We start from the raw sequence: 144,179 nt of genomic DNA, 5'->3' as shown, positions 1-144,179 counted from the left end.
TCCCTAGGCACCCCAGTCTGACACTGATTGCAGTCCTCTCCTCTCATACCCCCTCCCAGAAATATCCTCTGATATCCCATAAAATCTGCCTGGACATGCTGGCAGTTGTATTCCTCTCCCTTTACACCCCTTGCTGAAATGCCCTCTGATATCGTATAATAAAGACCTAAACATGATGGGATTTGTAGTTCTCTTCTCCTCAACCTCATTCTTGTAATATCCTCTATCATATAACAGCCTAGACATGCGGGGAGTTGTAGCCCTCTCCTCTTATACCTCGTTCCTGTAATCAGCTCTACTATCACATTATATCAGCCTCAACATGCTAGGAATTGTAGTATTCTCATTATACTGTAGATCTCCTTCCTGAAACATCCTCTGATATCCCATCATAAATACTTGGGCATGCTGGGATTTGTAGTCCTCTACTGCCTCCCTGTAATCTCTCTTGACGCTGGTATACAGTCAGGTCCATAAATATTGGGACATCAAGACAATTCTAACATTTTTGGCTCTATACACCACCACAATGGATTTGAAATGAACAAGATGTGCTTTAACTGCAGACTGTCAGCTTTAATTTGAGGGTATTTACATCCAAATCAGATGAACGGTGTAGGAATTACAACAGGTTGCATATGTGCCTCCCACTTGTTAAGGGACCAAAAGTAATTGGCTTCTCAGCTGTTCCATGGCCAGGTGTGTGTTATTCCCTCATTATTCCAATTACAATGAGCAGATAAAAGGTCCAGAGTTCATTTCAAGTGTGCTATTTGCATTTGGAATCTGTTGCTGTCAACTTTCAAGATGAGATCCAAAGAGCTGTCACTATCAGTGAAGCAAGCCATCATTAGGCTGAAAAAACTAAACAAACCCATCAGAGAGATAGCAAAAACATTAGGCATGGCCAAAACAACTGTTTAGAACATTCTTAAAAAGAAGGAACGCATCGGTGAGCTCAGCAACACCAAAAGACCCGGAAGACCACGGAAAACAATTGTGGTGGATGACCGAAGAATTCTTTCCCTGGTGAAGAAAACACCCTTCACAACAGTTAGCCAGATCAAGAAAACTCTCTAGCAGGTAGGTGTATGTGTGTCAAAGTCAACAATCAAGAGAAGACTTCACCAGAGTGAATACAGAGGGTTCACCACAAGATGTAAACCATTGTCGAGCCTCAAAAACAGGAAGGCCAGATTAGAGTTTGCCAAACGACATCTAAAAAAGCCTTCACAGTTCTGGAACAACATCCTATGGACAGATGAGACCAAGATCAACTTGTACCAGAGTGATGGGAAGAGAAGAGTATGGAGAAGGAAAGGAACTGCTCATGATCCTAAGCATACCACCTCATCAGTGAAGCATGGTGGTGGTAGTGTCATGGCTTGGGCATGCATGGCTGCCAATGGAACTGGTTCTGAAGTGTTTTGGGCAATATTATCTGCTCATATTCAGCCAAATGCTTCAGAACTCATTGGACGGCGCTTCACAGTGCAGATGGACAATGACCCAAAGCATACTGCAAAAGCAAACAAAGAGTTTTTTAAGGGAAAGAAGTGGAATGTTATGCAATGGCCAAGTCAATCACTTGACCTGAATCCGATTGAGCATGCATTTCACTTGCTGAAGACAAAACTGAAGAGAAAATGCCCCACGAAACAAGCAGGAACTAAAGACAGTTGCAGTAGAGGCCTGGCAGAGCATCACCAGGGATGAAACCCAGCATCTGGTGATGTCTATGCGTTCCAGACTTCAGGCTGTAATTGACTGCAATGGATTTGCAACCAAGTATTAAAAAGTGAAAGTTAGATTTATGATTATTATTCTGTCCCATTACTTTTGGTCCCTTAACAAGTGGGAGGCACATATGCAAACTGTTGTAATTCCTACACCATTCACCTGATTTGGATGTAAATACCCTCAAATTTAAGCTGACAGTCTGCAGTTAAAGCACATCTTGTTCGTTTCATTTCAAATCCATTGTGGTCGTGTATAGAGCCAAAAATGTTACAATTGTGTCGATGTCCCAATATTTATGGACATGACTGTATATATTATGCTTTCCATTCTGTGTGTTGTATCGTCACCCACTGTCCCAGGCATGGTGTCCTCCTTTTGGAGATTATGAAAGTGGTCACCCTAACCTTTTATATAATGGATGAGCTACATGTAGGGTTGACACTTTTTCCAGCAGATTACAGCTAATACCGGCTAGGCCAGTGGTTTACCAGACAGGTGGGAACCCTAGTGCAGACCCGGCACCCCACCGATTAGCTGTTTTTAGCAGCATGGATTTAAACCTTGGATAGAGCTGAAAGCAAAAGGCTCAATCCACTGTGCAGTGGCCTTGAAGTTACCACCATACTGCAGCTTGTAACGCGGTGGCGGTCCCTTTAAATTATTTCATCCATGGTCTTTCTGTGTCCAATCCGTCTTTTTTTAAGCCCATATGCGGAATCATTCACTTTAATGTGTCTGCAAAAATAAACAGAAATGACTCTGTGTGCATTCAGTTTTCTTATGTCCGCAAGTCCTTTCTGCAAAAAAATAGAACCTGCCCTATTCTTGTCCGTTTTGTGGTTAAGGATAGGCATTGTTACAATGGATCTGAAAAAAATGGATGTCATCTGTTTTTTTTTTTTTTGCGGGTCCGTGTTTTGCGGACAGCAGAATACATACAGTCATGTGCATGAGCCCTGAGCCGGAGTCCCTGAGAGTGCAGATGGAGCCTAGTAGTCATATGTATGATGTCTGTCCTTTTTACTTGTCTTCTTGTGTCTGATGTGTAAAGGGGCCCAGCACCAATCCAGGATGTGGCTGACAATCAGTCAGATGTCTAGGCTCAGCCAGGGAGAGAAGACTGCAAGCGGTATGTGAAGGAAAGATGACAGATGGGAATAGGGAAGAGACTGTCTAATGGCCTCCATAGTGTAGCGCTGACAAGACAGCCCTGATCCACATGTCCCACCACATCCGGGGGCAGAATGGGAGCTTAAAGTGGCTTTGGAAAAAATACTAAAAGTGGCCCAGTTTAGTAGTTGGGTCCAAACTGATGGGAGGCAGGGCCAGCAATACCATATTGTGGCACATTATACCACCCCAACAGAGCCAAATACAACAGTCCATCACAAAATACTACCGCCAGCACAAAATACATCCCAAAAAAACTTCCACTGGCTGGCCATGAAGAGGGCCAGGGAAATTTCCCTGTAAGGTTTATGGCCAATCCGCACCTGGCCACATCGTGTTAGTGTGAGTTGTCAGAAACTGCAACCGAGTGCTCTCAGGGTGAGATTTGTAACTATAGGGCTGTGTGCCTCAGCGAAAGACTGACACCATCAAGCTGTTTACCTTTGTAGATTTTGAAAAAACAAAAATAGGGGTGGGGGGGAGGTATAGAAAAGGCGCCAAACTGAGCAAAAATGCACAAAATTTTTTTTGGTGCTAGTGTGCTAGCATAATAAACAGAAAAAGCTTCTATATATAAAACCACAAAATAAAATAATGATAATAAGAATTATTGATAATTAATAATGAAAAATGAAAAAATTATTAATAAAAAGAATTAATAAAATTAATTAATAAAATTAATAATGAAAAAAATATAATGAAAAAAATAATAAAAAATAATAAAAATAAAAAAAAATTTTTTTTGAAATTAATGCGGTCCCTGCTGTTATGAACACAGAGGGTTAAAACCAAGGTTAAAAGAAAGGAATAAAATGGATGAATGAACATCCAGTGAGGCACTTACTTCACTGGGGGGTCGTCAGCAGGATAAGCATAAAACACCTGTGACGATTCCCCCCTGGCCAGGATCGTGTGTAGAGTCTTAGTGAATGATGGCAGCAAGGCAGTGTGCTTCTGATCAAATCACCTTTATTGGATAAGTGGCTCAACGCGTTTCGGGGATCAATGTTTCCCCTTCATCAGGAGCAATTGGCTATAGTCATACATGTAGCAGATTAGATCTATATGTACACAGTTCAATTAGTGATTTAATTGGTAAGATTGCGCCAAAAATGCAGAAAAACGGAAGTTGTATGATGTCACTTCCGGTCAGTGGAACGCAATTTGCGTTCCAAAGGGCGGAAGCGGACGGTAGGAAGTGAAAGTAAATAAAGAAATGAAGAAAAAAAAAAAAATTGTGATCATCATAATAAACAAGCAGGAAGACTAAGGGGAGGTAGTGCTAAAGCCTAATGTATATTATGTGTTAGGCGGCCGGGGGCTGGTAGGGGAGTGGAGCGTTATGAGGCGATCAGGACAAGCGTTCCCAGCGGTGGAACGCTTGGTGGAACGCATGGGTGAGGGGGCGGAGTGAATGAGGAGGGGGAGGAGTTGTAGGAACGTCAAAAGGGTGACGTATGCGGCTGAGGCTGAGCGGACGTGGCTGGGGGAGGAGTTACTACTGGCAGGGACGCATTGGCGTCATGTGGACCGCATGGTGGAGCGCACGTCCGGAGGGGCGGGTTAAACACTTGGATATCGCTATGTGCTAGGAGTAGCTGGATCGGCAGTGCGGAGGGGTGTATTGTGTATGTGGTCGCATGTGTTGCTGGAAGGAGGGAGAATGTATTAACAAAAGATGAGATGGGGGCATGGGCAATAAATTGGGCGATAAGTTGAGGGACAGTAGGGCTGATGTGGGATTATAGCATAAGGGGAGCAAAGGGTATAGATATAAATGTAAATACACGTATAGATATAAGATATAGATACAAAACTGCATATATAAGACTGCATATATAAGAGCACAAAAACATATATATATACATATATATATACCTACACATACACACACACATATATACATATACATACATGAGCATAAACATGCGCGCATAAAAATATATATAAAAGAGCATAAAAATATATATATGAAAAACATATGAAAAATATATGTGAAAAACGTCTGGCATGGCAAGTAGACATGGTGTACTTATTTAACCTCCATAGGACATATATACAGTGCAATGGATACAAGCCTCTGCGGAGCTGGGTATTTTTTTGCCACGTTACTGGACGCTCATGCGCAATGCCTGTAGGCTCATGCGTCCTTTTGAGGAGGTGACAAACCTAGTCAGTCGCACCGAAGGCACCATCAGCGACATCATCCCATTTGTTTTCTTCCTGGAGCGTGCCCTGCGAAGAGTGCTGGATCAGGCCGTAGATGAGCGTGAAGAGGAAGAGTTGTGGTCACCATCACCACCAGAAACAGCCTTATCAGCATCGCTTGCTGGACCTGCGGCAACGCTGGAAGAGGAGTCTGTGGAAGAGGAGTCAGAGGAGGAATGTGGCTTTGAGGAGGAGAAAGACCAACCACAGCAGGCATCCCAGGGTGCTTGTTGTCACCTATCTGGTACCAGTGGTGTTGTACGTGGCGGGGGGGAAGAACAGACCTTCAATGACATCGGTGAGGACGAGGAACGGGACATGAGTAGCTCGGCATCCAACCTTGTGCAAATGGGGTCTTTCATGCTGTGATGCCTGTTGAGGGACCCTCGTATAAAAAGGCTGAAGGAGAACGACCTGTACTGGTTGGCCATGCTACTAGACCCCCGGTATAAGCAAAAAGTGGCTGAAATGTTACCGAATTACCGGAAGTCGGAAAGGATGCAGCAGTTCAAAACAAGTTAAAAAGTATGCTTTACACAGCGTATAAGGGTGATGTCACAGCACAACGGGAATCAAACAGGGGAAGAGGTGAAGGTAATCCTCCTCCTACCACGATCACGCCGGCAAGGACAGGACGCTTTACAGACGTGTTGTTGATGGAGGACATGCAGAGCTTTTTAAGTCCTACGCATCGCCACAGCCCTTCGGGGTCCACCCTCAGAGAACGACTCGACCGACAGGTAGCAGACTACCTCGCCTTAACTGCAGATATTGACACTCTGAGGAGCGATTAACCCCTTGACTACTGGGTGTGCAGGCTTGACCTGTGGCCTGAGCTATCCCAATTTGCAATAGAACTTCTGGCCTGCCCCGCTTCAAGTGTCCTGTCAGAAAGGACCTTCAGCGCAGCAGGAGGTATTGTCACTGAGAAGAGAAGTCGCCTAGGTCAAAAAAAGTCTAGATTACCTCACCTTTATTAAGATGAATGAGGCATGGATCCCGAAGGGACTGACAGTGGGGGATGCATTTGACTAAGAAAGGCCTGATGAGATGCCTTGGGCTATAAAATGGTCCACACGCTGCTGTATTTAATCTCTGCATGCCGGATGACTTGCGTGACTTCTCCGCCACCAACTAGGGTTCAAGCCGCAATGTTTTAGTGCACTTTCTGCCTGGAAAACATAAATTTTTCCGGTCGCTGCTACAATACCTAATTTTTCAGGCATGTGTACATGCCTAATTTTTCTGGCCTCTGGTGCTGCACTGTGGCTGCAAAAAAAAAAAAGGCACATACATGTGTCAATCCCCCTTCGTGATCGTTACCTTGTTGTGGTGAAGGGGCTTGCGTATCACAATGAAGCGACCACCTCTATGAGTGTGTTGGCAATGGCAATGTTGGCACACCCCAGATGAGATAAGGTCGTTGCTTCATTGTGAACAGACCAAAAGCGATCGGCTGGATAATTTTGCATAGAAAAAACATTTTTTTTTTTTTTTTTAAATATCTTTATTGCTTTTCTTGAAATAAAAACAATGTAAAAAGGATATCTGGTCACAGAGAGTAGGCACGTATGGCAAGTACATTTAAAACAGTGTATCACTTCAATGCTAAACAGCGTACATACATGCAAAGGTATCTAGATCCCAAGGTACCCTAAATTAATATCAATTCTCTATCACACATAACAAAACCGAAACCCATCCCCCCCTGGGCTCCAAACCCCCCCCCCCCCCTGTCCAACCCCCCACCCAGCATACCTGGCCTGGTACGGCCGCCACGAGGGGCGGTAGGGCGCTCATGCCCCTCTCTTGGGTATTTCTCAAACCTTCATAGTATCGGATCCTATTTAGTGTGAACTGTTATGGTGGTATTCATTGTTTAAGAATGCTTGACAGTTTATTTGTTTATATTAGGACGTAGCTGCTGCAAGTGGGTGGTCATCAGTTCCAGTCAGGATATTTCTTCTCGCCATTTCCCCTCTCCACACGCCCGTTTCTGTGGCATAGCTCACCCCGCGCCGTTTTATGCCCTCAAAATCTGTTATTCTTGCCATCAAGCTTTGCCATTCATTTATTGTTGGCGATCTATCTTTCACCCATTGTCTCAAGATTATTACCTTGGCCAATAAAAATCCCTTCAACCAATAAACCTGTTCGTTTTTGGTAGTTCTTTTTTTATACTCGGGGGGGGGGGGGAGGAGGAGGAGGAGTCCAAGCACAACTACTTGGATAGTTAAGGGGGGGCTATTCCCACTTTGTACCGCCACCGCCTGGAATATGCTGCCCCAAAAGATCTTAATAACTGGGCAATCCCACAACATGTGTACAAATCCTGCGGCTACAAGTGAGCATTTCAAGCAGCTAAATTCTTGTCCCTTGTTACTATACATTTTAGATAAGAGACTCGGGGTAACATATAAACGGTGTATTATTTTGAATTGTGTCAACCGGTGTTGTTGTGAAAGGGAAGCCTTCTTGATGTTTTGATATATTTCCCGCCATTGTGAAGAGTTACATTCCCCTATATCCATCTTCCATTTTTCTACACTTTTAAATTTAGTGACCATACTTAGTTCCTCAATAAATCTCCTATATATTAGTGAGATCTTAACTTTGTTCCCTACTATATTATAGCAAAATAATAAAAACCTCTGAGTGGCTGCTATCAAAGGTATTTTTTTAAGCGTGCATGCTAATGCGTGTTGTACTTGAAAATATCTATAGTGTTCTAATGCAGTTCTTGGTGTCTGTTGAAACAGTTCCCCTATTAATTTAATTTTCCCTTTCGTGTATATATGTGAAAATAACGTGATACCTCTTCGAGTCCAATAATCATTTTCGTTAAGTGTCAAGAATTCTGTTAACGCAGGGTTATCCCATAACGGGGAGAAGTCCAGAACTTGGGGGGCCTGGATAAGTGCCTTGATTTTATTCCCGGTCTTCTGTAACGCGGCCCCGATGGGGCAACAAATATCAGCACGCTCCAGAAGCCCGGATTCCAGTATACTGAATATATTATATGTATGTTGTTGACGTTGCCCTAAAATATGGGATAATAATACTCCATCCCCGGTATTGACGCACCACTGTAGTTGTGAGCACAAGTAGTAGACTTGAAAGTGGGGCAGGCCTAGGCCGCCATTACTTGCCGCCATTCGCAAATATTGTAACTTAATACGGACCCTTTTTCTGCCCCATATCAGGTCATTTATCAATCGATCAATCAAATTAAAAACACTATCCTCAATCCAGGCAGGGCAGGAACTAACCGTGTACAGTATCCAAGGCAACAGAACCATTTTAATCAAAGCGATCCTATTAATCTGCGAAAGCGGAAGTTTCTGCCAAACCCTTATTTTTTCCCTTATTTTCCCGACTAGAGGGGTGATATTTAGTATATTATAGTCCCTGATGGTGTTGCCAATTTTTATCCCTAAATAGTCTAAATGGTCTGTTGGAGCAATAATTCTGACCCTGAGATCGTTCAAGGGAGGCATCCGATTCAGGGGGAAGAGTACTGATTTTGCCCAGTTTATCTCGTATCCGGCGATTCTACCAAATTCCTCTGTTATCCGCATAACATCTGGGACACTTCTCCATCCGTCATTCAGATAAAGCAACACGTCGTCTGCATATAGACAGATCTTATCATCCGTCCCTCTCCCCCCAAACCCCACTATACAAGATTCAGCCCCTATCCTGCAGGCGAAGGGTTCCATAAAAATTGAAAAGAGGAGTGGAGAGAGGGGGCATCCCTGCCGTGTCCCCCGTTTTAGGGAAACGGCAGGGGTGAGCACCCCATTAACCTTAATTCTGGCAGTTGCTTCTCTATATAGCAATTTGACCCATCCAATAAATTCCTGACCCAGATTCATCTTATGCATGACGCGCCAGAGGAAGGACCACTCCACCCGATCGAACGCCTTAGCGGCGTCCAGAGACAGGATGGAGCGGTCCTCCCCCCCTCCAATCTGAATGTTGAGGATGTTCCGGCGTATATTGGTCTGGATCTGTCGCCCGGGGATAAATCCTGTCTGGTCTGTATGGACAAGGCCAGTTATTACTTTTTTTAACCTGTTGGAGAGAACTTTTGCAATTACTTTATAGTCTGCATTAAGCAGCGATATAGGGCGATAATCTTCGACTTTGTTGCCGTTTTTCCCATTCTTAAGGATCAACGTAACCGTTGCCTCTGTCAAGGACGGGGGCAGCTTTCCACATTTGCTGGATTCATTCAGGACCTGCAGCAACCCGGGCAGGAGCACCCCCGCATGGCTCTTATATATGCCAAACAGTAGTCCGTCCGCTCCGGGCACCGAAGAGCCCCGGGTCTCATGCAAAGCCGCCTGTAGCTCATCCAAAGAAATGGGGGCACTCAAAGGGGCCGAGACCAAGTCCGACAGCACCGGGATATAAACCTGTTCTAGGAAGTCGTCTATCTTGGCCTCTGTATCATCCACACCGGAGCGATATAAATTACCAAAATAATTTAAAAATTCTCCCTCCATCTCCACTCCTCTTTCCAATCTGCGCCCATCACCTGTCAGTATTTGTCTAATTTTTTGGGGGGGCTTTTGATTTGCTATGATAGAAACCAATAGCTTACCCGGGGTGCCACCCTCACAGAAGTCTTTATAGCCCATAAAAAATAGTTGATTCTGAGCTTTTTTCCCTCATAAAGGTTATATAGTGGTCTTTAGCGGATTTTAACTTAGTGCGTGTGCTCGCGTCATTCTGTATTCGAATACAACCCTCCAGGTATGCAATATTTGCTTCCAACTATTTTTGCTCTTGAAAGAATTCATTTTTTTTCTTTTTTATTCTGGAAAAATAAAGCCCACGAATAAACGCCTTCATGGCATCCCAAACATAGTGAACGTGTGTTGTGCCAATGTTCTCTTGCCAAAATTGTATGAGTTCTTTGTCGATCCCTACAGAGTCATTTAATATGGTTAGCCAGTGCTCATTCAATCTGAACGGTCTAATAATACCAGCTTGTTGCCCGGTCTTCATCACCAGTAAAATCGGTGAGTGATCGGAGATGCCATGGATCTCATATGTCATTTTTAGGATGGAATCGGGCATCTCACCATTGGCCAAGGCAATATCAATCCTGGACATAGCACTATATGCTTTACTAAAGCAAGAGAACACCTGTTTGTTACCATAAAGCCATCGCCAGACATCTATTAGTCCTATCTCCTCACAAAACCCTCGAAGTAGGGCGTGCTTTCCCTGCGCACTTTTCCCCGCAGCTGAAGTTCTATCCAGCGCCGAGTCCAGCACGCAGTTAAAGTCGCCGCCTATTAATACCGGAGACCGCTCTTTATTATGCATAAAAAGCGTCAGCTGCTTTAGGAGTGTCATTGCAAATGGTGGCAGGATGTACAAGAAAGCAAGGACGCACTTTCTGCCGTTCCATTGGGCATAGAGGAAGATGAATCTCCCATCTCTGTCAATCGACTGGTCCAATAGGATAAAGTCAATGCTTTGATGTACATACACACTGATCCCTCGGGAGTATGACGAGAAGCCGGAGTGGAACTGATGCCCTGCCCATCTCTTTGTTAGATATTCTGGGATATCAGGTGTAGCGTGCGTTTCCAGTAGGGCCACTATTGCGGGGAGGTGCCGAATAATCAGATCAAAAACCACAACCCGTTTGGTTCTATCACCCTGTCCACGCACATTCCATATCATAACTCTGTTATTAGTCATGTTGTAAGCTGTAGAAGAGACATCCGTCGCCCCCCAAGGGCAGCCGCAACCAGGCCAGGACCCACCCCCACCCCCCCCCTTATCCCCTACCCCATCGTATCCCCCTTACTGGTTCACTGATGCGAAGCATCGTTGTCAACCTCTTACGTTTCGCCCATCCGTCCATGGGCCGCCCCCACTATCCCCCCGCCCCCTACGTTAGGTCAGTCGCCTACCGCATCAACCAAAGTCCAATATCTAGTCCCCAACAGTATCTAACCATTCTAAGGTTTCTCTGGGTGAGTGAAAAAACATTACAGTGTCCCTATAAACCACTCTTAACTTGGCGGGGTATAACATAGAGTATTTGATGTTACCATCTCGTAGTCTTTTCTTAATATCAAAATACTCCCTACGCTTATTTTGGGTGTCCTTGGAGAAATCGGGGTATATCTGTATCAAATGACCATTAAAAGCAACCTCTGCTAATTCCCTCTTGCGTCAAAGCACCCAGTCTCTATCATTAGAGGATAATATCCTAATTAAGAGGGATTGAGGGGGGCCACCCGGCGGAGGTTTTTTAACGGGGATTCTGTGCGCCCTCTCCACGCAAAGTGCAGGAGTGTCCCCACAGGATCCCAACATTTCAATCAGCCATTTTTGCATAAACGCCACGGGGTTCCCCCCCTCCACACCCTCTGGAAGACCCACTATTCTAAGGTTGTTACGGCGTGCTCTATCCTCCATATCTGTTAATCTCGCATTAATCCGTTTATTTTCTTTGTCCAATTCGTCTATTTTTTTAGTCATCTGTCGCTGTTCTATTCGGACCTTCGATAACCCGGTTTCTACAAGTGAGATGCCGGCCCTAATTTTATTCATATCATCTCTAATGAGAGTAAACTCAGTCTGCAGTGTCTGTACGGTGGTGGAGATATCTAAAACTAATTGGTTGGTGATCTGCACAACCGACAATATGTCCGCCAACTTATTCTCAATCATATCAAATCTCATACATTGTTCTGTCTGTACCGGTGGGTCTACCTGCACTTCCACGAGCTCAGGTATTCCCCCCCCCCCCCCCCCCCCTGTTTGGGTGGAGGTGATTTCAAATATTTATCCATTCTCGCCTGTGGACTATTACCATCCCCCGCCTTAGGAGATCCCATGCCCCCAGATCTCCTGTTATATTTAGGAGGCATATTTCAGACCTATCAAACGGGGTTGCACCGTATAGAGCAAATGGGGGAAAAATAAGACAGGTGGGATATCCCAAAGGCGAACGCTATCACCGTGCCGCCCCCTGTCCCAAATATCCTAGCACCGAGTCGACTCGTTTTCTAGCTGATGTATACTCAGTAACAGAATGGAATTATATGCATACCCAGCAATGATTGTTCCAAACCCTTCTAAGAGGGGTATATCTATGTCAACCTATTTGAGACACATACATATACAAGAGCAACAGCGATTATACATATAGCATAAAGTCAACAAGTATCAGAGTCCTGCCCAGCAACCGCATGCGGAAGGAAGTGCAGGCAGAGACTAGGCACCTGTTCACCTCATTGGTACAGGTGGAGTCGATAAAGGAAATGGGTCGCGGACCCCTTCACTGCTCTTCACGTATACCACTGTTTATAGCAATTTGAGTCCCCGATTTGACCTTTTAACAATTTGGACCCCAGATTGGAGTCAACGGGTACTGCCCTCCCCTAGGGTTCCAAAGTAGTGGGGTGTAGTCCCCCGTGTGGATTGTCGCGGGGGCAGTCCAGCCAATCCAACCAATCCCGTCAATCTTGACGCTACTGCGTAAAGGAGCCCCTGTTAGCTTGTTATAGGGGGGAATAATAAGCGGTGATCCCTTGTAGTCCCCTGTAGCTCCACGCTCCTACAGCCACATAGTCAATGTGCTTCACCTTGGGGGATATATGTGGACTTCAGCCGTTAAGGGATTAGGTCATCAAAGAATAAGAAAATCACATAGGATCACATAGAAACCAAACACCCAACAGGCTCACACCCCTGAATCAGGGATGTGTCAGGGATTCCAACCCTCATTCATCGCACTTCGCGGAGATTGGTGCAGGACCGTCCCGCATTGCCGTTTTAACAGGGTACACCGGAGTCGTGCCCCCAGCAGATATAACAACCAGCGGTCGAAAACCGGATCGGGCGGGCGGCCACCCTCCTTATGCACAGGGTTAGTATATGAGACGTTGGTTAATAGGAAGGGGTGACAGTGGGTGGTTCAACACAGGAGCGATCTCACCAGTTTTCAGCCAGCCGGCCAGGTATATCATCGCCAGTATACATTTCCGGTATGTGCCAATCCGCCAGCGGTCATCTTGTAATCTACGATACCAGCTTTCAGTGGCCGCTTTCCGCGGTCTTTTGTGTTCACCCGGTTACGAGCAGGCACCAGACGAGCATCAGGCATTTTTCCCAGGGGCCACCTCAGTCCATAGCAATTCCTTTCAGGGGCATAGCAGGGCTGCCGCCCGGCAGCTTAGTAAGTGCACACCTGGGTCTTTACTCGGTCGCTCGGTCTCTCACACCGTACACAGCCGGTGTCGTGGCGGTGATGGAAGTTCACAGCGTCGGTAGTTCCCAGCTTCGGTCCAGTACCAATAGACCGCGCTGGAAAAAGCTGGAAAAAGCAAGGCAGGTGAGAGGGCCGAGACGCCGAGCCGAGGCAGGTGGGTGAGGGGGCGGTACCCATACGGACGTGCGGTACGCCCACGCAGCTGCTCCGCTACGTCATACCGCTACGCATAGAAAAAACATTAATTTTCTTTGTGATCATCTAAGGTGATCATTAAAGCCTACTAGGCCAACAATGGGCCCACACTGCAGAATCATTGTTTTCTGGGTCACTTAACTGTCACTGAACTACCTCTGCACGACCATAGGCTTTGAAAAACCGCCATCGACTGCAATCTCCCAAACGTGCGCACGAGCACAGTCACCACTACACCAAGATTGACGCATAGAGGAATAAAATTTATGTCATGAGTGTGTCAACTATTGACAACTCTTTGCGGTTGTCTAAACTGCTGATAGGGGACGTAACAGGGATTAAACTGATAGGAATAGTACTACTTAACATACCACTCATATTGGGATTGCATAGTACATTGCACGGTGCACGCGCAGTGCCCCAAATTGGAAGTAAGAGGACCAACCAAGCATCTTTTTCCATCTCCCGGTTCCTAAAATCTATTCCATACACGTCCCCTGATAGGGGACGTAACAGGGATTAAACTGATATGAATGGTATGTTAAGTAGTACTATTCTTATCTGGTAGCACAGTACATTGCACGTGCAGTGCCCCAAATTGGAAGTAAGAGGACCGACCAAGCATCTTTTTCCATCTCCCGGTTCCTAAAATCTATTCCATACACCACACCGGCCCCTGATAGGGGACAAAACAGAGATTAAACTGGTAAGAACAGATTTTTTTTAATAAATAAAAAAGAGGACAGCCTCTGCGGAGCTGGGTATTTATGCCCTTTATGGATTAAAACCCGAATCTGCGTCAACTACGTAATTTTCCATGGGTGTTTTGCCATATATCCCCCTCCGGTATACCACAGTCCAGGTGTTAGTCCCCTTGAAACAACTTTTCCATCACTATTGTGGCCAGAAAGAGTCCCTGTGGGTCTTAAAATTCGCCTGCCTATTGAAGTCTATGGCGGTTCGCCCGTTCGTGGAAATTCGCATTAGCCGTTCGCGAACTGAAAATGTTATGTTCGCGACATCTCTACGTGCAACATCTTGGTTCGAGACCAACAAGATTGATGTTATGGAGTAGCCAGCCCAATCCCCGGATCTTAATCCAATAGAAAACTTGTGGGATGACATTAAAAAAAATGCAGTTTCTGAGGCAAAACCAAGAAATAGAGAAGAACTGTGGAATGTAGTCCAATCATCCTGGGCTGGAATACGTGTTCACAGGTGTCAGAAGTTGGTTGACTCCATCCAACACAGATGTACAGCAGTTCTTAGAAACAGTGGTTATACAACTAAATATTAGTTAAGTGATTCAAAGGAAAGCAAAATCTTCAAACATCTTTCAGTTTATATAGTGAATGTTTGTAAAGAAGAATACAAAAACTGCTATTTTTTTTGAACAGTCTAATATTAACTTTTCTTCAAAAAAAATTTGAGGAACAACACAAATTTTATATATTTTTCTTCATGTTTTGATTTGTAATAGAATGTGTAGTGTGCATTTATGTGTATGGAAATAAAAGCTATTAGAAGGATTTTGAGCTTTATTCACTTTTTTAAACACACTGCTATTATTTTGAACACAACTGTACGTCTATTTTGAAAAGACGACCTCTGAATATGATGCTGAGCACGTGCACTCAACTCCTTTGGTTGACCATGGCGAGGCCTGTTCTGAGTGGAACCTATTTTGTTAAATCGCTGTATGGTCTTGGCCACCGTGCTGCAGCTCAGTCTCAGGGTGGTGACAATCTTCTTATAGCCTAGGCCCTAGGCCATCTTTATGTAGAGCAACAATTCTTTTTTCACATCCTCAGAGAGTTATTTGCCATGAGGTGCCATGTTGAACTTCCAGTGACCAGTATGCGCCCCATTCACACCTGAAACCTTGTAACAGAGTCTCATGACACCAGGGAGGGAAAATGGCTAAATGGGCACAATTTGGCCATTGTCACTTTTGTTGACAGCAGTTTAGACATTAATGGCTGTGTGTTGAGTTATTTTGAGGGTACACCAAATTTACACTGTTATACAAGCCGTACACTGACTACTTTACATTGTATCAAAGTGTCATATCTTCAGTGTTGTCCCATAAAAGATCTAATAAAATATTTACAAAAATGTGAGGGGTGTACTCACTTTTGTGAGATACTGTATATAGTTTTGTGAGGAAAGATTCAGTATAAGCAGTTATTCACATGTCAGAGTATGTTCTGCACACACAGAAATTCGTACAATTGAGCATCCCAGTTCTGCATATGTAAAGCTCCGATTTAGGACGTGGTTTATCCATTCTTAGCGTCTGCGAAAACGGCAACTTTTTTTACCTGTGCATCGCCGGACTTGTGAGTCAAGATGGCAGCCCGCATGTGTTCGCGGGTGAACACTGCGAACTGGCCATCACTGTTTGTGACAGAATGGCTCAATATTTTTAATAAAGACCAATTGAAAAAACGATTTCTAGCCCAAAATGAGTAAAATGCAATAACAAAAATATACCCCTGAAGGTGCACATAGCCTTAAAATATACCTCTATTGCTTCTGAATTAATTGAACTCTCATTTTAAGGGCTTGTTGACATGAACGTTTTTTGCGTTCCGTATATGGGCCGTTTTTTTTAGTTCCGTATACGGTCTGTATACGGAACCATTTATTTCAATGGTTTCGCAAAAAAAAACGGAATGTACTCCGTATGCATTCCATTTCCGTATTTCCGTTTTTCCGTTTCGTTCAAAGATAGAACATGTCCTATTATTGCCCACAAATCACGTTCCGTGGCTCCATTCAAGTCAATGGGTCCGCAAAAAAAAGGAGCACATACGGAAATACTCCGTATGTCTTCCATATCCGTTCCGTTTTTTGCGGAACCATCTATTGAAAATTTTATGCCCAGCCCAATTTACTTATACTGTATACTGTATGTGCCATATGGAAAAATTGAACGGAAAAACAGAATGGAACCAGAAACACTACTGAAACAAAAAACTGAAAAACTGATCCATTAAAAACGGCCTGCAAAACACTAAAAAAGCCATACGGTCGTGTGAACAAGCCCTAACCGTAACCCTTCTGTGAAATTTTAGGGTTCTGACACAACTCAGCCTATGGCCTAATTAGCAGATGAAAGCATGGAGTGGTACTCAGGATTTTTTTTTTCTGTCACCTTAGGGGAACATACAGTCAGGTCCATAAATATTGGGACATCGACACAATTATAAAATTTTTGGCTCTATACACCATCACAATGGATTTGAAATGAAACCAAGATGTGCTTTAACTGCAGACTGTCAGCTTTAATTTGAGAGTATTTACATCCAAATCAGGTGAACGGTGTAGGAATTACAACAGTTTGCATATGTGCCTCCCACTTATTAAGGAACCAAAAGTAATGGGACAATTGGCTTCTCGGCTGTTCCATGGCCAGGTGTGTGTTATTCCCTCATTATCCCAATTACAATGAGCAGATAAAAGGTCCAGAGATCATTTCAAGTGTGCTATTTGCATTTGGAATCTGTTGCTGTCAACTCTCAAGATGAGATCCAAAGAGCTGTCACTGTTAGTGAAGCAAGCCATCATTAGGCTGAAAAAACACAATAAACCCATCAGAGAGATAGCAAAAACATTAGGCGTGGCCAAAACAACTGTTTGGAACATTCTTTTAAAGAAGGAACGCATCGGTGAGCTCAGCAACACCAAAAGACCCGGAAGACCACGGAAAACCATGGAAAACAACTGTGGTGGATGACCGAAGAATTCTTTTCTGGTGAAGAAAACACCCTTCACAACAGTTGGCCAGATCAAGAACACTCTCCAGGAGGTAGGTGTCAAAGTAACAATCAAGAGAAGACTTCACCAGAGTGAATACAGAGGGTTCAACACAAGATATAAACCATTGGTGAGCCTCAAAATCAGGAAGGCCAGATTAGAGTTTGCCAAACAACATCTAAAAAAGCCTTTACAGTTCTGGAACAACATCCTATGGACAGATGAGACCAAGATCAACTTGTACCAGAGTGATGGGAAGAGAAGAGTATGGAGAAGGAAGGGAACTGCTCATGATCCTAAGCATACCACCTCATCAGTGAAGCATGGTGGTGGCAGTGTCATGGCGTGGGCATGTATGGCTGCCAATGGAACTGGTTCTCAGTGAGATTGTGAAAACTCAAATCCGATGGTATATTCTAACCCCCAGGCATTCCCATGGTGACGGGGACGCTTGCCTGGGGGTTAGAATATACCATCGGATCACAGTTTTCACGATCTCAGTGAGATCGTGAAAACTCAAATCCGAGGGTATATTCTAACCCCCAGGCGTTCCCATGGTGACGGGGACGCTTGCCTGGAGGTTAGAATATACAGGGCCACGCCGCTCACAGGAGTACATTTATAAATTGTAATCCGTAACTTTAACTGTAATCATCGCTCATCTCATTACTTGGATACCTTACTCTCAGCTGCGGTAACAGCAGGCAGTGCGGGTGGCGCTCACTCACTGATGTCACGTGCCTGCTCCTCCCACTAGGCGGCTCAGGCGCGTGAAGTCAGTGAGTGAGCGCCGCCCGCACTGCCTGCTGTTACCGGAGCTAAGATTAAGGTATCCAAGTAAAGAGATGAGCGATGATTACAGTTAAAGTTACGGATTACAGTTTATAAATGTACTCCTGTGAGCGTCGGGGAGGGGGATCTGTGGATGGCACTTTTTAGGGGAGGGGGGATCTGTGGATGGCACTTTTTAGGGGGGGATCTGTGTATGGCACTGTTTAGGAGAGGGGGATCTGTGGATGGCACTGTTGGAGGGGATCTGTGGATGGCACTGTTGGGGGGGGGGGATCTGTGGATGGCACTTTTTAGGGGGGGATCTGTGGATGGCACTTTTTAGGGGGATCTGTGGATGGCACTTTTTAGGGGAGGGGGATCTGTGGATGGCACTGTTTAGGGGAGGGGGATCTGTGGATGGCACTTTTTAGGGGGGGATCTGAGGATGGCACTGTTTGGGGGGGATCTGTGGATGGCATTGTTTAGGGGGGGATCTGTGGATGGCACTGTTTAGGGGAAGGGGATCTGTGAATGGCACTGTTTAGGGGAAGGGGATCTGTGAATGGCACTGTTTAGGGGAAGGGGGATCTGTGGATGGCACTGTTTAGGGGAAGGGGGATCTGTGGATGGCACTGCTGGGGGGGGATCTGTGGATGGCACTTTTTAGGGGGGGATCTGTGGATGGCACTGTTTAGTGGAAGGGGATCTGTGAATGGCACTGTTTAGGGGAAGGGGGATCTGTGGATGGCACTGTTTAGGGGAAGGGGGATCTGTGGATGGCACTGCTGGGGGGGGGATCTGTGAATGGCACTGTTTAGGGGAAGGGGGATCTGTGGATGGCACTGTTTAGGGGAAGGGGGATCTGTGGATGGCACTGCTGGGGGGGGATCTGTGGATGGCACTGTTTAGGGGAGGGGGATCTGTGGATGGCACTGTTTAGGGAGGGGGATCTGTGGATGGCACTGTTTAGGGGAGGGGGATCTGTGGATGGCACTTTTTAGGGGGGGGGATCTGTGGATGGCACTGTTTAGGGGAGGGGGATCTGTGGATGGCACTGTTTAGGGGAGGGGGATCTGTGGATGGCACTGTTTAGGGGAGGGGGATCTGTGGATGGCACTGTTTAGGGGGATCTGTGGATGGCACTGTTTAGGGGGGATCTGTGGATGGCACTTTTTAGGGGAGGGGGATCTGTGGATGGCACTGTTTAGGGGAGGGGGATCTGTGGATGGCACTGTTTAGGGGAGGGGGATCTGTGGATGGCACTGTTTAGGGAGGGGGATCTGTGGATGGCACTGTTTAGGGGAGGGGGATCTGTGGATGGCACTTTTTAGGGGGGGGGGATCTGTGGATGGCACTGTTTAGGGGAGGGGGATCTGTGGATGGCACTGTTTAGGGGAGGGGGATCTGTGGATGGCACTGTTTAGGGGAGGGGGATCTGTGGATGGCACTGTTTAGGGGGGGATCTGTGGATGGCACTGTTTAGAGGGGGAGCTGTGGATGGCACTGTTTAGGGGGATCTGTGGATGGCACTGTTTAGGGGGATCTGTGGATGGCACTGTTTAGGGGGGATCTGTGGATGGCACTGTTTAGGGGAAGGGGATCTGTGGATGGCACTGTTTAGGGGAAGGGGATATGTGGATGGCACTGTTTAGGGGGGGGATCTGTGGATGGCACTATTTAGGGGGGGATCTGTTGATGCCACTGTATGGGGGCTCCTTTATTGCAGCGCAATCTGATCTTTTCATCAATACTATTCAGGGGTGAGTATGACATTTTGATCACCTTTTATTTAATTTTTTATGAAGAAATGAAGTGTCCAAAAATGACAAATGTTGTTTTATATGTTTTTATGTTTACTGTATGGGGAATATTTTTTATATTTTTATAGTAATATTTTTTCGCACATTGAGACACCCATGATGGGTTTTTTTTTGTTTGTTTTTTTTATTTTTGTTGAATGGGGGGTGATTTGAACTGTATTTTTTTTTTTTTCAACCAATAGCTTTGGAATATATAAGAAATTGCATATTTCCTATGGAGCCTATTACAGGCTATGGCTCCATAGGAAATACTATGCAGCAGCCTGGGTTTCATTCATAGAGACCATTACCATTAGTTTTCTGTGTCCAAGCTAAATTGAGGCTCCACAATCCATCCACTTCCTAAGGTGTATGTGATAGAAGGAGGAGGAGGGTGTGTTTAAGTGTGGAGAGCAACCATTGGTTGAGGTGCAGAAGCTAGTGCACGAGGAGCTCAATGCATTGTGGGTAGTGAGGGCAGCCATCTTAACAAAATAGTGAAATTGCAGTTTTATGCAGACTGGTTGCTAAGAGCTGAATCTTCTGAAATATGGGGTAAGTAAGTCTAATAGTTAGTGATTCTGGAATATCATGGTAATAGTAACTACATATATGAAAATTGAAATTAGGGTCCAAATGTGACAGTTATCCTTTAAAGCTTGCTTTTAACCCAACCTTGCGTTTAAAGGGGTATTCCAGTACAATAATTTCATATAAAAATGAATTTCTGTCTGTTCTTTATGCACGGCCAAACGACTGGACCGATGTGCACAAAATACGGCATATAGATATACAGTTGCAAGAAAAAGTATGTGAACCCTTTGGAATGATATGGATTTCTGCACAAATTAGTCATAAAATGTGATCTGATCTTCATCTAAGTCACAACAATAGACAATCACAGTCTGCTTAAACTAATAACACACAAAGAATTAAATGTTACCATGTTTTTTTTGAACACACCATGTAAACATTCACAGTGCAGGTGGAAAAAGTATGTGAACCCCTAGACTAATGACATCTCCAAGAGCTAATTGGAGTGAGGTGTCAGCCAACTGGAGTCCAATCAATGAGATGAGATTGGAGGTGTTGGTTACAGCTGCCCTGCCCTATAAAAAACACACACCAGTTCTGGGTTTGCTTTTCACAAGAAGCATTGCCTGATGTGAATGATGCCTCGCTCTCAGAAGACCTACGATTAAGAATTGTTGACTTGCATAAAGCTGTAAAGGGTTATAAAAGTATCTCCAAAAGCCTTGCTGTTCTTCAGTCCACGGTAAGACAAATTGTCTATAAATGGCCCTAGGAGTGGTCGTCCTGTAAAGATGACTGCAAGAGCACAGCGCAGACTGCTCAATGAGGTGAAGAAGAATCCTAGAGTGTCAGCTAAAGACTTACAAAAGTCTCTGGCATATGCTAACATCCCTGTTAGTGAATCTAAGATACGTAAAACACTAAACAAGAATGGATTTCATGTGAGGATACCACAGAGGAAGCCACTGCTGTCTAAAAAAAACATTGCTGCACGTTTACAGTTTGCACAAGAGCACCTGGATGTTCCACAGCAGTACTGGCTAAATATTCTGTGGACAGATGAAACCAAAGTTGAGTTGTTTGGAAGAAACACACAACACTATGTGTGGAGAAAAAGAGGCACAGCACACCAACATCAAAACCTCATCCCAACTGTGAAGTATGGTGGTGGGGGCATCATGGTTTGGGGCTGCTTTGCTGCGTCAGGGCCTGGACGGATTGCTATCATCGAAGGAAAAATGAATTCCCAAGTTTATCAAGACATTTGGCAGGAAAACTTAAGGCCATCTGTCCACCAGCTGAAGCTCAACAGAAGATGGGTGTTGCAACAGGACAACGACCCAAAGCTTAGTAGTAAATCAATAACAGAAGGCTTAAACAGAAGAAAATACGCCTTCTGGAGTGGCCCAGTCAGAGTCCTGACCTCAACCCGATTGAGATGCTGTGGCATGACCTCAAGAAAGCAATTCACATAAGACATCCCAAGAATATTGCTGAACTGAAACAGTTCTGTAAAGAGGAATGGTCAAGAATTACTCCTGAACATTGTGCACGTCTGATCTGCAACTACAGGAAACGTTTGGTTGAAGTTATTGCTGCCAAAGGAGGTTCAACCAGTTATTAAATCCAAGGGTTCACATACTTTTTCCACCTGCACTGTAAATGTTTACATGGTGTGTTCAGTAAAAACATGGTAACATTTAATTATTTGTGTGTTATTAGTTTAAGCAGACTGTGAGTGTCTATTGTTGTGACTTAGATGAAGATCAGATCACATTTTATGACCAATTTGTGCAGAAATCCATATAATTCCAAAGGGTTCAAATACTTTTTCTTGCAACTGTACCTGGGGTCTGGGAAGGTTTTATTAAGGTCTCAGCTCTTTAGGACATACTGTTCTTGAGATATTCCCAAAAAATGCAAATATGGCACCATCACATGATTTGTATTAGCCTATTGAAGCTCACAGGTCCTACAGTTATATCCTAACTGACATACACATGGTCACATGACCCTGATTAGCCAATAGAAGATTGCTTGTCCTTCAGTCTTCTCCTCACTGACGTACACACAGTTTTGCACCAGGTTTCCATTTTTCTTCACTGTTATAGATCATTGTTAGGAGGGTGGGGTACTGTGGAGGTCACAGTTAAGGGGTGAGGGGTGCTGTGGAGGTTACTGTTAAGGGGTTGGGGCACTGTGGAGGTCACTGTTAAGGGGTTGGGGCACTGTGAAGGTCACTGTTAAGGGGTTGGGGCACTGTGAAGATCACTGTTAAGGGGTTGGGGCACTGTGAAGGTCACTGTTAAGGGGTTGGGGCACTGTGAAGGTCACTGTTAAGGGGTTGGGGCACTGTGAAGGTCACTGTTAAGGGGTGGGGATCTGTGGTGGTCACAGTTAAGGGGGCAGGGCACTGTGGAAATCACTGTGGCCCTGTGGTGGTCACGGTTAAAGGGCGCAGGGTGCTGTGCACATTTTAAGGAAGTGAGGCACTATGGAGGTCACTGTTAAGGGGGCGAAGCACTGTAGAGGTCACAGTTAAGGGGGCAGGGCGCTGTAGAAGTTACAGTTAAGGGGCGTGCGCAGTGGAGGTCACTGTAAAGGGAGTGGGCTTCTGTGGATGTTACTGTTAAGGGGGCAGGGAACAGTGGAGGTCACTGTTAAGGGGGAGGGGCGTTGTGAAGGTCACTGTTAAGGGAGCGGGTCACATTTTAAGGGAGTTGGGCACTGTGGAGATCATTATTACGGGGGGAAACCCACTGTGGAGGTCAGAGTTAAGGGAGCAGGGAACTGTAGAGGTCACTGTTAAGGGAATGGGCCTCTGTGTATGTCACTTAAGGGGGCGTAGCCGCTGTGGAGGTCACTGTAAGGGGGTGGGGCACTGCGGAGATCACTGTTAAGGGTATGGGCCTCTGTGGAGGTCTCTTAAGGGGGAAGCGCATTGTGAAGGTCAATGTTAAGGGGGAAGGGTGCTGTGGAAGTTATTGTTAAGGGGGCAGCTCACTGTGGGAGTCTCTGTTAAGGGGGAGGGGAACCGTGGAGGTCACTTTTTAAGGGAGCAAGACGCTGCAGGTCCCTGTTAAGGTTGCAGGGCACTGTGGAGGTCATTATTAAGGGGGGCGAGGTGCTGTGGTTGTCACTGTTAAGAGGGCAGGGCGCTGTGGAGGTCACTGTTAAGGGGTCGGGGCACTGTGGAGGTCACTATTATGTGGAACATTGTGGATATCTTTGAAACACACGCACAAACATTTAATGAAATAGATGGAATATACCCATGCAAAGCCAGGTCATTCTGCTAGGTTTACATAAAAATGGGGTCAGAGAGAGCAAAAAAATAAATAAACCTCTCAGGCTCGACAAAAAGGAAATAACTTGGCCTGCCCCATCAGTGGCTGAGATGGGTCACCGCTGTGGTCAGTGGCTGACTGAGTAGGCCAAGCCAGTTCCAGGTGTCAAACTCAAGAAGAGGAAGTGTAGATGAGAAGGGACTGGAACAGCTGCCCAGCAGCAGGGATTGGTAAGGTGAGTATTCACTGATAGGGGATAAGTCGAAATTACAATTTAACCCTTGCATGGACTCTTTTCAGGACCAAATTTTTTTTCTTTAACCTTATTGTTAGGTTTTAGCCTTATTTAAACTCCAACCTTGTTTAAAACCTCCAGATTTAAGTTGCTGCCAACCATGCAGTTTTTTTTATGTAGTTTTCAAAGCCAGTAGCAGGAGTGGATCATAAAAGGAAAGTATTAAAGAGGTTTTCCCATCATGACATTTATGGCATATCAATAACATATGCCACAAGAGTCCGATAGGCACTGCTCCTATATCACTGCTATTGGACCTAGCACTGGCCCAGCTATTTTTGGAAGTCCCATAAAGGTAAATAGAGAGGCTGCCATGCATGGCATACTCTTCAGTCACAGTTGGGCTCCCATTCTTGAGAAACACTGTTAGTTCAGTACTTGGGAAAGGTGACTATTGTGAGGTGAAGTCTTGTGAATAACCAGCATCATTTCAGTCATTTACTATTTGAAATCTGAAGAATATAGAACTCTGTAATGAGTCTTAGCTGTGATCTTGGCACTTATTTATATACAGTTGTGGCCAAAAGTTTTGAGAATGACACAAATATTAGCTTTCACAAAGTTTGTGTCACTACCAGAGATTTGAGACGTTCTCACAGCTTTGTTTCTCCACCCCTGTGATCAGGGCCGATCCTACACGGGGTGCAGTGGGTGCCCCGCACCCCAGCGCTGTCACCCGAAAGGCGCCGAGCGCAGGGCCGGACTGGCCTGCCGGGATAGCGGGAAATTTCCCGGTGGGCCGGCAAGCCTGAGTGCCGCAAGGCCGCGGCCCTGGTGACAAGTGGGGGCGGCCGCGGCCGGCGGCAGGGCAGAGCAGGAGATGAGCGCCTCCATTGCGGAAGCGCTCATCTCCATAGTCATCTGTATTGCCGTCCTCAGGACGGCAATACAGATGCCTGTGCTGCGGCAGAGGAGGGAGAGGTGTGTCCCCTCCTGTTCCTCTGATAGGCTGCCGGCTTAGTGCTGGCAGCCTATCAGAGGCCGGTGCAGGCGGCGCGATGACGTCATCGCGTCGCCTGAGCCGTATAGCGAGGGACACAGACGGAAGAGGCGGCCTGCATCGCATCGCATTGCTGGAGGTAAGTATAAATGTATTATTTTTTTTTATTTTTTTATATAGGTACAATACTGGGCTGGCACATGATAAGGGGGGCTACTGGGCTGGCACATAAGGGGGGCTACTGGGCTGGCACATAAGGGGGGACTACTGGGCTGGGCTGGCACATGATAAGGGGGGCTACTGGGCTGGCACATGATAAGGGGGGACTACTGGGCTGGCACATGATAAGGGGGGACTACTGGGCTGGCACATGATAAGGGGGGACTACTGGGCTGGCACATGATATGGGGGGCTACTGGCACATGATATGGGGGGCTACTGGCACATGATATGGGGGCACTCTGGCTACTGGCACATGATATGGGGGCACTCTGGCTACTGGCACATGATAATGGGGGGGATCTGGCTACTGGCACATGATAAGGGGGGGGGGCTCTGGCTACTGGCACATGATATGGGGGGCTACTGGCACATGATAAGGGGGGCTACTGGCACATGATAAGGGGGGCTACTGGCACATGATAAGGGGGCTACTGGCACATGATAAGGGGGTCTACTGGCACATGATAAGGGGGGCTACTGGCACATAGGGGGGCTACTGGCACATAAGGGGGGCTACTGGCACATGATATGGGGGGCTCTGGCTACTGGCACATGATATGGGGGGGGGCTCTGGCTACTGGCACATGATAAGGGGGGGGGGCTCTGGCTACTGGCACATGATATGGGGGGCTACTGGCACATGATAAGGAGGGCTACTGGCACATGATAAGGGGGCTACTGGCACATGATAAGGGGGTCTACTGGCACATGATAAGGGGGGCTACTGGCACATAGGGGGGCTACTGGCACATGATATGGGGGGCTCTGGCTACTGGCACATGATATGGGGGGCTCTGGCTACTGGCACATGATATGGGGGGGCTCTGGCTACTGGCACATGACATTTATTTTGACTTGTCAAAGCCGTTGACTAAGTTATTGTCAAAGCAAATTGGTGGGGCTGAAGTTGTTGCCATAGAAACATTGTAAAGGGGAGGAGTTAGTAAGATAACCACGCCCATGTGGTGGCGCCAGAAATATTTCTGCACCCAGGCGCCTGTGACCCTAGGATCGGCCCTGCCTGTGATGATGTCACTACTAGAGCTTGGAGGAGTTCTCACTGCTCTGTTTCTCCGCCCTGTGATGAAGTCTTTACTTTCTGTTTCCTTCCTCCCAGCTGTTCCTCCTGCGTTTGATTTCCCTGCCTTTAAATCACCCCTCCTCCTATTGTAGGGCGTGGATTATATTTCTCATTTCAGTTGTAGCTCTTGCTTGAGTATCTTCACTTGTAAGCTATCAGTTCACTGGACCTGTGTTCTGCTGCAGCAAGCACTCCGGATATTGCCAGCTGTCCTTGGATCCGTCTTCTCTGCGGCTGCAGCTCCTTCAGCTAAGTGTGCAGACATTGTTGTGTACCTGGTTATTTTATGACTGGATCTGAGGTGGCCACGGTTCCCTCCATATACTGAGCAGGGCACCGGTGGCCGTGCCCCTTCCACTATTGTAGGGGTTACAGTGGTCATCAGTCTTAGGTACGCGGGCATGCCTCGTTCCGCCATTTGGATCCGGGCATGTGCTTTAGCAGCATAGGGAGAGCTTTGAGGGTCTGACAGGGGTCACCCTTTATCCTCCCTAGTTTGGGTCCGGTCAGTAGCTCTTTTTACTGTGTATACTCTTGTTGCTCACATACAGCCGTGACATTATAATCCACCAAAACCGTCCTTTTTTGACATGGATCCGCTTTCTGGCCTGGTTGACCGCATGCAGGGTCTTTCTTTGGAAGTAGCGGATCTCCGTCAATCTATGACTCAGCTTCAAGCATTGGGCTCTGCTCCGGCTCATGGAGTCTGTTGCGAGCCAAAGGTCTCACTTCCGGAAACGTTCTCCGGGGGCAGTGAGAATTTTGTTCGCTTCAGAGAGGCATGCAAACTCCATTTTTGCTTGTGTCCCCACTCCTCTGGTAAGGAGGAGCAGAGGGTGAGGATTGTCATCTCCCTGCTCAGGGGTAATGCTCATACCTGGGCTTTTTCGCTGCCATCAGGGGATCCCTCCCTTCGATCCGTGGAAAGATTTTTTGTGGCCTTGGGGCAGATATATGATGACCCGGATCGTGTTGCTCTGGCCGAATCTAACTTACGTGTTTTATGCCAGAACAAACTGTCTGCGGAGCTTTATTGTTCTGAATTTCGGAGATGGGCAGCTGATTCAGGTTGGAATGATGCTGCACTCCGGAGTCAGTTCTGTCATGGTCTCTCAGAGAGATTGAAAGATGCGTTTGCTTTCCTTAGAGTCTGCCATGTCATTGGCGGTACGCCTTGACAGGCGTCTAAGAGAAAGAAACAAGACCTCTCTGTCCAGCCATTGTCAGTCTAGGGGCAATGGTGCGGACTCATTCAGTGTGCAGGGGCCTCATCCTGTCTCGCTCCCCTCTGAGGAGGAGCCCATGCAGCTAGGTCAACTTGCCCCTGATAAAAGAGGATTTAGTCCTCAGAGTATGGTGTGTTTTTGTTGTGGGGGCATAGGTCATTTGGCAAATGTTTGTCCGTCTAGGAGATTCTTGAACTGTACTAAGAGCGATAATAAGAGAAAAACCTCAAAAGGTAAATCATCAAATTCTGCTTCATCTGCTACTTTGGGCAAAGTTGATGTAGGAATTGATGCTTTTCCTCTGACCTGCAGTTCCCGTTTTTTCCTGTCTGCCAGGGTGGCGCTAGAGAGCAAAGTCATTTCTTGTGAGATTTTTGTCGATAGTGGAGCGGCCGTCAATCTTATTGACACTCAATTTGTAGCCATGCATGGTTTTCAGGTTTGCACATTAGAAAAGGATATACCTGTTTTTGCTATTGACTCTGCTCCGCTCTCACAGAGATCTCTGAAGGGCATTGTTCACAATATCCGGCTAGCTGTAGGTGACACTCATGTGGAGGATATATCTTGTTTTTTCCTTAACGGATTGCCTTCTCCTCTAGTTTTGGGGTTACCCTGGCTCACTAGACATAACCCCACTATTGATTTGCAAGGAAGGCAAATAAATGAGTGGAGTGACTTTTGTAGAGAGAATTGTCTCACAGCGACTTTTGCAGAGGTGTCTACTAAAACTGTGCCATCATTTCTCTCTGATTTCTCGGACGTGTTTTCCGAGAGCGGTGTTCAGGAGCTACCTCCTCACCGGGAGTTTGACTGTCCCATTAACCTCATTCCCGGCGCCAAGCTGCCAAAAGCACGCCTCTACAATCTCTCACAACCGGAAAGAATCGCAATGCGAACCTATATCTCCGAGAGTCTCGATAAGGGGCATATTCGTCCCCTTAAAAGTCACCTGTTGCCGCGGGTTTTTTTTTTGTTAAAAAAAAAGATGGCTCTCTGAGACCTTGCCTAGATTTTAGGGAGCTGAACCGTATCACGATTCGCGATCCCTATCCCCTTCCTCTGATCCCGGACCTCTTCAACCAAATTGTTGGGGCCAAGGTGTTTTCCAAATTGGATTTGAGAGGCGCGTACAACCTGGTCAGGGTCAGAGAGGGGGATGAATGGAAAACGGCCTTTAATACCCCTAACGGGCATTTCGAGAATCTCGTTATGCCTTTCGGCCTGATGAATGCTCCGGCCGTCTTTCAGCATTTTGTTAATAGTATTTTCTACCATTTAATGGGGAAATTTGTATTGGTGTATCTTGATGATATTTTGTTTTTTTCCCCTGATGTTCAGACCCATCAGCATCATCTTTTTCAGGTTCTGCAGATTCTGCGGGAAAATAAATTGTACGCCAAGCTGGAGAAATGTCTTTTTATGGTATCGGAGATTCAATTTCTGGGTTTTCTCCTCTCTGCTTCTGGTTTTCGCATGGATCCGGAGAAGTTCCGTGCTGTACTTGAGTGGGAGCTTCCTGAGAATCAGAAGGCATTGATGCGCTTTCTGGGTTTTGCGAACTATTACAGAAAGTTCATTTTGAATTATTCCTCTGTTGTCAAACCCCTTACTGACATGACAAAAAAGGGGGCGGATTTTTCCTCTTGGTCAGAGGAGGCGCTTGCAGCCTTTTCTAAGATTAAAGAGAGTTTTGCGTCTGCTCCCGTCTTGGTGCATCCCAATGTTTCCTTACCTTTTATTGTTGAGGTGGATGCTTCCGAGGTGGGTGTGGGTGCAGTTTTGTCCCAGGGCCCTTCTCCTGCCAAATGACGACCCTGTGCCTTTTTCTCTAAAAAACTCTCCCCGGCAGAGAGAAACTATGATGTGGGAGATAGGGAGTTGTTGGCCATCAAGTTGGCTTTCGAGGAATGGCGCCATTGGTTGGAGGGGGCCAGGCACCCTATCACCGTTTTTACCGACCATAAGAATCTGGCATACTTGGAGTCGGCCAGGCGTATGAATCCGAGACAGGCCAGATGGTCTCTGTTCTTCTCCAGATTCAATTTTGTCGTTACATTCCGACCTGGGATCAAAAATGTGAAGGCTGATGCTCTCTCTCGCTGTTTTCCGGGAGGAGGAAACTCCGAGGACCCGGGTCCCATTTTGGCGGAGGGGGTAGTTGTTTCTGCTCTATATTCCGATTTGGAGGCCGAGGTCCAGGCTGCCCAGACTGAGGCACCTGCCCGTTGTCCTTCTGGGAAGTTGTTCGTGCCTCCTGAGCTACGTCACAAACTCTTCAAGGAGCATCATGATACGGTTCTTGCTGGTCACCCCGGGAGTAGAGCCACGGTAGATCTCATTGCTCGGAGATTTTGGTGGCCGGCTCTTCGTAAGTCGGTGGAGGGTTTTGTGGCTGCTTGTGAGACGTGCGCTCGCGCTAAGGTCCCTCGTTCACGGCCTTCAGGTTCCCTTCTCCCGTTACCCATACCTTCCCGTCCTTGGACACACCTGTCCATGGACTTTATCACGGATCTTCCTCGTTCCTCGGGGAAGTCGGTGATCCTGGTGGTGGTGGACCGTTTTAGCAAGATGGCTCATTTCGTACCTTTCCCTGGTTTACCCAATGCTAAAACGTTGGCGCAAGCTTTTGTCGACCATATTGTTAAATTGCACGGCATTCCCTCTGATATTGTTTCCGATAGAGGCACGCAGTTTGTGTCCAGGTTCTGGAAGGCTTTCTGTTCTCGCCTGGGGGTTCGGCTGTCCTTCTCTTCTTCTTTTCACCCGCAGTCGAATGGTCAGACTGAGCGCCTCAATCAGAATCTGGAGACATATTTGCGCTGTTTTGTGGCAGAGAACCAGGAGGATTGGTGTTCATTTCTCCCTCTTGCTGAGTTTGCTCTGAACAACCGTCGTCAGGAATCTTCTGATAAGTCACCATTCTTTGGTGCATATGGGTTCCATCCGCAGTTTGGGACATTCTCGGGAGGGGCTCTTTCTGGTTTACCTGAGGAGGAGAGATTTTCCTCGTCTTTGTCTACCATTTGGCAAAAGATTCAGAGTAATCTTAGAAAGATGAGTGAGAAGTATAAGCGTGTGGCTGATAAGAGACGTGTGCCTGGTCCGGACCTGAATGTGGGTGATCTGGTGTGGTTGTCTACAAGAAATATTAAACTGAAGGTTCCCTCCTGGAAAGTGGGTCCCAAGTTTATTGGGCCTTATAAAATCTTGTCAGTCATCAATCCTGTTGCCTTCCGTCTTGATCTTCCACGGGTTTGGAAGATACATAATGTATTTCACAGATCTCTCTTAAAACCATATGTCCAGCCCACGGTACCCTCCTCTTTGCCTCCTCCTCCGATTTTGGTTGATGGCAATCTGGAGTTTGAGGTTTCCAGAATTGTGGACTCTCGCATTGTCCGCGGTTCTCTTCAGTACCTCGTTCATTGGAAGGGTTATGGTCCTGAGGAGAGGATGTGGGTTCCGGTGTCGGACATTAAAGCCACTCGCCTCATCAGGGCATTTCATAGGGCTCATCCTGAGAAGGTGGGTCCTGGGTGTCCGGAGTCCACCCGTAGAGGGGGGGGGGTACTGTCACTACCAGAGATTTGAGACGTTCTCACAGCTCTGTTTCTCCACCCCTGTGATGATGTCACTACTAGAGCTTGGAGGAGTTCTCACTGCTCTGTTTCTCCGCCCCTGTGATGAAGTCTTTACTTTCTGTTTCCTTCCTCCCAGCTGTTCCTCCTGCGTTTGATTTCCCTGCCTTTAAATCACCCCTCCTCCTATTGTAGGGCGTGGATTATATTTCTCATTTCAGTTGTAGCTCTTGCTTGAGTATCTTCACTTGTAAGCTATCAGTTCACTGGACCTGTGTTCTGCTGCAGCAAGCACTCCGGATATTGCCAGCTGTCCTTGGATCCGTCTTCTCTGCGGCTGCAGCTCCTTCAGCTAAGTGTGCAGACATTGTTGTGTACCTGGTTATTTTCTGACTGGATCTGAGGTGGCCACGGTTCCCTCCATATACTGAGCAGGGCACCGGTGGCCATGCCCCTTCCACTATTGTAGGGGTTACAGTGGTCATCAGTCTTAGGTACGCGGGCATGCCTCGTTCCGCCATTTGGATCCGGGCATGTGCTTTAGCAGCATAGGGAGAGCTTTGAGGGTCTGACAGGGGTCACCCTTTATCCTCCCTAGTTTGGGTCCGGTCAGTAGCTCTTTTTACTGTGTATACTCTTGTTGCTCACATACAGCCGTGACAGTTTGCTGCTAAACTGCTTTTAGATCTTTGTTTCAGTTGTTTCTGTGATGTAGTGAAATATAATTACACGCACTTCATACGTTTCAAAGGCTTTTATTGACAATTACATGACATTTATGCAAAGAGTCAGTATTTGCAGTGTTCGCCCTTCTTTTTCAGGACCTCTGCAATTCGACTGGGCATGCTCTCAATCAACTTCTGGGCCAATTCCTGACTGATAGCAACCCATTCTTTCATAATCACTTCTTGGAGTTTGTCAGAATTAGTGGGTTTTTCTTTGTCCACCCGCCTCTTGAGGATTGACCACAAGTTCTCAATGGGATTTAGATCTGGGGAGTTTCCAGGCCATGGACCCAAAATGTCAACGTTTTGGTCCCCGAGCCACTTAGTTATCACTTTTGCCTTATGGCACGGTGCTCCATCATGCTGGAAAATGCATTGTTCTTCACCAAATTCTTGTTGGATTGTTGGAAGAAGTTGCTGTTGGAGGGTGTTTTGGTACCATTCTTTATTCATGGCTGTGTTTTTGGGCAAAATTGTGAGTAAGCCCACTCCCTTGGATGAGAAGCAACCCCACACATGAGTGGTCTCAGGATGCTTTACTGTTGGCATGACACAGGACTGATGGTAGCTCTCACCTTTTCTTCTCCGGACAAGCCTTTTTCCAGATGCCCCAAACAATCAGAAGGAGGCTTCATCGGAGAATATGACTTTGCCCCAGTCCTCAGCAGTCCATTCACCATACTTTCTGCAGAAGATCAATCTGTCCCTGATGTTTTTTTTGGAGAGAAGTGGCTTCTTTGCTGCCCTTCTTGACACCAGACCATCTTCCAAAAGTCTTCGCCTCACTGTGCTTGCAGATGCGCTCACACCTGCCTGCTGCCATTCCTGAGCAAGCTCTGCACTGGTGGCACTCCGATCCCGCAGCTGAATCCTCTTTAGGAGACCATCCTGGCGCTTGTTGGACTTTCTTGGACGCCCTGAAGCCTTCTTAACAAGAATTGAACCTCTTTCCTTGAAGTTCTTGATGATCCTATAAATTATTGATTGAGGTGCAATCTTAGTAGCCACAATATCCTTGCCTGTGAAGCCATTTTTATGCAACGCAATGATGGCTGCACGCGTTTCGTTGCAGGTCACCATGGTTAACAATGGAAGAACAATGATTTCAAGCATCACCCTCCTTTTAACATGTCAAGTCTGCCATTTTAACCCAATCAGCCTGACATAATGATCTCCAGCCTTGTGCTCGTCAACATTCTCACCTGAGTTAACAAGACGATTACTGAAATGATCTCAGCAGGTCCTTTAATGACAGCAATGAAATGCAGTGGAAAGGTTTTTTTGGGATTAAGTTAATTTTCATGGCAAAGAAGGACTATGCAATTCATCTAATCACTCTTCATAACATTCTGGAGAATATGCAAATTGCTATTATAAAAACTTAAGCAGCAACTTTTCCAATTTCCAAAAATTATGTAATTCTCAAAACTTTTGGCCACGACTGTACAAGCAATATTTTATTGAAGTCAAGAAGGCGGTCCTATCAGTGTTTGATGGCCTTCCCCCTATGACTATGTATTCGCTGATAGAACCGCCTCCTTGACTTCAAAGCCCTGAATAAGCAAGAATGTAAATGAATGAAATATAACTTGTACTGAACCTTTTCCCACAAAACAATATATCAATCTGCTCAGTTTCTCCTCCTCTATAACATGCTGCATGCAGATTATTTTGCAATTTCATGGCGACACGTTCCCTTTAAAGGGAACCTGTGATATTGAAAATGCAGTCCAATCTGTGGGCAGCAGGTTATAGAGCTGGTGGTGCTGAGCAGATTTGTAAAAGATTTGTATAAGTTTTATTTTATTCATTGACATCTCTGCTCTTTTTATGTGGAGGAGTCCAGTAGGTAGTCCTACTCAGTGGTTGACAGCTATCTGTATATAGTTGTCAATCACTGAACAGGACTGCCTACTGGACTTCTACGCATAGGAAGAGCAGTGATTAAAGGGCATCTGTCAGCAGATTTGTACCTATGAAACTGACCTGTTGCAACTGTGCTTGGCAGCTGAAGGCATCTGCGTTGGTCCTACGATCCTATGTGCCTGCATTGCTGAGAAAAAGGATGTTTTGATGTATGCAAATGAGCCTCTAGGAGCAACGGGGGCGTTGCTGTTACTCCTAGAGGCTCTGCCCTCTCTGTGCCTGCTGCCCCCTCTTCAAATTGATTGAAAGGACCAGGCAGTGAAAACGTCATTATGCCTGACCCTGTCAAAGTGCAGAGGGAGCGTCAGTTGCAGAGAAAGCTGAGCCTTTAGGTGTAATGGCAACTCCCCCGTTGCTCCTAGAGACTCATTTGCATACATTAAAACTTCCTTTTTCTCAGCAATGCGGGCACATATCAACATAGAACCAACACAGATATCTTCAGCTGCCAAGCGCACATGCAACAGGTCAGCCAGTTTCATAGGTACAAATCTGTTGACAGATGTCCTTAAATAAAATTCAAGTTATAAAGTTTTGTGAGAAAATATTTAGTATATCAATCTGCACTGCTCCTCCTGCGCTAAATCATGCTGTTGACAGATTGGATTGCATTTTTTATGACAAGTTCACCTGGAAAAAAAAACTGGCTCCGATTAAAAGTATGCAGTGTAAAATAAAAGTCTTTAGTGTATAGTCATCGAGTCATTTCAGTAATTTGACATAATTGTGCAACTTCCTGACATCTGGTTCTGTTATCAACCTTGTTAGGCCACTTTCACATGTCCCTGTCCATAATGACATCTGTGACAGTGGTTTATCCGTGAAAAATGCATGTTTGGTCCATGTGTCCGTGTTTTGTCCTCCGTGTGTCATCCGTATTCCACAGACACCGCTAGGCTGAAAACTGGTTTCCAGAGTATCTCTTAGCAACAGTCCATGAAACCACAGACCAAACACAGATGTGTTGTGTCCCCAGGGCTGGTGCAAGCATTTTTGCCACCCTAGGCAAAAGCTAATTTTGCCGCCCCTTGACTCCGCCCATTGACCACACCCCCTTTCCGTCCCTTTTTCAGCCACCTATTGCATGCAACATTTAACTATGGTCATGTACCCTGTGCCAGTCTGACTATGGTCATGTATATATAATATCCAGCCATTGTCTGCCACCTAGTACCAGTTCAGCAGGTTGGCACACCAAACACGAGCAGTGCCACCTATTCACTGCCAGGTGCCATTCAGCCACTGTCTGAAATCCTGTGCCACCAGGGCAACATATAACAGTATGCTGCCTTGTGCCCTCTGCCAGTCTGGCACTGTCCTGCACCCTGTACCCTTCATAGCCCTTTAGACAGTATGTGCCACCTATTAGGCTCCATGTGCCACTGCTGGGGTCAGAATCTATTGCCCCTAGTCAAGCAGCAGGTGTGCCCTGACCCCTGTACACAAGTTTGTGCCACCCTGCTGCCACCCTGCTGCCAGTCGCTGTCCTGCAGCCTCTGACACCCTAGTGCAGGTTGTCAGAGTGCGGTTGCCAGGGGTGCTCACCAGGTTCTGCTCCTCGCTGTGCTCCAGGTCCACATTGCCTTGGCTCTTGCCAAGATCATGTGTCTTCGGCGCGTGATCCCGCGAGACCCACCTCTGGAGGTCACTGGTCTCACGGGATTGCGCACCCGAAATCAGGGCTGGTGCAAGGATTTTTGTCAACAGAAGCAAATGTACATTTTGCCCCCCCCCATCATTTCACATTTCTGCCCCTCATGATTCATGTCCATTTCTTGCCCCCTCCCCATCATTTCACATTTCTGCCCCTCATGATTCATGTCCATTTCTTGCCCCCCCATGTGCTAATATCATAGTGCCATGCTCTCCCCCTGCCCCCTAATGTGCCAGTATCAAGTGCCTCTTTCCTCCCCCCTCCATGTGCCAGTATCATGGCGCCAATAGCCCCCCCCCCCCTTCCCTGTGGCAGTAAAGTAACAGTCCGGTATTAAAAAAAAAAAAAAAAACACTTTCAGAAAAGTTTCTCCTGGGACTTGAACTCACAACCTTTCACATCAGAAGCAAGGCATTTAACCACACAGCTATGAAAGCAGTGTAGCCAGTTACTTAAAAAAAAAAGTTAAGTAGCAGTCCGGTATTTAAAAAAAAAAAAAAAAAAACACTTTCAGAAAAGTTTCTCCTGGGATTCTAACTCACAACCGAGGCAAGGCATTTAACCTCACAGCCATGAAAGCTGTATTACCAATTGCTTAAAAAAATATATATATATATAAGACTTCTACTGTAGGTAACTTTGATACTTAGTGTTCATCCATACACATGACAGCTGCCCCAGTACACTGTGTATGGATGTAGCAGAGCTGGGTGTGTTGGGGCAGCTGACATGTGTATGGATGTACACTAGGTATCAAAGTTACCTACAGTAGAAGTCTTATAATTTTTTTTAAGCTACTGGTAATACAGCTTTCATGGCTGTGAGGGTAAATGCCTTGCCTCTGATGTGTAAAGGTCGTGAGTTCTTTTCTGAAAGAAAGCCTAAATAAGATTTAAATACACCAGGGTCTTGTAGCTGTGTCACAACTGCGTGCCGCTCTCTCTGAAGTGAACTCATCGGAGCGCATCCGGCTGGCAGGAACAGAAGGAGATGAGATGATGTCAGATGGATGACAAGTAGGGGGCGGGCGCAGCCGGCGCCCCCAGGCAGAGTGCGCTCTATGCGGTTGCCTACTCTGCTTATGGGTGGCATCGGCCCTGTGTGTCCCTAGTTTTCACAGAACCAATAATGTCCAAACTCTTGCAAGAACAAATAGAGATATCACTTAAGGCAAGAATCTAAAACGTAACTTCCATTACATACAATAAAATCATATAACTTGGATCCATAAAGGTCCTATACACCGCAATAAGCTATCACCAAAAACAACATGGGCTCAAGCAGTGGGATGAGTACTCAGGGAGACTGTGTGAAAAAATATATAAGACTTTCTCACCCTCCAAATCTACCTTAGTGGTAGATGCTCCCCGTGCTCGTGCCTAGGACTGCACTTTCCTTATTATGTCCTTGGCCTATCCTTCGGACACTGTTTATTATACCTAAGTATAATATAGCCAGTCCCAGAATGCACACCTAAATAGTCAGTCCCGACACGTTTCCTCCTCCAGATGGACAGAGGATTCCTCAGGGGATTAGACCGAAAAGTTAAACGGCAAAAAACAATAAGATACATGTGTCATTATAAGGCCACCATATATGTAGAGGATAGCAGATAATAAGGTTATCCTACCATTATGCTGGGTGTTGCCAGATGAGTCATATACTCACAGACCCGATATGTGGATCAACAGATGTGGTTCCTGGGGCAGATGATAGCTCCAAACATACTCCAAACTGAGGCACAGTTAAAGAGGATGGGTGGGAACTTTAGCATTCATCAGGGCCTGATAGGTGGAAAAAGCCATCCATCAAAAAAAAAAAAGGGGGGGTGTGCCCTCATAGGTGCACTGAAATGTCAATCAAGAGCAAAGCTTGTAAAACCTCCATCCAGGCACAATAGGTGGACTCCACAAGATAAGAGTGCCCTCAGAGGTGAGATAATATGTCCATCACAAGCACTGCCTATTGCACACCTAACAGGGCCATTACCAGGGCTGCCAAATAGAGCAGACCCACCCCTCAGCACACCTTTACTCCCAACAAACTTATTGCGTGCAAAGCCTCTGTTCCAGCGAGGCACATGGACAAGTAAGGGAGGAGGTGTCACTAGACCCGAACAACAACCCACACCCACTCCGCCAGCACATACATAGCAGAGACAACGTGAAGCACATGCTAACGCAAAGACAGAGGGAGTGTGCTCGATGGGCGGTTACGCCCCCTCTCCTAGTCATCTGAGCACATGCCAATAAAGTATTACAGGCGTGTGCTGCACGGCGTGCGCTCGACGGGCGGTTACGTTCCCTCTCCTAGTCATCAGAGCGCACGCCAATCAAGTATTAAAGGCGTGCACTGCAAGGCTTAGACCATGGCACGGGAGGCGTGCCAGACCATCCCCCAGAATAATTATGCGTTCCTGGGTGGAACGCATAGCTGTAATTGCTCCTGCAGTTACTTTAAATAACACAGAATGCTCCCAGTAACACAAAATACAATGAACTAATACTCAACTCATACAGAATACTAATGTGCAATTGGATAAAGTAGAGTACCTACATAATATAAGGTATAAGACATACTAGTTTTCACAGACCCATAGACTATCACATGGATCAGCAACCTTCGGCACTCCAGGTGTTGTGAAACTACAGTTCCCAGCGTACTCCATTTATTTCTATGGGAGTTGAGAGAACAGATGAGCAAGTGTGCATGTCGGGAGTTGTAGTTTCACAACAGCTGGAGTGCCAGAGGTTGCTGATCCATAATGTGCGAGAGGGATCTGTCATCATGGACAAAAATAGGGCATGCTTCCATGGTGTCACCAGACTCACTGATGTGTGAACACACACATTAAAGTCTTTGGGTACATGTGCTATCCGTGGCGCCCATGGACAGAACACATCCCCGATTCAATGACGTGTAAAAGAGCCCTTAGTCTGGTGTACTCTGGGAGGGATTTTTTTAATTCTTGCCTTTAGCTTCAGTGCCTCTTCATGGGTATAGCGAAAGCTCGGTGTAGTTTATTTCTACAAACTTGAATCCTGGGATTTATAGTTCCACAGGTTTATTGTTGTCTGTATTGTAGTGGTGTTTGTTGTAGGTTCAGCTTTCTGTTTGGTCTTATTGGATTTAGCAGTTCAAGGTCAGTTTCTGCTAGGTTTGATTCCTCTTATCTACTGTACATTCACCACTGCCATCTATTATCTGCTCCACCACCGGACTGTTGTGTCTTTTCATAGGTGTATAACATTTATATCAAAATATCCTAATTATAGTGGATTTCATATATAATAGGCCACGTTGTGTTATATTCACCATTGTGTATGTATTTTAAAGTAGGCCAAAAGAGGTTCATGGAGAGGACATAGGTCATATATTTTCTTTTATGTAGATATACCAGTCTGAGAAAAGTCATTCTTGTCTCCTTATAGAGTTATGACTGAGATAAGGATATTTTCTAGACGCATCTGGTGCTAATTATCCCTATTGTTTAATGTCTATTGATGAAGCAGAAAATATGTGATAGTATGTATATGTATAATAAACATTAAGTTTTAGTATAAGATAATCAATAGGACACATGTATTGTACTATGTTGTTAAATATTATGAAGGACGTCAATGCATCTATTATCTTATATATTTCTCACTAGGAACGCATACACTCCTAAAGCATGATAAGAAGAATTTTAATTGTAAACTTTGTTAGCAAGATAGTGTTATTTAAATTAACAATCAATCAACCGTTGGAGTACCAGAGGAGATACACATGTCTGTGATAGTACAAGGTCCATTATATTCTTATCGGTACCATAAATTTAGTAGCTTGGGAAACGTCTCAGTGGTACCCAAATGTTTGTGTTTTAATTGGTTTAAGTGTCAAAAATAATCCCTTGGTTCTGATTTAGGATTCCTTATGTTATGTGTATGGAATGTAAGATGAAATCAGACCTGGATATTTAACCCTTACTAGTATGATGCTAATAGCTTATGCAATAGTGCCACCTAGGTACAAATGAGTAACATTACACCAACAGCTTAAATGCATTCTGGGTGATACAGTGACATCACACTCCTTATCATATGTACATGCCTAACCGACAAAGATTGGAAAACTCCAAGTTAGGAAGGTGTGTCTAACTTATAAGTTTGTGGTTATAAAACACACACACATGAAGAAAAAACAACAGGGAGCAACAGAGAAATACACAGAACACAGGAAACAAAGAAAGAAAGGAGAGACCACAGGAGAAAAATCCCAATGATCAGAAGGGACTTTAGAGATGACTTCCCTTAGAATCTGCATATCAACTGCACTCTCAGGTAACATATAACTTTATTATGTGTAGTATTGATTGAATTACCGTATTTTTCGCTTTATAAGACGCACCTGATGATAAGACGCACCTAGGTTTTTGAGGAGGAAAATAAGAAAAAAATATTTTGAACCAAAAGGTGTGTGTCACGAGGGTGTCAAGAGCCACGCCTGACTCCGTTATACCCGGGGTCAGGAAGTCGCAGCGGGTGGCTGCGCGCTCGATGTACAAAGACAGTGCTGTTTCGTAATGGTAGCTTTCTGGGTTTGCCTTGCAACCCTTTTTGGCTCACTCAGGGATCCGTAGCTTCTCCTCCTCAGCTGTTTCTTGTCCAGCAATCCCAACCTCCTTATATTCCCATCTCCCACTTCTCTGGTTGCCAGATATAGAGCTTCCTGCCTGGACTTCTATACTGACCCACTGGAGCTGTGTAGTTGTGCTCCCTGGTTGTTGTTCCAGAACATTACCCTCCGGATCCCTGTTGGGCCTTGGTGGTCTGTTGTTATCGCCCACCTGGGATTATATGTTTGTCTGTATTGTCTGTCCTCTCCTTGGTGTTTTCCTCTTAGTGTCAGTGGTGCGGACTAGTGATCCCACCGCCCCGTTCACTACTCAGGGCTCATCCTAGGGAAAGCCAGGGTTTAGGCACGTGATCGGCGTACGGGTGAGGAACCCGTCTAGGGACGTCAGGGCAGTCAGGTGCCAGCCGCAAGGTGAGTCAGGGGTCACCACCTTTCCCTCTCCCTTGGACAGGGCCTTCCCAGTTCCCTCCCTTTGCGTGACGCCGGTCATTACAGGGTGCTTTTGGTAGCTTTTGAACTAACGGTGGTCTGTGGATGATGTACTGTTATGGGGATCTGGGGATGACGCACTGTTATGGGGATCTGTGGATGACACTGTTATGGGGGATCTGTGGATGACGCACTGTTATGGGGGGATCTGTGGATGATGCACTGTTATGGGGGGATCTGTGGATGACGCACTGTTATGGGGGGATCTGTGGATGACGCACTGTTATGGGGGGATCTGTGGATGACGCACTGTTATGGGGGGATCTGTGGATGACGCACTGTTATGGGGGGATCTGTGGATGACGCACTGTTATGGGGGATCTGTGGATGACGCACTGTTATGGGGGATCTGTGGATGACGCACTGTTATGGGGGATCTGTGGATGACACTGATGGGGGATCTGTGGATGACACTGATGGGGGATCTGTGGATGACACTGATGGGGGATCTGTGAATGACACTGAGGGGGGATCTGTGCATTACACTGAGGGGGGATCTGTGAAGGACACTGAGGGGGGATCTGTGCATGACACTGATGGGGGATCTGTGCATGACACTGATGGGGGATCTGTGCATGACACTGATGGGGGATCTGTGCATGACACTGAGGGGGGATCAGTGCATGACACTGAGGGGGGATCTGTGGATGACACTGAGGGGGGATCTGTGCATGACACTGAGGGGGGATCTGTGCATGACACTTATGTGTGGAGGGAGGAGGCGGAGACACTCATGGCGGGGCCCGGTGCAGTGACTCTACTCTAATACACCGGGCCCCGCAACTGTTAAACATTCAATCTGATCTATATCTAATAGTATTTGCTCTGTACGGCTCTTACTGTAGTACCGTAAGTATAGCGCAGACCGGCATCTCCCTCTGTCATGCGCCGCTTGCCGCACCTCCCTCCTCATGCGCCGTCTGCTCCAGCTCCCTCTGTCATGCGCCGCCTGCCCCAGCTTCCTCCTCATGCGCCGCCTGCCTGCTTATCTCACTTTATGAATGAACAGGCAGACGGCGCATGACAGAGGGAGCTGGGGCAGGCGGCGCATGACAGAGGGAGCTGGAGCAGACGGCGCATGAGGAAGGAGGTGCGGCAAGCGGCGCATGACCGAGGGAGATGCCGGTCTGCGCTATACTTACGGTACTACAGTAATTTTGGGTACTGCATATAACTGTATATTATTGCATACCATTGAGTTTTATATGGATTAGGATTGATTGCATTTTAAGTTATTGTATAATAAATCATTAATATTTTTGCACAGACGCTTGCACCTTATCTTACTGATTGCACAATATAATTAAATTAACGATGATCTCTTTTTGAGGTGTTTTATATGTCTATCTCTAGGATCAATTCCCTTTGAAATTTTTCCTTTGATCCTTTCTTTTATATAAAGCATTTGCTTTATATCCCCGACAGGACTCAAACCTCCTCATCCAGTTTTCTGTCATCCATCGGTGAGTTTATTATTCTGTATTTGCTGCCTGTCAATCTGATACATGTTTCATATACAGTATATTTTCTGCTAACGGGCTGGTTTTTATGTACAGTAATTCTGCTCTTTTTAGAGGGGTTGTGCAAGAATGGGAGGGGAGAGGGTCAGTAAACCCCCTGTAAAGGGAAGAATACTTACCTGCTTCCCACTCCATTGGCTGTGGCAATGTGAAACTGGATGTTTAAAAGGATGCACTGCATGCCTGGAGGAGAAGGAGCAGACAGCTAGCATCGGGAAGCAGGTAAGTAATCTTTCCTTAACAGGTCTGATAAAGTGAACAACCCCTTTAAGTGCTGTGGCTATCTCAGTACCAAGAGCCATAGTTAGGAATTGGGAAAGGCAACTGCTGTAGGTGTAGGTGAAGTCAAGTTCTGCAGTCTTGTAAACAACCCAGGCTGTTACAAGATGTAGTATAGGCTATGTTCACATGGCAGATTTTGTCCACGGATTGCAGCGTAGATTCAGTGGTGAAAACGTCTCCTATTGTATTCAATTGGAGTCTGCACTGCCATATATGTGCCAGTGGATTATTTTTGTGTGGTTTTCCAGACAGTTCAAAAAATGGACATGTCCATTCTTGGTACAGTTTCCATGCAGACACCACTGTAAACCACAGCAGGAGCCTGTCACATTCAAATTAAAGAAAAACAACGCAGCAGAAAGCAAAAGGTTGGCCAAAGTGTTGTACAGCTGATTTGTTCATAACAACCCTGCAGCATTTTTTCAAGTTTCTTCTCCGAATGCTGCAATAACCCTTTCAAATTGCAATGAGCAATATTCACAGAAACTTTTCTTATGGGCCAGAAACAAAACTGCTGATTAATACAGAAATAAACTCCCACCACAGCTCTTGTCGGTCTGATTTCTATGATCCATATAGAATTATAGATGAAGCCAATAATATTTTATAGACTAGTCACACATATTGCTATACTTTCATTTTTCTACACATGCTCCATATATTCCAATTTGCAATATGTAGCATCACATGCATCAAATTCACCTTAATGATAGATAGCAATAGAGCCTGAAAACTAAGTGGAGGGGGAAATTCATTAAAAGATTTGTGCCACTATTTTGGCATAGAAAAGCAAATTTTCACCAAATTCTGTGACTTTTCTCAACACTTAAAAAACAACCAAAAAAAAAAACATGGTGTTACATGCAAAGGGAATCTTTCTGATAAATTTACCATCCCTAAAGTCAGTAAGTGGAGCAAATTATAGCGCAAATCTACATCTGCTCAGAGCTTCTATGTCACAGATCCATACTGCTGCAGGCTGTGCCACCTCTATCTGCTCTTCTTTTACCTTCTTCCAGAGTTAGAAAGCAGCAGCAATGGACGGGAGGTTGTACAGAAAAAGGGGGAAAGCATCCAAGTCTTCAGGGATCACACAGGGCTGTAGTGTATCACAGAGGAAATAGGGAGGAAAGCACACATAAGGCAATATGAAGAGGGAGAGGGGAATCACATAGGCTCAAAATCAGTGTACAGAGAGGAAATCATCCACAGCAGATTCTGGAGTGGAGGTGGGAGTTTGTGAATCACATACTTCACAGTATCAGTGTCTGTTAGGACAAGGGAGAAGAGATCCTGCAAAGGCTATAGAAGGAGGAAGCAGTACAGGAATATAGCTGTGATACACAAGAGCTGTAGAAGACAGCAGCATCCTGGACACACAGACCTCACATCCAGCATGTATATATGTGAGGGACACATCCACATAAAGTTTGAAAAACATCAAAGGTTTCCAGTTGTACAGACCGTGTTTAAATGGTTCTTTAACCCTTTCAGGACCCTGCCATACTTCACATTAAGGACCAGGCCGTGTTTTGGAAATTTGTGTCACTTTATGTGGTAATAACTTTGGAACGCTTTTACTTATCCAAGCCATTCTGAGATTGTTTTCTCGTGACACATTGTACTTCATAATAGTGGTAAATTTCAGTCAATATTTTTTAAAAATTTAATAAAATCCCAAGTTTACCAAAAAAATTCTCTGATTTTAAAACAGATAGTGATACCTCATAAAATAGTTATTATTTTACATTTCCTATATGTCTACTTTATGGTTGAATCATTTTGTGAATGCCATTTTATTTTTTTGGGGATGTTAGAAGACTTAGAAGTTTAGAAGCAAATCTTGACATTTTTCAGAAAATTTCCAAAATGGTCCGTTCCAAAATATACAGTTTGCTCAGATACACAAATATTTTAATGACAGGTTGTCTGACCCTTCAAGCGAAGCCAAACATAATGATTTAGACAAGATCTTAAACAGAGGAACAGGCCCCCAATCCATCTCATCCTTGTATTCTCAGGTTAGAGTTTCTGGGAGATGGTTTGCCCTCTCTGGCTTTTAGACCATGGGCGCGCATATTGGAGGACCAGGAGGTGGGCGATAAGATATTGCATGGATGGTGGGCGATGAGAAAATCAGTGATGAATGAGTGGTGGAGAGACACACATTTTCGTATAATGCACAATGCCATATATGCTTTTAATTTACCCCCAGTAGGCCCAATAGAATGACCAGCTGTCCAAAATGTCAGACGCCGCAAACAGATTTGTTTCATGGTTTGTGGTCTTGCCCGCAGGTCGTTTCTCTATGGGGCCATGTAGCAAGCATAGCTGGGGATATATGTAAGCTTGATATTCCCCTGACGTATTTATTTCATTATTGGGAGGAGATGGGAACAGCAGGTTCAACAGAGAAGAGACTACCAGTTATTTTTCACATTTTAAGCATGGTTACAAAGAGACTGATATTGTGAAATTGGCTGGATAACATGGTCCCATCTAGAGAAATGATTCTGCATGCTATGAAGGCCCTACTGACTCTAGAAAAAAAGGAAACAGAAAGACATAAATAAACTTTAGTGGGTAGATTTTTTTAAAAGTGGAGGGGCTTTGTGTTACAAAACTTTTCGGATTCAGAAATTCATAACCTGATGTCCCCTTTCAAGCTCACCAAATGGTATCTAACAGGAAGATTAAAGGGCACGCTTGGTAGATTAGATAGAGGGTGACCTGACTTACACCTGTAGCCTCCATCATATGTAAGCATGGTTGCTCCCCGTATTCGCAGTTATGGCTGGTATATAGGTGTTCCAGACACTTATATACTGACTCATGGTAGGCTGCATTACTGTTTTATTGGCAGGATATCTAGTTTCTAGATATCTAGTTTCTCTGCTCCTATGTATGTTTATGTACTTTGTACTGTGTTGTTTTTGGACAGTATGTACTGTGTTTGTACTTGAAGCAATACAATTTATGGCCCCATTTTAGAAACTACACCCCTCAAGGTATTCAAAACAGATTTTACAAACTTTGTTAACCCTATAGGTGTTCCACAAGAATTAAAGGAAAATGTAGATGAAATTTCAGAATTTGGCAGATCTTTCATTTTAATAAAAATTTTTCCGGTAACAAAGCAAGGGTTAACAGCCAAACAAAACTCAATATTTATTACTCTGATTCTGTAGTTTACAGAAACACCCCATTTGTGATCGTAAACTGCTGTACGGGCACACGGCAGGGCGCAGAAGGAAAAGAATGCCATATGGTTTTTGGAGGGCAGATTTCACTGGGATAATTTTAAGTTGCCATATCACACCCCTAGAGTAGAAACTCCAAAAAAGTTACCCCATTTTGGAAACTACAGGATAAGGTGGCAGTTTTGTTGGTACTATTTTAGGGTACATATGATTTTTGGTTGCTCTGTATTACACTTTTTGTGAGGCAAGGTTACCCTAAAAATAGCCGCTTTGGCACCGGTTTTATTTTTTACAATGGTACTGCTGACAGGTTAGATCATGTGCTATTTTTATAGAGCAGGTTGTTTGGGATGCGACAATACCAAATATGACAACTTTTTTTGGTTGTTTGTTTCAGTTTTACATAATAAAGCATTTTTGGAAAAAAAAAAGATTTTTATAGTGTCTCCATATTCTGAAAGCCATAGTTTTCTTTTTTGGGTGACTGTCTTATATAGGGTCTCATTTTTAGGGGGATGAGATGACGGTTTGATTGGTACTATTTTGGGGTGCGTATGACTTTTTGTGATGTAAGGTGACAAAAAAAGGCTTTTTTGACACAGTTTTTATTTTTGTATGGTGTTCACCTGAGGAACAGAAGTATTTGAACACCCTGCTATTTTGCAAGTTCACCCACTTAGAAATCATGGAGGGGTCTGAAATTCACATTGTAGGTGCATTCCCACTCTGAGAGACAGAATAAATAAAAACATAATTATAATAATAATAATAATAATAATAATAAAACAGGAAATCACATTGTATGATTTTTAAAGAATTGATTTGCCTTGCACTGCTGAACATAAGTATTTGAACACCTGAGAAACAGCAAGAATTCTGGCTCTCCAAGACCTGTTACTGTGCCTTTAAAAAGTCCACCTCTACTCCACTCATTAATCTAACTTAGTAGCACCTGTCTGAGCTCTTTAAAGACACCTGTCCACCCCACAGTCAGTCAGACGCCAACTACTACCATAGGCAAGACCAAAGAGCTGTCAAAAGACACCAGAGACAAAATTGTGGACCTGCACAAGGCTGGAAAGGGCTACGGGGCAATTGCCAAACAGCTTGGTGAAAATACACTGCTCAAAAAAATTAAGGGAACACAAAAATAATACATCCTAGATCTGAATTAATTAAATATTCTTCTGAAATACTTTGTTCTTTACATAGTTGAATGTGCTGACAACAAAATCACACAAAAACTAAAAAATGGAAATCAAATTTTTTAACCCGTGGAGGTCTGGATTTGGAGTCACCCTCAAAATTAAAGTGGAAAAACACACTACAGGCTGATCCAACTTTGATGTAATGTCCTTAAAACAAGTCAAAATGAGGCTCAGTAGTGTGCGTGGCCTCCACGTGCCTGTATGACCTCCCTACAATGCCTGTGCATGCTCCTGATGAGGTGGCGGACGGTCTACTGAGGGATCTCCTCCCAGACCTGGACTAAAGCATCTGCCAACTCCTGGACAGTCTGTTGGTGGATAGAGCGAGACATGATGTCCCAGATGTGCTCAATTGGATTCAGGTCTGGGGAACAGGCGGGCCAGTCCATAGCATCAATGCCTTCGTCTTGCAGGAACTGCTGACAAACTCCAGCCACATGAAGTCTAGCATTGTCTTGCATTAGGAGGAACCCAGGGCCAACCGCACCAGCATATGGTCTCACAAGGGGTCTGAGGATCTCATCTCGGTACCTAATGGCAGTCAGGCTACCTCTGGCGAGCACATGGAGGGCTGTGCGGCCCTCCAAAGAAATGCCACCCCACACCATTGCTGACCCAATGCCAAACCGGTCATGCTGGAGGATGTTGCAGGCAGCAGAACGTTCTCCACGGCGTCTCCAGACTCTGTCACGTCTGTCACATATGCTCAGTGTGAACCTGCTTTCATCTGTGAAGAGCACAGGGCGCCAGTGGCGAATTTGCCAATCTTGGTGTTCTCTGACAAATGCCAAACGTCCTGCACGGTCTTTGGCTGTAAGCACAACCCCCACCTGTGGACGTCGGGCCCTCATATCACCCTCATGGAGCAGACACATGCACATTTGTGGCCTGCTGGAGGTCATTTTGCAGGGCTCTGCCAGTGCTCCTCCTGTTCCTCCTTGCACAAAGGCGGAGGTAGCGGTCCTGCTGCTGGGTTGTTGCCCTCCTACGGCCTCCTCCACGTCTCCTGATGTACTGGCCTGTCTCCTGGTAGTGCCTCCATGCTCTGGACACTACGCTGACAGACACCGCAAACCTTCTTGCCACAGCTCGCATTGATGTGCCATCCTGGATAAGCTGCACTACCTGAGCCACTTGTGTGGGTTGTAGACTCTGTCTCATGCTACCACTAGAGTGAAAGCACCGCCAGCATTCAAAAGTGACCAAAACATCAGCCAGGAAGCATAGGAACTGAGAAGTGGTCTGTAGTCACCACCTGCAGAATCACTCCTTTATTGGGGGTGTCTTGCTAATTGCCTATAATTTCCACCTGTTGTCTATCCCATTTGCACAAAAGCATGTGAAATTGATTGTCACTCAGTGTTGCTTCCTAAGTGGACAGTTTGATTTCACAGAAGTGTGATTGACTTGGAGTTACATTGTGTTGTTTAAGTGTTCCCTTTATTTTTTTGAGCAGTGTAGAAGCAACTGTTGGAGCAATTGTTAGAAAATGAAAGAGGCTAAAGACGACTGTCAGTCTCCCTCGGACTGGGGCTCCATGCAAGATCTCACCTCGTGGGGTATCACTGATGATAAGAAAGGTGAGGAATCAGCCCAGAACTACAAGGGAGGAGCTGGTCAATGACATGAAGAGAGCTGGGACCACAGTTTCTAAGGTCACTGTCGGTAGAACACTACGCCGTCATGGTTTCAAATCATGCATTGCATGGAAGGTTCCCCTGCTCAAGTCATCACACGTCCAGGCCCATCTGAAATTTGGCAATGACCATCTGGATGATCCAGAAGAGGTATGGGAGAAAGTCATGTGGTCAGATGAGACCAAAGTAGAAGTTTTTGGTCCAAACTTCACTCGTCGTGCTTGGAGGTAAAAGAAGGATGAGTTGCATCCCAAGAACACCATCCCTACTGTAAAGCATGGGGGTGGTAACATCATGCTTTGTGGATGCTTTTCTGCGAAGGGGACAGGACGACTGCACTGTATTAAGGAGAGGATGAATGGGGTCATTTATTGTGAGATTTTGAGCAACAACCTCCTTCCCTCAGTCAGAGCATTGAAGATGGGTCGTGGCTGGGTCTTCCAACATGCCAACGACCCAAAGCACACAGCCAGGATAACCAAGGAGTGCCTCCGTAAGAAGCATATCAAGGTTCTGGAGTGGCCTAGCCAGTCTCCTAGACCTAAATCCAATAGAACTTCTTTGGAGGGAGCTGAAACACTGTGTTGCTCAGTGACAACCCCGAAACCTGACAGATCTAGAGGAGATCTGTGTGGAGGAGTGGGCCAAAATCCCTGTTCAGTGTGTGCAAACCTGGTCAAGAACTACAGGAAACGTTTGACCTCTGTAATTACAAACAAAGGCTTCTGTACCAAATATTAACACAGATTTTCTCAAGTGTACAAATACTTATGTTCAGTAGTGCAAGACAAATACATTCTTTAAAAATCATACAATGTGATTTCCTGAATTATTATTTTTTTTATTCTGTCTCTCAGAGTGGGAATCAGGGGCGTACATAGAAAGCACTGGGTCCCATAGCAAGAATATAAATTGGGCCCCCATTCCCCTTTTATAGCCCCTCCCACTACCCATTCCAGGCCTCTCTCTTTGTTCCATGAACTATTCTTGCTGCTGCGTTTTTAAATTTATGCCATCAGGGCCAGATTGGGATTACAAAACAGCCCTGGCACACAAAAGAGGTATAATAGATGCAGTGTGTACAGATATATTGTGTATATATAGCAGCTACTGACATGTGAGGTATGAGGTATAAATTACAGCTCGTACCTCACATATCAATCCACTGCTGTATATACAATATACCTGTACACACTGCATATATTATACCTCGTATCTCACATATCAGTACACTGCTGTATATACTATATATCTGTGCACACTGCATCTATTATACCTCGTACCTCACATATCAGTACACTGCTGTATATACTATATACCTGTACACACTGCATATATTATACCTCGTATCTCACATATCAGTACACTGCTGTATATACTATATATCTGTGCACACTGCATCTATTATACCTCGTACCTCACATATCAGTACACTGCTGTATATACTATATACAGTATCTGTACATATTGCATCTCTAATACTGTGTAATATATGCAGTGTGTATATATATATATATATTACACACAGAGCAGTGTATTGATGTGAGACATACAAGGTATAATACTGTAGATGCAGTGTTTACAGAAATATGTGGTCAGTTATGCATTATGGTCACTGTGTGTGTGAGGTACATGAGGTAGTGGTCACTGTAACTGTCTGAAGTATTATACATGAGTGAGCAATGAGTAAAACAGGGCATGGGGGGGGGGGGTAAATGATGAAAAGTGGAGGACCTCCTCTTACCACTCCATTCCAGTCTGTATCGATCAATGCAGAGCTGATTGTGAACTTCTAATATGTCATCACAGGTCCTGGCAGATGTACCTTTCAAACCTAGGAACTACACCATCATTGGTGCAGTTCCTTTGCTAGATCCTGCAGGACCTGTGATGTTGAAGATGATGTAATCACAGGTCCTGGCAGATGCACTGTTCTAACCTGGGAACTACACTTTACACTGTGCAGTTCCCTTACAGGACCTGTGATGACATCATCAAAGGTCCTTTAGCTTTAGAACGATAGACAGGAGAAATGAGGGGGCGGGGCCTTTCCTCCACTGCGGGCCCCTCTTCCTCTTGGGCCCCATAGCAGCTGCGTGGTCTGCCTATATGGTAGGTACGCCACTGGTGGGAATGCACCTACAATGTGAATTTCAAACCTATCCATGATTTCTAAGTGGGAGAACTTGCAAAATCGTAGGGTGTTCAAATACTTTTGTTCCTCACTGTATATACCTTTGTTTTATTTATTTACGTTTTCACACAATAAAAGCATTTTTGAAACAAAAAAGTTTTATTGTCTCCATATTCTGAGTCATTTATTTTTTGCCCAATTGTTTTATGTAGTGGCTCATTTTTTGGGGGATGAGGTGACGGTTTGATTGGTACTATTTTTTTTTGGGGGGGGGGCATAAGCCTTTTTGAACGCTTGGTGTTGTACTTTTTGTGATGTAAGGTGACAAAAAATGGTTGTTTTAGCACAGTTTTTATTTTTTCTATGGCGTTTAGGTGAGGGGGTGGATCATGGGACATTTTTATAGAGCTGGTCGTTACAGAAGCGGCAATACCCAATATGTCTGTTTTTCTTTTTTTTTTTTTTTTTTTTTACCCTTTTGTGTGTTTTATTTTGGGAAAGGAGCTTTTTTTTTTTTTACTTGAAACTAAATTTTTTTATGAAAAACACTTTTTTTTGTCCCAACTTCTGGGGTCTAATCACCTCTGCAATGCATTACAATACATCCTGTATTGTACTGCATCGCCGTCGGCTTTTATGCTGACAGCATGCCTGTGAGACCCAGCCTAAGGGGCTGGATCTCACAGGCTTCCGTAGAAGGCAAGTGAATGCCTATGGAAGTGACTGTGGGGTCCGTGCTGCTGATCGGGCAGGCGCAGATCCTGCACCGGCCCGATCAGCCCGCCGTACATGTACGGCGCTGGTCCTTAACCGCCTCCGGACCGCCTAACGCAGGATCGCGTTCCGGAGGCGGCAGCCCTGCGCACAGTCACGCATATATGCGTCATCTCGCGAGACGTGAGATTTCCTGTGAACGCGCGCACACAGGCGCGCGCGTTCACAGGATCGGAAGGTAAGCGAGTGGATCTCCAGCCTGCCAGTGGCGATCGTTCGCTGGCAGGCTGGAGATGCGATTTTTTTAACCCCTAACAGGTATATTAGACGCTGTTTTGATAACAGCGTCTAATATACCTGCTACCTGGTCCTCTGGTGGTCCCTTTTGTTTGGATCGACCACCAGAGGACACAGGTAGCTCAGCAATATGTAGCACCAAGCACCACACTACACCCCCCCGTCACTTATTAACCCCTTATTCACCCCTGATCACCCCATATAGACTCCCTGATCACCCCCCTGTCATTGATCACCCCCCTGTAAGGCTCCATTCAGACGTCCGTATGTTTTTTACGGATCCACTGATACATGGATCGGATCCGCAAAACACATACAGACGTCTGAATGGAGCCTTACAGGGGGGTGATCAATGACAGGGGGTGATCACCCCATATAAACTCCCTGATCACCCCCCTGTCATTGATCACCCCCCTGTAAGGCTGCATTCAGATGTCCGTATGTTTTTTACGGATCCACGGATCGGATCCGCAAAACACATACGGGCGTCTGAATGGAGCCTTATAGGGGGGTGATCAACCCATATAGACTCCCTGATCACCCCCCTGTCATTGATCACCCCCCTGTCATTGATCACCTCCCTGTCAGGCTCCATTCAGACGTCCGTATGAATTTTACGGATCCACTGATACATGGATCGGATCCGCAAAACACATACGGCCATCTGAATAGAGCCTTATAGGGGGGTGATCAATGACAGGGGGTGATCACCCCATATAGACTCCCTGATCACCCCCTGTCATTGATCATGCCCCTGTAAGGCTCCATTCAGACATTTTTTTGGCCCAAGTTAGCGGAAATTATTATTTTTTACTTACTGCTTACTGACAAATAAACTGCTACCGTCAAACCACATTTATTACAGTCTTAAAGGGTCAATCATAAATCTGACTTGGCTAAAACTGACTTTAGCCATATGTGAAAGTGGAGTGAGCTGTCAGAGTAATGATAAATCTGGCCCATTGTATCTGCACTACTCTACCAACAGTACAGGTGTAAATGGCAGGAGCAGTTAATTTGAACAGATGAGGTGATTTGCCTGGTCACATGACCCTCCATCAGCAGCCATTTTAAGGACAAAACCTCTGTGTGGACTGAACAAAAGACATAGTAACATAGTACAGGGTGGGCCATTTATATGGATACACCTTAATAAAATGGGAATGGTTGGTGATATTAACTTCCTGTTTGTGGCACATTAGTATATGTGAGGGGGGAAACTTTTCAAGATGGGTGGTGACCATGGCGGCCATTTTGAATTCGGCCATTTTGAATCCAACTTTAGTTTTTTCAATAGGAAGAGGGTCATGTGACACATCAAACTTATTGGGAATTTCACAAGAAGAACAATGGTGTGCTTGGTTTTAACATAACTTTATTCTTTCATGAGTTATTTACAAGTTTCTGACCACTTATAAAATGTGTTCAATGTGCTGCCCATTGTGTTGGATTATCAATGCAACCCTCTTCTCCCACTCTTCACACACTGATAGCAACACCGCAGGAGAAATGCTAGCACAGGCTTCCAGTATCCGTAGTTTCAGGTGCTGCACATCTCGTATCTTCACAGGATAGACAATTGCCTTCAGATGACCCCAAAGATAAAAGTCTAAGGGGGTCAGATCGGGAGACCTTGGGGGCCATTCAACTGGCCCACGACAACCAATCCACTTTCCAGGAAACTGTTCATCTAGCTGGCACGTTCCCTGAGTTTTTCCAGCAAGATGGTGCACCACCACATTATGGGTGTCAGGTCCGAGCATTCCTAGATGAACAGTTTCCTGGAAAGTGGATTGGTCGTCGTGGGCCAGTTGAATGGCCCCCAAGGTCTCCCGATCTGACCCCCTTAGACTTTTATCTTTGGGGTCATCTGAAGGCAATTGTCTATGCTGTGAAGATACGAGATGTGCAGAACCTGAAACTACGGATACTAGAAGCCTGTGCTAGCATTTCTCCTGCAGTGTTGCTATCAGTGTGTGAAGAGTGGAAGAAGAGGGTTGCATTGATAATCCAACACAATGGGCAGCACATTGAACACATTTTATAAGTGGTCAGAAACTTGTAAATAACTCATGAAAGAATAAAGTTACGTTAAAACCAAGCACACCATTGTTTTTCTTGTAAAATTCCCAATATGTATGATGTGTCACATGACCCTCTTCCTATTGAAAAAACAAAAGTTGGATTCAAAATGGCCGACTTCAAAATGGACGCCATGGTCACCACCCATCTTGAAAAGTTTCCCCCCTCACATATACTAATGTGCCACAAACAGGAAGTTAATATCACCAACCATTCCCATTTTATTAAGGTTTATCCATATAAATGGCCCACCCTGTACATGAGGCCGAAAAAAGACATTTGTCCATCCAGTTCGGTCTGTTAACCTGCAAGTTGATCCAGAGGAAGGCAAAAAAAAACAAAAAAACCCTGTGAGGTAGAAGCCAATTTTCCCCACTTTGGAGTCGGGAAGGAATTTTTATTCCCCTAATCAGGCAATCAGAATAACTCCCTGGATCAACGACCCCTCTCTAGTAGCTATAGCCTGTAATATTATTACGCTCCATAGTCTCACTGCTCTTACCGTAAAGAATCCTTTTCTATGTTTGTGTATAAACCTTCTTTCCTCCAGACGCAGAGGATGTCCCCTCGTCACAGTCACAGTCCTGGGGATAAATAGATGATGGGATAGATCTCTGTACTGACCCCTGATATATTTATACATATTAATTAGATCCCCCCTCAGTCGTCTTTTTTCTAAAGTGAATAACCCTAATTTTGATAATCTTTCAGGGTACTGTAGTTTACCCATTCCAGTTATTACTTTAGTTGCCCTCCTCTGGACCTTCTCCAGCTCTTCTATGTCTGCCTTGTTTACAGGAGCCCAGAACTGTACACAGTACTCCATGTGTGGTCTGACTAGCGATTTGTAAAGTGGTAGGACTATGTTCTTATCACGGGCATCTATGCTCCTTCTGATGCAACCCATTATCTTATTGGCCTTGGCAGCAGCTGCCTGACACTGGTTTTTGCAGCTTAGTTTGCTGTTTATTAAAATTCCTAGATCCTTTTCCATGTCAGTGTTTTATCATTTAGTATGTACGGGTGACTTGCATTATTCCTTCCCATGTGCATAACTTTACATTTTGTCAGTGTTAAACCTCATCTGCCACTTATCTGCCCAAGCCTCCAATCTATCCAGATCCCTCTGTAGTAGTATACTGTCCTCTTCAGTGTAAATTACTTTACACAGTTTAGTGTCATCTGCGAAAATTGATACTTTACTATGCAAGCCTTCTACAAAATCATTAATAAATACAAACCGGATTCCAAAAAAGTTGGGACACTAAACAAATTGTGAATAAAAACTGAATGCAATGATGTGGAGATGGCAAATGTCAATATTTTATTTGTAATAGAACGTAGATGACAGATCAAACGTTTAATCCGAGTAAATGTATCATTTTAAAGGAAAAATACGTTGATTCCAATTTTCACGGTGTCAACAAATCCCCAAAAAGTTGGGACAAGTAGCAATAAGAGGCTGGAAAAAGTAAATTTGAGTATAATGAAGAGCTGGAAGACCAATTAACACTAATTAGGTCAATTGGCAACATGATTGGGTATAAAAAGAGCTTCTCAGAGTGGCAGTGTCTCTCAGAAGCCAAGATGGGTAGAGGATCACCAATTCCCACAATGTTGCACAGAAAGATAGTGGAGCAATATCAGAAAGGTGTTACCCAGCGAAAAATTGCAAAGACTTTGCATCTATCATCATCAACTGTGCATAACATCATCCGAAGATTCTGAGAATCTGGAACAATCTCTGTGCGTAAGGGTCAAGGCCGTAAAACCATACTGGATGCCCGTGATCTCCGGGCCCTTAAACGACACTGCACCACAAACAGGAATGCTACTGTAAAGGAAATCACAGAATGGGCTCAGGAATACTTCCAGAAACCATTGTCAGTCAACACAATCCACCGTGCCATCCGCCGTTGCCAGCTGAAACTCTACAGTGCAAAGAAGAAGCCATTTCTAAGCAAGATCCACAAGCTCAGGCGTTTTCACTGGGCCAGGGATCATTTAAAATGGAGTGTGGCAAAATGGAAGACTGTTCTGTGGTCAGATGAGTCACGATTCGAAGTTCTTTTTGGAAATCTGGGACGCCATGTCATCCGGACCAAAGAGGACAAGGACAACCCAAGTTGTTATCAACGCTCAGTTCAGAAGCCTGCATCTCTGATGGTATGGGGTTGCATGAGTGCGTGTGGCATGGGCAGCTTGCATGTCTGGAAAGGCACCATTAATGCAGAAAAATATATTCAGGTTCTAGAACAACATATGCTCCCATCCAGACGTCATCTCTTTCAGGGAAGACCCTGCATTTTTCAACAAGATAATGCCAGACCACATTCTGCATCAATCACAACATCATGGCTGCGTAGGAGAAGGATCCGGGTACTGAAATGGCCAGTCTGCAGTCCAGATCTTTCACCTATAGAGAACATTTGGCGCATCATAAAGAGGAAGGTGCAACAAAGAAGGCCCAAGACGATTGAACAGTTAGAGGCCTGTATTAGACAAGAATGGGAGAGCATTCCTATTTCTAAACTTGAGAAACTGGTCTCCTCGGTCCCCAGACGTCTGTTGAGTGTTGTAAGAAGAAGGGGAGATGCCACACAGTGGTGAAAATGGCCTTGTCCCAACTTTTTGGGGATTTGTTGACACCATGAAATTCTGATTCAACATATTTTTCCCTTAAAATGGTACATTTTCTCAGTTTAAACTTTTGTTCCGTGATTTATGTTCTATTCTGAATAAAATATTAGAAGTTGGCACCTCCACATCATTGCATTCCGTTTTTATTCACGATTTGTATAGTGTCCCAACTTTTTTGGAATCCGGTTTGTATATTGAAGAGAATAGGGCCCAATACTGACCCCTGAGGTACCCCACTAGTGACAGTGACCCAATCTGAGTGTGTACTGTTAATAACCACCCTCTGTTTTCTATCATTGGCAAACAAAAAGGTATACTTTATAAAATATAGAAAATGGTGCATGATTTCAACAATGACTGTATAAGTATGTGCCATATAATCATCTTAAAAAATTGGTCAGCAGTAACCAGTGTTGTGTTTTATATAACATTATGTAAAATTATCCTAATTATAGTGGATTTAGTATATACAGTGCTGATCAAAAGTTTAAGACCACTTGAAAAATGGCAAAAAATCATTTTTAGCATGGCTGGATCTTAACAAGGTTCCAAGTAGAGCTTCAACATGCAACAAGAAGAAATGGGAGTGAGACAAAACATTTTTTGAGCATTCAATTTAATAAAAACTAATAAACTGAAACGGGCTGTTTTTCAGCTGATCAAAAGTTTAGGACCACACCTCCAAAAAAAAAACTAAACCCCCCCAAAACAGAAATCCAACTTCCAAATATGAACTCAGTAATGAGTAGCTCCGCTGTTATTGTTTATCACTTCCAAAATTCGTTTCGGCATGCTTGATGCAAGCGTTTCCATGAGGTGAGTGGGAACATTTCTCCAAGTGGTGAAGACGGCCGCACGAAGGCCATCTACTGTCTGGAACTGTTGTCCATTTTTGTAAACTTCCCTTGCCATCCATCCCCAAAGGTTCTCAATTGGATTTAGATCAGGGGAACACGCAGGATGGGCCAAAAGAGTGATGTTATTCTCCTGGAAGAAGTCCCTTGTCCTGCGGGCATTGTGTACTGTAGCGTTGTCCTGTTGAAAAACACAGTCGTTACCACACAGACGAGGGCCCTCAGTCATGAGGAATGCTCTCTGCAACATCTGGACATAGCCAGCGGCCGTTTGACACCCCTGCACTTTCTGAAGCTCCATTGTTCCACTGAAGGAAAAAGCACCCCAGACCATTATGGCGCCCCCTCCACTGTGGCGCGTAGAAAACATCTCAGGTGGGATCTGCTTGTCATGCCAGTAACATTGGAAACCATCAAGGTTAAACTTTTCTCATCAGAGAATAAAACTTTCTTCCACCTTTGAATGTCCCATGTTTGGTGGTCTCTTGTAAAGTCCAAAGAGCAGTTCTGTGGCGTTCAAGGAGACAAGGTCTTTGAAGTTTTTTGTTTTTGAAGCCCTTCAGTCTCAGATGCCGTCTGATGGTTATGGGGCTGCAGTCAGCACCAGTAACGGCCTTAATTTGGGTCGAGGATCGTCCAGTGTCTTGACGGACAGTCAATTTGTATCCTCCGGCTCATTGCTGATGAAATTTTTTTGTGTCTTCCACTTGACTTTTTTGTTCCATAACCCTCAGGATAATTTAAGAAATTCCAAATGACTGTCTTACTGCGTCCCACCTCAGCAGCGATGGCGCGCTGTGAGAGACCCTGCCTATGCAGTTTAACAACCCGACCACGTTCAAAAAGGGAGTTTTTTCGCCTTTGCCATCACAACGTGTGACTACCTGACAGAAAATGGCAATGAATCCACATCTGTGCACAGATTTGGCCTTTTAAAGGCATGTGGTCCTAAAATTTGGATCAGCTGAAAAACAGCCTGTTTCAGTTTAATCGTTATTTTCAATTAATTGAATGCTCAAAAAATGTTTTGCCTCACTCTCATTTCTTCTTGTTGCATGTTGAAGCTCTACTTGTAACCTTAAGATCCAACAATGTAAAATAAGATTTTTTGCCATTTTTCAAGTAGTCTTAAACTTTTGATCAGGACTGTAATATGCCATGTGTGTTATATTCACCATTTTGTATGTATTTTAAAGATGGCCGAGAGAAGTTTATGGAAAGGTCACTGTTCATGAGATTTCTTCTCATGAATGTACCAGTCTGAGAAGAGGCATGCTTGTCTCCTTATGGATTTATGACTTAGATAAGGATATTCTCTAGAAGTATCTGGTGCTAATTACCTCTACAGTTTGGTATTTATTAATGAAGCAGAAAATCTGTGATATCTATATATGCTTATAATCAACCTTAGTTTTTGTATAAGAAAATCAATAGGACATATGTATCGCTTTATATGGTTACGTATTATTAAGGACGTTTATTTATCTGTCATCATATGTATTTCTCTATAGGAACGCATATAGTCCTATTATATGATGAGAACAGTTTAAATATGGACTTTGTTAATGTCTGTGCTTAATTGGTAGAAGTGTCAGAATTAATCCCTCTAGCGTTAATTTAGGTTCCAGAGGTCATGTGTATACAATGTGAGATAAAGTCATACTTGGATATTTAACCCTTAATAGAATTATACTAATAGCTTAGGTAATAGTGTCACCTAGGGGTAAATGAGTAACATTACACCAACAGTAGAAGTGCATTTTGGGTAATACAATGACATCACAGTCCTTATCATATGTACACGCCTAGCCGACAATGATTTGAAAACTCCAAGCTAGAAAGTTGTGTCTAATTGATAAGTTTGTGATCACAAACCACACACATGAAGGAGAGGAAGAGAACGCAAACAAAAAGAGCAACAGAAAAAAAAGACAACAAGAAAAAAGAGAAATTACTGAGAAACAAAGAAAACCCAGAAGAAAGATCCTAATGACCAGATCGTACCTTAGAGCTAACTTACCTTAGTCTCTGATCATCATCTGCATTCTCTGTAATGTATATCTTTATTTTGTGTAGTATTGATATAAATTAATCAGCCTGATATTCAGCAAACTCCCCGCTGTTGGCAGATGTATAGTTGATAAAAGTGCTACATCAATATTGTCACTATTCAGTAACAATGCATATTGCTGAATAAAAGACCTAAATATTGATTTCAGAGGTAACTTTCGGATTGGAATAATTTAAATTCCATAGTCAATACCAGGCTTGATAATTTATATTGCTACCCCATTATTCGACATTTGTCATAGTTTGTGCAGCGCAAGGATTCTTATCTTTTATTAACGTGGCCTAGTTGAAGTGAATGGGGCTGGGCTGCAATACCAAGCACAGCTGCTGTACTATGTACAGTGCTATGCTTGGGAGAGATGCCAGGAGCCGACTGTGCTCAACAGAGTTCCGGTGAGTGAGGCGGCTCCCAATGAAAGCTGATCAGCAGATGTGCTGGGATTCTGATTCACCAATGGGTCCCAGCTCCGCAGGTCCTGGGTCTCCCCATACTGTTTGACACAGAGTCATGTGACCGCTTCAGCCAACGACTGGCTGCAGCAGTTATGTGTGACCCATACGACAAGTGATCCTGTGGTGTGCTGCATGGGTGACACATGACCACTGCAGCCAGTCATTGGCGTCAAACCAGATGTTGACATGGGATCTGCAGAGCTGGAGGCCTGCAGTGGTGCCTTAACCCACTGGCGGGGAACAGATAAGTATGATTACCAACACTGGTCTGGCCACACTATGGGGTCTGTAAAGGGTGTCACTAAAAGTCAATAACCCTTTTAGTTAGCATAAATTCCGTCTTGGAGGATTCGTGAAAAAGAAATGACCAGTTAGTGTAATCCAGTTCTTGAGGCCCCTATGAATAATGAAGCTGCTTTACACAAACAGAGAAGAAAGTTTCTTGGCTTTATATGAGCAAAGAACAATGACAATGATACAGATGTGATGCACTTATTTTCAGTATTATGTTCAATCTGGTTACAAAGCGTCCACCACACACTGACACTTGTATGTTCAAATACTGCAGGACTAACACGTATATAAAATAGTTCTCCTAGCCAATAGGGATCCCACCCTGCAACCAACCTCCTGCAGCCAAATGTGAACAGAGGAGGATCAGCTGGACACAATGGCGAGTACTTCAGCAGGGCAAGATACCTGGCAAAATTTCATTTCAGTTCAGTTTCAAGGCTAAAAACCCAATGTATTGTAGGAGACAAGCTAAATCCTTGACCTGCAGCCGTCTAACTGTAGGAGAATCAGAAACTTATTTACATTCAGATACAAACATCTAGTGCCCCAAACCCAAATATCTCCACCACCTTTCTGTGCTTGAGAGGAGCAGCTAGAACTCCACCTCATTTCTTGCACAAAGCGGGTGACAGTAACACTTTAAAATGGTTTGTTCAATGCTGAAGCTCCTGTGCTTTGGATTCCAAAAGAAACAGTTAAAAAACAGAGAAATCTCTCCTCGTCCAAGATAAAAAAAGGTTATAAAAAACACCTCCAGCGCTGTCGTCAGATTTTCTGTCAGCTTCTAAAAAATAGCATTTTACGTATTTGGCAGTGTTGGCATTAATACTGTGACTCGGATGCAGACCCTTTAACAGTTCAACAATCTGACCCCCATCGCACAGCCACAAAGGTTCCCACACTTAAGAAGCCGAGGATGTCCTTTTTTCGGCGGAGGGTAGACATGTTATACTTTGGCAAAATTCAAAGGATCCGTTGTGATGTGTGGTCTTCACCCTTTGCAGTGCAATTTTTCAGTGCCTTTCCCCAAAGACTCTTAGATATTAAGTATATATATATATATATTTTCAAATCACAAACGAAGACTTGTGCCTGAAATCTCCCTGGAGAGAAAACCAAAAAGATAAAAGGGTCAGATCATGAATTCTTCTTACTGCTCCCATAAACACAAGTCTTAAAGGGGTTGTCCAGGATGAAAAAAAAACATGGCTGCTTTTTTCCTAAAAACAGCACCACACCTGTCCATTGGAAGAAAGCAGCCATGTTTTTCTTATCCTGAACAATCCCTTTAACCATCCCTGGGCACACAGGTGACAATAACCAGCGTTATCGCATGAGGGCTCTAAAGTGACAGGGGCATTGCATTTACAGACCATGTGCAGTCAATATTTCAGGGATGTAACTGTGGGCAGTCAAAGCCCTTACATGAATTGACCACACATTCAAGCAAGGGCTTAAAGTGAATGCCCACCTTCTAAATCCATTGGCCCACATTTACTAATGGGAGCGTACCTAGACGTTGATGTGAAAACGCAATTTGGTACAAATTGGCACATCTCGTTTCAGAGAAATCCCCTGTGCCTAGCTTGACAAGGGGCATGTGTCCAATTAAAAGGGTCATGGTTTGACAGGAAAGTGGGTGTGACCCACTGCGACATTTTGTGCCACAATTCTGGCATAACATTCTGTCACAGACTAGGCCGACCAATTCCTGCCATAAAGTCAGACATGAGTTTCTACCCCTTCACCAGATTCATCATCCAGCCTGAGCCCCTGTGATAAATCAAATGCATGTCTAGACAGTCTGTGTAAGCTTTGACTGTCTACAGAATTATTAAACCCTCCACATGGTGCTTAATCTTAAAGCAATTCTGTCACTTGCTTTCTTCCCATTAAATGGGATGTCTGGGTTCAGAGCTGAACCTGGACAAGGGCTTTTTAGTTTTCTTCCAGTGACGTAACAAGCTTTTCATGGGTATGCTAGGCAGAGGCTTCTGCCTAACAGTGAGCCAGGTGATGTCACCAGCACTAATGGGTGGTCTTTAGTATAAAACAGGCTAGGGCAGCGCTATAGAGCGCCCATTAGTGCCAGTGACATCACCAGAATCACTGCTAGGGGAAAGCCTCTGCCTAGCAATATGACAATGTAAACAAAACAATTAAGCGGAGGGCATGGGGGAGCATCGAAGTGTGAAATAGTCCGGTGTTCCACTCAATCATGCTGAAAAAGGGTAGAAGGGGTTATGTCCAGGTTCAGCTGTGAACTCGGACAACCCCTTTAAACTAATTACAGTGCTTGGGAGTGGACTAAAATAGATGCCTTTGTGGCTGTGGAGAGAGATCAGATTAGAGAAACCGAACGAGCTTTTACCACATATGCAAATGAGGTTGTAAATGCCCAGTGGGTGGTCCCAATCCCAGCAACTGCTCATGTTCTCCTCAGTCAACCCTCCCCACACCTCCCCTCTAGTGATGGATGGCTCCTGCGCCAACAATGAAGAACAGTGACTTAGGATGTTGGAGCCATCAATCAAGACCATGGCAAAGGCTTGGGGCCAGGTGCACTAAGGATAGCACTCTCAACCTCTACATTAGTGTTAAAAATTTGTTTTTGTTTTTCCAGCTATTAAACCTCTCTCCACGGCCACAGGTATGTCTGCATATGTGTTTCAGTCCACTACCTGGTGCTGAAATTGCTTAAATGGCCAGGAACTGACAGGTTCCCTATAATAAGTTTATAATGGTTGGAGCACTGTTTTTCTGATACAGAGCTCGACATCCCCTGAAAGACAGAGAGGTAAAAGAAAAAACATGCTGGCCACCAGTAGGGGGAGCTCAGGTGCTTACTGCATACTACTTATACATTGCAATCAATAATAAGATCGTGTGCAGCAAGTTATGCCGTCATGTAATACTCTTTTGGCCAGAGTTCTATGAGATAAATTAGCACAAAATGTTAGTCCTAGAAAACACATGGGGAGCTTTACTAAAAATATGCACAGAATGGCTATAGGAACTCTATTCATTTGCGGTATTTTGTATGTAGTCACCTCGTCACTTGTCCGTAGGTAGTTTACACCGTCTGTTTTTGAAGGGTTCTTGTGACTGAAAGATGAGAAGACAAAGTCAGTAACAAAAAATCCCACGTTAGTGAAAAGCACAAACGTGGAAAATCTGCACACAGATTCAGTAAATGCCAACCTTTCCAAAAAATATATTTTAAGCATCAGTTTTTGTTCAATGCTGCTTCTAACCATAGCAAACACAGGAATGTGACAATGGTAGGTTCTACATGTGCAGGCTCTGCTAACCTTGACTTCCAAGATGGCCACCCCACAAGCCACAGTGAAGCATCTAAATGCAGCAGTGGTGGTTGACGCTCACCTCTGATAAACTGTTAGAGCGAGGTGTAACATTTCAGGTGGAGGTGTAAAAGGGGAGAACAGAGGTCACTATAACACATATTTCTACGCATGCGACTTTCCCTGCATAATGTTCCAACTGACACAGAGATACCGTTGGTGCCCGACAATAAAGCTCCTTAAATCCAGCCAGCGATGGGTGGCGCCAGCGCAGCGTATGGAGACTGTTACTAACCCCTTAACACAAAATGACGCAACTTTATGCAATTAGCATGTAAGGGAGTATGCAGCCGGCTCAGGTCGCATATGTGGCAGGTGTGTAATGTTGCTGACACCCAGCCACAATGAGCAGGAACAGGGATAACTAGATACCAGTCAGTAACTACCGCAGCATCTGAGGGGTCAAACAGGGGAATGGGGTTCCCCCTCCCATTCGGAGAAAATTCAGGGTTCTAATTAGTTACTATGGCAGTCTGGGGCCTTGTGAAGGCTCCCATTCCTGCCATAGAGAACTGCCTGTTAAGCCCTGTACACTACTGCAGTCTATGGTATACGAGATCAAAAGGGGGCTAAATATAAAAAGTAAAAAAAAAATAATTTTTAAATGCTAAAAAAAAATTATATCATCCTATTAAAAATTTTACACATAAAAGTAAACAAAATAAAATTGGTATCTCCACATCAAAAAATGTCTGAACTACTAAAATATAAAAACATTTATCATGCACAGTGAACAAACTACAGCATACCCCATAAAAAAAACAAGCCCCCACACATATGGAAATAGAAATAGTTACTGGTGTCAGAATATGGCGAAGCAAAAAATAAAAATTATTTATTTTAATTATTTTTCTAGTTTCCCTGCATAAATAGCAAACTTTTTACATTATGACTGCCTACGTATTATGTGAACTGCACATTTTGTACTCCTCCTTGGCTAAAAATACTCAAAAGAAAAAAAAAAGAAAAAATGTAATGTGACTTCTAGCAGAGAATATTCTGAACTGCTCTGTTACAGTAGATCAATTGAACACCTGCATATAACGGTAATAATTACAAATGCTTTGCTTTTTCTGCTCTAGTCTGGAGTTATAGCACTTAAAGTATAACTGTCATATTATTATTTTTTTTGGAGTATTGGATTGTGGTGATTAATATCTCCTTGGTGGCCCTATTTCAACTTTTCACTGTGTACTCAATTACCCCTTAATTCCACAGTTTTGTTCCCTATACTGCCTACTTTTACCTGTGCTTAAAATAGGGTTGCTAGGCATGGTCCGTCTATCTGTTGAATGACGGAGGACGCAGCTTCTGCATGCAAGGTCAGATTACTGACAGCCAGGGACTGTAAGTAAATGATTAAAGCCAGGTCCTCCCCAGCAGCTGATAACAGTGCCTGGGCTGTGTGCACTTCTCCCTGTCCCTGCGCTTGGCAGACGCTCCCTCACTCAGCAGAGCTGGAGAATGCAGAGTTGAAGCAGCGCAGACCAGGGAAGGGAGATCTGCCATCTGCTCAGTGTATAAATGAAAGCAACATGTGGTAAGAGGACCCCTTTGTGCTGCAGGAGATTAACCCTTTAGGGGGAGGGCTCTGGTTACTGACACTTTTGGGGGGCTATTGTTACTGGCTAGTGAGGGCAGGCGGGATTAGCCTCAGGGTGAGGGCAGTGGCGGCCATCTTAACTGAATAGTGAAATTGCAGTTTTATGCAGACTGGTTGCTAAGGGCTGAATCTTATTAAATATGGGGTAAGTCAGTCTAATAGTAACTGATTCTGGAATATCATGTTATTAGTAACTACATATATGAAAATTGAAATTAGGGTCTAAGTGTGACAGTTATCCTTTAAAGGGATATTCCCTTTATCGTTATGATATGCCATAAATATCCGATGGTGCGGTTCCTACCTCTGGGAGCAACGACTATCTCAAGAACAGGGCATGAATGGACAGCAAAATGTTCAGATGGGACAACTACTTTACAGCAAAGTTGAATTTTTGGCAGGAACAGATTTGTCCTTCTTTCCCTCTTGGCTCGGCATAACATATCCTGAGATGAATGGCACAAAATGGCCAGCCAGAGGTCACAATAACGCCTGTTCAGGCCACTTTACTCCCTGAAAAAAAAAAGACTCCCAGGTCTGGCACAAAGGAAACCCCGCCCTCCTCCCAGAGAAGCTCCGCCCCTCACTAATATCTCCCTAACCAGGTGCAGCTCCATACTAAACAGCACATTGTGGGGACAGGACCTGTGGCGATGTCACAGTCATGTGATTGGTCACATGTGTGGGAGGAGTTAAGGGAATACATGAGGCTCCGTGTAGGACTGTACGTTAGAGGAAGGTTCCTTAGTAGAGCATGTGTATGATATAAAGCAGGGCTATATAAGTGTAATGATCATATTGTTTTCTGTGTGTAATGTGCATATGGTAGTGCTGTGTGCGTAATGGCCATGTAGCAGGGCTGTGTATGTAATCATCACGTGGCAGAGCTGTGTGTGTAACGGCCATGTAGCAGACTGAGTAATGGGCATGTATTACAACTGTGTGTAATGGGTATATAGCAAAGCTGTTTATGTAATGGGCATGTGGCAAATCTACCTATCGAGCTTTGTTATTGGTAACGAAGTTGCAGATTTGTCAATTTGGGTAGACTACCGGGCCGTTTGCTGCACCACTCTGACGGACGTCTGTGCAGTGATCCCGCCATCTTCACCAGTACTGTGGCAACCTGGTGTGGTAAGCAGCCTCTTGTAAGAGGTGCTGTGGCCAATGTGGGCACTAGTAGATCTACTGTATAAGCCCCTGGTGGGGTGACTGGGTCTGAGGTGAATACACAGCAGGAACTGGGCAGTTATAGCCAAATAATTACAGAATAGTCTCAGGAGCACCGTTTATGGGGGCACTACATACAAAATCATCACATCTGAGTCTATAATGGGGCAACTTCATATGGAAGCACTGTGTATGGCAGTGTTATGTGGGCACTGTGTATCGAGCTCTGTTATGGTGGCAGTGGTCTTACGTTTAGTGTATGATAAATTGAAAATGGTCTAAATTTGCCATTTCTGCATGGCAGACATTATAGAGGACACTAGTAGTTGTTTCCTTGCATAAATAGCAACCTTAAAAAATGATGTAGGCCTATGTATAATATATGAATTACCGCAAAATTAATACTCCTCCTTAACTAAAAATACTCCTCAAAAATGCTAAGAGGAGTATTTTGACTTTTCTGGGAAATATGTGGCCAGCTTTGAAAGACTAACCAATAACCCATGATTTTGTGATATTCTGTTACTCACCTGTCCTGGATCTAGGGCTATGCACTGCCACGCCCCTGCCCCCTCTGGCTGCCCTTCACTGTAACAGCCCAGTGAACTCTGATGACATCATCCAGCCCAACTCAAGCTGTGGAGAGCTGGCAGATTATTATTTTTTGTTTCCTGTATCCCTGCCCAGCTTTGCTATTCCCTTCCCAGCCTCCAGTTCTGCTACTCAGGCTACAATCTGAGACAACTCTGCTATATCAGAGCCTACAGTTCGGTTTCTCCAGCACTGCTAACAGTTTTTCTATGCCAGCGACGGTTAACCTCCCTGTTCTGCTACACCACCATCACCTATCTGTGCTGCTGCAAGATCCGCTCTACCGAATCAGCAGAAGATCCAACTCACCAGGTGACAACATAACACTGCCGGGAGTTGTTAAAGGGTTTGTCTCACTTCAGCAAATAGCATTTATTATGTAGAGGAAGTGACTACAAGGCACTTACTAATGAATTGTGATTGTTCATATTGCTTCCTTTGCTGGATGGATGCATTTTTACATTGCATTTTACACTGCTTGTTTCCATGGTTACGACCACCCCAAAATCCATCAGTGGTGGTGGTGCTTGCACACCATAGAAAAAAGTTCTGGCCTCTCTGGTGGGCAGGACCGTGGAAACGCACATAGACCAATGCTTTTTCCTATAGTGTGCAAATGTGGCCACCACTGATGGAAAAATGAATCCAGGCAGCAAAGGAAGCAATATGGATAATAACAATACATTAGTACGTGCCTTGTGTTAACTTCTTCTACATGATAAATGTCATTTGCTGAAGTGAGACAACCCCTTTAATGATGTGTGTCTATATGTGGTGCAGCCTGGTGAGGATTTTGCTGGAGTGTCAAGTTTGGATTTTTTTACAGTTAGAAATTGAGTCCTTAACACAATCTGCAAAAATGTAAGGATGGTGGACACCTCTCTAGTTTCTTTCTACCCTACAGCAGAGATATGAGGGAAACAACATTGTGACTACAGCTCTGGAGATGAATATAAGACATGATGTAACTCCAGATTACTTTAATAGCAAAGAATTCACAAGGTTACATAAGATGTAAAGGTGAATCGATACTTCAAGATTGGCACACCATCTCAAGATTTGTGTGGTCATAAAATGTCTCAAGGAACAAGGGCATTGTATATAGAAGCTTTTACCAAAATCATCCAGGTCTATGGCTTTATAAACTCTGAAGTTGAATAAAAAAAAAAAAATCATCACCTAAATTTAAAAAGTTAAAGGGGTTTTCTGGGCTCCTATAGGCGATGCGCTGCAGCAACTCGACATAACTATTAGTTTGAATGGAGCTGTGCTTCTGGCCTCATTGCCCTTGGCTACAGGGAAAAATGTTGAAAAATTCGCAATTTTCTAAATTTTAATTTTTCTGCTTTTAAAACAGAAAGTGATACCTCATAAAATATTTATTACTTAACATTCCCCATATGTCTACTTTATGTTGGCATAATTTTGGAAATGTCATTTTATTTTTTGGGGACGTTAGAAGACTTAGAATTTTAGAAGCAATTCTAAAAGTTTTTAAGAAAATTTCCAAAACCCACTTTGTAAGGACCAGTTCAGGTCTGAAGTCACTTTGTGGGGCTTACACAATAGAAACCACCCATAAATGACCCCATTGTAGAAACTACACCCCTCACGTAACTCAAAACTGGTTTTACAAACTTTGTTAACCCTTTAGGTGTTATACAAGAATTAAAGGAAAATGGAGATTACATTTCAAAATTTAACTTTTTTGGCAGATTTTCCATTTTAATCAATTTTTTTCTTTAACACATCGAGGGTTAACAGCCAATTAAAACTTAACATTTATTACCGTGATTCAGAGGTTTACAGAAAAACCCCACATGTGGTCGTAAACTGATGTAAGGGCACACGACAGGGCGCAGAAGAAAAGGACTGCCGCATGGTTTTTGGAAGGCAGATTTTGCAGGACTGGTTTTTAGACACCATGTCCCATTTGAAGCCCCCCTGATGCACCCCTACAGTAGAAACTCCCAAAAGTGACCCCATTTTGGAAACTAGGGGATAAGGTGACAGTTTTATTGGTACTATTTTTGGGGTACATATGATTTTTAATCGCTTTATAATGCGTTTTTTGTGAGGCAAGGTAACCAAAAAATGGCTGTTTTGGCACTGTTTTTATTTTTTATAACGTTCATCTGACAGGTTAGATCATGCGCTATTTTTTATAGAGCAGGTTGTTATGGACGCAGTGATATAAAATATGTCTACTTTCTTTGTTTCAGTTTTACATATTAAAGCATTTTTGAAAAAATAAATATGTTTTTGTGTCTTAATTTCCTGAACGCCATTTTTTTTATTTTTCTGCCAATCGTCTTGGGCTCATTTTTTGCAGGAAGAGTTGATGTTTTTATTGGTACCATTTTTGGGTACATATGATTTTTTTATCATTCATTATTACACTTTATGAGGCAAGGTGATCAAAAAAATTGGTTGTTTTGGCACAGTTTTTATTTATTTAGTTTTACAGTGTTCACCTGAGGGGTTATGTCAGGTGGTATTTTTATAGAGCAGATCATTATGGACGTGACAATACCTAATATATATACTTTTTCTTATTTATTTAAGTTTTACACAATAATAGCATTTTTGAAACAAAAAAAAATGATGTCTTAGTGTCTCCATGTTCTGAGTGCTATAGTTTATTTATTTTTGGTTGATTGTCTTATGTAGGGGCTCTTTTTTGAGGGGTGAGGTGATCATTTGGGGGAGCATACGCCTTTTTGATCGCTTGGTGTTGCACTTTGTGATGTAAGGTGACAAAAATACCTTTTTTTAAACCGTTTTTATTTTATTTATTTTACGGTGTTTATCGGACAGGGTGGATCATGTGATATCTTTATAGAGTCGGTCGTTATGGACGCGGCGATACCTATTATGTGTGTTTTCTTTTTTTTCATATAAAATCAGTGGAAAGTTTTTTTTTTAAAAACGTGTTTTTTGACTTAAAAAGAAATATAATTTATTTCTGTCCCACTCTGGGACTTTACTTTTGGGGGTCTGATCCCCTCTGCAATGCATTACAATACATCTGTATTGTAATGCATTGCCTGTTAGTGGATTACACTGAGTAATACACTCACAGGTTGCCTAGGAGACCAAGCCTGAGGCTGGATCTCCTGAGCACCCGTAGAAGGCAGGTCCCGATGCCGTGCAAGGCATCGGGCTGCCTTCTCACCCATCGGGTCCCCACAACAACAGTGCAGGGACTCGATGGGCTCCCTCACCCGCCGCAAATCCCCTCTATAATTGCGGCATAGAAGGGGTTAATCCGGCTTGTACAGCAATGCCAGCGGATACAGCAGGGGTCCGGCTACCAGGGACTGCCGGGCCCCTGCAGTGATTGGGCGTGCACCGCTCCGCTGCCCGCCCGATCACCATGACGTAATAGTACGTCAAAATGCAGGAATGCACCTGCCGCCATGACATACTATTACGTCATATGTCGGGAAGGGGTTAAATGTGCTTCAACATTTACCAAGAAAGCTGCCATCCTTTTCTATAGTAAAGCTTTGCATGTTTAGGGCCCTTTCAGACGAGAGCGTAGGACTCGCAGCGAGGCACTCAGCCTGAACTTCCCGCACTGCCGTGGTCACATACCATTATATTGAGTTATGATGCTATATAACCCTTACAGTTCTGGAATGTATTGGAGAACAGTGACAGCATTATGTCAGTGTTAGGCTACTTTCACACTAGCGTTCTGCTGTCCGCTCGTGAGCTCCGTTTGAAGGGGCTCACGAGCGGAGCAGAACGCTTCCGTCCAGCCCTGATGCAGTCTGAATGGATGCGGATCCGCTCAGACTGCATCAGTCTGGCGGCGTTCAGCCTCTGCTCCGCTCGCCTCCGCACGGCCAGGCGGACAGCTGAACGCTGCTTGCAGCGTTCGGGTGTCCGCCTGGCCGTGCGGAGGCGTGCGGATCCGTCCAGACTTACAATGTAAGTCAATGGGAACGGATCCGCTTGAAGATGACACCATATGGCTCAATCTTCAAGCGGATCCGTCCCCCATTGACTTTACATTGTAAGTCTGAACGGATCCGCTCAGGCTAATTTCGCACTTAGAAATTTTTCTAAGTTATTAATGCAGACGGATCCGTACTGAACGGAGCCTCCGTCTGCATTAATATGATCGGATCCGTTCAGAACGGATCCGATCAAGCGCAAGTGTGAAAGTAGCCTTAGGCCTCATGCACACGACCACAACGGTGCATCCGTGGCCGTTGTGCCGTTTTTTTTTCGCGGACCCATTGACTTTCAATGGGTCCGTGGAAAAATCGGAAAATGCACCGTTTTGCAGCCGAGACCGTGATCCGTGTATCCTGTCCGTCAAAAAAATATGACCTGTCCTATTTTTTTGACGGACAACGGTTCACGGACCCATTCAAGTCAATGGGTCCGTGAAAGAACACGGATGCACACAAGATTGTGGCCAGTGGGCCCCCCCTCCCTCCCCTGTAGTTAACTCGTTGGTGGCCAGTGGGCCCCCCTCCCTCCCCTGTAGTTAACTCTTTGTTGTCCAGTGCGGCTGGCCCCCCCTCCCTCGTAGTTAACTCGTTGGTGGCCAGTGGGCCCTCCCCCCCTCCTAATTAAAATCTCCCCCCCTATTATTAGTGGCAGCGGAGAGTACCAATCGGAGTCCCAGTTTAATCGCTGGGGCTCCGATCGGTAATCATGGCAACCAGGACGCTACTGCAGTCCCGGTTGCCATGGTTACTTAGCAATTTGTAGAAGCATTATACTTACCTGCGAGCTGCGATGTCTGTGTCCGGCCGGGAGCTCCTCCTACTGGTAAGTGACAGATCATTAAGCAATGCGCCGCACAGACCTGTCACTTACCAGTAGGAGGAGCTCCCGGCCGGACACAGACATTGCAACTCGCAGGTAAGTATAATGCTTCTACAAATTGCTAAGTAACCATGGCAGCCGGGACTGCAGTAGCGTCCTGGTTGCCATGGTTACCGATCGGAGCTCCAGCGATTAAACTGGGACTCCAATCGGTACTCTCCGCTGCCACCAATGATAGGGGGGAGATTTTAATTAGGAGGGGGAGGGAGGGCCCACTGGCCACCAACGAGTTAACTACAGGGGAGAGAGGGGGGGCCGGCCGCACTGGACAACAAAGAGTTAACTACAGGGGAGGGAGGGGGCCAACCCCACTGGACAACAAAGAGTTAACTACAGGGGAGGGAGGGGGGGCCCACTGGCCACCAATGAGTTAACTACAGGGGAGGGGGGCCCACTGGCCACCAATGAGTTAACTACAGGCGAGGGAGGGGGGCCGGCCGCACTGGACAACAAAGAGTTAACTACAGGGGGGGAGGGGGGGCCGGCCGCACTGGCCACCAATGAGTTAAAAACAGGGGGGGGGGGTCTGCCCCCTGCTGCCTGGCAGCACCTGCCAGGCAGAAGGGGGCAGTCATGTACACAGTTCTTTTAGTATATTCTAACCTGAAGCGTCCCCATCACCATGGGAACGCCTCTGTTAGAATATACTGTTGGATTTGAGTTTCACGATCTAACTCATATCCGACAGTATATTCTAACATAGAGGCGTTCCTATGGTGATGGGGACGCTTCAAGTTAAAATATACCATCGGATTGGAGAAAACTCAGATCCGATGGTATAAAAGGGACTCCTGACTTTACATTGAAAGTCAATAAAAGACGGATCCGTTTGCAATTGCACCATATTGTGTCAACGTCAAACGGATCCGTCCCCATTGACTTGCATTGTAATTCAGGACGGATCCGTTTGGCTCCGCACGGCCTGGCGGACACCAAAACGACTTTTTTTTCATGTCCGTGGATCCTCCAAAAATCAAGGAAGACCCACGGACGAAAAAACGATCACGGACCTACGGACCCCGTTTTTGCGGACCGTAAAAAAAAACGGTCGTGTGCATGAGGCCTTATACAATACATTCCAGAACTGTAAGGGTTACATAGCATCATAACTCAATATAATGCTATGTGACCACGGCAGTGCTGGAAGTTCAGGACCGGAAAAGGGGCCTTATAAGTTCCACATATTTCGCAGCACAGAAGAGCCAACACTAGCCCTGTGATCCTCAATTCAGACCCCTGGTAACTAATCTGTGCATTTAGGGAAAGCCTTTAAAACAAATAGCAGTTAAGAAACATTTAATAAGTTGTTTCAAACCTTTGACCATTGGGCCTGCTGTTGTTTGTAAAGTAACCTTTCCGATAGGCGCAGCAGATCCCAACTGTGATGAGGACAAGCACCACTATCACAACCAGGATTCCTCCAACAATGCCACCGATATTCAAGTCATCTAAAGAAAGATAAAAACGACCAAAAATAACTTACTCTAGTGAAAAGACCTAAAAAACAACAAAAAAACAAAAATAAAATAAAAACAATAATAGTCAGGGTGGAAACAAAGTTATCAGAGACTCTCCAAATCACATGAGAGCGGTTTATAAATTAAATGGCATTTTTACACGGGGTGATGCCTGTATGACCGATCATTCTGAATCACTGCCTAGTGTTAACAAGTCCAACGACTGAACATCAATTTGCACATCACCAAGTAGAAATCGGCATCTGCCGGACACTTGTCATGTAAACTATATGCCATACAGTCGACTGGTGCTAGTTATGGGCAATTTGTGAAAAGAGAGGATTCATGAAAAGTGCTAACAGGGTTTAGGACTGTGAACCTACAAACTTCTAGAAGCTGTGATTCACACCAGGCAGAACCTGCTGCATTGGTGGCACTACAGTAATACTGTCCCATGTCTCCTTTGTTCACTGCAGCAAACATCTGAGAGAAAGAAGGGGAAAAAATAAAATAAAATAAGTGGTCAGTGTCATGGGGGCCCGGGCTCAATGTCAAAAGCAGGCAGTCACTCACCAAGGTACCAGTATTAGTATTGACAGTGAATGAGGAATTCAGGAACTTTGGATTCGTCTTGGAGTCCACAGGCAGTGCGTCACCGTTACGGTACCATCTATAAACAGAACTGGGGTATCCCTCTTTTTCTTGGCAATACAGAGCAGCAGATTTACCCACAGGCACAGATTTGGGCACTCTGCACTGGGGAATCACAGGTTTCACTAAAAAAAAAATGAACGAGAAAGAGATTATAATTTAGCAGATGGAAAAGCTAGAGGAAGAGACAGTTATGCATCAACTAGAAACAGATGTCTATAGTCAGGACTCTTCCCATCCTTTTCTTCAGAAAATGACATATTGTTTAAATCAGATTTTTAGTACACTTACTAAATTTCTTTTTTTTTTATGAAGATAAAAAACCTTGAAATTTCAGTCTTCCCACTGGTTACTAAAGCACACACCGTAATCTCACACTTCCAGTCTGCCCAGCAAAGCTGACGTGAGCTGCAGAAGACGGGGTCAGCAGATGGCAGGAGATTCAATCACAGATCTCTGCTGGAGACCTAGATAAGTCAGTCTGGTAAGGGGATGTTCACACGACTATGTCGAAATCCACAGCGTATCCCACAGCTGAAATCACTGTGGGTTCTACTGTGGCATTTCATTTTTGAATGCTGCGGTCCCGTTCTCTGTTTAGGTCTATTGAATGGAGCTAAATTGTGAAAAGGCTTTGGCCGAGGCTTTCTAAGATGTCTGTGCAGAAAACGCACGTGGACAAGTACAATCTTGCTGTGGTCTGGAAAACTGCACGAGAAAAATCCTCGGCCATGTAAACTGTGGTGCATGCTACCACTGAAAATAATGAGAGGCAGTTTCAGATCAGGTTTTTTGGCACTGAATCCGCACTGAAACCCATGCCAGAAATCTGTTGTGTGAACATAGCCCAATACTCACAGGTAAGTTTGTGTATGTAACATCACTGGTCCCTGGCACAGGGGCTGTGCTCCATTACTTCCCGAAGACTGTAATAATCTAGGACATTTCTCTGACTGCCATAGTCCATAGGATAGGGGAGAACTATCAGATCGTTGGGGGTCCTACCGCTGGGACCCTCACCAATCTGTGGACAGGGCATAATTTTTACCTACCCCTTTAATTATAGAAAGAGCAGTGGTTTAAATGTATAAATTACTAAATCTATTTCCACAAAACTATATATCAATCTGATCAGCTCCTCTTGTTCTTTAACATACTGCCTGGAGATTGCATTCGTTCAGGACAGGTAATCAAATATCAGATCGATGGGAGTCCAACACTTGGCACCCCCATCAATCAGTTGTTCCCTTCAGCCTCAGGTGCCGGTACCAGAACTTTGAAAGGAGGCAGAAGCACAGCTCCGTTCAAAGCATAGTGACCTTGCTGGGTTCCTGCAGCACAGCTCCCATTCGCTTGAATGGAAGATGCCACTTTCAGACAAATGGTCTATTTACACGTCCGTGTGTTTTTTGCTGACCCGCAAAACACTGACACGGGCAATGTGCGTTCCTCATTTTGCGGACGGCACATCGCCGGCACTAATAGAATATGCCTATTCTTGTCAGCAATTGCGGACAAGAATAGGACATGTTCTATTTTTTTCGGGAACGGAATTGCGGACGTGTGAATGGACCCTAAGAAGTATGGAAAAGGTGAAAAAAATGGAAGAAGGGTTTTTTAAAAATATATTTTTAAAAACGTTATTATTTTTAGTCACCCTAGGGATTTGAACATGCAATCATTTGATTGCTTATACCATAGACTGCAATAGTTTGCTATTACAGTCTATGGGGATTCTGCAGTCTTTCTATTGAGCTCTGTCTCAGGCAAGGCTTAATTGGCAGTCAAAAATGGCAGGCCTAGGGGCCTTCACATGATTAGCACTCTAAAATATCACCACAGGGGTTTAAATGATCGCGATTAGAGTTATCTACGTTCCTGGTCATTGTGTGGGCGTGTCAGCTGTATAACACAGATCCTGAGCCTGATCCCATTGAGCTATATATGTACAGCATATGTCGCCAAAAGGTTTAAAAAAATAAAAATAAAATAATTAATAAAATTAAAGAATACTCACCCTTACCGATTCTATGCCATGCCCGTTCTAATACTTATTGGGTCTCTGCTGGTCTCTCCTTCCTGAACCATTCTCGACACATAAGAAATCCTAGGAAAGGCGCGCTCAGCCAATCACTGGCTGAAGTGGTGATCAGCCTTAGGCTACATGCACACGATCGAATAGGACATGCTATATTTTTTTTGCGGGGCCGCGGAACGGAGCAAAGGATGCGGACAGCACACGGAGTGCTGTCCGTATCTTTTGCGGCCCCGTTGAAGTGAATGGGTCCACAACCAAACCGCAAAAACTGCGGCTCGGATGCGGACTCGAAAAACGGTCGTGTGCATGAGGCCTAAAGCAGTGATTGGCTGAGTGGGCAGTCTAAGCCATTTCCTGTGTGTTGAGCCAGAGACATGAAAATGGAAAGAAGAAGAGAGCTGAGCCGCAGCAAAAAAGTGTTGGGAGACTGGTAAGGCGAGTAATGATGTTTGTTTTATAACTCTCAACAAACCTGTTTTTAAATAAAATTAGGTCTTAACATTTTTATAGTTTGAAGTCAACAGCTCCTATGCACGTGTATGTGCCCCCATGTTTAGGGCTCATTCACATGACAATGTTTTATGTCCGTATCCAATCCGCAATTTTTGCGGGTTGGATGCAGACCCATTCACTTCAATGGGGCTGCAAAAGATGTGGACAGCACAGTTTGTGTTGTCCATATCCGTATGTCCGTTCTGTTGCCCCTGCCAAAAATAGAACATGTCATATTGCTCTCCGTTTTACGGACAAGGATAGGACTATTCTATAGAGCGCAAGACGTTCTGTTCCGCAAAATGCGGAATGCACAAGGCCGGTATCCCATTTTTTGCGGATATGCGATTTACCCCTATAGACTACAGCAAACCAGATATCGCTAAACCGTCAGCGCAATTCTTTAATGCGCCTCCAAGGGTCACTCCTGGGCTAAAAATGATAATGGCTGGAGAAAAACTAAAAATACCAGGTTGGATTTCAAAAGACCTCTAGGGGCAATTCCCCTTGACTCAATGACTGGGTTTTTACAATACAGTGTAATATGATGTTACACCAGTCAATTTCGTAGAAATACAAATGAATGAATACATTACAGATAAGCAAATTTACATCACTATCTGACACGCAGGGTTCACAAAGTATATGGGAAATTTCAGCATAAGATAAAGATGGATAAATAATTGGACATCTGGAAACTTGCTTTATTAACACATGCCAAAGATATAGATAACAAAGATGGAGGGGGGCAGACGATTATCTGCCACAGAAAGACCTTGAAAGGCAACACTGAACTAAGGGAGTGACTTACCGGTTTGTCAGAGGCCCAGAAACACATTGAGGGACATTTATCAACCTATTTACACCACTATTGTGGCGTAAATAAATCATGGGTGTTTTCATGTAATTTTGCATTAAAGCATAATGTATTGCAAAAAAAAAACAAAAGTCTGAATCTGAGATGCACAAACCCTCGTAGGCTGTAGATTGGGAAAGATAACAGCAACAGGCTGTGACAGGTTAGGCTACTTTCACACTTGCGTTCGGAGCGGATCCGTCTGGTGTCTGCACAGACGGATCCGCACCTATAATGCAAACGCTTGCATCTGTTCAGAACGGATCCGTCTGCATAACTGTTTTTTTTTCAGATCAGATTTTTCACTTCGTGAAAACTCAGATCCGACAGTATATTCTAACACAGAGGCGTTCCCATGGTGATGGGGAAGCTTCAAGTTAGAATATACTATACATTGCTTATAGCACAGACCTTTCACTTACCAGTAGGAGGAGCGCCCGGCCAGTCACAGACATCGCAGGTAAGTATAATGCTTCTAAAATTGCTAAGTAACCATGGCAGCCAGGACTGCAGTAGCGTCCTGGTTGCCATGGTTACCGATCGGAGTCCCAGCGATTAAACTGGGACTCCGATCGGAACTCTCCGCTGTCACCAATGATGGGGGGTCGGTCATTTTAATTAGGGGGGGGGGGGGGGGTGGGACGTGGGGCCGGCCGCACTGGCCACCAATGAGTTAAATACAGGGGGGGGGGGCGCCGCACTGGCCACCAATGAGTTAAATACAGGGGGGGGAGGGGGGGCCGGCCGCACTAGCCACCAATGAGTTAAATACAGGGGGGGAGGGAGGGGGGGCCTGCCGCACTGGCCACCAATGAGTTAAATACAGGGGAGAGAGGGAGGGGGGTCCGGCCACACTGGCCACCAATGAGTTAAATACAGGGGAGGGAGGGGGGGGCCGGCCGCACTGGCCACCAATGAGTTAAATACAGGGGAGGGAGGGGGGCCGCACTGGCCACCAATTAGTTAAATACAGGGGAGGGAGGGGGGCCGCACTGGCCACCAATGAGTTAAATACAGAGGAGGGAGGGAGGGAGGGGGGGTCCGCACTGGCCACCAATGAGTTAAATACAGGGGAGGGAGGGGGGGCCGGCCGCACTGGCCACCAATGAGTTAAATACAGGGGGGGGGGGCTGGCCGCACTGGCCACCAATGAGTTAAATACAGGGGAGGGATGGGGGCCTGTCGCACTGGCCACCAATGAGTTAAATACAGGGGAGAGAGGGATGGGAGGCCGGCTGCACTGGCCACCAATGAGTTAAATACAGGGGAGGGGGGGGGGGGCGGCCGCACTGGCCACCAATGAGTTAAATACAGGGGGGGGGGGGGGGGGGGGGGGGGGGCTGGCCGCACTGGCCACCAATGAGTTAAATACAGGGGAGGGAGGGGGGCCTGCCGCACTGGCCACCAATGAGTTAAATACAGGGGAGAGAGGGAAGGGAGGCCGGCTGCACTGGCCACCAATGAGTTAAATACAGGGGAGGGAGGGGGGGGGGGCGGCCGCAATGGCCACCAATGAGTTAAATACAGGGGAGGGAGGGAGGCCGCACTGGCCACCAATGAGTTAAATACAGGGGAGGGAGGGAGGGGGGGGGCGCACTGGCCACCAATGAGTTCAATACAGGGGAGGGAGGGAGGGGGGCCGCACTGGCCACCAATGAGTTAAATACAGGGGAGGGAGGGAGAGGGGGCCGCACTGGCCACCAATGAGTTAAATACAGGGGGGAAGAAGGGAGGGGGGGTCTGCCCCCTGCTGCCTGGCAGCAGGGGGCAGTCATGTACACAGTTCTTTTAGTATATTCTAACTTGAAACGTCCCCATCACCATGGGAACACCTCTGTGTTAGAATATACTGTCGGATCTGAGTTTCACAATCTAACTCAAATCCGATGGTATATTCTAACATAGAGGCATTCCCATGGTGATGGGGACGCTTCAAGTTAAAATATACCATCAGATTGGAGAAAACTCCGATCTGATGGTATATTAATAGGGACTCCTGACTTTACATAGAAAGTCAATGGGGGACGGATCCGTTTGCAATTGCACCATATTGTGTCAACGTCAAACGGATCCGTCCCCATTGACTTGCATTGTAAGTCTGGACGGATCCGTTTGGCTCCGCACGGCCAGGCGGACACGTAAACGCTGCAAGCTGCGTTCGGGTGTCTGCCTGCTGAGCGGAACGGAGGCCAAACGGTGCCAAACTGATGCATTCTGAGCAGATCCGCATCCACTCAGAATGCATTGGGGCTGTACGGATCCGTTCGGGGCCGCTTGTGAGAGCCTTCAAACGGAACTCACAAGCGGAACCCCGAACGCAAGTGTGAAAGTAGCCTTAGAGAGGTGATAACATGAAGAAAAGTTCCTTAATCCCGCCGTGGACACTGGAGACTGCACAACTGGGGCAAGTGACAGTACCAGGTTGTGACTAGTAAGAGGAATAATAACATGAAGAAAAAAAAAATTGTATGTCCCTCACAACCCCCAGGGTCAGTGGAAGGTGGAGCAGTGGATAGATGATAAGTAGGCCTCGACCTGTCTTCCTATCACTAGCCGTATTCTCCACCTCCTTACATACACACAGCACAAGTAACTTAAGGCCGGGTTCACACCACCACTTAGCTTTCCATTCTCCTCATCTGTCAGGTAAAAAAAACGGATCCTTTATTTTGAGCATCAGTTGTAATCTGTTTGTGTCACTTCTGTCAGAGATCAGCTATGTTTGACAGCAGAAAGTACTCCGATCTCTGACAGAAGTGACACAAACTGATCATAACTCATGCTCAGAAATAAAGGATCCGTGTTTTATTTAATTTTACATTTTCTGTTTGTCTGACGGATCAGAAGAACGGAACGCTAAACAGTGACATGAACCGGGCCTAAGAAAACTTTCAGCTGCTTCCCGACTTCAGACAAGTGCTCCGCCTAGAATATTGCACTGTTTGAAAGTAAAGATTCAAGGCTTGGATAGGATACTAAAATCTAAGCCTCGTGATGTACCTGCAAGGGTTCAGATTGTAAATAAGCAAAAGAGAAGTAAAGTGAGAATTACTGCAGTGAACCAGGACTACAGACAATGCAAACAATAATTAAAGAACGGCGGAGGGAGCAAAGAAATGCATGTACAGCAATTCCCTAATACATTCTCACTATCAGAGCAGACTCAGAGCCTGGCCCTGAACCACAACTTAGGGCAGAATTAGGGTTAGCCAGCTATGTATAGGGGTCTTCACCTGTCACTGTCAGGGTGATAGTGATTTCTGCAAACCTCTTCAGATCATCAGCTGCTGCAACTTCACAGCGATACTTCCCGTTGTCTGTCCGCTTGGTATTGGAAATAACCAGGGAACTGCTACCCTTGATTTCAGCCCGATCTTTCAGGTCTCCTAACAAAAAGAGAAAAATGTTTCAGCTATGAGAAGTGGAGGAGTCTTGGGTTCTAGCCGGGTGGTTAAAGGGAATCTGTCACCACATACCCTGAAATAAATCCAGCTGACATGGGAGATGTGTGCTTGGCTGAATCCAACCCCATTTGTCCCATGTTGATTGGTGGTCCCAGTCCAGACATATAAACGATTATAAGTTATGCAAAGTAAGTGCAATGATTGTGTTGCTGTTGCACCTCGTTGTACCCGGAGGTCCAGTCAGTTTATGTGCCGGCCGTGCCCTCCCACGCTGAGTGACAGGGTCAGGCAGTGAAGAGGTAATTGCACCTGTCCCTGAAATCTCATGGCTGCGCATGCATCATCTCTTTGGATGATTGGCGCACTCGCTGTACAGTACTGAGGCTTACCAGGTGGATGGATGCATGCGAAGTACAGGTACCATCTGCCTGGTGGAACTCAGTACTGTACGGTGCGTATGCAGATCAAAGGGGCACATGTATCTCAGAGCGGGTGGGGAAAGGGAGATGGGCAGCACTGACACTGACTACAGCTCCAGGTGCAACAGCAACACTATTGTTGCACCAAGCGGCTAATCTGCACAATATAAAATAGTAACATAGTAACATAGTACATAAGGCCGAAAAAAGACATTTGTCCATCCAGTTCGGCCTGTCATCCTGCAAGTTGATCCAGAGGAAGGCAAAAAAAACCTGTGAGGTAGAAGCCAATTTTCCTCACTTTAGGGGAATAAAAAATTCCTTCCAGACTCCAATCAGAATAACTCCCTGGATCAACGACCCCTCTCTAGTAGCTATAGCCTGTAATATTATTACACTCCAGAAATACATCCAGGCCCCTCTTGAATTCCTTTATTGTACTCACCATCACCACCTCCTCAGGCAGAGAGTTCCATAGTCTCACTGCTCTTACCGTAAAGAATCCTCTTCTATGTTTGTGTACAAACCTTCTTTCCTCCAGACGCAGAGGATGTCCCCTCGTCACAGTCACAGTCCTGGGGATAAATAGCTGATGGGATAGTTCTCTGTACTGACCCCTGAAATATTTATACATAGTAATTAGATCTCCCCTCAGTCGTCTTTTTTCTAACGTGAATAACCCTAATTTTGATAATCTTTCAGGGTACTGTAGTTGCCCCATTCCAGTTATTACTTTAGTTGCCCTCCTCTGGACCCTCTCCAGCTCTGCTATGTCTGCCTTGTTCACTGGAGCCCAGAACTGTACACAGTACTCCATGTGTGGTCTGACTAATGATTTGTAAAGTAGTAGGAATATGTTCTCATCACGGGCATCTATGCCCCTTTTGATGCAACCCATTATCTTATTGGCCTTGGCAGCAGCTGCCTGACACTGGTTTTTGCAGCTTAGTTTGCTGTTTATTAAAATTCCTAGGTCCTTTTCCATGTCAGTGTTACCGAGTGTTTTACCATTTAGTATGTACGGGTGACTTGCATTATTCCTTCCCATGTGCATAACTTTACATTTGTCAGATCCCTCTGTAGTAGTATACTGTCCTCTTCAGTGTTAATTACTTTACACAGTTTAGTGTCATCTGCGAAGATTGATATTTTACTATGCAAGCCTTCTACAAGATCATTAATAAATATATTGAAGAGAATAGGGCCCAATACTGACCCCTGAGGTACTCCACTAGTGACAGTGACCCAATCTGAGTGTGTACCGTTAATAACCACCCTCTGTTTTCTATCATTGAGACAGTTACTTACCCACTTACAGACGTTTTCTCCCAGTCCGAGCATTCTGATTTTATATACTAACCTTTTATGTGGTACAGTGTCAAATGCTTTGGAGAAGTCCAGATACACGACATCCATTTATTCGCCGCTGTCAAGTCTAGAACTTACCTCCTCATAGAAACTGATTAAATTAGTTTGACATGACCGATCCCTCACGAAGCCATGCTGATATGGCGTTATTTGCTTATTTCCGCTGAGATGCTCTAACATAGCATCTCTCAGAAAACCTTCAAACAGTTTACCCACAACAGATGTTAAACTTACCGGCCTATAGTTTCCAGGCTCTGTTTTTGGACCCTTTTTGAATATTGGCACCACATTTGCCATGCGCCAATCCTGTGGGACATTCCCTGTCAGTATAGAATCTGCAAATATCAGAAATAAGGGTCTGGCTATGACATTACTTAATTCCCTTAGGATACGGGGGTGTATGCCATCTGGTCCTGGCGATTTGTCTATTTTAATCTTTTTAAGTCGCTGTTGTACTTCTTCCTGGGTCAGACAGGACACTTTTAATGGGGAATTTATTTCAACATTCAGCATTTCATCTGACAGTTTATTTATGTATAAATCACTTATATCTCTGGATTGGGACCACCAAATCAATATGGGACAAATGGAGTTGGCCAAGTGCACATCTCCAAAGCCAGCAGGATTTATTTAAAGGTATGTGGTGACAGATTCCCTTTAAGTCACCAATGAATGGAATAACCTGTAAAAATGAATGTGGAAAATAGATGAGCTGTACAAACCTTGAATCACACCATCAAAATAGACATAAGAGGTGCCAGTGTTATTGATCTTCTTCCACTCAATGCGCGGGTTGCCTGTGTTCGTTTGTTTGATCACACACGACAGCTCCACCCCTGGTAAGACATAGAGAAAGTGGTCTCAGTGGATGGATCAGGTGCAGTAACCCTCCAACAGTCTTCATGATGAGAGGCTGCTATTTCTTTTGTGTGTGCTATAGAAACTGACTTAAAAATCCCAAGAGGAAAACAAAAAAAAATCACTACAGACCAAGCTAAAATGGGGACTGACCTGTACGCAGATTGAGCTTGGGCAGACACAGACCCGTACACAGATCAGGCTAGTGATGGAGCAGATCTGTGCACAGAATCTAGGGCAAACCAATATCCAGACCGGACTAGAGTATATACCTGCATGCAAACCAGTCTAGAGCCAACACAGACTGATCTAGAGGGGGCGCACATCTGTACGCGGACTGAGCTACAGCATGTGGTGACCTGTAGGCAGACCGAGTGCCCTGTGCTCAGAATCATCTATAGCAAGTGGCAACCAGTACGCAGACCAATCTAGAGTGAGTGCTAAGGCATCTACATGAGGGCAGTTCTAGGATCTTGTAGCTTTGCCAAGGATCAGAAGTGATGTTCTTACTCTGAAATTCCTGCACTTCTGGATTTGTATTGGAGGAATATAAGTCCACCGTCATCACTGTGCAACCTGCAAGTAAATACAAAAGTCTGTTAGGGATCGGATCATATCAAACCAAAAAAGTGTCTGCAAAAATCACACAAGAGAAGCTATCCAAACCAAGTGCCATACCCAGCACACAGTACAGAAGCGGTACTGTTGCATACATTAGGGGAACATACAGAAAATGAGAAATAGTACTGAGCAGTATGTGAATACTACTTGGTACTAGATACCAAGAATCACACCCAGCATACAGGACAGGAGAAGTGGTACTGTGCAGTGTCCATATATACAGAGTAAGAGCAGATACTGAGAATTACACCCAGTGTACAGGACAGGAGAAGTGGTACTGTGCAGTGTCCATATATACAGAGTAAGAGCAGATACTGAGAATTACACCCAGTATACAGGACAAGAGAAGTGGTACTGTGCAGTGTCCATATATACAGAATAAGAGCAGATACTGAGGATTACACCCAGTATACAGGACAGGAGAAGTGGTACTGTGCAGTGTCCATATATACAGAGTAAGAGCAGATACTGAGAATTACACCCAGTATACAGGACAGGAGAAGTGGTACTGTGCAGTGTCCATATATACAGAATAAGAGCAGGTACTGGGAATTACACCCAGTATACAGGACAGGAGAAGTGGTACTGTGCAGTGTCCATATATACAGAATAAGAGCAGATACTGAGGATTACACCCAGTATACAGGACAGGAGAAGTGGTACTGTGCAGTGTCCATATATACTGAATAAGAGCAGATACTGAGAATTACACCCAGTATACAGGACAGGAGAAGTGGTACTGTGCAGTGTCCATATATACAGAATAAGAGCAGGTACTGAGAATTACACCCAGTATACAGGACAGGAGAAGTGGTACTGTGCAGTGTCCATATATACAGAATAAGAGCAGATACTGAGAATCACACCCAGTATACAGGACAGGAGAAGTGGTACTGTGCAGTGTCCATATATACAGAATAAGAGCAGATACTGAGGACTACACCCAGTATACAGGACAGGAGAAGTGGTACTGTACAGTGTCCATATATACAGAATAGGAGCAGATACTGAGAATTACACCCAGTATACAGGACAGGAGAAGTGGTACTGTGCAGTGTCCATATATACAGAATAGGAGCAGATACTGAGAATTACACCCAGTATACAGGACAGGAGAAGTGGTACTGTGCAGTGTCCAAATATACAGAATAGGAGCAGATACTGAGAATTACACCCAGTATATATACAGAATAAGAGCAGTTACTCAGGATTACACCCAGTATACAGGACAGGAGAAGTGGTACTGTGCAGTGTCCATATATACAGAATAAGAGCAGATACTCAGGATTATACCCAGTATACAGGACAAGAGAAGTGGTACTGTGCAGTGTACCAAACATACAGGTCATGATCGAAAAAATAAGCATATTCAGAATTCAGAAATGGTACTGTTAGCTAAGCCTAACATCTGGCTGCTCCTGTTCACTGGTGAGTGTGTGCGCGCTATCTAGAGTTTATTCATTTTTTTAGCCCAGGGCCATTTTCCTTGTTTACATGAGTTTATCTTTTTTGTAAAAAAAATTCTGAACACGTAACAGTGGGGAACAGAATGGGACATTCCAGAAGAGCCAGACTATTTCTAAAGAGGACATCACTCCAGTAACTGCATAGGGGCTGTGGGCAAGTCCAGTTCAGAGACACAAGAACCATCAAAAAGTGTCCACTGTACGGTCAACACTCAAATCACACAGTTTAAGGGCTCGTTCACACGACCATTGGTGTCCCCCGTGCCCATGCTGTGAACCGCAAATTGCGGTCCGCAATGCAAGGGCACCTTCCGTGGGGCAGGCGCATGGGGATCGCAGACCCATTCACTTGAATGGGTCCACGATCCCTCCATTCCGCAAAAAGATAAAGCATGTTCTATCTGTTTGCGGTGCGGAGGCACGTAACGAAACGGAACCCCAGAAAGCACTTCGTAGTGCTTCAGTAGTGTTCTGTTCCGTGCTTCCGTTTCGCATCTCCGGATTTGTGGACCAATTAAAATGAATGGGTCTGCATCCGCGATGTGGAATGACAACGGAACGGTGCCCGTGTATTGCGGATCCGCAAATGCAGTCCGCAATATGGGAACGGGACACCAACGGTCGTGTGAACGAACCCTAAAAGGGACTTTTTTTTTAACTTCTGGGACTGTTTTACGATAAGTAAAGGGATTGTCTCACTTCAGTAAGTGGCATTTATAATGTAGAGATAGTTAATACAAGGCACTTACTAATGTATTGTTATTACCCATATTGCTTCCTTTGCTGGCTGGATTCATTTTTCCATCACATTATACACTGCTCGTTTCCATGGTTACAGACCACCCTGCAATCCATCAGCGGTGGTCGTGCTTGCACACTATAGGAAAAAGAGTCAGCCTCTCTGGTGGCTGGGACCATGGGAGCGCACATAGGCCAGCGTTTTTCCTATATTGTGCAAGCACCACCACTGATGGATTGCAGGGTGGTCTGTAACCATGGAAACGAGCAGTGTATAACGTGATAGAAACATTAATCCAGTTGAATTAAAGCTGGACAACCTCTTTAAGGATACTTTCACACTTGCGCACAGTGATCCGGCAAGCAGTTCCGTCGCCGGCAAAACGTAGGAAGGACGGATCCGGCATTCCAGATCTGGCACTAATACATTCCATTCAGGCAAGTCTTCAGTTTTTTGGGCCGGAGATAAAACCTTAGCATGCTGCGGTTTTCTCTTTTGCCTGATCAGTCAAAATGACTGAACTGAAGACATCCTGATTAGAGATGAGCGAACTTCTGTTTTAAGTTCGGCGTCTAAAGTTCGGCTTCCGGTTAGCGGAGGATCCCGATATGGATTCCGAATTCCGTTGTGGTCCGTGGTAGCGGAATCAATAATGACCATTATTGATTCCGCTACCACGGACCACAACGGAATTCGGAATCCATATCGGGATCCTCCGCTAACCGGAAGCCGAACTTTAGACGCCGAACTTAAAACAGAAGTTCGCTTATCTCTAATCCTGATGCATCCTGAACGGATTGCTCTCCATTCAGAATGCATTGGGATAATCCTGATCAGTTCTTTTCCGGCATTAAGCCCTTTTAACGGAACTCAGCGCCGGAAAAGAAAAACACTAGTGTGAAAGTACCCTAATGCTATAGGCAATGCTATAGGAGCCAACTTCAGTTATTTTGTGATCCAGAAATATGAACATTCACAGATGTGACTTGAAAACAAACCAAATTAGCACATTTCTAACTGTATTTTGAGGTTTTGTCAAGCCATAGATGAACCAAGGGAAGCAGATGACAGGGCTGTTTGTCTTACTGGAGCACTAGACACCAGCTCCTCTGGACTCTGTAGTACCTGGCAGTTTCTTGAGCATTCCTGCTCTTGGCCAAGGAGACAGTTACGAGGCAGGAGCCTGGGGGAAGGGTTCCTGTCAGCTGTCTTCTCTGATGTAGAGCTGGAATCCCTCATCTGTCCGAGGAACTGACGCAGGCATTATAGTGCAGAAGGCTGCTATCAGGGGCGATAATGACTACATTTGTGTGTGGATATGTCAGGCGCGTTCCCTGGAGAGCTGTGATCCACATTCTCTACATGAAAGCTGTGTCAAATGACTGTACAAGAACAAAGATAGAAAAGTCCAAACTGCAAATGTCCTACTACTCACAGGACTCCTCCGATACACAAAGAAGCCAAACACTATTCTAAGGGCTGTTTCACACGAGCGAGCCCACCGCAGGAATCACGCTCCGCGTGCGATCCTCACTTCTGGACACTGCTCAAGTTTAGCAGAAGCTCATGGCCATTATAATGCTATATACCTCTGAAGCCCTGGCTGCCATGGTAAGCTCTAGGGCTGCAGCTAACGATTATTTGAATAATCGATTAGTTGTCGATAATTTAATCGATTAAATCGGGAAAAAACACCAAAATTACAAAACAAAGAGGTTTATATGATTTTACTTGAAAAATTATGTTCAAAGGCCATATTAAAACAAATTGTGGATGGCACTGTTATGGAGGGGATCTGTGTATGGCACTGTTATGGGGGGGGATCTGTGTATGGCACTGTTATGGGGGGGGGGATCTGTGTATGGCACTGTTATGGGGGGGGATCTGTGGATGGCACTGTTATGGGGGGGGATCTCTGTATGGCACTGTTATGGGGGGGATCTGTGGATGGCGCTGTTATGGGGGGGGATCTGTGTATGGCACTGTTATGGGGGGAATCTGTGGATGGCGCTGTTATGGGGGGGATCTGTGGGTGGCACTGTTATGGGGGGGTCTGTGGATGGCACTGTTATGGGGGGGGTCTGTGGATGGCACTGTTATGGGGGGGGGGTCTGTGGATGGCACTGTTATGGGTAGGGGGGATCTGTGGCTGACACTGATATGGGGGGATCTATAGATGACACTATATAGCATCTTATGCTATATGTGTCATCCACAGATCCCCCTCCCCATAACAGTGCACAGATCCCCCTCCCCATAACAGTGCACAGATCCCCCTCCCCATAACAGTGCACAGATCCCCTTCCCCATAACAGTGCACAGATCCCCCTCCCCATAACAGTGCCATTCACAGATCCCCCTCCCCATAGCAGTGCATACACAGATCCCCCTCCCCATAGCAGTGCCATACACAGATCCCCCTCCCCATAGCAGTGCCATACACAGATCCCCCTCCCCATAGCAGTGCCATACACAGATCCCCCTCCCTATAACAGCCCCGGCCCCGCTGCTCACAGGAGACTATTCTGGCAGTAACTTTTACTCAGCTCATCTTTATTACCTTACAACGAAGCAGGTAACAGGCAGAGCGGGCGGCAGCGAAACGTCACTCACTCACGTGACGCACCTGCTCCGCCCACTTTATGAATGAAGGAGGCGGAGCAGGGGCGTCACGTGAGTAAGTGACGTTACGCCGCCGTCCGCTCTGCCTGTTACTGGAGCTTCATTGTAAGGTAAAATAAAGATGCGCTGATTTAAAGTAAACCGCCCACCCGCATAGCAACGAATCGGCGATTATTCGATAACTGGATTCGTCGTCAACGAATACCGTTATCGAATATTATCGATAAAGTCGATTAATCGTTGCAGCCCTAGTAAGCTCCCTGCTGCTGTGTGTACTATGCACATGTGAGAGGGACAGTGTGAGGTTCTATTCACCCTGATAGAGCTCTATTAGGGGGAATAGGACAAGGGTTCTAGCCCCTAAGGGGGCTGATAGTATTCCCAATTTTATATATAAAATTTACAAACAATAAAAAATAAACATATTACATATAGCCATGCCCGAAAAAAGTGTGATTAAAATATGAAAAAAATATTTCCTATGCGGTGAACGCTGTAAAAGAAATAAAATCAAAACTGTGCGATTCGCCATTTTTAATCACCTTGTCCCCCCCAAAAAAAAATAGGATAGGACTGTTCTATTATGGGCCGGACGTTCCATAATATATGGAATGCACGCGGCTTTTTTGGCGTTTTATTTTTTTCGCATGGTATAGAGTATCGCAATACTTTTTTATGGTATTGAAATTGAATCAAAACTTTGGTATCATGACAATCCTAGTGTGCAAAAGCCCTAAATGTGGACCATGGACTGTTACTAGAAAGTATCTAGATGCTAACAAGAGTGGAATGATACAGGGGAAGCCTCAGGCCTGGACTGGTGACACCCATGATGACCAAAGGCCATTGTGATGAATTGGGGATGTCTGGGGGCAGTCAGCCGTGCATCCTATTCATGGAGATCCCTCCATTCAATTATAAATCCCATACCCTAGAAGCCCAGCATAACTAAGGGGGTCATTAACCACTGTGTGCATAGAATTAACCGAAAACACACCCTGAATAAGTCCCTTTATTCACCACAGAGGAAGCCTGGAGTTCAGAGATAAGAGAACATGCTAAATGCAGATTCCCTGTAAAGCTGCAGAGTTCTTGGCTTCTATATATGGATAAAAAGATATTTTTCCATCTTCCACATAGAAAACGGTTTACAGTATATGAAATACAGTAGTTGCATTGACCCACAAGTTCATCAGCTATACATAACGGCAACCTTCAGCCACTTTTGGACTGGGGTTCCTGGGGGCCCACCAGAGGAATTTATTTTCGAGGCCCAACCCCTACATCGTCAATAAAGTTTAATGGGTTTTGAACCACAGAAATAGACCGTAATGGCTCTGAAGGCAGCCAAATGGGCTTTGTCTCCTAGGGCCCACTATGATAACAGAATCTGGGCCGCACCTCTGGTGGGCCAGTCCGACACTGGATTGTGCTATACTTCATCTTCCACACAGCACGGTTAGGGTCCGGCCACACGGTCAGGTTTCCTGATGCAGTTTTGGAAGCCAAAATCGGGACTGGATCATAAAAGGAGAGAACGTATAGAGGACAGATAGGACTTCTCCGATTGCACCAAGAGAACTGCGTCAGGAAACCTGGCCATACAGCTTTTGGCATTTCTCATCTGCGATGAATGCTACACAGGTGAACAGGTTTCACAATTTGGTGAGGTCACTTGGATTTTAAGAATATTAAACATGTCCACCAACATGAAAACCTTATGACCTGGGGACTCCTGCACCCTATACACAGTGATGATGCTGGGCCTTATCCCCTAGTAATCAGCGTCTTATCGCTTTGCTCCTCACCTCATCCTCTTACAGGCTTATCCATCCCCCCTCCCCCTCAGACTGCACGGACACACTACCAGCTCGCACCCATTTCCTGTTACTTCTATAATTGGGACATATTCCTGCAGAGATGTACATGGGCTGTAATCAGGCTACTGTACCCCTATACTGTATAGAGACAAGACCAGTGAATGGGCTCTGTACTGTACCCCTATACTGTATAGAGACAAGACCAGTGAATGGGCTCTCTACTGTACCCCTATACTGTATAGAGACAAGACCAGTGAATGGGCTCTCTACTGTACCCCTATACTGTATAGAGACAAGACCAGTGAATGGGCTCTCTACTGTACCCCTATACTGTATAGAGACACAAGACCAGTGAATGGGCTCTCTACTGTACCCCTATACTGTATAGAGACACAAGACCAGTGAATGGGCTCTCTACTGTACCCCTATACTGTATAGAGACACAAGACCAGTGAATGGGCTCTCTACTGTACCTCTATACTGTATAGAGACACAAGACCAGTGAATGGGCTCTCTACTGTACCCCTATACTGTATAGAGACACAAGACCAGTGAATGGGCTCTCTACTGTACCCCTATACTGTATAGAGACAAGACCAGTGAATGGGCTCTCTACTGTACCCCTATACTGTATAGAGACACAAGACCAGTGAATGGGCTCTCTACTGTACCCCTATACTGTATAGAGACAAGACCAGTGAATGGGCTCTCTACTGTACCCCTATACTGTATAGAGACACAAGACCAGTGAATGGGCTCTCTACTGTACCCCTATATTGTATAGAGACAAGACCAGTGAATGGGCTCTCTACTGTACCCCTATACTGTATAGAGACACAAGACCAGTGAATGGGCTCTCTACTGTACCCCTATACTGTATAGAGACACAAGACCAGTGAATGGGCTCTCTACTGTACCCCTATACTGTATAGAGACACAAGACCAGTGAATGGGCTCTCTACTGTACCCCTATACTGTATAGAGACACAAGACCAGTGAATGGGCTCTCTACTGTACCCCTATACTGTATAGAGACACAAGACCAGTGAATGGGCTCTCTACTGTACCCCTATACTGTATAGAGACACAAGACCAGTGAATGGGCTCTCTACTGTACCCCTATACTGTATAGAGACAAGACCAGTGAATGGGCTCTCTACTGTACCCCTATACTGTATAGAGACACAAGACCAGTGAATGGGCTCTCTACTGTACCCCTATACTGTATAGAGACAAGACCAGTGAATGGGCTCTCTACTGTACCCCTATACTGTATAGAGACACAAGACCAGTGAATGGGCTCTCTACTGTACCCCTATATTGTATAGAGACAAGACCAGTGAATGGGCTCTCTACTGTACCCCTATACTGTATAGAGACACAAGACCAGTGAATGGGCTCTCTACTGTACCCCTATACTGTATAGAGACACAAGACCAGTGAATGGGCTCTCTACTGTACCCCTATACTGTATAGAGACACAAGACCAGTGAATGGGCTCTCTACTGTACCCCTATACTGTATAGAGACACAAGACCAGTGAATGGGCTCTCTACTGTACCCCTATACTGTATAGAGACACAAGACCAGTGAATGGGCTCTCTACTGTACCCCTACATTGTAAGGAGCCATAATTAGGGCTCATGCATACAAATGTATTTTCTTTCTGTGTCCGTTTCGTTTTGTTTTTTGCGGACTGTATGCGGAACCATTCATTTCAATGGGTCCGCAAAAAAATGGAAGTTACTCTGTGTGCATTCCATTTCCACATGTCCTATTATTGTCCACATAATGGACAAGGATAGTACTGTTCTCTTAGGGGCCAGCTGTTCCATTCCACTAAATACAGAATGCACACGGGTTTTTTGGAGACACCAAAATTCAGGTGGCCACTGGCTTCACCCTAGAAATCCGGACCTCACCGACCACGCTCCAAACCACACCCATAATGCCCCAGACCACGCCTCCAAACCACACCCATACCTTTGTGAAGCCATGGCCCAACCGCCGACCGGAAAAACATGGGGGAGGAGAGGTTAGAACTTTCAGACCGGAAGGTGAGCTGGGGGCAGCCCGGGGCACTTCTCTCTACGTCAGTGAGCCACAGGGAGCCATGTCTGCGGCTCTAGTGACTGACTGAGGGTGAGAGAAGCCTCAGCGAGTTACTGCAGCTCACGCTCAGACAGCGAACCAGAAAACCGGACATCTGGCCACCCTAGCCAAAATACATACGGTCGTGTGCATGAGCCCTTAGGCTAAAAAATGGGCTCTCTACTGTACCCCTATACTGTATAGAGCAATAATTAGGCTGGTGAATGGGCTCTCTACTGTACCCCTATACTGTATGGAGCAATAATTAGGCTGGTGAATGGGCTCTCTACTGTACCCCTATACTGTATGGAGCAATAATTAGGCTGGTGAATGGGCTCTCTACTGTACCCCTATACTGTATGGGGCAATAATTAGGCTGGTGAATGGGCTCTCTACTGTACCCCTATACTGTATGGGGCAATAATTAGGCTGGTGAATGGGCTCTCTACTGTACCCCTATACTGTATGGAGCAATAATTAGGCTGGTGAATGGGCTCTCTACTGTACCCCTATACTGTATGGGGCAATAATTAGGCTGGTAAATGGGCTCTCTACTGTACCCCTATACTGTATGGAGCAATAATTAGGCTGGTGAATGGGCTCTCTACTGTACCCCTATACTGTATGGAGCAATAATTAGGCTGGTTAATGGGCTCTCTACTGTACCCCTATACTGTATGGAGCAATAATTAGGCTGGTGAATGGGCTCTCTGCTGTACCCCTATACTGTATGGAGCAATAATTAGGCTGGTGAATGGGCTCTCTGCTGTACCCCTATACTGTATGGGGCAATAATTAGGCTGGTGAATGGGCTCTCTACTGTACCCCTATACTGTATGGAGCAATAATTAGGCTGGTGAATGGGCTCTCTACTGTACCCCTATACTGTATGGAGCAATAATTAGGCTGGTTAATGGGCTCTCTACTGTACCCCTATACTGTATGGAGCAATAATTAGGCTGGTGAATGGGCTCTCTGCTGTACCCCTATACTGTATGGAGCAATAATTAGGCTGGTGAATGGGCTCTCTACTGTACCCCTATACTGTATGGAGCAATAATTAGGCTGGTTAATGGGCTCTCTACTGTACCCCTATACTGTATGGAGCAATAATTAGGCTGGTGAATGGGCTCTCTGCTGTACCCCTATACTGTATGGAGCAATAATTAGGCTGGTGAATGGGCTCTCTACTGTACCCCTATACTGTATGGAGCAATAATTAGGCTGGTGAATGGGCTCTCTACTGTACCCCTATACTGTATGGAGCAATAATTAGGCTGGTGAATGGGCTCTCTACTGTATCTCTATATTGTATGGAACATAAAACCCCATACATGGGGACATCAAAACTCGTGTAAAGATATTCTGGCTTGGTGGCCCATAGCAACCAATCAGATTACACCTTTCATTTCTCAGATCTCCTTTTCAAAATAAAAGGTGGTATCTGATTAGTTGCTATGGGCAACTCAGACAGTTTTCCTTTACACCAGTTTTGATAAATGTCCCCCTCTGAGTTATTTAAGGGTGTATTCAGGGTGCGCTTCCTAACGCACTCCCGTCATGACACATTTTTATTGCTTACTGGTGTGGTTCCACAGGTAACACAAACCTCTGCAATTAGTAAAAATGCATGTGTTTTACTACGTGTACTCCTCGACTACACCACGACTGCACTGTCTGAATACACCCTTAGGGCTCATGCATACAACCGTGTGCTGGCCGGGCCCGTGCTGCAGACCGCAAATTGCGGTCTGCAATGCACGGGCACCGACCGTCGGGCAGCCGCATGCGGATCTTGGATCCATTCACTTGAATGGGGTCCGCGATCCGCACATGACGGTCCGCACCGCAAAAAAGTAGTGATGCAGGGTGCACACGGCCGGTGCCCCGTGTACTGCGGACCCACCGTAAGCAGGCCGCAATACGGCCACGGCGGGGCAATGGCCGTGTGCATGAGCGCTTATTCTGCAGAGGCCTGTCTGACCCCCTCCCCCTACAATAGCCATTACATTAGATTAGGTAGGAACACACGGTGAGAATCTGCTCAAATCTGAGAGTAATGAATGGTCATCCCAGCCACCGGAGAAGTTAAGCAGCATACATGAAGGCGGCTGGCAGTGACCTCATGGTGGATGTACCAGGCAGAGACAACACAATGAGGTCACTCTGAGCAGGGACTGTAATCAGCCGGAATGTGAGACAGACTAACACGGCTCTAAATCCCTTGTAATTCCCAACCCCCAGCGTAGACGCTCATCCTGCAGAGGTGCCGAGTGGTGGGCCTTGGTCACAGCAGGACGCTTACTTTTCCACAAAGACGAGACCCTGAGGCTGGAGGAACACTAATATGCCTCATGTATGCTATGGGCGCGAATCACTGGAGGTGGTGCACCTATAACTCACTGTCCCCATGTTCACGGCTAATGCACCAAGAAACCAGAGCAGGGTATTCGTCATTATATATTAGACTAGCTGTTTGTGTGTGTCGTTAAAAGATATCAACACTATCCACTATAACAGTGACATCTACACCCCCCCCCCCCCCACAGTGCCCCATCCCTTAAAATTGGACCTCCACAGCAGCCTACCCCCTTAACTTTGACCTTTACAGCAGCCTTCCCCTTTAACAGTGACTTTCACAGCATACCACCCCCTTGACAGTGACCTGCCCCCTTAACAGTGGCCTTTACTGGATCGGGGGAGTGTCCTTTAGAACAGCTCAGTCTAAGGCCTCATGCACACGACCGTATTTTGTTTCCGTGTCCGTTCCGTGTCCGCAAAAAACGCGGACAGCACACCATGTGCTGTCCGCATCAGTATGTCCGTTCCGTTGCTCCGCAAAACAAATAGTGCATGTCCTATTTTTTTCTAGTTTGCGGACAAGGATAGGCATTATTACAATGGATCCGCAGAAAAAACGGATCCGTCATCCTTTTTTTTGCGGACCGCAAAACACATACGGTCGTGTGCATGTAGCCTAAGACAGCAGCACTGTACTGTCTGAGTGTGAGCTGCAGGGAGAAAGTCACCCTCCCTCCCACCCCTGCAGCTGACAGAAGTTGATTTTTACCTTCATTTTTTCAATCCCCGTCGGCTCAGGAGTGGGAGGGGGCGTGGCCTGAGCGGATCAGGGGTGTGGCTTAGTGGGACCCAGGGGCCTAAGGCCTTTTGCACACAAACTTTGTGCATCCGTTCTGTGCATTGGGGACCGCAATTTGCGGTCATCAATGCAGGGGCAACGTCCATGCGACGGCGGGATGGATCGAGACCGATTCAAGTTGAATGGGTCCGTGATCTGTCAGCACTGCAAAAAAACGGAACAAGTTCTATTTTTTTGCGGTGCGGAGGCACGGACGGAAACACCACGGAAGCACTCCGTAGTGCTTCCGTGGGGTTCCGCTCCATGCTTCCGTTCCACATCTCAGTGATGCAGAGTGCACACGGGCCAGTGCCCGTGTATTGCGGACCCGCCGTATGAGGGCCGCAATACAGCCACACAACGTTCTTGTGCAAGAGGCCTAAGGGTTTTGCGGTCCGTAAATTGTGGATCCGCAAAACACTGATGTTGGCCGTGTGCGTTCCGCATTTTACGGATCGCGCATGGCCGGCGATATATAGAAAATGTCCGCGATTGTGGACAATAGGAGATGCTCTATATTTTTACAGGGGAATGGAACTATGGATGCGGACATCCGTCAGCATCTTTTGCAGCCCCATTGAAATAAATAGGTCCACACCCATTCCGCAAAATTGTGGAACGGATGCGGACCCAGAATTATGGTTGTGTGAATGCACCCTTAAGGACGTGTGCCGTCCATGCTGGGAATTGGGGGAACGCAAATTGCAGTCCCCAATGCATGTGCACTGTCCGTGTGGCCGGTGATGGATGCCGACCCATTCAACTTGAATGGGTCTGCAGTCTGTCTGCACCGCAATAAAATAGAGCCCGTTCTTTTTTTTTGCGGTGCGGAGGCACACTCCGTAGTGCTTCCATGGCCTTCCGCTCCATGCCTCCACACCGTATCTTTCAGATTGCAGACCCGTTCACGTGCATGAGCCCTTAGAGCAGTTTAGTGTCTCATGCCTCGTTCCTTGTCATAGGAACTTCACCGATCAAACGAAGCTGTGGAACATGTTGTCACTATATAAATGAAGATTATTACTAAGGGCCAGTTTTTTGGCACTGATTTTGGAGCATTTCTGCCTCAAAATACTCCTCAAAACAGCCTCCCATTCATTTCAATGGGAAGCAGCACTAGCTTTTACACGTGGAAGAACTTGTGCAGCATGAATCTTGGGGCAGAATCAGCTCTGCATTGAAACGAATGGGGGAATAAAAAAAAAAACACAGCTCCATGAGGGTCCATTCACACATCCGTATGTGTTTTGCGGATCCACGGATCCGCAAAACACGGACACCGGCATTATGCGTTCCGCATTTTGCGGACCGCACATCGCCGGCACTACAATAGAAAATGCCTAATCTTGTCCGCAATTGCGGACAAGAATAGAACATGTTCTATTTTTTGGGAGCCGCGGACTGGAAGATCGGCGGCGCGCTCCAGAAATGCAGATATTCCATCCCTTTAGAGAATGAATAGGTCCGCACCCGTTCCGCAATTTGCGGAATGGATGCGGACCCATTATTACGGATGTGTGAATGGAGCCTTAGTCCATGCGTTTTTCATACTTTTGTTGGCTCAGATCCACGTCAAAAACATCAAGCTGAAATTGCAGCTTTGTATTGAAGTGAACAACCATTAGTTAAAAAAATAATAAAAAAAACGCATCAAATAATTTTTTTTCGCACTGAGAAAGCGCCCAACCCGCGCAGATTTTTTTTTTTAAGTGAGTTTTTCAAAATCAGTCATGTGAACTGGCCCTAAGGCCTCATGCACACGGCCGTTGTTTTGGTCCGCATCCGAGCCGCATTTGGCGGCTCGGATGCGGATCCATTCACTTCAATGGGGCCGCAAAAGATGCAGACAGCACTCCGTGTGCTGTCCGCATCCATTGCTCTGCTCCGTGGCCCTGCAAAAAAAAAAATATAACGTCCTATTCGTGTCCGCGCTTTGCGGACAAGAATAGGCAGTTATATTAAAGGCTGTCCGTGCCGTTCCGCAAATTGCGGAACGCGCACGGACGCCATCCGTGTTTTGCGGATCGCAAAACACACCGCGGTCGACGTATTTCAGCAGTTTCTACAGGACTCATCTCCATCAGCCCTGCCAGGATAAACTGTTGGCACCAGTGATATTTGGAACGCGGCGGCAGGAACATAGGAGGATTGTTAGCGATGCAAACGGTCAGCCAGGTTCACAGGTACAAACAAATCTGCTGACAGATGTCCTTTAACTTATGTGATTGTAACATTAATCTAGAAATGGTTGTCCACAGTATGGACGCTACCATCAAATATGCACCCTAGTTGTAAGTACACAGAATACTTGTGATACCTGATGCTCCAATGGGAACAGCACAAAAGGTGCATTCACACAGTCCAGTTTTGCAACGGCTTTCGCGGTGTGCCAAACGGAGTGGCAGACATGAAAGCATGCCCACTACTCCATTCAACACTATGGGACTGCTGGAGATACCCAAGTGTGTGTACACTACTATTTCCATAGAACTAAATGAAGCGTCAGACACGCAAATGAGTGAACGCAGGTCCTCATTCTAGCGATTGGTGGGTGCCCCAGAGGCCAGACCACCGATAATCACGTATCCCATATTTTGGGGATAAGTTGTAGTCATGGGACAACCTCTAAGGCCTCGTCCACATTTCCGTGTCAGTGACACGTCTGAGAAAAAAAAAAAGCATACGTGTTTCATCTGTGAAGGATCCGTGGTTGGTCCGTGTGTCCGTTTTTATCATCCATGTGTCATCCCCTATACCCCGACGTTGCTCAGCTGAAAGTTACATTTCCAAAGAATCTACTATCAGTCTTCAGTAAAAATGGATGGATCAAACATCCCATCCGTGGTGTGTCTGTGATTTTCACGGACCCATAAGTAGTGCATGTCTCTATGATTTTTTTACGGACCCACGGTCAGTAAAAAAAATTACTGAAATGTGAACAGACACATTTAAATCAATGGGTACCTGTGCTGTTCGTGGAAAATGAGGACAGCACACGTCAGTGAAAAACGGAAATATGAACGAGGCCTAAGAATCCAAGCCTGGAGATCCAGTTATTTCACTCTCCACCTCTGCTGTAAATAATGGGGGTCATTTACAAATCATTTACTAAAAAAAAAAAAAAAAATGCTGCAAGCCTCCTTTTTGCGACTTTCTGATGCCCGTGCGACAATATTTTGTAGCAAGTGGCATTTTTACACGGTCGTTGACACTAGGGAGTGGATGCGGCGAGGTGTCAGGGCTGGGGCCACAGCCACCGTCAAATTCACAAACATTTATACCTGGAAACAGGCGAAAACATTGGAGAAAAACGACTCCACCTAGGGAGTCAAGTCATTTTTCACTCCAGGTTCACAGACTGTCGTAGATGCGTCTAATTTATGACAAGGCGTGAGACTCATAAAAAATTAGGTGTATCCTTCGGCAGCGCAGGGGGGGAATCAAAGACCAGTGTAAAAAGCCTCTGTAAATGACCCCTAATGTCTTTACCATTTGTAAATGGAGGAAGTTGATGAGGAATCTGCGCTGACAGGAAGAGCAGAAGTCATAACAAAGAATGAAAAACGTTATCCTGCATCGGGAGGAAACATCAATCACGAGGTAACAAACCCTGGAAATGTAGAAACGTGCGACTGGATGGACTCGGCCGTTGCAGCACTTCCTTGCTGCGAAGTAAGACAATGGTGCACTCCACATACAGATATACAGGTGCATCTCAATAAATTAGAATATCATCGAAAAGTTCATTTATTTCAGTAATTCAATTCAAAAAGTGAAACTCATATCGATAGATTCATTACACTGAGTGATCTACCATATTTTTTGCCCCATAAGACGTACTTTTTTTCCCTCAAAGTAGGGGGAAAAGGTTACTGCGTCTTATGGGATGAATACTAACGAGCGGCGCTTTCATTATGGAAGCGCTCATTAGTACCGGAGGACCGGGAAGCGGTGAAGGTTCTGTACTCACCGCTTCCTGGTCTTCTGCTGTCGGCTGTGCTTTGGCTGCGCACAGCGTGAGGGCACTCTATGACTTCACGCTGTGCGCGTCGGGTCACAGCACAGCAGTGGCAAGAAGAAAAGAGAGAGCGCTGGAGGTGAGGAGCGGGGATGCCCGGAGCAGGAGGGGTAAGTGGATTTTTATTTTATTTTATTTGCTCTATGGTTGGGGGCTGACATGAGGTTGTTTGCTGTGGGATGACATATGGCTGATCTGAGGCATGGGGGTCTCAACTGAGGTATGATCGGGGGTCATTCACATTGGGGTGTGAGCTGAGGTCTAATTGTGCGTCTTATTAACATTAGGGGTCTGACTGAGGATCTTATTAAGGGCTCATGCACACTAATGTATTTTCTTTCCGCTTCCGTTCCGGGTTTTTTTGTGGACCGTATGCGGAACCATTCACTTCAATGGGTCCGCAAAAACAACGGAAGGTACTCTGTGTGCATTCCGTTTCCGTATTTCCGTTCTGCAAAAAAGTAGTGCATGTCCTATTATTGTCGCAAATCACGGTCCAAGGCCTCATCCGTATGTCATCCGTATTTTGCGGATCCATACTGTAGAAATGCTATGCCCAGCCCAAATTGCTCATGTGTTTGGAAAATAATAAGTTACTATTTCCATTTCGCAAAAAACGGATCACATACGGAAACCATATGGATATGTTTTGTGGAATAACGGAACGGAAGAGGACTTAAATCAGAGGGAAAAAAAAACGTAGATACGGAACAACACAGTCGTGAAAAACGGACCACAAAACAACAATTGTGTGCATGAGCCCTAACATTGGGGCTGTGAGCTGAGGTCTGATTGCTGATCTGAGTTCTAATGAAAAATATTTTTTTCCTCTAAGACCTAGGTGCATTTTATACTCTGTGCGTCTCATAGGGCAAAAAATATCAAGTTTTTATTTCTTTTAATGTTGATGATTATGGCTTACAGCTAATGAAAAGCCAAAAGTCAGTATCTCAGAAAATCAGATTATATGATTATATAAGATCAATAAAAAAATTATTTTTAATACAGAAATGTTGGCCTACTGAAAAGTATATCCAGTATATGCACTCAATACTTGGTCAGGCTCCTTGTGAATCTCCCCCAAAATCTTGAGTGGTCTTTTCTTGACAATCCTTTCAAGGCTGCGTTTATTCCAGTTTCTTGTGCACCTTTTTCTAACCCCCTTTTTTCTTCTACTCCACTACCATTAATATGCTTGGATACAACAGTCTGACAGTCAGCTTCTTTATCAATGACCTTTTGTGGCTTACCTTCCTTGTGGAGGGTGTTAATGACTGGCTTCTGGACAACTGTCAGGTCGGCAGTCTTCCCCATGATTGTGTAGCCTATTGATCCAGACTGAGGGACCATTTAAAGGCTTAGGAAACCTTTGCAGGTGATTTGTGTTGATTAGCTGATTAGAGTGTGACACCATAGGTGACATTTACTAGGCATGTTGCACCAGAATTATGGCGCAAAATGCACCAAAAAGAATGGTGTTTGGATTTGCACCAAGTATATCAACTGTTTTCTGCAGAATTTTTACCATAAAGGATGCATCATGCCAGAAAAGAGTTAGGCCTCTTTCACACGAGCGTGTCCGGATAAGGTCTGGATGCGTTGCGGCAAACCCGCTCGAGTAGGTACCCAATTGCAGTCAGTTTTGACTGCGATTGCGTTCCGTTGTTCAGTTTTTATCGCGCGGGTGCAATGTGTTTTGCACGCGCGTGATAAAAAACTGAATGTGGTACCCAGACTCGAACTTCTTCATTGAAGGTAAGGTTTGGGTTCAAGGTTGTGTAGATTGTATTATTAATAATAGCATTCTGAATACAGAATGCATAGTACAATAGTGCTGGAGGGGTTAAAAAATAAATAAATAATAATTTAACTCACCTTAATCCACTTGTTCGCGCAGCCGGCATCTCTTCTGTCTTCTTCTTTGAGGAATAGGACCTTTGATGACGTCACTGCGGTCATCACATGGTCCATCACATGATCTTTTACCATGGTGACGGACCATGTGATAAGCGTAGTGACGTCATCAAAGGTCCTATTCCTCAAAGACGAAGACAGAAGAGATGCCGGCTGCGCGAACAAGTGGATTAAAGGGTTTCTGTCACCCCACAAAAGTCTTTTTTTTTTTTTTTGGATAGTTACATTCCTTATAGCGCGATATAGGAGAATATAATAGTCTTACTTACTTTCATGCGGCCGATTCTTTAGAAAACGAAGTTTTATAATATGTAAATCAGGGCTCTACCAGCAAGTAGGGCGTCTACTTGCTGGTAGCCGCAGCAGAAAACCGCCCCCTCGCCGTGTTGATTGACAGGGCCAGCCGTGATCTCCTCCTCCGGCCGGCCCTGTCAGTATTTCAAAAATCGCGCGCCTCTGGTCATTCGGCGCAGGCGCTCTGAGATGAGGAGGCTCGTCTCCTCAGCACTCCCTCAGTGCGCCTGCGCCGATGACATCACCGAAAGAGAAGACGTCATCGGCGCAGGCGCACTAAGGGAGTTCTGAGGAGACGAGCTCCTCATCTCAGAGCGCCTGCGCCGAATGAATAGAGGCGCGCGATTTTTGAAATACTGACAGGGCCGGCCGGAGGAGGAGATCACGGCTGGCCCTGTCAATCAACACGGCGAGGGGGCGGTTTTCTGCTGCGGCTACCAGCAAGTAGACGCCCTACTTGCTGGTAGAGCCCTGATTTGCATATTATAAAACTTCGTTTTCTAAAGAATCGGCCGCATGAAAGTAAGTAAGACTATTATATTCTCCTATATCGCGCTATAAGGAATCTAACTATCCAAAAAAAAAAAAAAAGAGTTTTGTAGGGTGACAGAAACCCTTTAACCACTTCCCGCCACGCTAACGCCGAAAGGCGTCATTTCTGCGGCGCTCCCAGGTCACACTAACGCCAATAGGCGTCATCTCGCGTGAGCCGAGATTTCCTGTGAACGCGCGCACACAGGCGCGCGCGCTCACAGGAACGGAAGGTAAGAGAGTTGATCTCCAGCCTGCCAGCGGCGATCGTTCGCTGGCAGGCTGGAGATGTGTTTTTTTTAACCCCTAACAGGTATATTAGACGCTGTTTTGATAACAGCGTCTAATATACCTGCTACCTGGTCCTCTGGTGGTCCCCTTTGTTTGGATCGACCACCAGAGGACACAGGTAGCTCAGTAAAGTCCCACCAAGCACCACTACACTACACTACACCCCCCCCCCGTCACTTATTAACCCCTTATTAGCCCCTGATCACCCCATATAGACTCCCTGATCACCCCCCTGTCATTGATCACCCCCCTGTAAAGCTCCATTCAGACGTCCGCATGATTTTTACGGATCCACTGATAGATGGATCGGATCCGCAAAACGCATCCGGACGTCTGAATGAAGCCTTACAGGGGCGTGATCAATGACTGTGGTGATCACCCCATATAGACTCCCTGATCACCCCCCTGTCATTGATTACCCCCCTGTCATTGATTACCCCCCTGTAAAGCTCCATTCAGACGTCCGCATGATTTTTACGGATCCACTGATAGATGGATCGGATCCGCAAAACGCATACGGACGTCTGAATGGAGCCTTACAGGGGCATGATCAATGACTGTGGTGATCACCCCATATAGACTCCCTGATCACCCCCCTGTCATTGATTACACCCCTGTCATTGATCAACCCCCTGTAAAGCTCCATTCAGATGTCCGCATGATTTTTACGGATGCACTGATAGATGGATCGGATCCGCAAAACGCATCCGGACGTCTGAATGAAGCCTTACAGGGGCATGATCAATGACTGTGGTGATCACCCCCCTGTCATTGATTACCCCCCTGTAAAGCTCCATTCAGATGTCCGCATGATTTTTACGGATGCACTGATAGATGGATCGGATCCGCAAAACGCATCCGGACGTCTGAATGAAGCCTTACAGGGGCGTGATCAATGACTGTGGTGATCACCCCATATAGACTCCCTGATCACCCCCCTGTAAAGCTCCATTCAGATGTCCGCATGATTTTTACGGATGCACTGATAGATGGATCGGATCCGCAAAACGCATCCGGACGTCTGAATGAAGCCTTACAGGGGCGTGATCAATGACTGTGGTGATCACCCCATATAGACTCCCTGATCACCCCCCTGTCATTGATTACCCCCCTGTAAAGCTCCATTCAGACGTCTGCATGATTTTTACGGATCCACTGATAGATGGATCGGATCCGCAAAACGCATCCGGACGTCTGAATGAAGCCTTACAGGGGCGTGATCAATGACTGTGGTGATCACCCCATATAGACTCCCTGATCACCCCCCTGTCATTGATTACCCCCCTGTCATTGATTACCCCCCTGTAAAGCTCCATTCAGACGTCTGCATGATTTTTACGGATCCACTGATAGATGGATCGGATCCGCAAAACGCATCCGGACGTCTGAATGAAGCCTTACAGGGGCATGATCAATGACTGTGGTGATCACCCCATATAGACTCCCTGATCACCCCCCTGTCATTGATTACCCCCCTGTAAAGCTCCATTCAGATGTCCGCATGATTTTTACGGATGCACTGAAAGATGGATCGGATCCGCAAAACGCATACGGACGTCTGAATGAAGCCTTACACGGGCGTGATCAATGACTGTGGTGATCACCCCATATAGACTCCCTGATCACCCCCCTGTCATTGATCAACCCCCTGTCATTGATCACCCCCCCTGTCAGGCTCCATTCAGACATTTTTTTGGCCCAAGTTAGCGGAATTATTATTTTTTTTTTTTCTTACAAAGTCTCATATTCCACTAACTTGTGTCAAAAAATAAAATCTCACATGAACTCACCATACCCCTCACGGAAACCAAATGCGTAAAATTTTTTAGACATTTATATTCCAGACTTCTTCTCACGCTTTAGGGCCCCTAGAATGCCAGGGCAGTATAAATACCCCACATGTGACCCCATTTCGGAAAGAAGACACCCCCAGGTATTCCGTGAGGGGCATATTGAGTCCATGAAAGATTGAAATTTTTGTCCCAAGTTAGCGGAACGGGAGACTTTGTGAGAAAAAAATTAAAAATATCAATTTCCGCTAACTTGTGCCAAAAAAAAAAAATTTCTATGAACTCGCCATGCCCCTCATTGAATACCTTGGGGTGTCTTCTTTCCAAAATGGGGTCACATGTGGGGTATTTATACTGCCCTGGCATTCTAGGGGCCCCAAAGCGTGAGAAGAAGTCTGGTATCCAAATGTCTAAAAATGCCCTCCTAAAAGGAATTTGGGCACCTTTGCGCATCTAGGCTGCAAAAAAGTGTCACACATCTGGTATCGCCGTACTCAGGAGAAGTTGGGGAATGTGTTTTGGGGTGTCATTTTACATATACCCATGCTGGGTGAGAGAAATATCTTGGTCAAATGCCAACTTTGTATAAAAAAAATGGGAAAAGTTGTCTTTTGCCAAGATATTTCTCTCACCCAGCAAGGGTATATGTAAAATGACACCCCAAAACACATTCCCCAACTTCTCCTGAATACGGCGATACCACATGTGTGACACTTTTTTGCAGCCTAGGTGGGCAAAGGGGCCCATATTCCAAAGAGCACCTTTAGGATTTCACAGGTCATTTACCTACTTACCACACATTAGGGCCCCTGGAAAATGCCAGGGCAGTATAACTACCCCACAAGTGACCCCATTTTGGAAAGAAGACACCCCAAGGTATTCCGTGAGGGGCATGGCGAGTTCCTAGAATTTTTTATTTTTTGTCACAAGTTAGTGGAAAATGCTGATTTATTATTTTTATTTTTTTTTCATACAAAGTCTCATATTCCACTAACTTGTGACAAAAAATAAAAACTTCCATGAACTCACTATGCCCATCAGCGAATACCTTGGGGTCTCTTCTTTCCAAAATGGGGTCACTTGTGGGGTAGTTATACTGCCCTGGCATTCTAGGGGCCCAAATGTGTGGTAAGGAGTTTGAAATCAAATTCTGTAAAAAATGACCTGTGAAATCCGAAAGGTGCTCTTTGGAATATGGGCCCCTTTGCCCACCTAGGCTGCAAAAAAGTGTCACACATCTGGTATCTCCGTACTCAGGAGAAGGTGGGGAATGTGTTTTGGGGTGTCATTTTACATATACCCCTGCTGGGTGAGAGAAATATCTTGGCAAAAGACAACTTTTCCCATTTTTTTATACAAAGTTGGCATTTGACCAAGATATTTATCTCACCCAGCATGGGTATATGTGAAAAGACACCCCAAAACACATTCCTCAACTTCTCCTGAATACAGAGATACCAGATGTGTGACACTTTTTTGCAGCCTAGGTGGGCAAAGGGGCCCATATTCCAAAGAGCACCTTTCGGATTTCACAGGTCATTTTTTACAGAATTTGATTTCAAACTCCTTACCACACATTCGGGCCCCTAGAATGCCAGGGCAGTCTAACTACCCCACAAGTGACCCCATTTTGGAAAGAAGAGACCCCAAGGTATTCGCTGATGGGCATAGTGAGTTCATGGAAGTTTTTATTTTTTGTCACAAGTTAGTGGAATATGAGACTTTGTATGAAAAAAAAAAAAAATCATCATTTTCCACTAACTTGTGACAAAAAATAAAAAATTCTAGGAACTTGCCATGCCCCTCACGGAATACCTTGGGGTGTCTTCTTTCCAAAATGGGGTCACTTGTGGGGTAGTTATACTGCCCTGGCATTCTAGGGGCCCGAATGTGTGGTAAGGAGTTTGAAATCAAATTCTGTAAAAAATGACCTGTGAAATCCGAAAGGTGCTCTTTGGAATATGGGCCCCTTTGCCCACCTAGGCTGCAAAAAAGTGTCACACATCTGGTATTGCCGTACTCAGGAGAAGGTGGGGAATGTGTTTTGGGGTGTCATTTTACATATACCCATGCTGGGTGAGAGAAATATCTTGGCAAAAGACAACTTTTCCCATTTTTTTATACAAAGTTGGCATTTGACCAAGATATTTATCTCACCCAGCATGGGTATATGTAAAAAGACACCCCAAAACACATTCCCCAACTTCTCCTGAATACAGAGATACCAGATGTGTGACACTTTTTTGCAGCCTAGGTGGGCAAAGGGGCCCATATTCCAAAGAGCACCTTTCGGATTTCACAGGTCATTTTTTACAGAATTTGATTTCAAACTCCTTACCACACATTTGGGCCCCTAGAATGCCAGGGCAGTATAACTACCCCACAAGTGACCCCATTTTGGAAAGAAGAGACCCCAAGGTATTTCGTGATGGGCATAGTGAGTTCATAGAAGTTTTTATTTTTTGTCACAAGTTAGTGGAATATGAGACTTTGTAAGAAAAAAAAAAAAAAAATCATCATTTTCCGCTAACTTGTGACAAAAAATAAAAAGTTCTATGAACTCACTATGCCCATCAGCGAATACCTTAGGGTGTGTACTTTCCGAAATGGGGTCATTTGTGGGGTGTTTGTACTGTCTGGCCATTGTAGAACCTCAGGAAACATGACAGGTGCTCAGAAAGTCAGAGCTGCTTCAAAAAGCGGAAATTCACATTTTTGTACCATAGTTTGTAAACGCTATAACTTTTACCCAAACCATTTTTTTTTTACCCAAACATTTTTTTTTTATCAAAGACATGTAGAACAATAAATTTAGAGCAAAATTTATATATGGATGTCGTTTTTTTTTGCAAAATTTTACAAGTGAAAGTGAAAAATGTCATTTTTTTGCAAAAAAATCGTTAAATTTCGATTAATAACAAAAAAAGTAAAAATGTCAGCAGCAATGAAATACCACCAAATGAAAGCTCTATTAGTGAGACGAAAAGGAGGTAAAATTCATTTGGGTGGTAAGTTGCATGACCGAGCAATAAACGGTGAAAGTAGTGTAGTGCCGATTTGTAAAAAAGGGCCTGGTCTTTAGGGGGGTATAAACCTGTGGTCCTTAAGTGGTTAAGGTGAGTTAAATTATTATTTATTTATTTTTTAACCCCTCCAGCCCTATTGTACTATGCATTCTGTATTCAGAATGCTATTATTTTCCCTTATAACCATGTTATAAGGGAAAATAATAAAGAGCGGGTCCCCATCTCGATCGCCTCCTAGCTGTGCGTGAAAATCGCACCGCATCCGCACTTGCTTGCTTCTATGGGGCCTGCGTTGCGTGAAAAATGCACAATATAGAACATGCTGTGATTTTCACGTAACGCAAAAAAGTGATGCGTGAAAATCACCGCTCATGTGCGCAGCCCTATAGAAATTAATGGGTCCGGATTCAGTGCGGGTGCAATGCGTTCACCTCACGCATTGCACCCGCGCGTTAAAGAGGCCTTATAAATGTCAAAGTGTTGGCGTGGCTATCAAATTGGCGCATATTATGCCTCATTTATCATCCTCTTATGGGCCGAAATGGCTCAAATTGTTGCGGACAATTAAAGGGGTTGTCCGAGATCAAAATTATTTTTTAAAAACAGTTTACTCACTATTATTAGCCGAGTCAAGGTTCCCCAGATGTATTTAGGTCGTTTTTACACTGCTGCATGGCTCCTACGGTCCCCAACAGATTGTTGACATAGTTGTTTATCTGTGCGATCACTTCCTGCCACACTGCACTGTGGGTCCCAGCGCAGCACGGCATCTCCCACTTTCTACAGTCTAACATCTCGTCCCTGCACCCGCCCCCCTCATATCGTCCACTCCTCCATCTATCCGCCCCCTTATAGAAAGCTGCATGACCGGTGACGTCACCGGACTGGAGGGGCGTGGCATAGCGCTATGTCGGCCAGCCTTGTTACCGCCCCTTCTTCATCTCTGCATAATTACTTAGGCTGCCGGTGACGTCACCGGACTGGAGGGGCGTGGCTTAGCGCTATGTAGGCCAGCCTTGTTACTGCCCCTTCTTCAACTCTGCATAATTACTTAGGCTGCCGGTGACGTCACCGGGCTCCCTGAGCAGCCGGAAGAAGAGGCTGCGATCGCCTGCAAGGGACCCGGTACGTCACCGGGTCTAAGAAAACAATCACTTCTTAAAGGTGGGAAGACAATGTAATAGAGCAGCACGAAATGCCAGCAGAATGCTTGGATGTATAGGGAGAGGTATAAGCAGTAGAAAGAGTGAAGTGCTTATGCCGCTGTACAGAACACTGGTGAGACCTCACTTGGAGTATTGTGCGCAGTACTGGAGGCCATATCTCCAGAAGGATATAGATACTCTAGAGAGAGTTCAGAGAAGAGCTACTAAACTAGTACATGGATTGCAGGATAAAACTTACCAGGAAAGATTAAAGGACCTTAACATGTATAGCTTGGAAGAAAGACGAGACAGAGGGGATATGATAGAAACTTTTAAATACATAAAGGGAATCAACTCGGTAAAGGAGGAAAGAATATTTAAAAGAAGAAAAACTACCACAAGAGGACACAGTTTTAAATTAGAGGGGCAAAGGTTTAAAAGTAATATCAGGAAGTATTACTTTACTGAGAGAGTAGTGGATGCATGGAATAGCCTTCCTGCAGAAGTGGTAGCTGCAAATACAGTGAAGGGGTTTAAGCATGCATGGGATAGGCATAAGGCCATCCTTCATATAAGATAGGGCCGGGGGCTATCCATAGTATTCAGTATATTGGGCAGACTAGATGGGCCAAATGGTTCTTATCTGCCGACACATTCTATGTTTCTATGTTTACTTCCGGCTAATAATTTCATATATGAAAACTGGGCTTCACAAATATCTGTCAAGGGTAGGACATGCATGTATGTAATATGTATGTCACTATAGTACTATTGCAACCATGTCCCCAATCCCGGACAACCCCTTTAAGACATCTTATGTGGTGGTGTTTTGTGTAAAAAGTTGTGTTTATGGCATAAAGAAGCAACTTTATGTCAAAAATTCACATTTATAAAAAAAAAAAAAAAAAAACTCGGCATGGGAACAAGTGATAGGTAAGTATTAAAACAGAATGCATTCATTTTTATCTAATATAAATGAGCCAAACAACAGGGTTCTGTCAGTAAATTAACATTCAACAAAAACAAAACAATGACAAAAATGTCCCGAATCGGAGAACAAAAAGTCACAATTTATTTACCACAGGAAATGTCGCAAATATGTTTCAAAAGTTGCAAGTGCAGTATGGCAGGGTTGGCTGAAAAGGCGCATTTCAGTTATTGGAGTTAAATGTCGCAAATTGAGAGAAATAGGAGGACAATCAAGTTTATATTTTAAAAAAGTCACATTTTAAAAGTGGCTGCGCCTTTTGATATATGAGGTGAAACAAATCACCACTTTTGATTTGTAATGTTAGTATTTTCTTGGGCGCAGATTACTCCATTATTGATAAATGTCCCCCCATGAGTCTACAATATTCTAATTTTCTGAGATACTGACTTTTTGGTTTTCATTAGCTATAAGTCATAGTCATCAACATAAAAAATAAATAAACGCTTGATATAGATCACTCTGTGTAATAAATCTATATAAAAGAGTATCACTTTTTGAACAGAATTACTGAAACACATTAACTTTTCGATGATACCCTAATTGATTGAGATGTACACACATATCAGCTGCTCGCTACCAACACCCTGCATCAACCCAAGTCATACAGCAGAACATGAGCAGTCACCTAAGGGAACAGTCACACGTAGCAGTTCACGAGAACTGGAGCCCCAGAAGGAATCGCGCATGCTCGCTGCTGCTCCGTGCATCTCTACGGGACTGCTGGAGACAGCGGAGTGCTGTACTTCCCAGCAGTCCCATAAAGATGAATGGAGCAGAAACGCGCACAAGTACAATGGTCTCTCGAGGGACTCCACAACCCTGTTCTTGTGACTGCTAGAGATGCCAACGGTTAGACCTCCACAGACCAGATACTTATACTCTATCCAGCGGGAAGAGAAATTCTTAGGCCTCTTCCACACGAACGTTAATTTTTTCCGTTTCCGTTCCGTTTTTGCGGATTCCATTTGCGATCCGTAAGCGTAACCATTCACTTCAATGAGTCCGCAAAAACAGCGGAAGGTAGTCCGTATGCATTCCATTTCCGTATTTCCGTTCAAAGGCAGAACATGTCCTATTATTGCCTGCAAATCACATTCCGTGGCTCCATTCAAGTCAATGGTTCCGTAAAAAAAAAACGGAATGCATCCGTATGTCTTCCGTATCTGTTCTGTTTTGGCGGAACCATCTATTGAAAATTTTATGTCCAGCCCAATTTTTTATGTACTTCCCGTTTAAACATTATTGTATGCTTTCGTTTTCGATCGGCAAAAAACGGATCACAAACGCAAACCAAACGGCAAAACGGAAGCACTACTGAAACAAAAAAAATTGAAAAACGGATCCATTTAAAACGGACCGCAAAACCATATGGTCGTGTGCAGGAGACCTTAGACTGCTTTCACATACTCAGCGTTTGATTACCAAAATCCATCAGTGACTGTGAGCCAAAACCAGGATTGGAGCCTCCAAAGAAATAAGGTATAATGGAAAGATTTGTACCTGTTCTGCGTTTCTGACTCGCCCACGGGTTTGGTCCACAGTCAGTCACTGATGGAAATCACAGATGTGTGAAGGAGGTTTAAGGTGAGAACATTCCTTTAGGCTACATGCACACGAACGTTGTTTGTTTCCGTGTCCATTCCGTTTTTTTTGCGGATAGGATGCAGACCCATTCATTTCAATGAGTCCGCAAAAAATGCGGACAGCACTCAGTGTGCTGTCCGCATCAGTATGTCCGTTCCGTAGCCCAGCAAAAAAAATTTGAACATGTCCTATTCTTGTCCGTTTTAGGCATCGTTACAATGGATCATCCGTTTATTTTTTTTAAAGGAATGGGTCAGGATTCAGTCCGGATGCTATGCGTTCCCTACAGTTCTCACATACGGACGGAAAACTCGCTCATGTGAATGAGACCTAATACAGTACTAGCAATGCATATGTTTTCCGCAAGGAAACTGACCAGCCATGCGGGTTTTGAAAATTCGCAGCATGTCAATTGTTCATTGCAAAGGGTGAGATCAGAATTCGCAAGTAATACATACAGATTTTGGAGCAGAAAATCTGAGCAGAAATTCTGTTTGTATACCCACACCCGAGTGCAGGTAGCCAAAGAATTTTGGGGAATTTTTATGGGTTTTTGGCATTTCTTTTGATGGCAGTTTTTGCCAGTTCCAGATGTTGCTTGGAAGTTCATGAAAATATTAAAGGCAGGACAAACAGGCTTTTATCTAGTGGTGATTTTTTTTTTTTTTACTGTTGGTGTGTTTTTTGTGTAAATGCCTGCCGTGCTTAATAATAATAAAAAGAAATGCATGTGCAATGTGTGTTGGCATTTTGTAAGAAGATTTGTGTGTCAGGACGGATCCGTCTTGCTCCACACCACATGGCGGACAGAAAAACGCTGCAGGCAGCGGTGTGGTGTCCGCCTCCAGAGTGGAATGGAGGCGGCACGGAGGCAAACTGAGGCATTCTGAGCGGATCCTTATCCATTCAGAATGCATTAGGGCAAAACTGATCCGTTCTGGACCGCTTGTGAGAGCCCTGAACGGATCTGACAAACGGAAAGCCAAAACGCCAGCGTGAAAGTAGCCTAATTTATGATGAGACATGCACCTCTCCTTAAATTAGGCGCATCCTCTTGCTGTGTGTGCCTGTCGTGAAAAGCACAGGGCGGTCATTTATCATGCGCGATTAGACCAGCGTAGTGGAATAGCCTGTCACTATTTTACATAGTATGTATAAAGAGTCGCACAGCAGCTGATGAATTAGGTGATGCGTCTTTGCACACGATCCACCTGCGCCCTGGAGAATACAATTAGACTACTCGTTGGTCAGCTCACGAATCATGTGCAAAAGTGCCGTAAAAAAGGTGCATATTAGATTTTAAAAAGTTGCAGCCAAATACATGTTTATGAAATAAAACTGTTACACGGCTCAACACAAAGCAGATGAAGAGAACTACGCCACCCCTAGAGTGGAGGAAAAACTAGAATGTTTTTGTGCCTAATATATATATAGAAGGATGTATATATGTGTGTATGTTCCACGATCACTCAAAAACGCAACCATCGATTTCAGCGAAACTTGCTATAAACATCCCTTGCTACCTGGAAAGAAATCTTGGGGGGGGGTCTCAGCTTTCTAGGACGTACCGTTCCTGAGAAATTCCCCAAAAATGCAAATATAGGAAATCAAATGACCTACATTAGTCAATAGAAGCCTGCAGGTCTTTCTCTTCATATCCCAACTGCCATACACACGGTCACATGTCCCTCATCAGCCAATAGAAGCTCGCAGGCCCTTAGTCTCCACATACACACAGTTTTACACCAGGTTCTCTTAACAACCCAGCCATTTTTCTTCACTGCTGCAGGTCAGCTTTAAAAGGGGCCGGGCGCTGTGGATGACACGGATAAGGGAGCGGAGTGCTATGGAGGCGACAGTTCAGGGGGCAGGTAGGGTGGCCATTCAGGCCACCCTCAAAAGACAGACTTAAAATCCCCGCCCCCAGGACCTGCTAAACACGCCCCAACCCGGTTAGGCCACGCCCCATCCAACTCAGCAGCCGACAAGGATTGAAAAAATGAAGGTAAAAATCAACTTCTGTCAGCTTCAGGGGTTGGAGGGACGGTGACTTTCTCCCTGCAGCTCATGCTCAGACAGCACAGTGCTGCTGTCTGAGAGTGAGCTGTCCAAAAGGACATCCCTGCGTAAGATGTTCCCAAAAAATGCATTAGCCAATAGAAGCCTGGTCACATGACCCTTATCAGCCAATAGAAGCTTGCAGGCCCTTAGTCTCCACATACACACAGTTTTACACCAGGTTTGCATAACAACCCAGCCATTTTCTTCACTGCTGTAGGTCAGCTTTAAATGGGAGGGTGCTATAGATGTCACTGTTATGGGGATACGGTCGATATCCTTCTGTTAGTTCATGCATAAAAAATGAGCACCTACATAAATAGGCTGAAAAAAATGCGCAAAAATATTAAAATAAATAAAAGCCACCAGAATTAGGGCTCATGCACACAAACGTATTTTCTTTCCGTGTCCAATCAAGTTTTTTTTTTGCAGACTGCATGCGGAACGATTCAATTCAATGGGTCCGTAAAAAAAAAATGTCAGTTACTCCGTGTGCATTCCAAAAATAGAACATGTCCTATTATTGTCTGCATTACTGACAAGGATAGTACTGTTTTATTAGGGGCCAGCTGTTCCCTTCCGCAAAATACAGAATGCACACAGACATCATCCGTATTTTTTGTGGATCCGTTTGCATGAGCCCTTAGTCTAAGGCTAGTTTCAGCCTGCCAGATCTCTCTGCATTCCGGCATTGACGGAAGTTTGTAAATCTCCATCTGGACCATTTAATTATAATGGGGACCAATGGAAATCCGGCCGCAACACGGCAAATATGCCGATAGTCGGAGGAAAACTGCTGCGTGCAATCAGGCAGGCTGAGATCCTGCCGGAACAGCCTGCCGGATGTATAGCGCTAGCGTGAAACTAGCCTAAAACTCAATATTGTTGAACAAAGTGCAAATTCCTCCAAAACAGGTGTACTTTTATTAGTAAATGCAGCTAAAAAAATTTAGTCTAAAATAGATTTTTTTTTTTTTTACTAAAACAGGCGCAAAACACTGTAATAAATGGCCCCCCTGTCTCTGTATACTTTACACAAGGAAATGTCCTCCGAGCAGAGATTTGTCCTTCCTTCCTGTCCGGATGACATCAGTTTACTCAAATAAAAGCGATGCTGTTACAGCAGCCGAGCAAAAAGTGCTGGAAATCAGTGAACAAAACCTTCCACTGCGTCCCGAAATCTACATACCGCTATCTACCAGACCCGCAGCGCACCATTAAAAAGGATCCTAGCCATCTCAAGGTTCCTAATTCAGTCAAAAAATATTGTGTGTGAATGAATTAAATATTGCCAAGTGGCCCAAATAGCCCCCTAGCCCGAAACCACTGGTGGAGGTCAGGCACCATTTAAGACTATATATGGGGGGGGGCTCAACCTGTGAATACACATTAGATGAATTCAGGCAGTAGGATTATCCCACCATTTAATGTGTATGAGGAACTCCCAGCTACCCCCACTGCAGATATGGGGGAGTTAAGGATCAGGCAGCTGTATTTCAACTGCTCAGTCCTTTTGTTCTGGGAGAGAGGAGACCGGCAGTGGCTTTTGCCTCTGTCCCTGTTCAGGACTCATGCATGCTCGGCTGGGCATGTGTTTGGGGTAGGAAGGGTTGGGAGAGAGCGCCATCAGGTGAACAAGCAGGGGCTGCAGAAGTTTTTACACCCAGTGCATGAACTGCGCATAACTCAGCAGCGCGGGGGGGGGGGGGGGGGGATCAAAGACCAGCATAAAACGCAGATCTTTCTAAGTGACCCCCATTTTTCCTAGGCAGCACACGTCTGTTTAGAGAGTACCATCTGCAGCTAAGATAGTAACATAGTACATAAGGCCGAAAAAAGACATTTGTCCATCCAGTTCGTTGATCCAGAGGAAGGCAAAAAAAACAAAAACTGTGAGGTAGAAGCCAATTTTCCCCAATTTAGGGGAATAAAAATAAAAAAAATTCCTTCCCGACTCCAATCAGAATAACTCCCTGGATCAACGACCCCTCTCTAGTAGCCATAGCCTGTAATATTATTACACTCCAGAAATACATCCAGGCCCCTCTTGAATTCCTTTATTGTACTCACCATCACCACCTCCTCAGGCAGAGAGTTCCATAGTCTCACTGCTCTTACCGCAAAGAATCCTCTTCTATGTTTAGACAGTACCATCTGCAGCTAAGATGTGATGATTTTTGGTGCTGACAGAGTGGCACCCAAGCTCCGCTCCATTCTGCGGCCAGTCCCTCCCTCACTGCCTGGCCCGGTTAATCAAAGCTGCCAGGGAGGGGCTGGCCACAGAAAGGAGCGGCGCTTGGGTGCAACAAGAACAATGGTAACACCCTCATTGCACCAAAGGCCTATTAAGAAAAAGTATCATAACTCGGGTACGGAGCCTCAGATCAACAAAATAAAAAGAGCATTTTAATCAGATGAACACCAGGGACGGACTGGGAACTTGAAGTGGCCCTGGACAAAAATCTAAGAGGCCCCATGCTGTAGGCTGGTCCAAATGAACATACGGTAGGGCAACACAAAAAGGCTGGGTCAGCAATACTGTAATGCAGCACAAAATACCGCCGCAGCAGAACCAAATACCACAGTGCAGTATGAAATCCTGCCATCCCGTTTTTGCAACCTTTTTAAAGGCCTGTGAGAGAATATTTTGTCGCACAGGCGTTTTTATGCTGTCCTTGCCACAAGGGAATGGCGGGGACGTGGCAGGGGCCTGGCTTGGGCCAGAACATTGGCCTGGGCAAATTTACTAACATTTATGCCTGGAAACAGGTATGTTGGCAAAAAACGACTCCACTTATGGTTTGGAGTAGCTTCTCACGCCAGACGCTCGGACGTATCCTCTGGGAGGGCAGGGGAGAAAACTTCGATCTTTGTAAATGACCCCCAATATATGTGGCAGGACCTCTGTACTTGCTGCATGGCCAGCAGCAGATTTCAGTCAGCTGCTGCACTTTTATTCCTGAGGATGTGTTAAATTAGTTAAATGGACAATGGGCAGCTGTCTCCACGAGCCGGTGAAGTGACAGCTGCACCTCTCTGAAGTCGTCGCCTGCCCAACAGGTGGCGGTCAGCTGGAGCGACAAAGGCAGAGCCTGTGGAAGTCTATGGGGCAGCAGGGACGTACGGTATAATGCAAAGTCTGGTTTGGGGCACATTCACACAACAGTATATTTCTGTCTGCATCTGTTTTTGCAATGTTACAGATCGGATGCGGACAGCACACCGTGTGCGGTCTGCATCCGTATGTCCGTTCCGTGTCCCTGCAAAATAAAGATAGAGCATGTCCTATTCTTGCTCCTATTTGCAGACAAGAATATGCGTTTGCATCATGGAGAAGGATGCTCCGTTCCACAAAATGCAGAAGGCACGCGGCCGGTATCCGTGTTTTGTGGATCCGCAAAAATGAATACGGTTGTGTGAATGAGCCCTTATTTGCAATTCTAAGCTCAAATTGATAGAAGCTATGTGTAAACCTGGCCATAGTCTATGTCGCATTCAAAAAAATGCATAGCAATTTTTTTTTTTATATGCATGCATTTTTACCACAATTGCATTTATTTTTTATTTTTTTTACAGGAGAAACATGTTAAATTAATGTCTATGTAGTTTTTACAGTTGAAACCCATTGGAGAAAATGTCGTAATCCTATAGATGAGGTAAAGTAGGGGGGGGTCAAGAACTAAACACGCTACACCAGTTTTAAGTCTACAAAAGCCTAGGCGACAATATTTTGTTGCGCGGCCGGTTTATCTCCATCTTCATGCACACGGTCCGCATCTTTTAGATCCCCATTGAAGTGAATGGGTCCGCATCCGATCCCTGCGGACTAAAACAACCGTCGTGTGCATGAGCCCTAAGGGTTTTTTTTCTTTCAAAGTCGGTTCCGCTTTTTTTGCAGACCGTATGCGGAACCATTCACTTCAATGGATTCGCAAAAGAGAAAAAAAAAAGAAAAAAAAATCACAACATTTTTTTATAAAAATGACTCCACATGTGAGAGGGATTTTGGCTGTAAGCAGACACCACAGTGTGTCCTTACCCTAAAAGCTGATTCACACCACTGATCGCGGCTCCCCTGACTGCGCCATAGTAATTTATGATCAGTTCCTATCTGATCGGGGCTATTGTACTGTACTTAGATCATCACGTCAGTACAATACAATAGACCGGTGATCAGACAGGAACTGACTGTATTGAAAATCACTATGATGCAGTCAGGTGATGAGTAATAAATGTGATCCATTGACTTTGATGTGAGTATTCACACATCAGTGGTTTTCCACGGTCAGTGTTGACACCACAGAAACATCCACATTATAGTCTAGGGGTCAGTGAAAACCACAGACACAACACAGATGCCATCCATGTCTGTTCCATGGTTTTTACGGATTATTGCTAGGACATGCTTTGGAAACTAGCAGTGTCCGTGGAATGAGGATGACACACGGACCAAGCACAGATCCTTCATGGACATCTTCACGGATGTCATCATGGACGTGTGAATGAGGACTTACGCTGCAGATTTTTTTCCCCAGCGTATGAATGAGATTTTCTGGAATCTCCTATACTTTGCTGGTACTGTAATACACTTTTTTGCCATTTCTGCTAACAGCATGGTGCCGAGACGCTAGCCTGAAGTCACCTTCAAGGAAAAACACCCAATGTAACGTAAAAACCATGCTTATTGCTCTGGCTTCAGACATGTATGGACATTCTTCTGTTTTCAGTGGAGATTTCCCCTTAATCTACCCAGGCCGACCGGATGTGTCAGGGGACATGTGAGTGACGGGTGATAAAGTCCTCACTGAGAGGATGAGACGCCCGCCTGTTACACGGGGACGTCGGCCCTGCCTCACAGGGACAGGGTGATGGTTTGGGTTAGAACTTCACTTTTCCACAAGTTTCTGAAAGCTGACGGTGCCCAGTCCAGAGGATGGGCTTGGGGCCCAGCATTGTCAGATCCCTCTGTTGTCCCAGGAAAGACAGTTTCTATTTCAATCCACAATAATTTCCCAGAGAGCGGCCCTCGGGGCCCAAAAGCACAACAACATCCTCTCAGCCAGTGAAAGACACCGCAATTAAAGACCACAACGATTGAGGAGGACGAAGGGCCTTTGTTTGTTAGGTGTAGATCATGACAGCTTCTCACTCTGCCAGCAAATTCCTGGCACTCGCCTGCCCGGGCATAATGTGAACTGGCAGCTTAGCCCTCGGCAGCACAATGCATGACCCAACTACACCGACAATATCCAGGTGCTGAGCCTAGAACACAGCGGGAACATTTACTGAAGACTGGCATTTCATACACCAGTCTTAAAGGGTTTCTATCACTTCATATGACATAATTAGCTGGCAGACACTAGCGATCTGCTAGTGTCTGCTCTGGCCAACCATCCTACTATAATCACTTGTGGGGCAGCGGTTTTGCTAAAAAACTAACTTTTATAAATATGCTAATGAGCCTCTAGGTGCTATGTGGGCGTCATTAGCACCTAGAGGCTCCGTCTACCTTCATACACAGCGGCCGCCCAGCACGTCCCTCCAGCCCGCCCATGTCCTCCTCCGTGTGACGCAGCGGCCGAATTCTCGCGCATGCGCCGTGCGCGGCTGTATTCGGCGCATTAGAGATGTCTGAGCTCGGAGCGGTCAGACATTCAATGCGCATGCGCGGCTGTATTCGGCGCATGCGCATTGAATGTCTGACCGCTCCGAGCTCAGACATCTCTAATGCGCCGAATACAGCCGCGCACGGCGCATGCGCGAGAATTCGGCCGCTGCGTCACACGGAGGAGGACATGGGCAGGCTGGAGGGACGTGCTGGGCGGCCGCTGTGTATGAAGGTAGACGGAGCCTCTAGGTGCTAATGACGCCCACATAGCACCTAGAGGCTCATTAGCATATTTATAAAAGTTAGTTTTTTAGCAAAACCGCTGCCCCACAAGTGATTATAGTAGGATGGTTGGCCAGAGCAGACACTAGCAGATCGCTAGTGTCTGCCAGCTAATTATGTCATATGAAGTGATAGAAACCCTTTAAAGGGGTTCTCCAGGATGAAACTGGATACCCTGCAATAAAGAATGAATACCTACCTACCTGCCGGATCCCAATGCCGGACGCAGCGGTGACATCAAGTTGACAACACATCACCCCTGCAGCCAATCACTGGCCTCAGCCGTGCTCCTGAAGAGGCCAGTGATTGGAACCACTGGAACAGGGTAAACATAGTCCGTCCGGGAGAATTTGAACAGCAGCGCGGCATTACGGCAGGTAAGTACTTACCCGGTTTTTGATGCAGGTTGATCTGGTTCATCCTGAAACCAGACAACCCATTTAGGGCTGATCCACACGATGGTGGTTTTGGTCTGCATCCAATCTGCATTTTTTGAGGATGCGGACCCATTCATTTCAATGGGACTGCAAATAGGGCTGAAACGATTACTCTATTGAATAGAGTAATTAGACACAAAAAAATCCTCTATGCAAATTTTTAGCATCGAGGATTCGTTTGTGTCATGTGACCACGGAGTGGGAGTGAAGCGCTTGCTATTACTCACCGCTCCATGGTCACCCGTGGTAACCTGCAATGTCCTTTGACTGCTTGTGTACTCCAATCATGGCAGGGTCTCCCTCTCTCCTTCAAGTACAATGTTCAGTACCGGAGAGCAGGCAGTTACACGGACCACTAGGCTGTAGTCCGCACAGTGCAGGCAGTGCGCAGGACACCTCAGGCTCACAGCAAGGACCCGGCGCGGGAAATTGGAAACTGCATCTCAGAGCCAGTCTGTCAGGCGGCCAGTGTTCCTCCTCCATTGCTGCCCGTACCCGAGCTGAAGAGCAGAAAACGGGCCCTGCCGCAGCCAGAAGAGTGCGGGGTCTCAGCTTAAGGCTCCATTCACACGTCTGTAAGGGTTTTGCGGATCCGCAATACACGGACACCAGCCATGTGCACATGGCCTGCACTATAATAGAAAATGCCTATTCGTGTCCGCTATTGCGGACAAGAATAGGACATGTTCTATTTTTTTGCGGATCCGGAAGTGTGCTGTCTGCATCCATTCCGGCCCCATTGAAATTGAATGGGTCCGCACCTGTTCCGCAAAATTGCGGAACTGATGCGGACCCATTTTGCGGACGTGTGACTGGACCCTAAGAAGAAATGCCACCAGGTGACTAGCGCGTTCATATACTGTTCATGCCTGGTTAGGTCTGGTTGTAATGTACCAGCGGGACCACTAGGCTGGCATGCATGTGTAGGGAAGGAAGGTGGCACCATCCTGTGGAGGAGACCGGTGCTCAGGCTGAGAGTCATGGTGTTTGGACCTATGCGCTCTGCTTGCAAGTCACAGGCCGCTAAACTGGTCTTCTGGAGATGGCAAGCAATATGGCGACCTATGTGTATGACAAGTACAGCCTTGCATGTGGTACTCTTCACTCAGCGTGTTCAATTGTAACTAAAATATCTGTTGGCAGCATATAAGGCTAGACAGCCGCCAGTGAGCGTGTGTCTGTGACAGGTCCCGTGCTGACCTCCTCTTACAGGATCGCACAGTATTAGGGTCCATTTACACCACCAGATTTATGGGTCCACTTATTGCAGAACACGTGCGGACCCATTCATTTTAATGGGGCAGCAAAAGATACGGACAGCACACCGTGGGCTGTCCGCATCCATAGTTCCGTTACACGGCCCCGCCAAAAATATAGAGCATGTCCTATTCTTGTTCTCAATTGCGGACAAGAATAGGCATTTCTATCATAGGGCTGACTGTGTGCGTTCCGGACACGGCTGGTATCCCTGTTTGCAGACCTGTATTGGTCTTGTGAATGTACCAGTATACTGAAGGCACTGGAGGATAGTGGAGCTGATGGCACTGGGGGAAACTGATGCACTTGGGCTGATCGCACAGGGTGGAACGAAGGGTGTTGGGGACTGATGGCAGAGGGTCTGATGAGGTTTCATAAAGGAAAAGTGTCTATTAATTCATTTTTTCTAATTAAAGTACTCCGATTAATCGTGAAAAAAAAAAATAGAATACGCGATTACTAAAACAATCGTTTACTGCAGCCCTAGCTGCAAAAGATGCGTCCATTCCCTAGCCCCACAAAAAACACACACATAAAAACCTCATAAAAAATAATAATTTTGGTGCAGATTTCATGAAGATTTTCTAGATACAAATATGCACCATGTAAAGGTGCCCTTAAGGTTAAAGGGGTAATCCAGGAATAAATATTGATGACCTATCTTCTGGATAGGTTATCAATATCAGATCGGCGGGAGTCCGACACCCCCGCCAATCAGCTGTTAGAAGAGGCTGACGCTCTGTGAGTGCCGCGGCCTGTGACGTCACTGTACATTGGTCACATGGCCAAGTTGCAGCTCGGCCCCATTCAAGTCAATGGGGCTGTGCTGCAATACCAAGCACAGCCACTATACTATGTACAGCGCTGTGCTTGGAAAGCTCACTAGAGCTCCGGTAAGAGCCACGGCTCCCTGAAACAGCTGATTGGTGGAGGTGCCAGAACTCGGACCAATCCTGAGCTCTATATGGACTGTTCCATACATGTGTGCTATATAGGGGCTGGTCTATACATGATATGCACCCTACAGGGGCTGTTCTGTACATGATATGAGCTCTATGTGGACTGTTCTATACATGTGGGCTCTACAGGAACTGTCCTATGATGCACATTAGGGGTTGTTCTACACATGAGCTCTCTATAGGGGTTGTTCTATACATGATATGCAGTCTATAGGGGCTGTTCTACATATAATGTGTACCCTATAGGTACTGTTATTTACATCATGTGCACTCTATAGAGGCTGTCCTATACATGATATGCTCTCTATAAAAGGGTTTTATATACATGATGTGCTCTCTATAGGGGGTGTTCCATAGGTGATCTGCTCTCTATAGGGGCTGTTCTATACATGTGTGCTCTCTATAAGGGCTGTTTATATATATATATATATATATATATATATACATACACATACTCTCTATAGGGGCTGTTGTATACATATGTGCTCTCTGTAGCAGATGTTCTATATATATGTGCTCGCTATAGCAGATAATCTATACATATATGCTCTCCATATGGGGTGTTTTAATTATTTATTTTACGCACTTATATTTTTTATACATATGTGCTCTCTATAAGGGCTGTTCTATACATGCTCTCTATAGGGACTATTCTATACATGCATGCTCTCTATAGGCGCTGTTCTATGCATGCTCTCTATAGGGACTGTCCCATACATGCATGCTCTCTATAGGGACTATTCTATACATGCGTGCTCTCTATAGGGGCTGTCCTATACACGCGTGCTCTCTATAGGGGCTGTCCCATACATGCATGCTCTCTATAGGGGCTGTCCTATACATGTGTGCTCTCTATAGGGGCTGTCCCATACATGCATGCTCTCTATAGGGGCTGTCCTATACATGCGTGCTCTCTATAGGGGCTGTCCCATACATGCATGATCTCTATAGGGGCTGTCCTATACATGCATGCTCTCTATAGGGGCTGTCCTATACATGTGTGCTCTCTATAGGGGCTGTTCCATACATGCATGCTCTCTATAGGGGCTGTCCTATACATGCGTGCTCTCTATAGGAGCTGTCCTATACATGTGTGCTCTCTATAAGGACTGTCCTATGCATGCGTGCTCTCTATAGGGACTGTTCTATACATGTGTGCTCTCTATAGGGGCTGTCCCATACATGCATGCTCTCTATAGGGGCTGTCCCATACATGCATGCTCTCTATAGGGGCTGTCCTATACATGTGTGCTCTCTATAGGGGCTGTCCCATACATGCATGCTCTCTATAGGGGCTGTCCTATACATGCGTGCTCTCTATAGGAGCTGTCCTATACATGTGTGCTCTCTATAAGGACTGTCCTATGCATGCGTGCTCTCTATAGGGACTGTTCTATACATGTGTGCTCTCTATAGGGGCTGTCCTATACATGGGTGCTCTCTATAGGGACTGTCCTATACATGCGTGCTCTCTATAGGGACTGTTCTATACATGGGTGCTCTCTATAGGGACGGTTCTATACATGGGTGCTCTCTATAGGGACGGTTCTATACATGGGTGCTCTCTATAGGGACGGTTCTATACATGGGTGCTCTCTATAGGGACTATTCTATACATGCGTGCTCTCTATAGGGACTGTTCTATACATGGGTGCTCTCTATAGGGACTGTTCTATACATGGGTGCTCTCTATAGGGACTATTCTATACATGGGTGCTCTCTATAGGGACTATTCTATACATGGGTGCTCTCTATAGGGACTATTCTATACATGGGTGCTCTCTATAGGGACTGTCCTATACATGGGTGCTCTCTATATGGACTGTTCTATACATGGGTGCTCTCTATAGGGACTGTCCTATACATGGGTGCTCTCTATAGGGACTATTCTATACATGGGTGCTCTCTATAGGGACTAAATTTCTATATGATGTGTCCTCTGTAGAGATGTTACACAGGGTACGTGGTCTATCTATATACACAAACATACTCTACATTTTCAGCGCCGTACCAAGAAGCACGGCTTTGTCACTCACCCTGAAGGAGGAGGAGGACCACGACTCCCGGGACCGTCCCTTTCGGCGCCGCCATCTTGCTACCTCTGGAAAATATAATGATCGGAGACATCCCCAGGCACACAGCCCGTTCTTCGCCCTGCCCGCTGCCCCTGATTGATCCGCTACTGTAACGGTCCTCGTGTAGCCACGCCCCAAGCGAATCTTCCCACGTAGCCGAGCTCTCCGCCTGCCGGTCATTTGTGTGTACTGCACCCGTCTGCAGCCTCCGCTACGAGGCGGTCCCTGGGTCCTTCCATAAATGGCAAGGCTAAACAGAGCAAGGAGTTGGTGGGGGCATCTCTGGGCATGATATTAGGTGGTGTGCCCTGCCTTCTGCTAGATGGGGCTTAGAGGTTACATAAACATGTTCCTATGGAGCACTATGGTGGTGGGGGTGAGCAGGGCTGGTTTTAGATAAATGTGACCTTGGCAAAATAAAAAATGGGGCCCCAAATTTTGTAATAATTTACTAACAACACAGTCACGGTCTGTCGATTCCAGCCCTCCCTCGCGCAGATCTGCACCCTCATGGCCCCAGAATACACCACATGCCCCCTCCCCTCACAGGAATGAGTTAATACACGTACCCCAGGACTCCGCTGCACACAGGGCCGGCTCCGGGTTCACGTGGCCCCTGGGCGATAAAGCCTCAGTGGGCCCCCTTGTGGCATTTTGTACAACAGACACGGCAATGAAGCTGCATGTGTTATAGATGTTGCCAAATACAATAGAACACGCTACAGAGCGGATATATGTGAATCAATCCTTATACCCCTACTTTATAATCCCTCAGGTCTACTCAGTATTCCGTTTTTACTGTACACCCTCTAAAGAGGAACAAACATTGAATATGAAAATACATTTCAAAATGAACGCTGATAGCACTGTGCTACTGCCTGCCCCTGTGCCCCCAATGCCCAATAAATATCAATATAGTGATATTTTAATTTGGAGCACAGCAGGACAGGCTGCAGCAGACTAGGGTTGTCACGATAACAAAATTTTGATTCGATATCTATACCATAAAAAAGTATTGCGATACTCGATACCATTCGATACCACCCAAAAAAAATAAAACACCAAAAAAGCTGCGTGTATTCTACATTTTATGGAACATTCAGCCCATAATCGAACAGTCCGATTGTCATGGGTAAGGAAGGTAGAGAGGAAGTACACCCCCTAAACTGCCACCCTCAACCCTGTCCCTGCCTACTTGCACCACCCGCCCTAGGTGACGGGGCGCAACTGGGCGACGGTCCCTAACCTGTGTAAGTGTAGAGCAGAGCGAACAGAGAAAGAGAGGAACAGACAGCCAAGGCAGAAGGCGGTACACAAGACTAAGGCAAACGGATAGACCGGGAGGTAGATAAGACAACAGTACCCAGTGATGGGAAAGGCAATGGCGGGTCAACTAGCCGAGGTCGGTCCGGGAGGTCACGTCAATACAAGGGATGAGGCAGGAGACTAAATCCGAGGTCAAATCCGAGAGATAGCATAGGTACCAAGGGAGCGGGCAAAGCAAGGTCAGGAAACAAACAAGATCAATACCAGAGGTAAAGTAGGAAGCAATAATAATAGTACACACAGCCCTAGAGACGAAAATCACAGGCAACTTGTAGCCAGCAGGCCGCCTGTATTTATAGTGGGGAATGAGGGTCATGTGACGTGGCCAGTGTCACATGACCGACAGACAAGTCAAGGAACCGAGTGATCAGCTCGGCGCTCAAGGCAGACCTAGGAGCAGGGAGCCTCCCAGCTAGCAAAGCCGCCCTGGGAACGAGGCCAAACACAGATCCTCGCTCCTGAAGCTACGCAGCAGGTCTGCGGCTGATGGGAGACCGAGTACGCCTTCGGCGCCCCATTACAGTACCCCCACTTTTACGAGGGGCCACTGGATCCAAGCATTGTCGACGAGGTTTCTCAGGGTGTTCCCGGTGAAACTTAGCAATTAACCTAGAAGCATGCATCCTGGACACAGGTACCCAGGACCTCTCCTCGGGTCCAAAACCTTTCCAGTGGACCAGGTATTGAAAGGAGTTTCTAACCTTTCTAATATCCATGATTCTAGAGATGACGAATTCTTCCTGACCTTCAACCTCCACAGGTGGGGGAGTTTTATTAGAAGGAACCACTGGCGACACATATTTCTTGAGTAAAGACTTATGAAACACATCATGTATACGAAGGGAGTCGGGTAGTTTTACTCTAAAAGACACCGGGTTAATAACCTCGATAATATTATATGGTCCTATGAAATGCGGAGAGAATTTTCGAGAACAATGTTTCAAAGAAAGATTCTTAGTCGACAACCATACTTTATCGCTGAGTATGAAATTTACTCCCTTGGAACGTTTCTTATTGGCATGTCTACGCTGAAACTCCTGGGCCTTTTTCAGGTTCGCTTGAACCTGTGCCCAGACTGTGCACAGTCTAGAGGTGAAAGCATCTGCCTGTGGGTTGAGTGAGAACGCGGAGGAATTAGAGCTGAAACGAGGATGAAAACCACTATTACAAAAAAAAAAGGAGATACTCCCGTGGATGAATTAACCCGATTGTTGATGGCAAACTCTGCCAATGGGAGATATCTCACCCATAAAAGCTGATTGTGCGATACATAACACCTCAGGAAAAGTTCCACTGCCTGATTTAACCGTTCCGTCTGCCCATTAGTCTCTGGATGGAAAGCAGACGAAAAGGATAAAAAGATGTTGCATCTTTGACAAAAAGCTCTCCAGAATCCGGAAACAAACTGAACGCCCCTATCAGAGACAATATTTTCAAGGACACCATGCAGGCGTACCACATGTTCAATAAACAAGGATGCTAAGGTTTTTGCATCAGGGAGCTTACTTAAAGGAACAAAATGCACCATCTTGCTAAAACGGTCAACCACTACCCAAACCACTGACTTCCCCTCAGAGGGAGGCAAGTTAGAAATAAAATCCATGGAAATGTGTGACCATGGTTTGCAGGGAATGGGTAGTGGTTGTAGTTCACCAGCGGGATGTGTTCTCGGTGTCTTAGATCTGGCACATACCTCACAAGCCAAAACATAAGATCATACATCCTTAGACAAAGTAGGCCACCAGAAGGACCTCAGCAGTAATTCTTTAGTGGCAGCGATGCCTGGATGACCACACAGAACAGAGTCATGACACTCACCCATAAGACGAAAACTAAAATGCTCGGGAACGAACAACTTATCTGAAGGAGTTTGTGGAGGAGCAAGTTGCTGAGCTCGTTGAATTTCAGAGGAAAGATCCGAGGATATCGCTGCCACAAAGACGCTTGCTGGTAAGATGGGTTCAGGAGGAGTGTCAGGAGGTTGGATGGCATTAAAACTCCGGGACAAGGCATCTGCTTTAATATTTTTACTTCCTGGCCTGAAAGTAACAGAGAAGTTAAAACGAGTAAAAAAAATAGAGCCCACCTAGCCTGCCTAGGATTAAGGCGTTTAGCCGCCTCAAGAAACACTAAATTCTTATGATCAGTAAGGACAATAATACAGTGTTTAGCCCCTTGTAAAAAATGCCTCCATTCTTCAAATGCCCATTTTATGGCGAGAAACTCGCGGTTTCCAATGTCGTAATTTCTCTCCGAAGGAGAGAACTTGCGAGAGAAGAAGGCACACGGTCTTAAATTTGTGAAGTTGGAAGACCCCTGGGAAAGAATGTCTCCCACACCATCCTCCGAGGCATCCACCTCCACCACAAAAGGTTCCTCGGGATTAGGCTGAACCAAGACTGGGGCCACTTGAAAACAATTTTTTAAAGTCTCAAAGGCCTGACAGGCCTCCAATGACCAGTTGACAATATCAGACCCTTTCTTAGTTAAATCAGTAAGGGGCTTAGCGATAACAGAAAAATTATTTATGAATTTACGATAAAAGTTGGCGAATCCCAAAAAGCACTGGACCGGGGTGGACAATTTTAGTATTGGGATCCCTACCCGTTTAACAAATTTGAGATCAACAAAACTTAATGCTGACCCAGAATCCACAAAAGCACTTCCTGAACCCTTTAAGACCCCCAAGGAAATTGAGACAGGCAACAATAGTTTGCTTCTTACCACCTCTGGGAATACCTTGTCCTTGGATCCCTCTGACTTGGACGATCTTCCAGAAGGAGGAGCTTTGGGACATTGACGAACCCAGTGGTCGGAATCGCCACAATAAAAACAAGAGCCGCAACGGCGTAGTTCTCTTCGCGTCATCCCGAGCTGCATGGGCTCGTCCAACTGAGCCTCCATCTTGGGTTCTGTAGGAAAAGTCTCAGGTTTGAGAAGGGGATGAGGAGAAAACAAATGATCCTGCTCTCTCTCTAATCCGTCTGTCTAATCTGATGGCTAAGGTCATGGTCTCCTCTAAAGAGGAGGTCTCCTTCAACCTCTCTGTCAACCCTGCTCTAAATTGGCATTTGAGAGCAGGTTCGTTCCAGCCCGAGGGAACACACCACTTGCAGAACTGGGTGCAATAATCTTCCATGGGCCGCTCTCCCTGGGTAAGGGCCTTTAGATTAGATTCAGTCTAAGATTCCCGGTCAGGCTCATCGTAAAGGACCCCTAGTGCCTGGAAAAAGAGGTCGACAGAATTGAGACAAGGGGAGTCAGACGGCAAAGAAAAGGCCCACTCCTGGGGGTCCCCTTGAAGCAAAGAGATGATTATCCCAACCCTTTGTGGGTCAGGGCCCGAGGAGTGAGGTCGTAGTCGGAAATAAAGTCTGTAGCTCTTCTGAAAGCTAAAAACTAGTGAAACGTTTCAAGAAATCTACAGTAAGTCCAGTTGCCTTGATTTATTCTTTACAGATATACCATGACCTGGATAAATGAGAACCTTCACAGACACCGAGTGATCAGCTCGGCGCTCAAGGCAGACCTAGGAGCAGGGAGCATCCCAGCTAACAAAGCCGCCCTGTGAACGAGGCCAAACACAGATCCTTGCCTTCGGCGCCCCGTTACGCTGATCCTATTTTTGGGGGGGACAAGTTGACAAAAAATGTCGAATCGCACAGGTTTTTTTTTCTGTTACGGCTCTCACCGCATAGGAGATATTTTAGATATTTTAATAGTTTGGACTTTTCAGACGTGGCGATATGTAATATGTTTATTTATTTATTGTTTATATATTTTATATGTAAAATTGGCAAAGGAGGAGATTTATACTTAATATTTTGGTGTTTGTTTTTTTAAAAAAAATTTTTTTTTACTTTTTATTTAATAACTTTTCCCCCCTTAGGGGCTAGAACCTGGGATCTTTTCATCCCTTGTCCTATTCACCCTAATAGAGCTCTATTAGGGTGAATAGGACTTCACACTCTCCCTGCTTCTCTGTGCAGCAGGGAGATTACCATGGCAGCCAGGGCTTCAGTAGTGTCCTGGCTGCCATGGTAACCGATCGGAGCCCCGGGATTACACTGCTGGGGCTCCGATCAGAAGCTGCCACTGAACCACCAATGAGGAGGAGGGGAGGAGACCCTGTGGTCACTGCCACCAATGATTTTAATACTGGGGGGGGGGTCGGGGGGCGCACTGCGCCACCAATGATTTTAATACTGGGGTGGGGTTGGGGGGGCGCACTGCGCCACCAATGATAATTAACCTTTAATACAGATACAGGAGGCGGGTGCGGCAGAATCACATAGCCAGCACCCGACCTTTGACAGGGAGCTACGATCAGCGGCAGTTAACCCCTCAGGTGCAGCTCTCTGTCAGAGGTTGGGTGCCAGCTATGTGATTCTGCCGCACCCGCCTCCTGTATCTGTATTAAAGGTTAATTATTATTGGTCACACAGTGGCCACAGCCCCTCCCCTCCTCCGCCCACTCTCTCCTCATTGGTGGCGGCAGCATAGGGGGGAGGGAGGGACTGCTTCCTTCTCCCCTGTGCTGCTGAGGGAACATGGAGCGCGCTGAGAGCAGCACGCTCTGTGTTCCTCGATACTAGGCAGGGACAGGGTGATATTTAAAGGGACTGCGACTGCCGGAGTGGACCCCTTAAGGAACAGTGGGCCCTGGCACTTGCCTGGGTATGCCGGGTGCTGACGCTGGCCTTGGCTGCACACCACTAGACCTTCCTCCCCTGGCCACTCACAGGCATGCACAACCCCTCTCTCCCAAGGTACCTCCATGAGCTCCAGTGTCCATGCGTAAAAAAAAAGCCCTGTCCTATACATGTATGGTCATGTGACCATTAACCCCTTACCGACATCCACTTTAGATGTACGGCACGTGTCGGGTCTTTAAAGAAGGTGCTAACTCTGAAGCCGAGCCATTGCCGTAGCAACCGCAGCAGGCACCCACAGCCAATGTCCGCGATCTGTGGTTATGCTGACATTTAACCGCTCAGCTGCCATGGTAAAATGCTACCACAGCATCTGAGAGTGTTAAAAACTGGAAGTGTGGGTTTCCTGTTCAGGTACGCTTTCCCCTGGCGGAGATGGGGAAAAGCACCCTGTTCTAATCATGAGCCTCAGCCTGTACTAGGCTTCCAAGCTCATTATTAGTATATCCCAGTTCAGGCCACTAGGTGGCAGCACTGATCTGTGATATGGTGATTTCTATACAGAATAATGGAGCAATTTCCATTATTCTATATAAATTGCAATCTAATGATTGCAAGTTGTGGTCAGTCCACTTGGGAATCTAGCAAAAAGTTTTTTTTTTTAAAGTAGAAAAAGTTTTGAAAACATAAAAATTCAATTCACCCCCTTTCCCCAAAATAAAAATAAACAATAAAAAAAAAACATCATGGACATCGCTGCATGCGAAAACGCCCGTACTATTAAAATATAAAAAAAGGTTAGCCCATATAGTAAATAGCGTAACAGAAACAAATTAAAATGGCTGATTTGCCATTTTTTCATCACTTTATCTTCCAAGAAAATTTAATAAAAGGGGGCCAGGATATAGCGATGAAAAGAAAATAATTTTTTAAAGTTTTGTTTTTTCCAGTATTAAAACGCAAGAAAAACTATGCATATGTGGTATCACCGGATTTGTACTGACCTGGAGAATGAAGAGCACAAGTCAATTTTACCGCATAGGGAACACCGTAAAAAAAAAAAAATTCAAACTGCGGCAGAATTGTGTTTTTTTTTCCCAATTCCACCCTATTTGGATTTTTTTCACCGTTTCCCACTACATCCTATGTAATATTAAATTGTGGTATTAGAAAGTACAACTTGTCCTGCAAAAAACAAGCCGTCATACAGCTATGTAAACAGAAAAATAAAATAGTTATGACTCTGGGAAGGCAAGAGTGAAAAACGAAAACGCAAAAACGGAAATCGTCACATCAGGAAAGAATGTCACATTAAACCTCCTTCTAACAAATCCATTCTAGCTTCTACCCTAGCGCAGCAGTGTGGTAAGAAGAAGGAGGAGTTCGCATCAGGTTTGTTCTCCTCACAGAACGTCATGATGGTAGTGTCTGAAATTTTGAGCACTGACTGAGTCTGGGCTTGCTGCAGTGAGTGGACCTATAGAGGTCCTAAATGGGAGTGTTGTTAAGGTTGCCACCTTTCCCAACAAAAAATACCAGCCAAATTTACACAAGGTAAAAAGGTTGACATGGCTTAACATGGGTGTTATTTTATCATATTTTACGTTTTGCTCCTTTTTTTTTCTTCAATGAAATAAACTTTTCACTGTTGGGAATACCCTGTGTCTTTAAATGTAATTTTGCCTCTATTTTTGAAATCTTTCTGCCAGGATTGAAGCTCACAACCATCTACTGTACATTAAAAGTAACAGCTATACAGGTGAAACTAAAAAAATTAGAATATCGTGCAAAGTTAATTTATTTCAGTAATGCAACTTAAAAGGTGAAACTAACATATGAGATAGACTCATTACATGCAAAGCGAGATATTTCAAGCCTTTATTTGTTATAATTTGGATGATTATGGTTTACAGCTCATGAAACCCCAAAGTCTCAGTTTTAAGGTACCCTTTAAGGTATGGATGAATTAGCTGACTAGAGTGTGACACTTTGAGCCTAGAATATTGAACTTTTTCACAAAATTCTAATTTTAAGCTGTATTCATGCAATTCCTTTTAATTTGCATTACTGAAATAAATGGACTTTTGTACGATATTCAAATTTTTCGAGATAAATATTTGTATATTTAAATAGCCTGGATTGATTATGTGATCCTCTGCTGCTGTCCGTGTTTTGCGGATCCGTGGATCCGCAAAACACACATGGATGTGTGAATGGACCCTAAATGTGAGGTAAATTAGTTTCCAATGTAGTATTAATAACTAAACAATTACATAATAAACATATTGCATTGTCTACTTACCACCAGGACAATAAGATGATCTTGTCTCTGGCTGCAGTCTGGCTCTTGGTCTGGCTCTGGGGACTCCCTTGTCACTCTCTTCTCCCCCACTCCCTCCCTTGTCACTCTCTTCTCCCCCACTCTCTCCCTTGTCACTCTCATTATTCCACCTCGGCACCCCCCTCCCTTGTCACTCTCATTATTCCACCCCCCCCTCCCTTGTCACTCTCATTATTCCCCCCCCTCCCTTGTCACTCTCATTATTCCCCCCCTCCCTTGTCAATGTCATTATTCCCCCCCCTCCCTTGTCAATCTCATTATACCCCCCCTCCCTTGTCACTCTCATTATTCCACCCCTCCCCTGTCACTCTCATTATTCCACCCCCCCTCCCTTGTCACTCTCATTATTCCACCCCCCCTCCCCCCTCCCTTGTCACTCTCATTATTCCCCCCTCCCTTGTCAATGTCATTATTCCCCCCCTCCCTTGTCACTCTCATTATTCCCCCCCCCTTGTCAATGTCATTATTCCCCCCCTCCCTTGTCAATGTCATTATTCCCCCCTCCCTTGTCAATGTCATTATTCCCCCCCCTCCCTTGTCAATGTCATTATTCCCCCCCCTCCCTTGTCAATGTCATTATTCCCCCCCCCTCCCTTGTCAATGTCATTATTCCCCCCCTCCCTTGTTAATGTCATTATCCCCCCCCCTCCCTTGTCAATGTCATTATTCCCCCCCTCCCTTGTCAATCTCATTATTCCACCCCCCCTCCCCCCTCCCTTGTCACTCTCATTATTCCCCCCTCCCTTGTCAATGTCATTATTCCCCCCCTCCCTTGTCACTCTCATTATTCCCCCCCCCCTTGTCAATGTCATTATTCCCCCCCTCCCTTGTCAATGTCATTATTCCCCCCTCCCTTGTCAATGTCATTATTCCCCCCCCTCCCTTGTCAATGTCATTATTCCCCCCCTCCCTTGTTAATGTCATTATTCCCCCCCCTCCCTTGTCAATGTCATTATTCCCCCCCTCCCTTGTCAATCTCATTATTCCCCCAACACACACACCTCTAGTGTAGCGTGGCCGAGCTCTCTTCGGTCCGCGGTACAGGAGCATTTGTTTCCTGTACCCGGCCGGACTGACAGGAAGTGCACACTAAGTGAGCACTTCCTGTCAGTCCGGCCGGGTACAGGAAACAAAAGCTCCAGTACCGCGGACCGAACAGAGCTCGGCCACGCTACATTAACAAAAGCACAGAGCAGACACACAGCAGGCGCAGGCTGCGCAGCAATGAGCCGGCGGCCGAAAATTCAAATTAGAGCGGCAAGCGCTCTAATTTGAATCTCCGGCCGCCGGAGACTCAGGAGGCGCAGCATGAGGGGCGCCGCCGGCCGAACTTATATAACCAACTTTTTTTTTTTTTTTTTTTACACCGCAACGGGCGCCCCCTGCTAAATGGCGCCCTAGGCGACTGCCTAAGTCGCCTTACTGGTGGCGCCGGCCCTGACTGTTAGCTGCAGGAGCCTCTCTCTCTATCTGTTAGCTTCTCGCTCTCTTGGTTCCTCTTCTCCCTCTCCATAGACTTCTGTAGCCAGCAAGTGTGTGTCTTAGGGTACTTTCACACTACCGTTTTTCTTTTCTGGCACTGAGTTCCGTCAAAAGGGCTCAATGCCGGAAAAGAACTGAACAGGTATATCCCCATGCATTCTGAATGGAGAGTAATCCGTTCAGGATGCATAAGGATGTCTTCAGTTCAGTCATTTTGACTGATCAGGCAAAAGATCAAACCGCAGCATGCTACAGTTTTATCTCCGGTGAAAAAAACTGAAGACTTGCATGCGCAGACCGAAAAAAAGGTAATAAAAATACATTTAAATGCCGGATCCGTCTTTCCGGTGTCATCCGGCAAAATGGATCCGGCATTTAAATGCATTTTTCTGACTGATCAGGCATTTTTAAGACTGATCAGGATCCTGATCAGTGTTACAAATGCCATCAATTGGCATACGTTTTGCCGACGGAACTGCTTGCCGGATCACTCTGCCGCAAGTGTGAAAGTAGCCTTAGTCTCTCTGCACCTCTTCTCTCCAGTCCATCAGCCTCCCCTCTTCATAGACTTATAAAGGCATCATGTATTCTGATCCATGAGTGAGTTAATAGTCCATCTTGGGAGGACAAGACGGACTTAGCAGAAAATTCTGAGTCAGTGAACAATTTAGTAAGGGGGAGGATGAAAGGAGTCTGATAAGTGGAGAAAGAGACATTTTTGTCTGAAAATATACATTACAAAGTTTCTTATAATCACCTGTACTATTGATTTATGCAAAGATCTCTCTGCACATCCACTGAAAACACGACGCATATTCCCTTTTACCAAAGATTGCTTATAAAATTGAGTGTACACCAGAACTTCAATAGTCAATTTTCCACATGACTGATCATCAAGCTCAAGTAACAACTGGTCATCGGATTTATTAAAGGGGTTGTCCCCTTTTCTATATTCATGACCTATACTCAGGTTATCAATAGTATATTATATTATATTGACTCCCGTCACTTCCACCGATCAGCTGTTTGAAGAAACCACAGCACTAGTATGAGCACTACTTTCTCTTAATTGTTTACCTGCTCGCCGTTGACGTTGCAGTGGAGAGCAGTTTAATTACCGCTCCTCCATACCATTCACGGAGTGTAACTACAACTGCTACTTCTCATTCAAGTGAATGGGACGGAAGATCTGTAATTACATCTACTCACCACTGCAATGTAGACGGCGAGCAGGTAAGCAGTGAAGAGAACGCAGCGCTCGCAGACTCTGTAGGGGTGCCATGAGTGAGACCTCCTCCAATCTGATATTGATGACCTGTCCAGATCTGTTGACAGTGCACACTGCACACAATCGCAGGGAATGTCCTGATGCATGCTCACTTGCGTAGTGACAGCCGAATTGTCACCATTAAGCAGAGGGATGACTTCTGGCTCTCCACCTTGTTGGACCCTCGTTACCGGTCTAAAATGGGGGCCTTTTGTACACCCGCTGAGAGGGAGGTCAAACTGAACTACTATAGAGACATTCTATGTAGTCAGTTGGCCACTGCCTATTTGCGCCATCGTCTATCCTCTCGCAGGTCTGACCGGGGGGGGGGGGTCCTCTGCGCTTATGTTCCACTGCCATGGCTGCTAGAGTGGGGTGGCAGGAGCAGTAGCAGCTCCATCAGCAGCAGCCTGAGTCTAGAGTCGCTGATGAGCAGCTTTCTTCACCCGCATAGTGAAGAAACAACTCACCAGCAGCTAGACATAGAGCAGAACCTGAACCAGCAGGTGGTGGCATACTTGGAGTGTACCCTGCCAGCCGTCATTGATGCGCTGGACTACTGGGCAGCCAAACTGGATTTGTGGCTGCAACTGGCCGAGTTACCCCAACTGGCCATAGTTACCCCAAGAAGACCTCGCCTGTCCACCCAAAATGTGGAGAGACTGACCTTTGTTAAGATGAACCAGGTGTGGATCAGCCAGGATTTCCACCAACCAATGCCTGATGTATCAGACTAGATCATCCATGGTGCCACACCAACACTTTGACAAAAAAAAAAACGGTTTCTTCTGGCTACCTGCCTCAGCTACTATTCTGATGCTGCCACCAGCCTGATGCCACACATCTGATGCCAAGTGCTCCTTCTTTTATCCACCATCTTCAGCTGGTACTGATATTGCCACCCACCTCTCCACTCTGTCACCAGGTCACTCTGTGGTCTTCTGATGCTGCTACCACCTCCACACTATGTCACCTTGCCACTCTGTGGTCTTCTGATGCTGCTGCCACCTCCACACTATGTCACCGGGTCACTCTGTGGTCTCCTGATGCTGCCGCCACCTCCACACTGTCATTGTGCCACTCTACGGCCTCCTCCTGATGCTGCTGCCACCTCAACAATCTGTCATTGGGCCACTCTGTGGTCTCCTCATGCTGCTTTCACCTCACCACTATGTGATAGGGCCACTCTGGGGACTTCTCATGCTGTTCCCACCCTCCCTACTTCATGACTGAGCCACTATTTTGCCTTTCGGCCTGGCTGGCATCATCATTTATTTGACCCTTCTTCTGATCTGTCAGAAGGAAGGAAAAATGAGACACACAACGGATCCTGTCTTTGTAGCAGTTGTAAGGCCTGTATGGTCCCATCAGAATTGGCTTGTGATTTGGTAGCCAAAAGCAGGAATGGGTACAAAACACAAAAGACATGCATATATTCCATTCACGTGTCATCTCTATTTTGGATCCACTCCTGTTTTTTTTTTAGCATTAGCAATACTGATGGATTACTGCCCAAATGCTGACCGAGTGAAGGCGGATGCTCAACAGACAGGATCTGTTTTTGGGGGTTATTGTTCTGACGGATCAGAGGAAGGGCAAAATAATCAGTGACATCAACACAAACTTACTGCTGACACCCTCTCCACTCTGTCGGGGGGCTCTACTTGTATAAGCGTTTAATAGAACAGGTTCTGTAGACAACTATGTGGAATCAGCAGTGGCGGATTACAATATGGACGTTCGGGTCGGCAGCCCCGGGCCCAGCACCGCTGGGGGGCCCAATGCCGACCCGAACGCCCACATACTCCCGTCGCCTATCAGTAGGCCTGAGGCCTATGCGGTAGTGAAATCCCGGCGCAGGCGTGCGTGATGACGTCATCACACGCCTGTGCCGGGACACAGCACATTGACGTGTGCACGCCTGCCTCATCCCGCCTTGAACCTTCGTCTGCGAGCAAGTGCCTGGCCCTGGACAGTGAGTATTTAGCTTTTCATTTTTTTTTTTTCATGTGCCTACTTTGGAGGACATTTGGGGGACGACACACAGTGGAGGACATATTAGGGAAGAGTCGAGACCTCGAGTACATGGGAGGGGGATTGTGGGGCTAAATTATTATGGGAGGGACTACTATGTGGGGGCAAATTACTATGTGGGGGCAAATTATTATGGGAGGGACTACTATGTGGGGGCAAATTACTATATGGGACAGTGTGGGGGCAAATTACTATATGGGGCAGTGTGGGGGCAAATTATTATGGGAGGGACTACTATGTGGGGGCAAATTACTATATGGGGCTGTGTGGGGCCAAATTATTATGGGGGGGACTACTATGTGGGGGCAAATTACTATATGGGGGCAGTGTGGTGGAAACTATTGTGTGGGGGCAGTGTGGGGTAATTGCTATGTGCGGACAGTGTGGGGTAATTGCTATGTGCGAACAGTGTGGGGTTATTTCTATGTGGGGAAATTGCTATGTGGGGACAAATTACTATGTGGGGGAAACTATTGTGTGGGGGCAGTGTGGGGAAATTGCTATGTAAGGGCAGTGTGGTGGAAATTACTAGGTGGGGGCAGTGTGGGGGCAAATTACTATGTGGGGGCAAATTACTATGTGGGGGCAGTGTGGGGTAATTTCTATGTGGTGGAAATTACTATGTGGGGGCAGTGTGGGGGAAATTACTATGTAGGGGCAGTATAGGGAAAATTACTATGTAGGGGCAGTGTGGTGGAAATTACTGTGGGGGCAGTATTGGGGAAATTATGTGTATTAGGTACTAAGCGACATGTACCCCCTCTATTTTCCCTACCTGTCGGCACTTTGAAGGTCCGCAGTATACAATAATACAGAAATTCACAGATTTTAGAATACCTTATCCTGGGTGTTCATCTGTGAGTGCTGTTTCTCCTGCGTCTGAGTTCTTCTTATTTTTTTTTTTCTTTTCTCTTATGTGCCGTTCGGGATGAGGAAAGGTGTAGGGGGCTGGACTCTAATGATTATTTGTAATTTTTTGTAAAATCCAGAGCCTGCCTCGGCCGGTGGCACAGCTCGTTGTTTGAAAAAGCCGCTTGTTCGCGCTCGCACGGAGCGCTGCGTGACGTCACGGCAGAAGCTACCGTGGACTAGGAGGACCAGAGTTACTCCAACGCGTTTCGATTAGTGCGCTAATCTTCGTCAGGGATCTATGTCTAGAATTACTATGTGGGGGCAGTGTGGTGGAAATTACTATGTAGGGGCAGTGTGGGGGAAATTACTATGTAGGGGCAGTGTGGGGGAAATTACTATGTAGGGGCAGTGTGGGGCAAATTACTATGTAGGGGAAATTATTGTGTGGGGGCAAACTACTATATGGGGCAGTTTGGGGGAAATTACTGTGTAGGGGCAAATTACTATGGGAGGATTAATATGTGGGGGCAGTGTGGTAGAAATTACTATATGGGGGTGTTGCTATTGGGGAGGCACTGTAGGGGCAATTCTATTATTTTTGGGGACACTATACAGGGATTATTGCCTGGAGCACAATAGAGGGTGGTATTATTACTCGGGGCACTCTAGGGGACATTATAGCTGCTGTGGACACTATAGGAACATTTGGGGTAATTTATCAAACTGGTGTAAAGTAGAACTGGCTTAGTTGCCCATAGCAGCCAATCAGATTTCACCTTTCATATTTGACAGCTCTTTTGGAAATCCAGTTCTACTTTACACCAGTTTGATAAATGACTCTAGGGTCACTATTTTTTAAGCAGTATAGTACCTTGGACATTGGGGGCACAACGGGCACAGTATTGGGGGTGGCAGCAGGATGACACTGTGGGGACACCAGGATAAGGAGGTTGATGGAAATTTTTTTAAATCTAACGTGTCTGTGTTACAAACTGTAGAGACGAGATGCGGCTGAAAGAATTTGCCATGGTGGTCTGGGTCAAACAGAGAAGAAGAGGAAAGAGAAGGTCTACATGACAGGAGATGTCACTGGATGTAAGAGGTATGTGGTGCTGTATTCTCCACCATGTCTTTTTTATTCTAATTATATGTATTTAAAATTTGGCGACCAAATTTTTCAGTTTAGGACCCAAATTGGGGTATTGTTTTTTGTCTGAAGATGTCATATGGCCTAAGAAGAGACTGTGGCGCTCATGAAGCACTGCAGCCTCTTCATACAAACAAAAACTAAACTAAAATGGAGGGGGGAGGGGGGGCCCAAGTTGGAATTTTTTCCAAAAATTTGGCGAAATGGCCAAATTGAATTTTTTTAAAATTCGATCATCTCTAGTCATAACCATGGAAACTTTCTTTGCTTAATAAATGCTATTTGCTGAAGTGGAAAAACCCCTTTAAGGACAAGGCCAAATTTTGGAAATCTGACATGTGTCACTTTATGTGGTAATAACTTTTGGACACTTACTTATCCAAGCCATTCTGAGATTGTTTTCTCATGACACATTGTACTTCATGATAGTTGTAAATTTGAGTCACTATAAATCACCTTTATTTTTTTTAAAAAAATCCTACATTTACAGAAAATTTGGAAAAATTCGTAATTTTTGAAATTTGAATTCTCTGATTTTAAGGCAGATAGTGATACCTCACAAAATAGTTATTACTTTACATTTCCCATATGTCTACTTTATGTTGCCATCATTTTGTAGATGTAATTTTTTTTTTTTTGGAACGTTAGAAGGCTTAGAATTTTAGAAGCAATTATTAAAATTTTTAAGAAGCCATTTTTTTAAGGACCAGTTCAGGTATGAAGTCACTTTGTGGGGATTACATAGTGAAAACCACCCATAAATACCCAAATGTAGAAAGTACACCCTCAAGGTATTCAAAACTGATTTTTCAAACTCTGTTAACCCTTTATGTATTCTACAAGAATTAAATGAAAATAAAGATGACATTTCTAAATTTCACTTTTTTTTTCACTCAGATTTTCCATTTTAATCCATTTTTTACTGTAATACATCAAGGGTTAACAGTCAAACAAAACTCAAAATCTATTACCCTGATTCTGTGATTTACTGAAACACCCCATATGTGGTTGTAAACTGCTGTATGGGCACACGGCAGGGCTCAGAAGAAAAGGAGCGCCATATAATTTTTGGAGACCAGATTTTACTGGACTAGTTTTTAGACACCTTGTCCCATTTGAACCCCTCCTGATGCACCAGTAGAAACAACCAAAAAGTTACCTCATTTTGGAAACTACGGGATAAGGTAACAGTTTCATTTATACTATTTTTGGGTGCATATTATTTTTTGATCACTTTATATTACGCTTTTTGTTAGGCAAGGTTACCAAAAATGCCCTCATTGGTCCTGGGGCGGTAAGCTGAGATCCCTGGCTGTATGTAACAGCCAGGGTCTCAGCGCTGTCACAGTGTGACAGTTTAAAGTGTGACAGTTTAAAGGTGTTCTCAGGGAATTAGGAAAATGAAAATACTTAAATACTACTTCATTATAAATATATTTCCAAATAGCTTTTGTGACGAATACCGCACCTCACGAGATACGGTATAGTTACTGGTTACCAAGACGTGACGTTACGCCCTCCCGGAGGAGCAGGTAAAGTAAGCTTAGTACAGTTTAGGCTACTTTCACACTAGCATTCGGAGCGGGTCCGTCTGATGTTTCATCAGACGGATCCGCTCCTATAATGCAGACGTTTGCATCCGTTCAGAACGGATCCGTCTGCATTATAACTTATAAATTTCTAAGTGTGAAAGTAGCCTGAGCGGATCCGTTCAGACTTTACATTGAAAGTCAATGGGGAACGGATCCACTTGAAGATTGAGCCATATAGTGTCATCTTCAAGCGGATCCGTCCCCATTGACTTCCATTATAAGTCTGGACGGATCCGCTCGCCTCCGCAGGGCCAGGCGGACACCCGAACGCTGCAAGCAGCGTTCAGGTGTCCGCTCACTGAGCGGAGCGGAGGCTGAGCGCTGGCAGGCGGATGCATTCTCAGTGGATCCGCCTCCACTGAGAATGCATTAGGGCCAGACGGCTGCGTTCAGGGCCGCTCGTGAGCCCCTTCAAACGGAGCTCACGAGCGGACACCTGAACGCAGGTGTGAAAGTAGCCTTACACAATTGCCTCCAGTCCACATGGGCACAGAGAGGCAGAGGGTTAGAGACACTCGCCCACAATCCTGACAAGCTGAGAGAACTTTATGTCGGGGGGGGGGGGGGGGGTAATAATTCAATTAAGAATTATTAATTATGGTCATAAAAATAATTAACCATAAAAAAATAAAATTTATAAAATTTGTCATAAATTCTTAAAATCATGACCTGGTGAATTGTAGACAACCTAATTGATACAATTCACATCTGAGTCCGACTATTTCCTCAGATAAATAAGTTCTTTTTGACGTGAGATGACGTTAATGATAAAATGTAGTTCTGCATTATACAATAATACACAGGTATTATAAAAATATGCAGATTTATTGGTTACAAGATTATAAACATATATAAGTAAATAAACATAATGATACATGCAAATGAATATATATAGCGTTAATATAAAGCATTACAAGCTTAACAATACATGTGAGTGGAAATAACTTGTCACATTATAACCAAGCTATTATTCGGTTAGGATATCAAAGTAGGAACATAAGTTATATACATTACTTCTGTTCAGAGAAAACATCATGATATCAGGATGGGTATGTCTAATCCTAGACATCAATATAGAATGCTAAATACATTCCACCCCCCTCTAACTAACTACACATCACATGACTTCAGGCATAGGCACTTCCATCCAAGGATATAACTTAGAAGAGATAACTGTATCCTTCCACCCCATCCTGGACTATTTTCACATATATAACTTTGGTAAGAATATTAAGACAAATAACAGGGATCTAGGATCTTAAATGGGAAGGACTTGAATTAAGTCTTTCCTGTGGGAATCCATCACTTAGCTTGGCGAAGAATGTTCTATCAATATATATATAAAAGCAATCATTTAATGCTTTGCTAGATTATGAGTCTAGATTCTTCTGCAGGTAGAATGAAGCCTCACAATATCCTAAGGCTACATCTCAATGTGAAGATGATCAATTAATTTAATCATTTATTTATTCGCCAATCTAGATGGTATAATTTCACCCACACTATCAAATTAGTCTTAATAAAATGAAATATCATTTTCTTTGTCTCTTACCAAGTCCTAGTAGGAATCTCACTTCTGCTCCTAGAAAAGCTCGGTGGTCCATTATAGCGCATCTCACCATGGCTTTCATCTTGATAAACCCCTCTAGAGAGCTCAACTTCTCTTCTCTTTCTCCTTCTCTTTTTCCTCCTTTTTTCTCCTCCCGTGTATGGTTTATGATCACAAACTTATCAGTTAGACACACCTTCCTAGTTTGGAACTTTCCAATCATTGTCGGATGGGCGTGACCATTGATAAAAATTGTGACATCATAACCTTACCAAGAATGCATTTTTGCTACTGTTGTATTGTCACCTACTGATACCTAGGTGGCACTGGTGTATAAGCTATTTGCATCATAGTATAAAGGGTTAACTTATGTAAGTCTGAATGACCTTAGAAGCTTTAATTCAAAGCTATAGGGATTAATTCTGACACTTGTAGCAATTAGAGACAGACCTTTAGGCGTCTCTCTGAATGTTTCTCACACTGTTGATTTATGGATCATAAATAACTTGAATGGCCTTGTTTTCTCACAGAGATATCAGTACCTCCTGTCATACCAAAGATGTGAATAATTGTTACAAAACACACATCTTCACAGACACTCTTTTAGAGACAAAGATTCTCCTAATGAGAAATATATATATACTGGATACATGTTGTCTTCGTAACATATAACAATATAATATAACCAAATATATATATATATATATGTCCTACTGATTGTCTTATGCTAAAAAACCCTGATTTAAATGAATACATTAAAGGCTCATTAAATGAATACATACATATTATATATTTTGCTTCATTAATAAATATCTAATTGTATAGGTAATGATCACCAGCTGCATAGAGCTTATCTTTATCTCCCGTCATAAATTTATAAGTAGACAAGGAGGCATCTTCTCAGACTGGTACATTCATGAGAAGAATAACATTAAAGAGCAGAAACCTTTGTATGACCTTACTTTTGCCTACTCAAGACATACAAAATTGTAAATATAGTCGAGCATGGCTCTTTAAGGGAACCTGTCACTGGGATTTTGTGTATAGAGCTGAGGACATAGGTTGCTAGATGGCCGCTAGCTCATCCGCAATACCCAGTCCCCATAGCGCTATGTGCTTTTATTGTGTAAAAAACCCTGATTTGATACATATGCAAATTACCCTGAGATTAGTCCTGTACGTGAGATGAGTCAGGGACAGGACTCTTCTCAGGTTAATTTGCATATGTATCAAATCGGGTTTTTTTACACAATAAAAGCACACAGAGCTATGGAGACTGGGTATTGCGGATGTGCTAGCGGCCATCTAGCAACCCATGTCCTCAGCTCTATACACAAAATCCCGGTGACAGGTTCCCTTTAAAGGAAATGAACATCCATCTTGACTAGAATGAATTGGATATCAATGCATTTACCTATGAAAAGGCACAACACTTTTCACTGCCCCAGTGAAACAGAGTTTCCTCAGCCCGGGTATACTGCCACCAGTTTCTCGTTTGATATAAGCCCGGTCCGCTAACTGGATTATATAGGGTGAGAAACCAACCCGCGGTAGCGTATAACTATGCCGAAACACAGACGTGGGGATTCGTGATCGAGATACAGGATAGCACAAGATGAAATTATATATTTAATCGTCTTAAGGGCTCACTAGACAGTACACAATATAACAGAGAATATATACAGTGGTCCGATGTGCAGAATACAGGTGGTATGGTACAAACAGGATTAAACAGAGCAAAAAGTCAGTTTACTAGATGGATGAGTCCTTTGGGTTGATGAATAATGGTTCCTGTAATCCTTGGCTGTCGTCACATGGGAGGCAGTGATGTCAGCAGTTTTAAAGGTCCCTCCAAACACGATGCTCAGCGTGACCCCCCTTCAGAGAAAAGACGCTGGACTCTGATTGCATGGGTCTTTTTACCTGTAGTCGGCCACGCCCCTCCCTGCCTCTGGGAGAGGTCCCCCATCCCTCCTGGTCCTGGCAGCCAAACGACCCACAAAACTCATTACGGCCCATACCTCCAGACCAGAAGGTCACAGGGAGATGGTTCTGAGACCAATGGGTCCGCCTGGGTTCCGGCTACAGGTAGAGTCCACACATGGTACTATTATTAGGTTTCTGTGGGGCGATCTCCATATCTCCCCTCCCTGGCATCCTACCACCCAACTACAAGCAGGAGCCTGTCCATCTTGGCCACAGGGTCGCAAATATATATC

General features: G+C 45.2%; 1 protein-coding gene across 1 annotated transcript; it reads right to left on the bottom strand.

Moving 5' to 3' along the window:
* Positions 1-59,980: 59,980 nt before the first annotated feature.
* On the bottom strand, positions 59,981-123,881 carry JAM3 (junctional adhesion molecule 3). Its single transcript, XM_040432283.1, has 9 exons — positions 123,680-123,881; positions 83,471-83,536; positions 82,825-82,938; positions 80,145-80,297; positions 73,448-73,650; positions 73,258-73,357; positions 72,733-72,865; positions 62,897-62,951; positions 59,981-60,949 (listed from the first exon to the last, which is right to left on the bottom strand). Exons 1-9 carry the CDS (start codon positions 123,768-123,770, stop codon positions 60,914-60,916), a joined length of 951 nt encoding a protein of 316 aa, XP_040288217.1. The 5' UTR covers positions 123,771-123,881; the 3' UTR covers positions 59,981-60,913.
* Between the last annotated feature and the right edge of the window lie 20,298 nt (positions 123,882-144,179).

The sequence above is a fragment of the Bufo bufo genome, chromosome 1 (genome assembly GCF_905171765.1).
Source record: "Bufo bufo chromosome 1, aBufBuf1.1, whole genome shotgun sequence".
Classification (NCBI taxonomy): Eukaryota; Metazoa; Chordata; class Amphibia; order Anura; family Bufonidae; genus Bufo; species Bufo bufo.
The sequence above is the reverse complement of the archived record's forward strand: the minus strand, read 5'-3'. Positions and strand labels throughout refer to the sequence as shown.

Coding starts and splice junctions, on each gene's coding strand:
- JAM3 (XM_040432283.1), bottom strand. CDS start 123,770: ATGTCTCCGATCATTATATTTTCCAGAGGTAGCAAGATGGCGGCGCCG. Junction 72,866..73,257: donor ATCACAGCTTCTAGAAGTTT/GTAGGTTCACAG, acceptor ATCTTTCTTTAG/ATGACTTGAATATCGGTGGC. Junction 60,950..62,896: donor ACCTACGGACAAGTGACGAG/GTGACTACATAC, acceptor TTTTCTCTCCAG/GGAGATTTCAGGCACAAGTC.